Below are 142550 nucleotides of genomic sequence, written 5' to 3'. Positions count from 1 at the left end.
AAGATGGAGAAGCCCGTGGTTACACAGGCCCAAGAAAGTCACGGCCACACGATGGGGAGTTTGAGACTGAGTGTGGTCCACTGGCATGTCCCTCTTCAAGGTGAAATGGCCAGGCCTTGACACCCCATCTCACTCTCCGGCAGCAGGTATGGGCTTGGGTGAGGAGGCTCTCTGTAGCTGCCAGCTGGATCCTGACCACACTTCTGCAGCTGGGGATGCATCTCTGTGTCTAGTGGGGCACAGACAGTGTGTGCAGTGTAGAGGGCCAGAAGCTAGTGTGCAAAAAGTTCTTCCAACCAGTAAGAGTGTAAAATGGTAAGTGGACGATTGGGTTCTCAGTGATGCTCCATAAAAATGGAAAATCTCTCCTGTGTCAATAGATTCAATAACCCAGTGTATACAGTTATGGACACATGATTCATTTTTGCGTTCATGGAAATCCAGTGAAATAGAATGATCACAGTGCCTCTGTACCTCTGTGAGAAGCACAAACCCTAGTGGAACTCAAACATCGCGTGGTCTTTGGATGAAGTTGCCTTATGTATCACTCCAGCACTGGTTTTCTGTGACTGCGTAACAAATTACCCCAAAACTTAGCATCTTAAAACAGCAAATACTCATTTTGGAATGAATATGTGTTTTGGAAGGCCAGGAATTTGGCAGTGGCTTAGCTGGGTGCCTCAGGCTCAGGAAATATCATGAGATTAAGTAAATAAAAATCTAAAAAGTTTACAATTTTCCTGGTGCCAAAAGGGAAAAACACCCTCTCCCCAACACACCTTTTCTTTCAGCATTTCCTTTAGAAAACTTGTCATCTTAACTCCTTTCTCTGTCTCTTTCAGGCACATAAATCTTTTTAAAAGCGAAATAAGCCTCTTGCCAATTTTGCATCCTAGGACTGTCCTTCTTGGGGGGTATTGGAGCTGTCTCTTTGAAATGCAAACACCAAGGCTTCCTGTCTGTGTGGGAGTTTAGCCGCTGTGCCCGGCTCACAGTTATAACTTCTTGCTTGTTGAAAAGATAAGTTTTCTCTTTTCTTTTGGACAAAGACAATTCATATATATGTAACGAGTTGTGTCTGTCTGGCTATATATTAATAAAAACGTAAGATTTCTTTCTGTCCGAAATCTCTTTAGTGGATTGTCTGTGATGCACATCACAGTTTGGTTTGATCCTTATTCAACAGCAAAACTATTGTATTCTTTGCTATATTTTGAGCAGAGGTTTTACTGGGTTGGCAGGAGATTTTATTTTTAATTACATTTCCCCAATAGTTACATTTAAGACATCAGTCGAGGTTGCATTCATCCAAAGGCTTGACTGGGGCTGGGATACTGCTTCCCGGGTGGTTCACTCATACGGCTGTTGGCAACGGGACCCAGTTCCTTGCTGGCTGTTTACAAGAAGACTCAGTTTCTTACCATGTGATCCTCTCTGCACGGTTGCTTGTGTGTCCTCCTGGCCTATAGCTGGCTTCTCTCAGAGTGACTGATGAGAGAGAAAGGAGGAAGCAAGAAGAACTTTTATGACCTAGTTTCGGAAGTGATATGACATCATCTCTGTCGTATTCTATTTGTTAGAAGTGAGTCTCTAAATCCAGCTCCCATTCAAGGTTGGGGGAGGAGATTAAGCTTCCCTCTTAAGGGAAGTGTCAATGAATTTCTGTATGAAAACCATGAAATACAACAAGAAGTGCCCACAAGCTAGTTAATTAGTGTCATCAATCCAAAAAGTATTACATTAGTCCTTGCACAAGAAAACTAGAAAACGCCCTGTAAGCTTGGAGCTTTTTTCTTTTTTAATACATTTATTTATTTATTTTTGGCTGCATTGGGTCTTCCTTGCTGCACGTGGGGTTTCTGTAGTTGTGGCAAGCAGGGGCTACTCTTCGTTGTGGTGCGCGGGCTTCTCAATGCGGTGGCTTCTCTTGTTGCGGAGCACAGGCTCTTGGCTTGTGGGCTTCAGTAGTTGTGGCTCACGGGCCCTAGAGCTCAGGCTCAGTAGTTGGGGTGCGTGAGCTTAGTTGCTCCTGTGCATGTGGGATCTTCTGGGACCAGGGCTCGAACCCGTGTTCCCGGCATTGGCAGGTGGATTCTTAACCACTGAGCCACCAGGGAAGTCCCAAACTTGCAGCTTTTATATGAAATAACTTGATTGAGGTTTTCTGAATGTGACAACTGTCCTACTAATGTCCATGATATTACCAATAACAAGTTGAGAAGATGAAAGAAATGTTTCCAAACTATCAAAAGCATTTTTCAATTAACCATGATGGAGAAAACATAATTTTTCTATTCTCTCTATAGAAAATACTTCAAAATCATTGTTGGGGTGAGACTAGGCAAAATGGATAAAGGTGGTCAAAAGGTCAAATTTCCAGTTATAAAATAAGTCCTGAAGATGTAATGTACAGCATGGTGACTATCGTTTATAATAATAGAGTCTTGTATATTTGAAAGTTGCTGAGAGAGTCGATCTTAAAAGTTCTCATCACAAGAAAAAAAATGTGTAACTATGCATGGTGATGGGTGTTAACTAGATTTATTGTGGTGATCGATCACAATATATACAAATATTGAATCATTACATCGTACGCCTGAAACTAATGTTATATGTCAATTATATCTCAATAAAAAATAGAAAAAATGGCAATGTTCTGCATTATTAAGGTTGTTAATCCCAACACACAGACACACAAAAAAATCGTCGTCCTATGAAGAGGTGGCTGAAGAGTGTACAATGAAAAAAATGTAGGAAAAATGAGCATTACAGAAGTGCGCCAGTGAGTTAATTAATAAAAACATGTTTCATTTTCAGGATTTAGTGTTGTTTGTGGTATCTGTTGGCAGGGCTGACTTCATGCATTTTCACTGGGACAGAAGGTCCCATAATCAAGGCATAATGCTCTACCATCATCTTCTTCAAACTCTTAATAACTTTACCTTTGGATTTATGTTTTGCAAGTGAGGTCCCATGAGACAATGGCGCATGCAACGGAGACTTGGAGTCTTGACTCCTGCTCGTTGGTGCCTCAGGGTGCCTGCTCCCCTGTGCCCTGGGAGCCTGGCCTCCTCCTCTCTCTCCTGCCCAGTGACTGCTGCATCTTCTGCTTACATGGGGGCCAGGGTGCAGGTGCAATGTGGGTCAGAGTGGGTGGGGTTGAGCTCGTGTGCCCTGCGGCTTCTCTGAGCAGGACATGGTGATGGCTGTCCCACCTTTTAGCGGCCAACCTGGCAGGGGCAAGCCTCGTGCCCACCCCTGATCCAGGTACCTCATGTGTCCTGGCACCGAGGTTGCAATACGCTTGATGTTGCCCTCTGCCATGGGTTGAGGTGGTAGAGGATGGTAAGGGGAGGTGCCTGGTTTCACTTTGCTGCCCCAGCAAGCTCAGCTGGAGGGAGAGGGAACCAGCAGCCATCAGGCCCATGCTGGTCCTCCAGCCAAGTCCAGGGCAGACCCTGGCTCACTGGACTAGTGGCACTGGCCCATCCATTATCCCACGCCCAAAGATGTGCTCCTTTGGCCTCCACTGTGCCTGGGGACCCCTTTTTCCTCCTTCCAACCTTCCTGGGTCTGGCCTGTGTTCATCTCTTCTGGCCAACTCCAGGCACCCTCCATGCACAAGCCATAAAATACAAATTATACTTTCAGCGATTCCGCACCCGTGTTAAATGCTCTCATATTTGCATTCAAAACTGACATGGCTCTACATAAAGACAAACGGTAAAATTCATGATCATAGTTTAACATTTTCTTTTTTCTTTATTTAGAATGACATGAAACAGAACAGGAAGCAAGTCGAGAGAGACTGTAAAATAAAGGGGAGGGCTTCCCTCGTGGCGCAGTGGTTGAGAGTCCGCCTGCCGATGCAGAGAACACGGGTTCGTGCCCCGGTCCGGGAAGATCCCACATGCCGCGGAGCGGCTGGGCCCGTGAGCCATGGCCGCTGAGCCTGTGCGTCCGGAGCCTGTGTTCCGCAAGGGGAGAGGCCACAACAGTGAGAGGCCCGCCCGCGTACCGCAAAAATAAATAAATAAAATAAAGGGGAAAGGTTTATATTTTAGAAACTTTAGCAGCAGGTTTTTTTTTTCCTGCTTTTGAACAATCAGTGAACCCACGTTTTTATTTTGCACTGGGCCCCGCAAATTATGCAGCGTATCCTGTTTGTCAGCTTCGTTCCGTTAGTAATTTCTTGTGATTTATTTTCACATCCTACAGAAATGTTCGTTTTCTACCTAATTTGCACACTCTTTGTCAAAGAGAGTCCCCAGAATGGTAAAATCTTCAGATCCCCGCATAAGCCGCACCCTCCCCGACACCCCAATATCCACCTTATCTTGAGTGATGCAGTCACATTAATTTTTTCCCCCCTCATACTTTTTCATACAGTAAGCCTATAGAGCTCTTAAGATCAGTGGGAGGAGAAAAAAAATCCCCCACAAGAAAGTGTCATTTCAAAAATTAAAGGAAATCGCTGGCACCCGAGGGGAACCCGGAAACCCGGCAGGGGGAAGTTCGCAAGCAGTCGGGGTCCTGGGTAGGGGGGCCCCGGAGCCTGCTCTCCCTCCCGGCCTGCTCTCGGAGCGTCCCCTTTAAGGGGCGGGGCAGGGCGAGGCGTGGCGGCCGCCCGCTCTCCCAAACTGCCCCGCGCGCGCGCCGGCAGTTCGGCCACGTCCCTGGCCACGTCGCGCTCGCTCTCGCCATCTTCGCAGCTTCCTGTCTGTGGCCGCCGCCGCCGCCGCTGCCTGAGCTGCGGAGCCTGGGGCCGCCGCGCAGACCGCCGCCGCCATGAACATCTTCCGGCTGACCGGGGACCTGTCCCACCTGGCGGCCATCGTCATCCTGCTGCTGAAGATCTGGAAGACGCGCTCCTGCGCCGGTAAGCGGCGGGCGGGGCCCGGGAGAGGCTCGGGCGTGGGGCCGGGTCTCTGGGAGGACCAGGCGACCTCGGCTGCCCCACGGCCCGCGGGCCTGCGCCGGCCCGACACACCCCCTCGGCCGGCCTGGCGGGTGGCGGGGCCCGGGGGGAGCCTGCGGCCCCTCGGGGTGGAAGCTCAGGCCCGGGCGAGGTGTCGCGGCGCTGGGCCCAGCTCTGCACTTGGTCGGCTTGCGAACTTGAGCCGTCGGAGCGGGGGAGGCGCCAACTGGACAGCGCGGGGCCTTGTTCTCTCTGAAAAGTTTGGATGGGGGGTCCGGGGGTCCGGCAGGCGCGGCCTCCGTCCGCGGCTTTAGTGGGCGCTTCTCCGAGCGCCTGTGCTGGGGGTCCCGAGGTGCGGGGAGCCCGCGAATCAATGGGACGCGCGGGAGGAGGATGGGCAGGACGGCGGCGGCTCGGCCTGACGTGGCAGACTACCCAGCCCGGTAGGTGGGGCTAGTGTGGGGAGAGGTCACGCTGCTCCCCACCCTGCCCCTTCGAGGACTGGCCTTTACGTTAGGGTGTCCGGGTAGGCCTGTCCCTAGAGTCCTGTGGGTTACACCCCAGCTCTCGGGTCCAGGATCACGTGAGCCTGCCACGGGAGGGGGTATGGGGAGGTCTCTAAGCGAATTTCTTGGGGCAGTTAATGCTGCTTTGAGGGACGATCTAGTTTGTCAGACAAACTCCGAGTGCCTTCATCTAATAACGGGTTCTCTTCAACCTGCGGCGGGCGCCGGCAACCGCCGAGGTCTCATGTGGTCTCCTGTAATTCCTCACTCCACGTCACCAGTGAGTTGGCGGCTCGCTCCTCTGGAGTACACATTTCATGCTCACACTGCTGGGAGGCAGTGAGACAAATCTTTCCCGGCTAGTAGTTGCGGGGTTTTGCATTTCATTAACCCTAAAAGCTTAAGAATGGCGAATTTTAAATGATTTCTTAAAATTACAGCGTCTTCCTTAAACATATTTTTGATGCCATGGCCTCAGTATAATAACGTTTGATGAATTAAAGAACTTAATTTTTGCAGAGACAGTGAAAGATGGGGTCCCAAAGGACCTGGGTGGCAGAGATTCCATTTACCTGACTGATTTCTAAATATTTTCACCTGTCGAGGAACACCACATCTTTTGCTGCTGTCTTCAGGCCTCACCTGTCTCCCTGGAGCATAGCTGAAATCCAGGAAGTAAGCAAAACCAGAAAAGACCTTTGAGCAATCAAAATGGATGTGACAAAGTCCATGTACTGAAGCTGGTGTGTTTGGCTTGGAGGTGATCTCTCAATTTATGTATAGTTCTGAGAGGTTCAGTTGTATGATTTCCAATGACAGTGAAGTAATTTCAGCGATTGTGATAGCTGACATTTAAGCGCTTGCTATGTATTAGGTAGTGAGCTAAGTACCTTACATGGCTTATCCCATGTAGTCCTTGAAATAACCTTATGAGGCGAGTGCCGTTGCCCCCATTCCGTGGACCAGGGAACTGAGGCTCAGGGAGGTGAGAAAATTAGTGCCAGGGTTGGAACACAGGTGATCAGTAACTCACAATTAAGGATTTGAATAAGTATCTATTTGGCCTGAATAATTTTGTTTTAAATTATTCAAAATTATTCAGGTGAGTAGTTTAGGTCATTTTCTGTTGCACTCAGGAAATGTTATTTTTTATGCCTGCTTTATTGAGCTGTAATTGACATATAACATTATATTAGTTTTAGGTGTACAAGGTAAAAATTTGATATGTGTATTGTGAAATGATTACCACAGTAAGTTTAGTTAACACCCATCACCACACATAGCTACATTTTTTTCTTGCGATGAGAACTTTGAAGATCTACTCTCTTAGCAACTTTCAAACATACGATACAGTGTTGCTAACTACAGTTAACCACTGTATGTTACATCCCCAGGATTTACCTTTTGACTACCTTCACCCATTTTGCCCATCCCCCACCAGAAAATGTTCCTGGTAATCTTTATTTTTGCTCCAAAATCTTTGTGTGCATCTTTTTATCCTGCATATGTTCCTCAGAATCCCCTCCTCTGTCAAGTCATTAAATTTTGAAGCACGCGATCTCCTAAATGTGTATCTAAACTAAGATGTTGCGGAGAAGTTACTGCAATGCTGAATATAGAATTCTTAAGGGAACCTTGAGTAATAGGAGAAAGTAAGGAGGTTTGCTATTTTGTTTGTTTTTAAATATTCATTTAGAACATTTTTTTTTTTTTTGCGGTACACGGGCCTCTCACTGTTGTGGCCTCTCCCGTTGCGGAGCACAGGCTCCGGACGCGCAGCCTCAACGGCCATGGCCCACGGGCCCAGCCGCTCCGCGGCATGTGGGATCCTCCCAGACCGGGGCACGAACCCGCGTCCCCTGCATCGGCAGGCGGACTCCCAACCACTGCGCCACCAGGGAAGCCCCTAGAACATTTTTAAATGTTCTTATTTGGGAAATTTAGGAGCATTTAGGAAAATATAAAATACTTCAGCCAGAATAATAAGGAAGGTAAATAGGTGAGTTAAGTTTGTGTGCGTTTGCCCAGTATTCCAATAGTTATTAAACTATCCTCTTTATCAGACTTAGGATCATTTTAGTTCTTATATGTGAGATTTCCTGGCCTTGTAAAAAATCAAAATCACCAAGATCATTTATTCAGAATTAAATTCTGAATTTGACTAGCTGCCTTGTTTTTCCATCCTAATTTAAAGTTGTTTAGAGACTTTTGAAAGCGTAAGAGTTTGATATGAGGTTCTCAACTAAAATAGGAGACGTGTACATTCAGGTTGTGTTTCTCACTTTGAAAATACTGGTATTGGGGTTCATTTTAGGATTTTGGCATTTGTTTTGAACACAGCTGCAGCTGCTACTTCCCTGGTGGCGCAGTGGTTAAGAATCAGCCTGCCAGTGCAGGGGACACAGGTTCGAGCCCTGGTCTGGGAAGATCCCACATACCGTGGAGCAACTAAGCCTGTGCGCCACAACTGCTGAGCCTGTGCTCTAGAGACTGTGTGCCACAACTACTGAGCCCGCTTGCCATAACTACTGAAGCCCATGCACCTAGAGCCTGTGCTCTGCAACAAGAGAAGCCACTGCAGTGAGAAGCCTGCACACCGCAACGAGGAGTAGCCCCCGCTTGCCGTGACCAGAGAAAGCCTGTGTGCAGCAACGAAGACCCAACACAGCCATAAATAAACAAACAAACAAATAAATAAAAACAAGCATAGGTGCAGCTATAGAACCACGGGGCTTTTTCTCCTTAGGGTAAGGGATGAATGAGACAGGTGAGTGAGGAAGATTCTGTTTTCTTGAACAACTGCCTTGAAGGACCTATTTTATTTTATTTTATTTTATTTATTTATTTTTTTTGAAGAACCTATTTTAAAGTGAGGGCAGGGGAGTTGATCTTGGTTTAGTTTGAACTGGCATTCTCCGGTGTCTGCCGTTGTCATGACAGGGACACCCAAATGAAGTGTGAGTTCCTCATCTTCCTGGACTATGACTGCAGCTGGATCCACAGTATGCTCAAGTTGTCACTTTATTGTCTTCAACACTGGCCTGGGTAGTGTTGGGAGAACAAGCCTTGGTTTGTAGGTGAAGGATTTCCTATCTACATTTTCCTGTAGGCTGATAGTTATTATTGGTACTGTATCTATTGTGCTTAAAGTACTAGTGGAGTTCTTCTGAGCTCCAAGGCTCCCAGCCATCCTCCCCATGTCCTCCCCTTCCCTCCTCCACCTACTGCTTAGATTGTCCTCCACCTACTGCTTAGATTGTTGTTAGCTGTTGTCATGTAAGTTGCAGACTTTTCATTCTCCTGAAGATGACAGTAATGTACACTGTCCCTGCATTGCTTGTAATTGGACAGTTTATATATATATGTGTGTGTGTGTATGTGTCTGTGTGTGTATATATATGTATATATATTTACCTTTATATTTTGAATTTATTAGGAGATAGTTTTTTTTGCAGTGAATGTATCTAATTTACAAAAAGCAGCCATTTTCTTGGCTCTTAAATGTGTTGAAGTTTTAGGTTTTAATATATTTCGTCTTAAATTGTCTTAAGTAGTACGCGGTGTCTGGTATTTTGATTGATTGATTGATTGATTTTTGTAGTTGCTTTTCCAGGTGTGGGGAGTTTTTTCCCTCTTTTTTTGTTTTTTGTTTTGTTTATTGAAGTGTGGTTAGTTTACGGTGTTTTAGTTTCAGGTGTACAGCAAAGTGATTCATGTGTGTGTGTGTGTGTGTGTGTGTGTGTACATATATATTCTTTTTAAGGATCTTTTCCCTTATAGATTATTATAAGATATTGAGTATAGTTCCCTGTGCTCTACAGTATGTCCTTGTTATGACAGTTTATATTTTTGAAGTACGTGGAAAAGACCTCCTCTTTTTATTGTCACTGAGTACTTCAGGAAGCTTTTGCCTCACGTTCCCAGCTCCCTCTTGGTAGCAGCTGTCACCTTTGTTCTTTTGAGTGCCAGTCTCGTGAGTAATCATTCTCACTTACTGACCACCCACCATGTGCAAGCCACTGGGGACACAGTCCAGAGCAGCAGCTTGTTGCTGTCAAAGTTTCTGCTCTCAAGAAAGCTGCAATTTAGTTGAAATAATAAGACATATATAAAAAGATAAAAACACAGGGTATCAAACCATATAGGCAGTAAATCCTATGGGTGTGAAGTGGCAAGAAAGACCCTAGGGAAGGCTCCCTTAATTTCCCAACAAGGAGGGTATAAGACCTCTATGAGGAAAAGTATGAAACTTTGCTAATGGACATAGAAGGTGACCTTGAATGTATGTTCATACCAATGTCCTGGATAGGACCAGGCAGGCTGGTGAGGAAGCAAGATGATTTGTCTCCCCAAATTAACTTACTAATTCAGAATATCATCAAAGTTAAAAGATAATAAGCTGAGAGAAATAATCTGCAATATATCTAAGTGACAGAAGGTTAATATCCATAATAAAATGCTCCTACAAATTAAAAAAACCAACCTGATAGATAAATGGGCAATGTTGGCAGTTCACAGAAGAATAACAGAAGGCCAGTTAAACATGAAAGAATGCCTTGCCTCACTAGTAGTTAGGAACTTGGATATTAAAATAGCAGTGCATGCCATCATTTGCTGCTGGGTGGGAAAAAGTCAGAGGTTTACAAGATCTAATGTAGGCAAGGGTGTGAAGTAAGGCGTATTCTCATCTGGTGTTAAGGAATATGTAAATAGGCACAGCCTATGTAGAGGAAATTTGACAGTATTTCAAAACAAAGTGTTTATTTTATCCCAGCATTTCTAGGGAATTTGAACTACAGAAATTGTCATATATGAGAACAAACTGTATATAGGTATAAAGATGTTTGTTGTACATAAATAAATACAAAACACTGTTTATAGATACAAAGGTGTTCATGCAGTATTTATAAGAACAAAAATCGTACACAACTCAAATGTCCATTAGTGGAAGGGTCACACAAATGTCGGTACCTGCACACTATGGAGCACTATGCAGCCATTAAAAAGAATGAGCTAGAAGTATTAACAGGAGAAGGTATATCTGAAACACTGAGTTAACAGGGCAAATTGTAAAGCAAGAGATTGTATGGCCCCATTTTAAGGGGCAAACGTTTGGGTACACATATAAATACACATATAGAAAGCGGCTTTAACAAAAAGCCTGGAACATTACACTTAAAATGGAGGTGGGAGGGGTGTTAAAAAGGTCCTTTTGATTTTTATTCCATGTATGTTAGTCCAGTTGGTATTTTTAATAAAATAGCATAGATTTCTCTGAAAACAGGATGGCAAAGCGATACATAGTAATAGCTGTCATTTATTGAGCATTTGCAGCATGGCAGGTATAGTCAAAAACAGTTTTTCCAGTAGTCCCACAATTTGGCATAATTTGTCCCCATCTGACAGATGCAGAAAGTGAGGTTTAGGGGGGCCAAGAATGTAATGGGCCCTGACTTACCTGGTGCATTCAGGTGCCGAGCTTGAACCCAAACCTTCTGGCTCCAAAGCCTCTCTTTCCCCAAGTCCCAAGAGCTGTGTTATGAGTCAGGTGCTGACTGTTGGGCTGCTGGTTCCAGGGTAAGTTAATGGCCGTTAGGAGAGCATCTGGATCCCTTGAGACAATGGGTCAGAGCATGGTGCCTGGGACCCTTGTTGAATGCTGCCATGCAGATTATCCTGGTAGTCTGACCTACAGTGCTTGGTTGCATCCCAGCTGTTGCCAGGACAAAAATAATTCATTGAACGCTTTTCTGTTTGGTTGAGGGCTTTGTTCTGTAAACAATGGGAATATGAGAAGTGCAGCTTTTAACCAGCTTAATTTAAAGTAACATACAGTGGAGTATTTAGTTGTAGGCTTTTATTAAACTTAACTTGGCCCAGTGGGAAAAGACAGGAATGGTGTTAAGTTTAATGACTGGTTTCCATTTTACAAGCTATACTCCTCACTCTGGATATTTGGTGCATTTGGTATTGGGATGGCTGTTACAGAAACATTCAGAGTGAGTGTTCTTGAGAGCTTGTTACCGATAGCCTTCGCGTGCTTTGGTCTCAACACAGACACTGACCGTGGGAGCCCCTCTGGCGTATAGCAAGTGTTCCCCCTGGAAGGAGGTTCCTGCCCCTTCCTGACCTCTCTTCAGCTGGGATCCCTGCCTTCCTGGGAAGACAGAACAGTTTTTCTGTTTTAAAGGGAAAAGCTGCTACCTGCTAATCAGGATCCCAGGCCAGGAAGAATGGGGTAAAACTGTGTAAGCACACTCAGGTTTCCAGCATGGCGGTTCCTGCGTGGATCCTGCACCACGGGACGAGCTGCAGGCCACTCGCTGCCCGTCCCCTGCGCCTCTGCCCCACCCTCTGGCTGGCAGTAAATGAGGGCAGAGCCCAGAGCATGTCGCCTATTTACAGTCATAGAGACACAGTATGACTCAGAAACTCTTTGGAAGTGTTACCCCCAAATACCATAAAATGAGAGTTTACCCCCATGACATGAAAATAAAATGAATTACATTTTCTTTTTTCCATTTGCTCATTCATTCAGCAAGTATTTTCTGGGCCCTGCTGTGTGTCAGGCCCGGTGCTCAGCACAGAGGACACGAAGTGGAATAAGGCATGACCCCGGCCTTCGGAGATCTCTGTGTCTGGTGGGGGTTTGGGGGAGAGGGAGACGGGCAACCAGGTAATCACAGTGTATTTTATAAGCACTGTAACAGGAGCTAGGGCCGCAGCTGGCATGAAGTAGTTCCCAGTATACACTTGCTGAGCGAATAAACAGCAGTGAGGGAGGGTGCCTTCAAAGACGGCTTCCCAGAGGAAGTGACGTGACTTGGGTCGCAAAGGGGAGTGGTAAAAGCAGTGTGATAGCCCCTCATGTTTAGTATAGGAATGCTGAAAATGAGGACAAATTTCAAATTTGCCTGGCTTCCAAAGTTCCATTAGAATAAACCCTTTACAACAAAATTTGCCCATGTGTATTCCGTAATTTTTTAGTTAAAGTATTGGAAAGGACCATATAGAAAATGAACTGGGGCTTCCCTGGTGGTGCAGTGGTTGAGAGTCTATCTGCCGATGCAGGGGACACGGGTTCGTGCCCCGGTCCGGGAGGATCCCACATGCCGCAGAGCGGCTGGGCCCGTGAGCCATGGCCGCTGAGCCTGCGCGTCCGCAGCCTGTGCTCCGCAACGGGAGAGGCCACAACAGTGAGAGGCCCGCGTACCGCAAAAAAAAAAAAAAAAGAAAAAAAGAAAATGAACTGTAAATTTCTCACTCAAGGCTTCAACAATCACCAGACGTGAACTGCACGCTCCCTGTCCTTTTCCCCCCATCTTGTCTTCTCTCTCCCATCTTCTCTATGTCAATGGCAGCCTCCTTGTTTCTCCTTTGGAACACTGATCTTTGATAAGAAAAAAAAGTTCCCTATTACTGGAGAAAAGGCTAGAAGGGGCAGGCTGACTATCTGTATCTCCACCGTTGGCGCTTGAAATTGGTTACTACTGATGGATCCAGAAGGTTCGAGTCAACTTTTTCTTCGGTTTCTATTTAGGTATTTTTGTGAATAGGTTGGAACTGCAGTTATGCATACGTAGAAGGTAACACTTTTAGATCCAGGCTTTTCGCTTCAACAGGCTATAAAATTGTTTTGTAAAGTAGTGTTGTTTGTAAAATATCATTTAAAACGATGTGGTTTTCACATTCTGGAAGAATACGGCTCATGATTTGGCTGCAGTGACATTTCTGCCAAATACAAATTTGCTTAAATGTCTGATGGTGTGAAGTTTGCAATGTAAGTGAGGTTGGGCCGGTTCTGACACCTGATAAGACTCAGTTTCCTTAATGAATTCGCTCCTTCTCCAACCTCTGAAACGCACAGTTCACAGTCTGTTATCACACAAATATTTGGCCAAATCCAGATGTCAGGTACACGCCACCTGACCTACTAGACGTCCCCGGCTGTGTGTCCCTGTGCCACAACAGTGCTCTGGAGGGAGAAACAGTTTCAAGATGTGAAAACAGTAGAAGACTGCTCCTTGGGGGACTGGCAGGCTCCCACCCTCTTGTTGCCATAGCATCCAGGAGCATTTCTATGTGAGTCTGAGATTGGTTGTGTGATTCATCTAAGAGAACTTTTTTTCTTAAGTTTTTAACCTGTCGAAGTAAATGCTGCCCTCACAAGAGAAGTCACCTTGGGAGGCCAGTCCAGGGGGATTACTGCTCAGACTCTGCCCTGAAGCACTGTCCCCCACAGGGTTCCTTAATCCAGGTAGATCCAGCTCCATTCTCGAAAGATTTGTCACCACGAGATACTGTTTTAAAATGGAAAGATACGGGCTTCCCTGGTGGCGCAGTGGTTGAGTTTGAGAGTCCGCCTGCCGATGCAGGGGACATGGGTTCGTGCCCCGGTCCGGGGGGATCCCACATGCCGCGGAGCGGCTGGGTCCGTGAGCCATGGCTGCTGAGCCTGCGCGTCTGGAGCCTGTGCTCCGCAGGGGGAGAGGCCACAGCAGTGAGAGGCCCGTGTAACAAAAAAAAAAAAAAAAAAAAAAAAAAAAGGAAAGATACTAAGGGTAACAGACAAGTTACAACACTAAGTAACAGCAGGGTTTTTGAAATAAATTTCTTCCTGCTTAGAGATATTTGAGAAGTTTAATGTTCATTTGAACAATGCACATCCTGGTGTATTGGAGCTGGCATAATTAAGTCACTTTCCTATGGTCACCCGTCATTAGTAAGACAGAAACGTGGTTAGAACCTTCCCAAACGGTTATGTTCAAGAATGTTAAGGGAAAGAAAAACTGAAACTGCTGTCGTTTACTTAGAGTCCTCCCGACCATCAGCCTTGACCCCTGGTGTCCCACTTTCCTGCGTTTCCTGCACGGTGTTGTCTACAAGAATCATAACGCTCTTGGAGGCATTTCTAATGCTTTCCTTTTGTTTCTTTAGGTATTTCTGGGAAAAGCCAGCTTCTCTTTGCACTGGTCTTCACAACTCGTTACCTGGATCTTTTTACTTCATTTATTTCATTATATAATACGTCTATGAAGGTATGGTGTGGCATCCAATGGAATGTATTTTATCCATAATTCACAGACCTATGGAAACTGTTAAATTTATGTCACCTGTGCACTTAATTAAACATCTTCAAGAATAAGGTCTAAATATGCTGTTCTTGGTGTAAGCACTTTTAGACCACCTAGTACATATAACTAGGAATAGTTACCATTAAGCATAATTTTTTTCTATAACAAAGCAGTATCTATTTAATGAAAGTGCTTCACACTTAGAGATTTCCTAGTCTTAAGTTCCTCAACTATGATAAAGTTCTAAAGCTCTTGAAAACCTTATAAGAAAGAGCGGTGACTGTTACGTTTTCAAGCAGTGGGAAATTATAGACTCCCTGGGAAACCCAGCAAGTTGGTTCAGAACGAGAAGCGAAAGCCGGGGCTTCTCGCCACACAGCCTTGTCCTGCTGCCCTGTGAGGGCCTGGGTGTGCCATCTGGGTGTTACTTTTGCTGTGCTTAAGCAACATCTGCACCATAATTTGCTTAATATGGACTTTAAACCTTTTAACCTGTCCTAAGTGTTTATCCATGACGCTTTGGTGTCATATATCCCCGCATGAAAACAAATGTCTAGCTCTCAAAATACAAAATGTTTGTATACCACCTAGCCTCTTGTGTGCCACTGGCGGTGCGCGCTCCGCGCTTCGGGCAGCCTCAGTTCTTTCCCACGGGCACTGACCTCACACTTGGTGAGCACCACCAGGGCGCAGTGAGAGCGGGGCAGACAGCAAGGAGCGCTCGGCCTGGCAGCGGAGAGCTGACTAGCACATCAGTCCTAAACGGGTGACTGCGGTTTGTGACTGGTGCCGTGAAGGAGAGTATGGGGCTCTCAGCATGTGTGAAGGATGTCTGATTTCATTCATTCTTCAAATGCTTAACCGCACCTGCGTGCTGGGCACTGTGGTAGGCACTTGGTTATTGGTACCCAGGGAAGCAACGTTCAAAGCCATGGGTGTGGTATTTAAAGCAACTCCCCCCGACATTTTGTGTTCAAAGGCATTTTTATAAGCACAGGTCAAAGTAGACAAAGCAAAATTTGAGCCTGTAGTCATTCCATTCTTTATTACTAAGTGATGGGAGCCTCATGATCAGGAAATAATTAGCTTCCTTACAAATGGCTGGGTCCGGGAATTCCCGGCAGTCCAGTGGCTAGGACCCTGCGCTTTCACCACCAAACTGCCAGGGGCCCAGGTTCGATCCCTGCTGGGGGACTAAGGTCCCACCAGCTGCATGGCGCTGCCCAAAACAGAAAGCCTAGGTCTTTGCTTGCTGTGCAGGCAAGTTAAAACTGTAGATACTGGAGGTGTATGAGTGAGAGTCCCCTTCCCCCCAGGACGCCTAGCTTTCAGAGGAATCCTTACTTGCTTAATTGTTGCTTCCAAACATAACGTCCTGAAAATCAGGGCAGTGAGAGCCAAGTTTTATGTGCTCATAGCTTTTTACTTTAAATGCCGAGCACTGGTGAGAGGAGAAAAGCAGCTGCTTTTCCCAGTGGCTGCTAAGCCTTTATGGGCGCAGTCTGGGCTGGCTGCAGGAGTGGGGCTGGGGAGGGACCCCCGGCCACCGTGTGCCTTCACAGGATATTCTGTGTGTGGGGGGCTCTGTACATAGATGTGTGTGTATTTTGTTTATACATGTGGATTATGTGTTATTTTATTCATATACATATATGCATATATTTTCATGTGGAGAGAACTCCTCTAACAGTATGAGATATTGATCTTCCTTGATTTTGCACTGGGGAGGGGAGTGTGTGTATTACTTCTTGGTGTATGGGTGTGATCAACAATTTTAATATTGATACCGTGTTGACTATTTATTTGCAAATATAACTTCATGATAAGATGCCAGGGACAGTTTAGGTCTTTGTTTTGTTTTGTGTTTAAGCGTATGTGGACTGGATGGTTGCTCTCATTTTCCTCTGAAGTTATTTTGCCCAAATGTTTTCCTAATCAGGTTTCACAAGTTGCCTTTCCTAGAGAGAAGTAGCACCAGGCCACGCGGCTGACATCCTGCTTGTGTATGTTTATAGGCTGGAATTGCCGTTTGCTTCTTGAGCCTAAAATTCTGCAGTCTGAAAATTGGTGTAATTTCAGAATATCAGACTTTTCCTTGGGTTCAGATGAATATATAGTGTTTTACCTTTTTTTTTTTTTTTTTGCGGTACGTGGGCCTCTCACTGTTGTGGCCTCTCCCGTTGCGGAGCACAGGCTCCGGACGCGCAGGCTCAGCGGCCATGGCTCACGGGCCCAGCTGCTCCGCGACACGTGGGATCTTCCTGGAGCGGGGCACGAACCCGTGTCCCCTGCATCGGCAGGCAGACTCTCAACCACCGCGCCACCAGGGAAGCCCGTGTTTTACCTTTTGAATGTGAAAGACGAACATGTAGGCAGCAGTGTTTACAAATTACCACTTAGTTTGGTTTTGCTTTTGTTATGTTACCAGGCAAAATTTCATAGCAACAATATATAAGTTAAAACCATCATTGCAAAGTTTAACATGAGTTACATTGTTTATCTTATCTTTAGATAAAACACTAGCTCAGAAATATCTTCATGCTGTAAGGAACTGCCTTGGTTTTGAACTGCATTGAACTTCCTCTTCACTTTTTTTCTAAAGCTACTATCTAATAGTTTAAAATGAGATTAAAAATACATTCTTTGCAGTCTCTATGTAAAGTTAAACTTAACACTTAACATATGATCCAGCAATCCTACTCGTAGATATTTACCCAAGAGAAATGAAAACTTACGTTCACACAAAAGCCTGTACACAAATGTTCACAGCAGCTCTACCCACCATCCCCCAGGCTGGGAACAACCCACCTGTCCTTTAACTGCTGGGTGGATGAATAGCTGTGGCACCCAGACATGGGCTGTTGCTTAGAAATATGGGGGGACCAGTTCTTAATACACAGGACAACACAGTTGGATCTCAAATCGTTGTGCTAACTGAAAGAAGCTGATCTTAAAGTTGACATATGGTTATGATTCTATTTATGGAATGGAAGTCTAGAAAAGGCAAAAACTACAGGGACCAAGAACACATCAGTGATTGCCAGAGGTTAGGCTGGGGGAAAGGCTTGACTCTGCAGGGGCAGCACGAGGGAATTCGGGGTGGCGGAGGTGTTAGGACTGGTCTGTGTCTTGATTGTGGTGGTGGTTATATGACTTATAGAACGGTATATCCCAAAAAAGTATATATTTTAAATTAAAAAATATATATATATATACATATGTGTGTGTGTGTGTGTGTGTGCATGCATATGGATGATGTAGACAGCCAAGAGAGTTTGAGCAATTTTAAGATACTGATGACCCAGTATTTTTTTTTCTTTGTAGCTTATCTACATCGCCTGCTCCTATGCCACGGTGTACCTGATCTACATGAAATTTAAGGCAACCTACGACGGAAATCATGACACTTTCCGAGTGGAGTTTCTGGTGGTCCCTGTGGGAGGCCTCTCCTTTCTAGTCAATCATGACTTCTCTCCTCTTGAGGTTAGTTAAGAGGCTAGTTAGTAGTCCTGTCTGGTTCCCTAGGGAAATAGACCTGTTTGCAGGTAATGGGGCTCTGTTTCGGTTTGGTTTTGGGGGGGGGCGGGGCGGTGGGTTGGCAGGCATACATGGTTTGGTGTAAATAAATCGTGGGCAGGAATTAAGCACCCAGGGTAGACACCCCTTTGGGTGTCTCTGACTCTCCTTTAGAATATAAACTTGGCTTCTGTGATTCCAAGCACAGTGTGCTGCCTGTCCGAGTGTCTGGAGCACACTGTCTTCTCCCCACTCCCACTCTTCGTGTGCGGGCTTCGCTCATTGATGCCGTCTGCGAATCGCCTAAGCAGCGTTGCTTCAGTCCTCGTCTTTAGGAAGCGCAGTTTGCATGGTGCCCCAGTGCTCCTAAGGGCTCCGTCCACCCCTGAGCGTCCTGGGCTTGATTCAGTTACCGCACTGATGGTGGTCTTCTGATGGTGCAGGGAGCGCCTGGGTTTTGAAACACTCCGGGGACTACTCACAAGTCCTCCTTTCGTCAGCGTGAATAAAGTGCTGTGTTGGGCAGAGAGTTTGCACGATTACAACTCTGACTTCTTACCCCTTTGATTTAACCATGCTAACAAAGCCTGAAGGATAAGAAAAATAGTGAGACGATTTAAATAGCCTGGAAAGGAGACCCAGTTGGTGAGGAAAACCAGCAGTGAGGGAGTGGAAGGACCCAGTCATCAGTCTTGTCAACCCTGGCAGAAAGCAGAAATTAGGGACCCTAGATTCGGAGTGGGATAAGCTGACGCAGGAGAAACAGCATATACGTAGAGTCCCAGAAAATTGAAGAACGCAACGCTGGAGAGACAGGGTGATGGAAGCCCAAGAGGTAGAGGTGTCCAGGTTATCCAGCTTGTCACTGGGAGTGTCCATGCCTTTTATCTGTGGCTGAAGTTTCTGTGATTTATTAAATTGCAGAGCTACTCTGTCCTGGGCTCTGATGCCAGATTCCCCACTCTGTTTGTGCTACTTCACGGTAAAGCAAGAGTGTTTCCTGTGAACTCATGGTGGGCACTGGATGCTGACCAAAGCGTGCGGTTTCTCTTACAGATTTTGTGGACCTTCTCCATTTACCTCGAGTCAGTGGCTATCCTACCACAGCTCTTCATGATCAGCAAGACCGGGGAGGCTGAGACCATCACCACCCACTACCTGTTCTTCCTGGGCCTCTACCGTGCTTTGTATCTTGTCAACTGGATCTGGCGCTTCTACTTTGAGGGCTTCTTTGACCTCATCGCTGTGGTGGCCGGCGTTGTCCAGACCATCCTATACTGCGACTTCTTCTACTTGTACATTACAAAAGGTACATTGGGCTGTGTCCTGCCAGCTTTGTTCTACAGCCGTGTGTTCTTCTAGGGGCTCCCTTGCCTAGCATGCTCCTAATCTGACACTTGCTCAGAAAGCAGAACTGGCTTCAGAGAAACATTTAATGACTGTCAAGTTAAATTCTGGGTCAGGGTTTTCAGTCTTTTTTTTTTTTTTTCTTTTTCTGTAACTTTATTGTTTTCTACAGTGACACGTTTTCATTGTAAAATCAGTCAGAACTAATAATTCTGAAAACAATCACCCAGAATCCTACCACTCAGAGATAATCGTTGTTAATGCTTCAGTAAATGTAATGATTTAATGATACATGATTTCAACTAAACATGGTACTCTATAATCTGCTCTTTTTCCCAGACACCTACATAATTTTTAATAGCGATAGAGTGTTGTGTGGATTCCCATAATTTAGTTACTCAGCCCCCTGTTCATGGGTGTGTTCATCCAGTGCTTAAATCAGCCTCCTTGTATGTGTATATTTTTGCATTTGTATGAATAGAGGACGTGTGAACGTCACAGAAATCTGATGAAAGCCATGGTCCTTGCTGAGAAAAAAATGCACAGTTAAACATATTCACACAAATATATGCATAGAGTTTTAGGGAATTCAGGAGCTTCTGAAACCCAACCACAGATACCAGGCTAAGAATCCTGGCTATGCAATAAAATTCCTAATGGTGGAATTGCTAGGTATAAGGGCATATGTATCTTATCTCCTTTTTTAACATCCAATATATCATAACAGTTATATTTCAGTACATGTTAATTAGGGAAGAAAGTCATGATTAAAAAAAAGCTGCTATGAATTTAGTGACAATTTCAATTGAATTACTATTTTTAAATTCAATTGCTGTGGCATCCAGATACATGAAGAAAATTCCAGTCTGTGTGTGCATGACATTTTCATAGTTCAGAGGGCTTTCTTTATTGACACCAAAATCAGATGCCTGTTGGTTGCCAGAAGCTTATTTCCTTGTACCTTACTATGTAGTATCTTGTATGACAGACTTCTGGGAATGGGAAGGAAGAAATTGTGAGCTTGTCAGGATCAGTAACCTTTTGTTTTTTCTCCCTCTCTTGAAAATTCTAGTACTCAAGGGAAAGAAGCTCAGTCTGCCAGCGTAAGTGCCAAAGACCATGACCAGCATCTGTCCTTCAGGGTGCTTGGACAGAATTCTTACCACAGCAAAGGCACAAGATGCTTCATATGGAAAATCAGAAACTTAACTCTTTTGTTGCAGATAGTCATCTATGGCTCTGTAAGAACCCAGAGGGAAAGAACCAGAAGGTTTCTGTTCAGTGCATCTTGCCTTACCTTTTTTTATTACTATGTACAAAGATTTTTTTACACAAAGAAACTTAATGCTGTATTAATAAAGTCAGTGTGTAGCTTCAATTGGGGTAGTTGCAAAAGTGAAAATTTTGTGAGGAATAAGTGCAAACTTTTAAAAAAATTCTTTGAAATTGTTGATTCTTTGTGTCTGCAATGAAATCATACTCCTTGACAGTTGGTAGATTATATATTCCTCCATCTATCAAACTTGCATTCCACTGTATTTATTTTTTGCCAAAAGATGAGTTATCTTTGTTTGAAATCTGAGACACTGTGTCCAGTTTGGTACATCTGTTCAAATCACTTCCCACCTGATGTGGAAATCCTTCCTTGGACGTCACAACACTACATTTAAGGCTGGTAAGGGTGACTTGCAAGTCTTAAGGTTTTCATTACCAAAATTTTAAGATTCTGAATGTCGATGGAGTCTCATTTAAGAGTCACCAAAGGTGCCTGCCCTCCTCCCCTGCTAAGAAGTGTCAGTTTGAGACTGTCCCAAGGCTGTTAAGGAACTCGGTGGGCAGGGGCTGTGGGCTGCCTGCTGTCCGAGCGTGAGGTGCAAGAAGCATTTGTGATTATTTTGGATCTAGGACTCCTCTGAGAAATGGAACACAAGTAGTTACCTATCACTTTAATTTATAGTTACAAAAGATGACTACAACCGTGTCTATGCTCAGATTCAATCGATTTTTCCTATCACTTTTGCATAGCAAAATGATTTACTTTTTTTTTTAACTGGCAGCACCAATTGCCATTCCTTTTACTCTTTTTTTGTTTTTTGTTTTGTTTTCACTGAGCTCTTGCATGATTTATCTTGTGTTACCATCCTAAATAAACATTTTACTAAACAGAGAATAAATTGTCCCTTTTCTGAATTAGGCTTTTGGAACATCCTATGTCAGGATGGGTTTTTATGTTTTTTGATTGGCAACAAAAGCTCTACATAGGGCTGCAAACATTTGTTCTCCACTTAATCTAAAACCCTCTGTATTTTTTAGAAAATTTGGAATTTTCCTCCTGATTTTGCCATTGTATTGGTTTGCTGTGTTTTTTTGATTTATGCAAAAGCATTTGACTTTGTTTTTATGTGATGCACCATAAATGTTAAAGTGTTGAATACTAACAGTGCTTACTACAAGAAGGATGTAGTCTTCTTGCTTGCTGCATTAAAATATCTTGTGGAGGAAGGGAGCTGGATGGGTTTTACTTTTATCTAGTGTGTCTCGTAACATGTTTCCAAATAAGCAGTGTAACTGCCTAGTTTAACCTCCTGTCTTTCTCTCATTCCCACCCCCCGACCCGCCGCATGTCTTTGCTTTTGTGTATCAGAGTACCTTTCTTTCTGGCATCCTAGTTTTGTTTCTGTTTTCATCCTCCTTGGAAGATTCTGATAGTGTGGAGGAAGGGTAGGAAATCGTGTCCTCAGTGGAGCAGACTCCTTGCTGCCCAAGCTGGGGATGGGTGGGGGTCTCACACTTGTTTCTGGGCATGTAAGTCAAACACAGGCTGGGATCATTCGTTGGAGAGCACAGTGCATAGAGCGAGGATCTGGGACTTCAGCGCCACCTGATTCATGAAGTGTCAGTGCCTCCTGCAGTCATTCTGCCCAAGTAACTGTAAAGCTGGCCCACCAGGATGACATCTTAACAGGTGCCTTAGGGGAGCACAGGACGGGGCAGCATCCTCGCACACGCTGGAAACAAAGGCATTGTCTGATGCATCTCACGAAGCACTGTTTCAGAATTACTCTCACTTCCTGAATAAAGGTTATCAGGTAATTCATACTTTTTATCAAGCTGTTTTATTTGTGTGAATTTTTTTTTAATGTAAACATACAGAGAAATAAAGTGAACAAATTTGCCCACTAAGTAACTCTGAAAAGCCGCTGGCTGTTGGCTGCTTACAGACACCAATCCATTCCCTGTCCAGTTCAATCACAGGGTTTGAAGAACGTTTCCCAGGGAGTTCCCTGGTGGTCCACTGGTTAGGACTCGGTGCTTCACTTGTGGTGGCCTGGGTTCATTGCCTGGTTGGGGAACCAAGATCCTGAAAGCTGCCCAGCATGGCCAAAGAAAAGAAGAAGAAGAGGAAGGTTTCCCGCTTCTTTATAGTCTGGTCAAAGAGAGAAATGGCTGGAGAAAACAAAAGTGGCAGGTGGACGGCCTTGCCAGGGAAGATCCAGCCCAGCCTTTCCAAAGATACCAGTTGGTTGGACAGTTTCCTGGAAAGATCAAGCAAAGATTCCATTTCAATAGAAATCGTAAGCGATCTGTGGGAACGCTAGGAAAAGCACAAGCTTTGGGGTCAGACTTGTGTTGAGTCGTGGCTCCCCCACACTCTAGCTCTGACCTTGGATTTAACGTGAGCCTTGGTCCCGCTCAGTTACCAGCAGAGACTCCTGCCACAGGACTTCTGTGAGGTGTAGATGAGCCCATGTCCTGAAGCTCAAAACACAGCACTTGGGGTACATCAAGGGCTCAGGACCTCAGGGGCCGTCTTGCCCCTCCCGTTCTTTGTGCTTAACTTGGGACAGCTGCCTTGAAAGCTGGCTGGAACCAGTTCAGCCAGAGTTCCTTTGACCCATTTGATGACTTTAGTAGTTTTGCCCTTAAGAGAGCTTGCATCTTCAGAAACTGACTCCCAGGTACCTTGTAAAACCTGCTGCCAGTGAGGTCTGATGAGGGCTGATTGGATTGGGGCTCCATGTGGGTTTTTCTCCTGCGTGCTTCACCATGTGGTGGCTGAATGTAGAAACTCCGAGGAACCTGCACTCTGCCCAGCAACCACCGCCCCCTCCCCTGCCAGCTGATCTGGGTTAGCCTTTGCAGTGTGGAGTCTTGTGCAGGTGCTGGGCAGGGCATTCTCTTCCAGTTCTGAAACAATTCCCACTTTTGTCCCTGCAATTTAAAAGCAAGTTGCAGCATAATATAGCATAGCACTAGTCCTTTTAAACAATGACAAGGATACTTTTTTATACTACCAGAACATAATATTCCAGATTTCTGACCTAGTGTGACCTTGGGTACTTAAAAAGTGAGTCTTCAGGCAAACACTATATACTGACTCCATTACCAAAACGGAATGGAAATACAGAACCTATTTACTCATAAGTTTTCTAAGACAATAAATAGTTCTGTAATAGGAAAACTGGTGTGCCCTAAAACTAAGTGATGTGTTTACTTCAAGTTCTGAGAACTGAAGATCTCAGGACTTTAAAGATGCTCAGAGAAACAACTATCCAACTGATGGGAAGCTCACCTGGCTAAACCCCCCATCCCAACCCCTATCTGACACAGACAACAGAGCAAACATTAAATCCAAGGATATTAATCTTATCCAGAACACAGGGGTTTACTCAAAGAAAAGCCAGTCCTAAAGGGAGAAATAGAGGAAGATGTGAATCAGTTTGAAACACAGAGTAAAGATCAGTTTCTTCGAGTTAATATGAAGAGAAAATGAAATGCCAAGAAATCGCTGAAGAATACCTGCTGTTATTTGCAAATACATAGTGAAATTAACCTGAAAGAACAAGCAGGGAAGGATATCAAAGATCTCCCCCGCCACCACCAAATTCAAGATGAAGCAAATATGGCAGGATGTTATCCCTTGTTAAATCGGATGGTGGGGTCCTTAGGTATCAGACATCTCTGTATTTGAAAATTTTCATTTAGAAGTCATGATGGGTCATTCACCTTTTCAAGAGCTATGCTTTGACTTGAATATCTCATTTTGGAAGTAACAAAAAACAGTTATTTTTTAACGTTGATTTTTAAAAACTTTTAAAATAGCTATTTTTAATAGAAAACTTAAAAAAACTAAAATAAGGGGCTGTCTATGCTTTGTATGACATACCCACATGATGGCACAATATATTGTTTTAAAATAGCTCCAATTCAGGACTTCCCTGCTGGCACAGTGGATAAGACTCTGCGCTCCTGATGCAGGGGGCCTGGGTTCGATCCCTGGTCAGGGAACTAGATCCCTTGTGCATGCCGCAACTAAGAGTTTACATGCCACGACTAAGGAGCCCACGTGCTGCAACTAAGGAGCCTGCCTTCCGCAACTAAGACCTGGTGCAACCAAATAAAACAAATATTAAGTAAATAAATACAATAGCTCTAATTCAATCAATGGAATACTGTTAACGTGGAAATGGCAGAATATACCTGCAGTGATCAGAACTACACAAAATACAGGGAATTCCCTGGCGGCGCAGTGGTTAAGAATCCTCCTGCCAATGCAGGGGACACGGGTTTGAGCCTTGGTCCAGGAAGATCCCACGTGCCGTGGAGCAACTAAGCCCCAGTGCCACAACTACTGAGCCCGTGTTCTAGAGCCCACGAGCCACAACTAATGAGCCTGCCTGCCACAACTACTGAAGGCGGTGCGCGTAGAGCCTGTGCTCTGCCACAAGAGAAGCCACTATAATGAGAAGCCCACGCACCAAAACGAAGAGCAGCCCCTGCTCGCCGCAACTAGAGAAAGCCCGCACACAGCAACGGAGACCCAACACAGCCGAAAATAAACTAATTTTAAAAAATACATTTACCTTAAAAAAATGTGTTTACTCTTTTTTAAAATTAATTAATTTATTTTTGGCTGGATTGAAGACCCCAATGGCTGAAGACGAGAGGAAGACAGCCCTGGAAATGGTCCAGGCAGCTGGGACAGATAGACACTGTGTGACATTTGTATTGCACGAGGAGGACCATACCCTGGGAAATTCTCTTCGTTACATGATCATGAAGAACCCGGAAGTGGAATTTTGTGGTTACACTACAATCCATCCTTCAGAGAGCAAAATTAATTTGCACATACAGACTCGAGGTGCCCTTCCAGCTGTCGAGCCCTTTCAGAGAGGCCTGACTGAGCTCATGAACAGACGTCTGCCAACATGTGCTTGACACGTTTGAAGCCAGCATAAAGGAATATAAGGATCAAAAAGCCAGCAGAAATGAAGCCACATTCTAGTCCCTTATGCACTATACAGGGAGGACTGACCTCTAAGATATTCTATTCATGTTCTTGCAAAACCCAGAAGTAAACGTTTGTGGTTACAACATTACCTGTCCTCCAGAAAGACTTCCTTCTAGCTCTTAACCCACTTCTGCTGTTGGAGTCCCCGTAAGAAACTGTATTCTTCTAATAAATTCCCTCTTTTATTTAAACTGGAAAAAAAGAGAATGTTTGTGATCACAGGCACAACATTCTAACTTCTGAATCACGCTTTTTCACCTTAATTGCTACTCTTCCTCCAGATCTCATTTTAATATCTTCTTCAGGGAAGTCTTCCCTGACCTCTCTAATTAAGTCACTTCTGGCCATACCAAGTGCCCAATAAATATTTATTTTATGAATGATTGAATGATTCTCTTTCTATAAAAATCTCATAACTTCCTTGTTTACAATTCCCTGTACCATTTTCACAACCGTCAATACAGTTTCATTATCATTTTTAACTCTGAAATTCTGCCCTTTAGAAGACCACTGAAGGTTCTTCAGACTTGGAAAAATTTGACATTTAATGTTTGTCTGTTCATTAATCAAGTATTTAGTAAGTGCATTTAATGTGCTCTATTATGTGCATTGCAGTGAACAAGATGGACAAGGTTTCCAAGCTCAGGCAACTTAACACACTCAAGGTGGGAGGAGAGTGGTAACACACGTGATACAATGTCAGGGAGTGATTAAGAGCTGTGAAGGAAACAAGCTGGGCAAAGGAACGGGAACCGATGGGTGGGCTGTTTTAGATAAAGTGGCCAGGGAAGGCTCTTGAGGCAGTGACACTTGAGCTGAGGGCTGAATGAAGTGAGAGAGTGACAGGGGAATAACCTGCAGGAGGAGCGTCCCTGGCAGAGGACACGGAGACTTTGAAAACCTCGGGGCGAGAATAAGCTTGATGTATTTCAGGGGAAAAAAGGTGGCAGGCAGTGGAGTGAAGGAGGGAGAAAGTAGTAACCCTAACCCGGGTAGGCAGATAATCACGCATTTACAGACTTATGCTGTATGACTACCAAGGAAAAGCTTCTCTAAGGGTTTGGAGTGCAGCCTTGCAAGATACTAAGCTGATGGGCCTGGTTTGACGGTTCAACAAGGTCACCCCAGCTGCTGTAGGGAGAACGCATCGTAGGTGGGGTGGCAGAGGTGGGGAGAGCAGTGTGGGGAGACCGGGTTAGGTACACGATGAAGGGCTCGGGCCAGGGTGGAGGGGAGTGGAGGGGCTGAGAAGTGGTCAGAACCTATGACCTGCTCGGGAGGAAGGAGGGCAGATCAGGTTATTCCCCACTCCCCAGCACAGAGCTGCCCTGTGGCTTCAGGCCCTGAACCAGGGAATGGTCCTAAAGAGGCACTCCTGACCCCAGGATCGGTCGGGGCTGGGAGCAACTTCGTCATAGGCTTGCAGCCCCACAGACCTGGGTATGAACTCCAGATCCTGGAGTTCACTGACTGCTGGGGGTCTCTGGGCTAGCTAACCCTTCGGGTCAGGAAGACTCCTTATCTACAAAAAGAAAATAGAACAGACTTAACACCTGCGAAGACCCTACGAGGCCCACCTGCGTCTTCCGGGTCAGCTCATCTGCGCAGGCGCAGAAGCCCAGCGGCCGCTGCGTGGGGCTCAGTGCGCGTGCGCCGGTCTCGGTCTCTCACTCTCTCCCCCCGCCCCCACACGCACAGACAACCGCCCCCGCGTGCGCCTGCGCGGAGTCGCGGTTCAGCTGTGGAGACCGGAGGGCGCGGGGTTCTGAGTGGCAGCGCGCTCGCGGCGAGCCGGCCCGAGCCCGGGCGGCGGGTTCTTCGCCATGCCGGGGATGGTGCTGTTCGGCCGGCGCTGGGCCATCGCCAGCGACGACTTGGTGTTCCCGGGGGTCTTCGAGCTGTTCGTGCGAGTGCTGTGGTGAGGGCGGGCTCTGCGGGCAGCGGGCGGCCGGGGCGGAGGCGGGAGCGGGGCCGAGGCGGTCGAGGGCAGGGACGGTGTCGCCTGCCCTGCGTTCTTGTACCTGGTCCTCTCCACCGCCCGAGGAGGTGGGTGCCGCTGCTGTCCCCATTTACTGACGGCACACGGCGGTCCAGAGCGGGAGCGCCATGCCCGGCGTCATGGGGTGGGCCCGCCGGCGGGACGTCGGCGCTGCAGGGCACGGGCACCCCTCCGGGGCGTCGGGACCCGGGCCTGGGAGCCGCCGGGACTGTGCTGCCGCCCAAAGCCATGGCCTCGGGACCTCCTGCCTCGAGCCGGGAACAGTCCAGCGTTCTGCATGGAAACGCACTGCATCTTGTCTGCCAAACGCAGGAATGGCAACAGTACCGTTCGTGCCGTTCCTGAGCCGGTTGTGGCTGAATCCCTCGACGAGCACACAGGACTGGCATTTTCTCTCTAGTCTTTCAAAATGTGGAATCCGTGGGAAGTGGAATTGGGTGCCTGAAAGTCAGTCCCAGAGGGTCTGAGCGAAGAGTACTATCATCGTCATTAAAAAGTAGATTCTTAAGGGGAGAGGAATTTAAAAGCATGAAATTATGAGCTGCTTCTTAGTTGTTTCATAGTTTTTAGAGCCAGTCTTTCTGAGATCATTTCCCGTTATTATTTCTAGACAAGGATGTAATATCACAAAACTGACAAAAGCATAAAAAGTTATCCAGTCCAGTTCCTCTTCTGGCCTTGAATCTCTAATACCGCGTTCTTGTGAAATGGTTCCCTGCCGGATTCTGAAATAACTCTAGTGAAGAATCACTATCATGTTGCATTGTTTGGTGCTGCCTTTCATTGCTCTGTCCTGAATTACAAAATATACTAATGAGTCTGCAGTCCTTGTCCTTTCAAGTTGATCAGTGTTCACCACAGAACATCTTTCCATAGCTTGCTTCCCATCCCCTTGTTTTTGTACTACACCCAGCAGATTACGATGTGCGTTTGTCAGTTTCTTGTTAATCCACAGAAGTAAAAGTTCTCTTGCTGATGACTGAACAAGCATATACTTTGTTTACCGGGTGCATATCTTGGAGTCATGATGGGGCTGCTTTCCAGCAGTTCACATTATATTTGCTTGCTTATGGCTTTAAATGTATTACAACAGGCACAGAATAAAAACAATGATGTAGGGCTTCCCTGGTGGCGCAGTGGTTGAGAGTCTGCCTGCCGATACAGGAGACACGGGTTCGTGCCCCAGTCCGGGAAGATCCCACATGCCGCGGAGCGGCTGGGCCCGTGAGCCATGGCCGCTGAGCCTGCGCGTCCGGAGCCTGTGCTCCGCAACGGGAGAGGCCACAACAGTGAGAGGCCCGCGTACTGCAAAAAAAAAAAAAAAAATGATGTAAGCTTAGAAAGTACAAAACTCATTAAAATTTTTTTAAAAAGCCATACTCTTTAGTTGACTTAGTAAATACTTTATTGAGGAAGATTCAGTTCCAAAGTGAACCTCGCCTTGCTTTGGAAAGTATTAACTCCATTTACTTCCTTCCATCGTGTTTTTCAAAGCGGCTCCTTGGATTCCATTTCTGACGCTACCTGTGTCTCGGCAGGTGGATCGGCATCCTGACACTGTATCTCGTGCACAGAGGGAAGCTGGACTGTCCTGGTGGCGTCCTGCTCAGCAGTTACCTGATCGTGCTCATGGTTCTGCTGGCAGTTGTCATATGCACCGTGTCAGCCATCGTGTGGGTCAGCATGAAAGGTAAACACTGGTCTCTTCTGTTTGACACCTCTTCTTCCTCTTCTTCTTTTTTTGGCTGCGCAGCCTGCGGGATCTTAGTTCCCAGACCAGGGATGGAACCCGGGCCCCCTGCAGTGGGGGAGTCCTAACCACTGGACCACCAGGGAATTCCCAACACCTCTTCTTTTTTCATCGCTTTTTTGAGATATAATTCACATACCATACAATTCATCCATTTAAGTGTACAATTCAGTGAATTTTCGTATATTCAGAGAGTTGTGCAACCCTCCCTGCAATCAATTTCAGAACATTTCATCACCCCAAAAAGGATTTCCTTTACCCACTAGCAATTACTCCTCATTTCTCTCCAACTCCCTCAGCCCTAGGCGTCCACTACTCTACTTCCTGTCTGTAGATTTGCCTGTTCTGGACATCATATAGGTGGACTCATCCACGATGTGGCCTTTCGGTCTGGCTTCTTAAACTTGGGATGACGTTTTCAGGGTTCATCCGTGTTAGAGCATATGTATCAGCACTTCTTTCCTTTTTATAATTGGATAGTATTGCACTGAACGTATAAACCACAGTTTACTTATCCATTTGTCAGTTGGTGGACATTTGGGTTGTTTCCACTTTTTTTTTTTTTTTTTTTTTTTTTTTGCGGTACGCGTGCCTCTCACTGTTGTGGCCTCTCCCGTTGCGGAGCACAGGCTCCAGACGCGCAGGCTCAGCGGCCATGGCTCACGGGCCCAGCCGCTCCGTGGCATGTGGGATCCTCCCGGACCGGGGCACGAACCCGTATCCCCTGCATCGGCAGGCGGACTCTCAACCACTGACCACCAGGGTAGCCCGGGTTGTTTCCACCTTTTGGTTGTTACAGATAGTGCTGCTTTCAACATTCGCATACATGTTTTATATACCCTTATGTTTTTATTTCTCTTGGATATGTACCTAGGGGTGGTAGTGCTAGATCACATGGTAAACCTGTTTAACTTCCTGAGGAACTGCCAGACTGTTTTCCAAGCAGTTGCACCATTTTTCTTTCCCACCAGCACTTTATAAAGGTTCCAGTTTTTTCACATCCTCACCAACACTTATTGTCTGACTTTTTGATCGTAGCCATCCTGGTAGATATGAAATGCTGCCCCATTGTGGTTTTGATATGCATTTTCTGGATGACTAATGATATTGAGCATCTTTTCATATGCTCAGTGGCCATTTTTATATTATTTTTAAAGAAATGTCTATTCAGATTCTTTGCCCAATTTTAAATTGGGTTCTTTGTCCTTTATTAATGAGTTGTAAGATTTATATCTCTTCTTGATAGTTTTTTTCTATATGTTACCATTTTCTGCCGACAGTCGTTTAGCTGAGAATGTCTGAAAACGTTGGAAACCTTCCCTGTCGATTACTGTGGTTTGTAGGATGAGCTGAGCATTCTTGAGGCTGATAAAGAAATGCATCAGTAAATGAAAACTCATCCGTCAAAGGCAGGGCTGCATGGCATGCTGCCATCCAAAGTGTTTTATCACTGCTTGAATCGGGATGTAGGAGGGAGGCTTACAGATTGTAGATGATGATGATAAAAGTGGGAGGGAGGGAGTAGCTGATACCCTGGGTGACGGAATCAGGATCCTGACAGGGTGGAACGTTAGACTGAAACTTAATAGATGGTAGTTCGTGGGGAGAAATACAGAGAGAAATGTTAGTGGCAAAGTGTTTCATGAGAAAAAGACCTTAGGGTTTGGATGACCAAGAAGCCTGGCGCATGCCCACATACTGCAGTAACAGAAAATAGAGCTCTGGATATTTTAGTTTACCTCTGAAAACATGAATGCATGGGGTCTGGATCAAAGACGGTCCCAGTTCTTTGGTCTTTGTCGGACCCCATTGGATTGTCTGGATTGTCATGGGTCCTGATGCTGAAGGAAAGGAAGGAGCTGAAATGTGTGCGATGAGGACTTAGCACTGTGAGGTCCTTACTGAGCTCAGATTTTCCGAAAGATGGTGTCATTTCAGGTACAGGGTGTCTAATTTAGTTTCCCTGTCTGTTCACATCCCATTCTGTTTAGCACAGCGGGTTTACAACTGTAATAGTGGGTTAAGTATAAGCCTTTTTTTCCTTAAATGTTTTTCTTCTGATATCTTTGGCGGTGTCAGGGCACAGTCACACCCCTGCGGTGGATGGATGGCTGCACGCCTCAGGCTTCTCCTCGCAGGCACCGTCACACGTCAGAGTTCGGCAAACATCTGTCGGTTGTGTGGGGTGTTCTGGGTGGGTTGCTTATGCAGCAGCCTTCTCCAGGCAGGACTTCCCCCACCCCTCAGAAACCGGCCCTCTGCCCGGTGCCAGATGGGTGGTTGGTTCAGGACTGGACATGTGCCCTGATTTGGGCCAGTGAAATCAGGGAGTTTCCTGGGAAGTTCCAGGGAAGTCCTTCCCTGCTCCTCTGGGAAAGATCCAGAAGCAGCATATGGTTTTCCTCCTGGATGGCCCTGTGCATGAGTGAGCTGCTGAATTCCTGCTCAGTCTCCTCCACTCACAGCCGAGGAGGAGCTGAATACAGAGGAGGGCAGGGCTGAGAAGCAGAGGACACCCTGGTGCCAGTCCTGGCCCTGCATTTCCAGTCCCTTGAGTCAAGACAGGTCCTGCTTGTTTTTATTTTTTTAAATTTATTTATTTTATTTACTTATTTTTGGCTGCGTTGGGTCTTCATTGCTGCATGCGGGCTTTCTCTAGTTGTGGCGAGCGGGAGCTACTCTTAGCTTCTCATTGCGGTGGCTTCTCTTGTTGCAGAGCACAGGCTCTAGACACATGGGCTTCAGTAGTTGTGGCACATGGGCTCAGTAGTTGTGGCTTCCGGGCTCTGGAGCACAGGATCAGTAGTTGTGGCGCACGGGCTTAGTTGCTCCGCAGCATGTGGGATCTTCCTGGACCAGAGCTCGAACCCGTGTCCCCTGCATTGGCAGGTGGATTCTTAACCACTGCACCACCAGGGAAGCACCCTGTTTGTTTTTAAACCAGTTTGAGTTTGATTTTCTGATACTTGTAGCTGAAGATACCACAACTGAACTGAAGACAGTATTTTATAAAAACATGTTAGTTTAATTGCCAATTTGTTACAAATCAATAACATCATATGCTTTATTTTAAAGATTATGTAAATTTCAGTGAAGAATACCATAAAGTGAAAAAAAAAGACAGATGATGGTTAGGGTCAAATAAGAAGAGGAATAACCATCAAGCCAACAGTAGATGATGACTGAAGATTATCAGTTAAGTAATACATTTGGATGAAGTCAGAATTTCTCTTAACAACCTAGGGGTATAATTTCAGAGCAGTAGTGGGGATACAGCTCATTATCTTAGTAGAAGCCATAAGGTTGTTTTCATTTTCTTCTGATGAAAATTAACCTCTACTACTAGAATAAATAATAGAATCTATAATAAATGTCAGAATTGGCTTATTGTTGGATTTAATCCACATTTTAGCAGTAATTGATCATTGCTTAACAGTGTCACATTTGTGCATCAGTTCAGGTTTGAAATGAAACTGCTGTTACAACCAGCCTTTGCTGTAGCATGCATACCACGGAACCTGTTTGAAATAAAGTTTTTCTCTTATTTTTTCAAAGAAAAAAAAAGACAAATGGGAAAAAATATTGTAATAGATGAGACTTAGAGCCAATCTCCTTAATATAGAAGGGCTGTACGATAAGTAAGGAAAAGACCAATAGTCAGTGCAAAAATGGGCAAATATGGTGAACAATAAAATAAGTAAAAGAGATTTTTACATATATAAAAAAACACTCAGCCTCAATCACAGTAAGGAAAATTCATCAAGATGCTACATTGGGTTGGTGAATCTGTGCAGTTGTGAGACTGTTGCTTCTGGGTCTTTCCTGGAGCAGGGAACGCCTTCCCCAGAACCTCCCTTCTGCTCAGGCAGCTTATTTTGTTGGTGGGCATGTAGATTTGTTGAATCTCTTGGAAGCCTAATTTGGCTGTGTGTGTTGTGTACATGTGGGTATCGGTCGGTTTCTTCCCTATATATTTGCATGTGTGCAAAATACTTGGAGTTTGCCACAGTGTTGCTTGTAGGCATGAAAGATTGGAAGAAACTCGGTGCCTGTCAGTAGTGCCTGTCGGTGCCGGCTTAAGTGTCACTCGTTCATATGATGGGCTCCTGTGCACCTGTTAAAAAGAACGTGAAATGCTTTGTGAATGGACAAGGAGTGATTTCCAATATGCTAAGATACAGGACACTGTATGTAGTTTGTTACTTTTTTGTAAAGGGATAAACTTACCTGTTTGGTTTCTGTGTGGACTCTCTGGGGGGGTACATGAGTGACTAGTTTACTTTGAGGGAAGGTGACCGAGGGCTGGGATTCAGTGGTGGGAGGGAGGCTTAACATTTACTTTATACCCACTTGAGCGCTTTGAACTTTTCACCCTTTACCTGTATTGCCTACACAGAATCAGAGTTTTTTACAAGTTATAAACTTTAGGTACATCTTTTAATAACCGTGAACCCCTTGGTAAACTTGATTACTGATACGTGGATAACTCCCATCACCCCTTCTGTTTCATAAGTCATCTCAATAATTAATCTGTCATTTGAACGGAAAGGCCCTGTTTCTGGAGCTTTTGGCTGATACACCTCTAAACGAAACAGCACACATTGTAAGGGTGCATTTGGAACAAAGAGAATTCAGTCATCTTTATCCAGAAAACTGACGCTTGTGCATTTACCTCTTTCTTGGTCTTCACTGTAGAATCCTGATATCGTGGTAGTTTCTAGTTTTGATTTGAGAACCTCCCTGATGAAATCCTACTGTTTTGACCACATGGGAGGTTTATTTAGGGAAGATCCACCCTCGTGACTATCGTGTTTCAAGAGAACACCCTCAACTTCCAAGGTCAGCCCTTCTCTGTGTTTGGTTTGGATTCCGGGACATCTTGCATCGCCTCGGCGTTTGTGTCTCAAGAGCTCCTCTCGTGCCGGAGAAAATCACCGCAGTGGCTAGAGGTGTCAACTCCCAAGATTCTGTGACACAGGCCTTCCTTGTGTGGCTCTCATGTCATTGGCTCAGCCATGTGAAGGGCAACAGCGTTACTTCCTGAGACAGCGTCAGGGGTATTACGATCGGGGACGTAGCCACGCTCATGCATTCCGGGGCGTCAGCTTTGTGACGCTAGCTGCAGCACCAGATCCACACCGGCAGCTCTTTACCTCGAGGAGAAAATAAAGGTCTGAGTAAAATAAAAACGCTTTTCTAGGCAAGCATAAACATAAAAAGGAGACTTTTTCAGTATCTCATGTCTTTTCTGGACCCTTCACCAGAACTCCGTCTAATGCTTCCTTACCTCTGAATTTGCTTCATCCGGGCAGTGTCCCGGGCTGGAGCCTCCCTGCTCCAGCAGCCTCTTTGGAATCCTAGTCCTCCAGGAGGTAGGGTGTGAGCAGGTGCTGTTTCCTGTTTCTCTCTGCTGGTTGACTATTGTTATATAATAATACACTCCCGGGCTTCCCTGGTGGCGCAGTGGTTGAGAGTCCGCCTGCCGATGCAGGGGACATGGGTTCGTGCCCCAGTCCAGGAAGATCCCACATGCCGCAGAGTGGCTGGGCCCATGAGCCATGGCTGCTGAGCCTGCGCGTCCGGAGCCTGTGCTCCGCAACGGGAGAGGCCACAAAAAGTGAGAGGCCCATGTACCGCAAAAAAACCCAAAAAAAACCCCCCCAAAAAACAAAAAAAAAACCCCAAAACACTCCAGATACAGGACTGATTTTTACATACCTGCACTCATTGTCCCTCAGGGAGAGAGAGAGGGTGCTGTTTCAGTTATCTTAGAACATTTTGTCTTTGTGCCAAAAATAAGGCTGGATAGTGTCTAATATTTTAAAATATGACTCTAAGTAATTCATTATAATGGAAGGTAGCTTTTGGAATTTAAAAGCTATTTCCTTATCAAATTATTATATATATATTTTTTGCGGTACGTGGGCCTCTCACTGTTGTGACCTCTCCCGTTGTGGAGCACAGGCTCCGGACACGCAGGCTCAGCGACCATGGCTCACGGGCCCAGCCGCTCCGCGGCATGTGGGATCTTCCTGGACCGGGACACGAACCCGTGTCCCCTGCATCGGCAGGCGGACGCTCAACCACTGCGCCACCAGGGAAGCCCATCAAATTATTTTTTAGATCTTAGATATTTTTTCAGTCACTGTTTTTGTTTTAATCATGTGGCATTTTTATGTTGCTTAAATTGGTGTTTATCACAACTTTTTCCCAAAGGGAGAGAGTTGATTTACACCAAGAATTAAAGTACACAGGCCTCTAATGATACTTGGATTTGTTTTACAAAGTTTTATTTATTTATTTATTTTTACAAATTTATTTGTTTTTATTTTTGACTGCGTTGTGTCTTCATTGCTGCGCGCGGACTTTCTCTAGTTGCGGCAAGTGGGGGTTACTCTTCGTTGCAGTGCTCAGGCTTCTCATTGTCGTGGCTTCTCTTGTTGCAGAGCACGGGCTCTAGGTGCTCGGGTTTCAGTAGTTGTGGCACGTGGGCTCAGTAGTTGTGGCACACGGGCTTAGTTGCTCCGCGGCATGTGGGATCTTCCCGGGCCAGGGCTCAAACCCGTGTCCCCTGTACTGGCAGGCGGATTCTTAACCACTGTGCCACTAGGGAAGCCCCAAACTCAGTTTTAAATGTTGTGTCTAAATGGTGGGCTTCTGCAAGTGGTCTCACACATCAGAATTGTTCGCTTCCCAAAAGTGCGGACCACGGAGCATTGGTGAGGCAGAGAGCCCTCAGCATGTGAATCTGGATTATGTTTTAGAAAGTGGTTACTAAGCTCTCTGAGCCTCAGCTTCCTCATTTGTAAAATGTGATGGTGACTATGTCACAGTCATTGGGAGGATTAAAGAATAATGGGCCCGTGCTGTTTCAGGTGGTGCCTGGATTTTCCTGGCTGTGAGAGCCTGGGTGACTGTATATCTCTGTTTGCTTGTGACAGTTCTGTTTTTTGTTTGTTTGTTTGTTTTGTTTTGTGGTACGCGGGCCTCTCACTGTTGTGGCCTCTCCCGTTGCGGAGCGCAGGCTCAGCGGCCATGGCTCACGGGCCCAGCCGCTCCGCGGCACGTGGGATCTTCCCGGACCGGGACACGAACCCATGTCCCCTGCATCGGCAGGCGGACTCTCAACCACTGCGCCACCAGGGAAGCCCAACAGTTTTGTTTTATGTTGGTTGTCCCAGCATTATTAATAGAGCCTCCTTTTGCTCTCAGAAGTATCCCAATTTGGACAGTGATTTTATTGTCACTCTAGTTAGAGCCCAGAAGTGTTTTTAAATGCTGGCAAGTCTAAGAAATGAATCTGAGGCTTTTTGTCATGTTTCCCATCCCTCCCTTTGTCTCTTGCTCTCAAACTTAGGCATTGATGCCCAAGTACCGGCAGAAAAGTCAGATGGCGGGTGTGCCTATGGGACACATACGTGTGCTGTGTGTGACAGCTGTTTTTTGTGGCAACTACTCATCTCTGAAGGGGCAAGTGACCGGTTTGAACATCTTCTGTGTTTCAGGGACCATTTGTAATCCTGGACCACGGAAATCCATGTCTAAGCTGCTCTACCTGCGCCTGGCACTTTTTCTGCCAGAGATGGTCTGGGCGTCCCTGGGGGCCGCCTGGATAGAGGACGGTGTTCAGTGTGACAGGACGGTGGGGAATGGCATCATTGCGACTGTCGCGATCAGGTGAGGTCTCCAGTCTTCTGCAGTTTCTTGTCCAAAATGCACTTGAGATGGAGGTAAACAGATACCTTCTGAATAACTGAGGTGGCCCAGTGTCATGCAGGCTTCCTAATATAGTTAGAAAGGGATCTTTTTGAGTAAATCATAAAAATGCAGAGGCACTTGTTCATACATGAGGAATAGTTCATCTCCCACTATGCATTTATTGATGTAGTTTCCTTTCTTACCGGTTCTCATTTTTCTGCATTCCCTCCCTTCCCTTACAAGAAGGAAGAGACCTGAAGACCAAAATAGGGCAAAAACTAAAAGTAGGACGTGAAGAATATATATAGTCTCTGGAATTGCTGCAGGAAATAATCCGCTGGAATAAGGTTTATGCCCTTTCCAGACGAAAAATCTTACAGATGATCTAGTCACATCCCCTCATGCTGTAAATAAGGGGATGAAGACTCCCGCTGCCCTGCTGAGCCTCTCGGTAGAGGCCGTGGCGGCCCTTGCTGGGCCACCTTCCGGGAGCACACGTGCTCATGGACCCAGGGCGCCTTGCGCATGGTGGACAACCTAGAAATATTGAAACGTATGAATGAAAGACCTGTGAGGGTATCCCGTGGCACAGGAAGCCTCCTTTGGTTTTACTGAGGGGAACCCTGAGACCCTGGGGAGTAGGCCTGGGTCAAGGTCAGGGACTTCCATGCCCAGGCCAGGCTCTGCCCACCAGACACTTCCCTTTTCCTTTTGTGGCTTTTGGGGCTCTGATCTTCATCGGGCCTGGGTTGGCCATGGGCTCATAAGGAACTTTCTAGAAGAAACAAGTTGCCCGCCTCCACCAGGTTCTGGGAGATCCCCATCTTCCTTAGTAACAAGAGCCACAAGTTGTACAGATGCAGAGAGTGACCCCATGGGTCACTTCAGGACTGCAGCCCCCAAGCCTTTTCCTCTCTCTGTGTCGCAGCTGGATCATCATCGCCTCCACCGTGGTCACCATTGTCATCGCCTTTGACCCGCTGGGGGGGAAGATGGCTCCGTATCCCCCTGCGGGCCCCCATCACCTGGATAGTCATGAATCCAACCAGTTACTTAATGGCCTCAAGACAGCAGCTACAAGCGTGTGGGAAACGAGAATCAAGTTCCTGTGCTGCTGCGTCGGCAAAGACGACCGTACTCGAGTTGCTTTTTCGAGTACGGCAGAGCTTTTCTCAACCTACTTTTCAGTAAGCCGACGGGGTGTGCTCTGGTCTCTTTCTTCTGTTTAAGTAAACACTTCTTTTGAGAAGATGAGTTCTCTGCATTTTGAACCCTTCTCCGTGTTGACATAAAACACTTCCTGAGAGTGAGTCCCCTGTGGGGGCGGCGGGTGGAGGTGTGCCCTGGGGTGAGCGCCCAAGCGCTCCAGGGAGCAGGGACCCAGGGCCCTGCGCTCACAGACCCCACGCCCTGGTCGGCGCACCCTTGTGTTGACGCCCGTCTGTTACACAGTTAAGATTTTGAATTAGTTCTTAAGGAACTAAGTAGTGGAACCTGTACATTTTGAGAATCATTTGCCCGTCTTTTCCTACATTCTTTGTCCAGCTGGTTCTCAGCAGATGCCAGGTCCCGGCAGTGTCACGCCTCCGGGGTAGTATCAGACCCTGGTTTCTTACAACTTTATGGCATGATGGAAATGATAGATGATTCTCTTTTTAAAGACAGTTGCAATGCAAAAGGGTGTCGTGGTTCTAGAGCAGTTTCTTCTAGAGCAGATTTGGAAACATTTGTTTTTCTTTCACATCCAATTTCTCTTATAATGATCTCTGATAAACTCCTATTATGTTCAGTACTGCAACCAAGTGAGAGAGAGGAGTTCTCTTGAGGTCGTGCCCACCTGCCAGTCTTTTTCTCACCTCTCTGTGGTGTCCAGACCTCCCCTGTTCAAGGCTGGCTCCGTAACCAGCAGCCTCCACGTAGGGATGAGAGAAGTGTGTCCCCTAAATAATTTCAGAGGAGCACTTCACACTGGTCTTAAGATTGTTGAATAAAGGAGGAAGAGAATCTGGCTATTCTTAGAGGACATCTTAACCTGCATCGTGGGCAGAACCGATGGCTTACGTGGCCGAGTGGCCAGTACCTGGTTTCCTGTGGAGTCCCATCTGCTCCGTGTCCCTCGTGAAGGAGAGGGTCAGGTCAGGCTCTGGACACTCACTCTGTTGCTTTCCTAGTTTGAGGGTCTTTTTGAGGCTCGTTCTGCCCAGTGAGTATAAGTCCAGCCTCATACATCTCTGCCGTGGGCTCTTTCAACAAAACCTTCTCAGCATCTTGAGCAGGAAGAGTGTAAACCTGGGCCAAAATCAGACGTTACTCCAAAGAGGGCGAACTTACCCATTTACTCACCCACTTTACAGGCGATGTGAAGTAGATTACAAATAGCTGACTCACTTGACGTGAAATCTGAGAACAGAGATCAGTAAAATATTTACATTCTCGAGCAGGTTTGTGTGAGGGCAGGATAGTGGGAGACACGAAGCTCACATGCAGGAGTGCTGAAAGGGAAATATTTTTAAAAACACCTTTTCACGTGTAACTGTATGTGTGTGTGCATGTGTGTGCGTGTGAACTGCGTAAAACTGGACCCTCGGGAGCTCGTTGGCTCGTTCCCGCTGGGTTTATGATAAGCCGCTGTGGTTTCCCACCCAGGACACGGACCTGGTGCCCAGCGACATTGCAGCAGGGCTTGTTCTTCTCCATCAGCAGCAGGACAACATCAGGAGCAGCCAGGAGCCTGACCAGGTGGTCAGCCATTCCCCGGGGCCCTCCCAGGTAAGCCCGTGTCTCTGTTGAGTTGTACAGTTTTGACATTTACACCTACTGGTAAATTAAAAAAAAAAAAAAAGCAACAGTTTCAGGAGCAGTTGATTGGAATCTGATTTGTGGCTTTTGCTAGTTGTGGTTTGTCACCTGTCCGGTGAGGCATGTCCTCATCACCTGGAGTTCAGGTAGAGGGAGCCCATTCCTGGCCCCTTCACCACCCATTGTGGGGTTTTTTTTTTTTTTTTGAGATTCTCTTTTAGGAAATTGGCTGTTGTCTGCATATCGAAAATTCCCCCTGGGGCGGGACCTGGTTCTCCCAGAGTGTGTCTGCTCTCTTCTCTGGGTCTGGGGAACAGATACAGTTCAACTTTGCTTGATGATTGCTTTCCCGCCACAGACTTCTGTGCTTTGCTTTTTTTTTTTTTTTTTTTGCGATACACGGGCCTCTCACTGTTGTGGCCTCTCCCGTTACGGAGCACAGGCTCCAGACGCGCAGGCTCAGCGGCCATTGCTCACGGGCCCAGCCGCTCCGCGGCATGTGGGATCTTCCCAGCCCGGGGCACTAGCCCGTGTCCCCTGCATCGGCAGGCGGACTCTCAACCACTGCACCACCAGGGAAGCCCGACTTCTGTGCTTTTGAAAGAGAAAATTGCATATAGATTGTGTGTCTATCTCTGCACCTAGTTCCCAGCAGCCCATTTGTTGCAGTGGCGTCTGCACCTGCATCCAGTAGGAAGTCACAGGCTTATTTCACCAGGAGTCAGAAAAGTCATTAGGGATTTTTGCTGCTAACTTCTGCATTCTCCTAAAATGAGGGGTTCATCTGTCTGTATTTAAGGACCAGTTTTCCCAGTGGAAGTCCTCCGAGAGGTCTATTCCCTGAAGAAAGAAAGGGAAGAATCAGGAATTTGAGTTCAGGTTTAAGATCATAGTGTGTTCTACTATTTATCAAATAGATAATCCACAAGGACCTACTTTGTAGCACAGGGAACTCAATGTCTTGTAATAACCTATATGGGAAGAGAATCTGAAAGAAATAGTATAGGTATATGTACAACTGAATCACTTTGCTGTACACCTGAAAGTAACACAACATTGTAAACCAGCTATACTCCAATATAAAATGAAAATCAAATAAAAAAAAAAGATCATAGTGTGTTGATCCTCTCCTTAATGGGTTCCCCTAAACAAAAAGCTTTTTTTCTTCTCTTACAGGAAGCTGATTTGGATGCAGAATTAGAAAACTGCCATCACTATATGCATTTTGCAGCAGCTGCCTATGGGTGGCCTCTCTATGTTTACAGAAACCCTTTTACAGGGCTGTGCAGGATTGGTGGTGACTGGTAGGTCGGCACGGTCTGAGGCCTCCATCCTCATTCCACTCCGGATGTTGCTTGCTATGGTGTCCGTACTTTATTTTCTAAAAATAATCACATTTCCCTGTTTAAAAAAACTTCCTATTTTGAAATATTTCAAAAACCGCAAGAGCAGTGCTAAGAACGCCCATGTCCTTTATCTAGAATGACCAGTTGTGACTCAGTTTGGTCCCATGTGCTGTATCACTCTCTCCATAAATACGTGTTTTTCCCCCCAGAACCATTGGAGATTCAGTTGCGGGCATCATGCCCCTTTACCTCTAATTACTTCAGCTTGTATTTCTTAAGAACAAGGTCTTTCTTTGCCATAAATTACAGCACAGTTATAAAATTCAGGAAGTTTATCATTAACCATTAGCTATTCCAGTTTTTCCAGTTGTTCCAGTAACACCCCTCGTGGCACATTTTCTTCCAGTCCAGGAGCGTGGATTGCATTTAACTGTCATGTCTCCTTAGTCTCCTCCAGTTTGAAACAGTTCCTCAGTCTTTTTTTTTTTTTTAATCTTTCACAATATTGACATTTTGAAAAGGACAGTCTGGGTATTTTGTAGGCTGGCCCTCACTTTGCATTTGTCTGGTGACTTCTTCACGATTAGGTTCAAGTTACACATCTTTGGCAGGAATGCTCCGTGCGGAGCGTGCATCCTTCTTAGTACATCGTACCAGGAGACACCTGATGCCGGCTTGTCCCATTCCTGGTGATTTTAGGGTCTCTCCTATCCTTGTTGGTTTATTTTTTGAATATGTAAAGCATTGATAAAGAAGTCAGGCTGTAGTAAGACGTGTACACAGAAGTGTCATTTAAAGGCCACTATACGTTCGCCAGACTGAGCTGTGCAGACTTTCAGCGGGCGCCCTCAGGTTTGTTAGGGAACGGGACGGCAGGGTGGGGTCTTCCTCGGTACGTGGCTCTGGTTGGCGCGGTAACGCCTCTGCCCCCGTTTTAGTTGCAGAAGCCGGACAACCGATTATGACTTGGTTGGAGGGGATCAGCTCAGCTGTCACTTTGGCTCCATCCTGCAGACGACAGGGCTGCAGTACCGGGATTTCATTCACGTCAGCTTCCACGACAAGGTAGAGTGAGCAGTGCTTCCTGACTTCCTCTGGGCCTTGGAGTCCTTCGAGATTCTGGTGGAGGTTATAAACTGTTCCCCCGGAAAAATGTGCGGAGACGCATACACAGACACATACTCACCTCAAGGTGAGCGCACTGTCTTCGAGGTTCACAAACGCTCTTGAGGCCCCCCCAGGTTTAACATAAGATGGGGCAGAAAGTCTTCATCAGGGGGACTATGCTGTGGAGAGACTATGCTGGGTTTCACCTGAGCCCATTTTTAGTGAAGAACAATGAGTTGCACTTGGCATTAATCCCACACAGGTGTCCGGGGTTGATCAACCCTCGTCTCTGGGTCTGAGCTCCGTCCTATTAGTGCAGTGCAGTGGGTCTCACCCTTGGGAGGGTCCCAGAATCGCAGGGCTGGTTAGTGAACCTGCGGAAGCCAGTCCGTCTGGCGTCAGGGACCCGTCTGTCCTGCATTGCTTCGTGGCTCCCCACATGGTCCTCACAGGCACCGGGAGCCCAGAACCTGCAGCCAGGCCCAGCGGCTCTCACATCTGCTGTCTACTGGGATCTCCTGGGGAGCTTTTATACCTCAGAAGCCCAGGCCAGACCCCAGATGAATGAAGTCAGAATCTGTGGCGATGGGACCCCTGCTCAGGAGCCCCCCACGGCTCCAGCGCACAGACAATTCAGGGAACCCCTGATGTCCTGTTCTTGACCCCCCTGGCTCCCAAACTGCTGCATTTTAGACTCACCTGGGAGGTGTAAACGTCACACCCCGTCCCACCGAGATCAGAACGTCCAGGATCTTGTTTGCACGTCCGCAGTGAATCTGGTGCCCAGCAGAGCGCAGCAGCCCGTGCGCCCTATGCTGCCCTGTCGCTGAGCCGTGACGAGAGAAAGAGCGGGTGGGGTTTAAAGGTGGTGCTTTTCCACGGAAGGCTCGTGGCTGCTCTGGGGGCTCTTTCAAGGAGCCCCCCACAAGGGCATCAGTAGAAGCCCCACTCCTGCGGAAACCAGGGCGGTGAAGTCGGCAGCCTGTCCTCTCCTGCTGGCTCCAAACGCACGACCGTTCACCACGCACAGGTGGCCGTCCCCGTGGTGTCACACCAGCCGGAGGACAGCACACCATGCTGTCCTCCTTAAAGATGAGGAAATGGGGTCGAAGAGAACTTGAGACATTTGCTTGGGGTCCCACGGCAGGTTCTGATGCAAGTGGGTGCTTACAGGGCCCAGAGCCTGTCACCCGCGGCTCGCGCTGACCCAGAGTGGAGGCTCTGGGCTTGCCCACTGAGATAGCTCCATCCCCTGCCCCTGAGGGTAAAAGGGTCTTGGGTTTAGAGAGCCTTTCATCACTGAGAATCAGAAGTCCCACTGTCTACTGAGAATGAGCAGAGATGGGGATCAGTGCACCCCTCCGCGCTGTGCTCAGAAGCGCTGTTTGTTAGACGCTCTGGGCTGGCCCAGCTGTGTCCGCAGACACCTGTGCTTATGCTCATTCCTCTCTCCCAGGTGTACGAGCTCCCCTTCTTAGTGGCCCTGGACCACAAGAAGGAGTCGGTGGTGGTGGCTGTGAGGGGAACCATGTCTCTCCAGGTACGGAGCCTGGCGCGCTGGCCCAGGGACCTGGGGGCGGGCAGTCAGCAGCTCAGACGCCAGGAGACCCAGCTTTCCTGGAACTGAGGGGAAACCTTCGTAAGTGACAGCCTCAGACACAGGGAAACACCGGGCGTGGAAAACAGGGAGGCGGGTCCAGGGCTGTCAAATACTCCCTTTGAAAAAGCAGATAAAGCCATTTCCTTTTAACCGAGAAATATTGGAAACTTAGACGCTGGCAGGGCTGGCCTCTCCTCCTCCCGGGCGGGTGCCCGCTGGATTCCCTGGGCCCCCAACCCGGGTGACCGTCCCCTTGAATTTTCTGCACCCAAAGCCAGAAAGAACAGTAGGTTAAGTCATGCAGTCCAAAGTCAGCCCACTCTTAGGTACCCCCCACCCCACTTCCCCAGTTCCCGTTGGGGGTCTCAGCCAGCCCGACGCGCCTGCCTCCGGCTCCCCTGGCCGCTGCTCCCCCGGTGCCATGGGAGCCGGCACTGTCCAGCCCCACCTAGCGGTCGCCTCCCATCCTGCTCGGTCTCTGCCCCACGAAGACACCTGGCGACTTTCTTCTATCCTGTGTTGTGCTTTTTGGTCTCTTCTTGGCTGTTCCTCAGTCTCATTTCCTAGTTCTCTCTTTTCTCCTGACCCAGGAAATGAGACTCCACCCTCTTCTGCTTCCCCCGCCCCGCGCCCCCCATCCCCCACCTTGCGCGGGCCGCCTTGCCCCTGCCTCGCCAGGAGCCATCTGGGTCTGCCCGGGCCCCCGCTCCTGGGTCTGCTCTCCCGTCAGGGCACCGCCCGCCCCAGTAACCATGCGGTGCCCCCTTGCCCACCAAGAAGCTGCAGAGCTGAAGTCGTCTCTGGCTCTCTCCTCACTTCCTGCCCAGTCTGTCGCGTGTGGTCCTGCCCGGCCCCTCTCTGGCCCGTCTCCTCCAGTCCCAGCACTGCAGCCCTGGTTCTGGTCCCAGGCCTCTCTTTCCTGGGCCAGCGACAGGTCCTCTACCTCGGTCCCTGCCTTTCGTCTCGCGTCCTCCCAGTCTGTCCTTTGTACTGTCCAGAGGACTCTTTCTAGAACATGGTCAGACCTGCCACTGCTCGCAAACCTCCAACAGTTCCCGCTGCGTTTTATACACGGTTCCTGGTTCTCGTTGAGGCTCTGTCGGCACTGTGGGGCACAGGTCCCAGCCCTGGCAGCGCCAGAGCCACCTTTGGGGCCCCTCCCCCCACAGGTGGGCCTCCCCGGGTCCCGGGGACACACCAGCCTCCCAGGCTCTGCCCGCAGCCCCTCGATGCCTCTAGAGTTGAGTGCCCGTGAGCCCAGCCCACCGCCCGCTTCCCGTGCTCAGATGCCTCTGCCCTGGGTCCTGCTGCTCCCCTGGGTGAGGATGCCGGCCTCTGTTCTCTGCTTCCTGAAAACCAGCTTTTCCATCAGGCTCTGGCTCAGGCCACCTCCTCCAGGAAGCCCCCCGTGCCCTGCAGCGCTCACCCCTCCTCTGCTTTGTGTGACGTGTCTCTTACCCTCCCTTAGGTTTCAACCATCCATTGACTGGGCCCCTGGAGGACGGGAACCGTGCTTTGCTCAACACTCTGGCCCAGGGCTCTGTGCTTCGTGGGTGCTTAGATGCTGTGTGCAGGGAGTGGGGGCAGAGGGTGCGTCTTAGACGTGTCCCCTCCCCAGTCTTCATGTCTGATTGCGCCGTGGGTCCCTCAGGAGCTTCCTGGCCACCTGGCATCTCTCCCGAGTTCAGGCACCTGGGGTCCAATTCTCAACAGCCTGACCCGGGGGACTGTCCCACGCAGCCACCCTCAGCTAGCCCAGCCCAGCTGACGGCCTCTTCCCACGCACTGTTTCCAGGACATCCTGACGGACCTGTCAGCAGAGAGCGAGCAGCTCGACCTCGAGTGTGAGGTGCAGGACTGCTGGGCACACAAGGTAGGAGCCGAGGCCTTGTGGTCTGGAATGTTCTGTCAAGGGGAACCTCGAAGGCGCTGGAGTATTTTCAGCTCGGGGTCTCCCGCGTTAACGCTGCTGTGCGCCAGGTGCTGTCCAGCAGGACTTCTCACCACAGCCCTGAGGTTACTTTTGGTTTTTTTTGTTTGTTTGTTTTTGTTTTTTTGCGGTATGCGGGCCTCTCACTGCTGTGGCCTCTCCCGTCGCGGAGCACAGGCTCCGGACGCACAGGCTCAGCGGCCATGGCTCACGGGCCCAGCCACTCCGCGGCATGTGGGATCTTCCCGGACTGGGGCACGAACCCGCGTCCCCTGCATCGGCAGGTGGACTCTCAACCACTGCACCACCAGGGAAGCCCTACTTTTGTTTTTAAGAGAAAGAAGCAGGTTCATAGAGATTGCATCACTTGCCAGTAGCTACACAGTTACCGGAACAAGTGTCAGAGTCGGCATTTGAATGCTTTTCTTCCTGTGCAATTAAAGTAGTACTTTCTCATGGTGAAAAAAAGCTTTAGTGCAACACAGTATGGGCAGACCCTCCCTGAGACGCAGACGCTCAGCACTTTCCTGCATGTCACTGCATTCTCTGCATATGTCACAACACCGAGTTCCTGTTTCACTGTTACTGTGCTGGGAGGGGGCACGGGCTGCATAAGCTCCTCCCAAAGGGATGATGGGAGGAGCACGGCCTGCTCAGAGCAGAGTTATTTCCCTCCACCAGCCTCTGGGAACCACCATTTTACTGTCTGTGAATTTGCTTATTTTACGTTCCTCATATAAGTGGAATTATACAGTATTTGTCCTTTCATTACTGGCTTATTACACTGAGCACATGTCCTCAAGCATCATCCATGTTGTAGCATGTGTCAGAATTTCCTTTGACTTTTGTAAAATTGCCATGAGCATGGGTGTGCAGATAACTGTTGGAGTCCCTGCTTTCAGTTCTGGGGGGAATATACCCAGACATGGGATTGCTGGGTCTTCTGTTATTTCTCTGTTTAACTTTTTGAGGGACCAGCAAACTGTTTTCCAACACAGCTGGACCATTTTACATTCCCACCAGCAAAGAACGCGGGTTTCCATTTCTCCGCATCCTCATCACTTTTCTTTCTTTTTTTTTTTTTGAACATAGCCATTCTAGTGGCTGTGAAGCGCGTATCTCACTGTGGTTTTGATTTGCGTTATCCTGATGACTAACTAGGTCGTAGAGCTGAGCGTTTTAACATTTGAGGGAAAGTCTGGGATGATTCCTTCCCTAAAGGTTACAGCGGCTGCTTCTGGGGAGAAGGATGTCGTGGGTGGAGGGCAGTGGCCTTCCACTATTTTTATACACTTCGTGTGGTTTTTAACCAAAACATGTATTACTTCTGTAGTAATAGTTCTTTAAATAGAATGCTTAATTTTTATAAAAGCACGTGTTATTGCCAGAGTGCAGTGCTGGTAATTGAACCCCAGTGTCTTGTCTGGACAACTTTTTTTCCTTCCAGGTTTTTTTGTTATTGTTGATTCTTGGGTTTTTGGTTTTTTCTGTGCCTGGACACTTCAGGGAAGAGCCAGAGTGGAGGCTTTTGGCTTTTGTTCTGCCGCCAGTTAGGAGCTTGACAGTCCTGGGAATGTGAACTTTTTTCCTTTATCTCTTAGCTGTCTTTTCATACCTCAATTCACTGACAAGTCCAGTTTAACTGGGTGTGCATGAAGAAAAACAAATAAGAAATTTAAAACTTATTATAGAGACGCATCAACTAGCCAAGCACAGAATACCCTCAGAGCCCTGTGGGCTCGGCTGTGGCTCTGGTCTTAGAAGAATTTGGGCCGCAGTCCAAGGCTTTGTGCCTCCACAAGCTGTGACCCTGCAGGCCTGGCCGGCTCTCAGCGGAGGCCTCCTCCAGCACCGTTTCGTTCAGTGACAGCTCTTGCCCTCCCACCGGGAAGACAGCTGCTCAGGGCCTAAGGGCATGGACTGTTCTCTGCTCTTGGCCTCGGTACCGAGTTTTGGCTCTGATACTGTCCACGGTGGTTGGAGTTCAAAGCTGTGCAGCTGAAAACGGTCTTGGCGTTTCACCTGTAACACTTGTGCCAGGGAGACTCACAACCGGCCGAGTTGTGGTCCAAATGCCGAGTGGCTCTGGCTGCCCAGAACCAGACACGCGGTAGGTGCCTAATAAATGTTGGCGGAAGTCGGCAGCATCGTGTGGTAGGAGGGGGAGGAAAGGGAGATCTGGCGGTTTGTCCAGAAGTGCCGTCAGACTGTGCACAGCATGTTAACCCTTCAGACCTCCTGGTTTCTCACATACGAGGCCAGGTTCCGCATTCTGCTCACAGGGCTATAGAGCTATTGAATCAGGAACTTGCAGCAGCTTTAAAGAGGAGCAAAACAGTCTCCCGTCTTATGTGGGATTTCTCCCACTTCATCCTGTTGGAGGTTGGGCTGCAGGGGCCGGTGGCCAGGCCCGTCCTGTGTTGTCATGCAGGAAGCACTCCGAAAATGTTTTTGGTTGACAGGGTTGTCTCTCCTCCATGGGAACTACTCAGTTTTCAAGAAGTCTGTTTCGTGAGATAGCTGTATTTGTTAGGAAGTTTTACATTCTATTTTTGAAATTAAACCAAAGCCTGACCTCTCTAGAACTCACTTCCAATGGTTTTAGTTCTGCTTTTGCAGGAACAGTGGCTACTTAGTCACTGTCACTGATTCAGAACTTTACATTTTAACATATTTGTAAAAGATCAGCCATTTATAATCTAAATGTGATGGACCATGGGGACTTGGCTAAAGTAAATTGTGGGACGTCCATGCAGCAAAATACCCTGTAGCTACAGAAGAAGCCTTAGAAATATCCATTGACGCGGAAAGATGTTCCTGACGTCACCTATTCGCTCATGGAAATATTTTTTGAGCCCCTGCCTCATGCCAAGCTCTGTGCCAGGTGTCGGGAATACAGCAGTGAGCGGTAGATGTGCCCACTGATCCCAGGTTGCCTTTCCTGTCTGGGGGGACAGAGTCACCGATAGGAGACACCGTGTAGGCCTGCCCTGTCTGACAGTCACCAGCCACCTCTGTGTCTCCACTTTCAGGGGATTTCTCAAGCTGCCAGATACGTTTACCAACGACTCATCAACGACGGGATTTTGAGCCAGGCGTTCAGCATTGCACCTGTGAGATTTTAATTCTTCTCTTTCATTTTCTCTGCCATTAGCTATTTGTTTTCTTAACCTTTACTCATTCCGCATTTGCCCCCTAGGAATACCGACTGGTCATCGTGGGGCACAGCCTGGGGGCAGGCGCCGCGGCCCTGTTGACCATCATGCTCAGAAACCCATACCCACGAGTCAGGTGTTACGCCTTTTCCCCGCCCAGGGGGCTGCTGAGGTACTTGTTTGTTTTCTTTCCTGTAAGGTGCTACTCACAAGTCATTTGGTCAAAACTGGTCTCTTATCTGCAGGTTAGTTAACAATCTCTCATCCTCAAGAGAAGTTTGTTTCAAAGCCCTGTTTGGTTGAAAAAAGACTGGATAGCTTTTCACAGGTCTCTCTAACCATAGCTTTGATTTGCTTTGATTTTTTTAAACTGAGGTATAATTATATTAGTTTCAGATGTACAACATAACGATTCGATACTTGTATATGCTGTGAAATGATCATAATAAGTCTAGTTAACAGATAGTTACAGAACCATTTTTCCTTGTGAGGAGAACTTTTAAGATTTACTTTCTTAGCAGCTTTCACGTACGCAGCACAGCATTATTAACTGCAGTCGCCATGCTGTACGTTACATCCCAGTAACTTATTTATTTTATAACTGGAAGCTTGTACCTTTGGACTGACTCCTTTCACCCATTTCTCTGCCTCCCCTCCCACCCCAGCCTCTGGCAGCCCCCAGTCTGTTCTCTGTATTTGTGAGCTTGGTTTGTTTTTTCAGTTTTCACATATAAGTGAGATCCTATGGTATTTGCCGTTCTCTCTCTCATTTCACTTAGCATAATGCTCGTAAGGTCCATCCAGGTTGTTGTCCACCCACAAATGGCAAGATTTCGTTAACCTTTTATTTTATTTTATTTTTTATTTTTTGCGTTATGCGGGCCTCTCACTGTTGTGGCCTCTCCCCTTGCGGAGCGCAGGCTCCGGACGCACAGGCTCAGCGGCCATGGCTCACGGGCCCAGCCGCTCTGCGGCATGTGGGATCTTCCCGGACCGGGGCACGAACCCGTGTCCCCTGCATCGGCAGGCGGACTCTCAACCACTGCGCCAACAGGAAAGCCCCTCGTTAACCTTTTATGGCTGAATAATATTCCATCACACACACACACACACACACACACACGTGTCTTTGTCCATTCATCCGTTAGTGGACACTTAGGTTTCTTCCATGTCCTGGCTATTGTAAATAATGCTGCAGTGAACATGGGGGTGCAGGTATCTTTCAAGTCAGCGTCTTCATTTTCTTTGGATAAATACCTAGAAGTGGAATTGCTGGATCATCACATGGTAGTTCTATTTTTAATTTTTTGAGGAACCTCCATACTGTTGTTTTGTAGTGGCTGCACCAGTTTACATCCCCACCAACAATGCACAAGCATTCCCTTTCCTCCACATCTGGCCAGCGCTGGTTATTTCATGTTTATCTTTTTTGGATAATAGCCATTCTGACAGGTGCGAGGTGCCGTCTCGAGCTTTGCATTTTCATTTGATTTGCATTTCCCTGATGATTAGTGATGTTGAGCATCTTTTCACGTACCTGTTGGCCATCTGTATGTCTTCTTTGGAAAAATGCCTGTTTAGATCGTCTGCCCTTTTCTTTTGGACACGCGGCATGTGGGGTCCTAGTTCCTGGACCAGGGGTTGAACCCTGCAGGGGTCACGCCCCCTGCGGTGGAAGCTCGGCGTTTCAACCACTGGACTGCCAGGGGAGTCCCCGTCAGATTGTCTTATTGCTATCGAGTTGTATGAATTCTTTATGTATTTTGGTTTTAACCTCTTATCAGGTATATGATTTGCAAATACTTTCTTCCATTCAGTAAGTCGCCTTTTCATTTTGTCAATGGTTTCCTTTGCTATGCAAAAGCTTTTTAGTTGGATGTAGTCCCATTTGATTAGGCTTTTGTTGCCTTTGTTTTGGGTGTCAAATCCAAAAAATCATCACCAAGACCAATGTCAAGGAGCTTACTGCCTATGTCTTCTTCTAGGGGTATTCTGATTTCAGGTCTTATATTCAAGTCTTTAACCCATTTTGAATTAACTTTTGTGTATGGTGAAATAGTGGTCCATTTTTCCCAACATCATTTATCGAAGAGACTGTCTTCTCCCCACTGTGTATTCTCAGCTCCCTTCTTAATTAATTCACCGTAAGTGCATGGGCTTATTTCTGGGCTCCCTGTTCTGTTCCATTGATCTATGTGTCTGTATTTATACTAATCATCATACTGTTCTGATTACTCTAGCTTTGTATTATATTATGAAATCAAGGATCACTATATCTCCAGCTTTGTTTTTCTTTCTCAAGATTGCTTAGGGCTATTTGGGGTCTCTTGTGCTTCCATATGAATTTTAGTGTTGTTTGTTCTATTTCTGTGAAAAATGCCATTGGAATCTTGATTAGGATTACATTGAATCTGTAGATTTCTTTGGGTAATATGGACATCTTAGTAATAATTCTTTTAATTCATAAGCACAGAATACCTTTCCATTTATTTGTGTCTTCAGTTTCTTTCATCAGTGGCTTCTAGTTTTCACTGTGCAGGTCTTTCACCTCCTTGGTTAAATTTATTCCCAGGTACTTTATTCTTTTTTTTTTCTTCAACATTTGTTTGTTTGCATTGGGTCTGAGTTGTGGCACACTGCATCTTCGTTGTGCTGCATGGGCTTCTCTCTAGTTGTGGTGCATGGGCTCTAGAGCGCACGGGCTCAGTAGTTGCGGAGCGGGCTTAGTTGCTGCGCGGCATGTGGGATCTTAGTTCCCTGACCAGGGATCAACTTGCGTCCCCTGCATTGGAAAGCGGATTCTTAACCACTGGACCACCAGGGAAGTCCTATTCTTTTTGATGTAATTATAAATGGGATTGTTTTCTTAATTTCTCTTTCTGATAGTTTATTATTAGCATATAGAAACCCAAGTTTCTGTATGTTAATTTTGTATCCTGCAACTTTACTGAATTTGGTTACTAGTTCATTTTTTGAGTTTGAAAATTATTTTTCTTTTCTGATTCAACATACTTAATCCTGTATAATCTTTGGCCTGATGATAGAAGAAATCTGTATGACCATTAAAAAAAAAGAAATAAAAAATGAAAGGGGTAAAAATTAAATTTGTATCCATCGTAGAATTTTTGAAAAATATAAATAAGTGGAGAGGTCAGGATCTACCCAGAAATCATCATTGTAACTATTTAGGTTTGCTTTCTTCCAGCTCTTTGTGTGTGGATATGTGTTTTTCTAATACTCTATATACATTATATCCTTAACTATTCTTTGAGAACATGTTTTTAAGTTAACTTAGTTTTCTGTCATCTGGTTACACCACTTTTATTTATTCCCATACTGATATTTACATTCTTTTCATTTTTTCATTATTATAAATCTATCAATATCTTTATACATAAATATTTGTGTACCTTTAAAATTTTTAAAAGCTCTTTTAATATTAAAACACATATTTATACATATAAGACACGAAAGTGACTTTTAAAAATAACTGATTGTTTTTATTCAGTGAAACAAAGATAAAACATGTTTTTGAGGGTAATAAGCAAACATCCATACAACTTGGATGCATTTTGCTGTGTGAAAGAAACCTGACACAAGAGACCTTACTGTGTGATTTCACTTATATGACATTAAAAAAAAATTTTTTTTTAATAAATTTATTTTATTTATTTATTTTTGGCTGTGTTGGGTCTTCGTTGCTGTTTGCGGGCTTTCTCTAGTTGCGGTGTGCGGGCTTCTCATTGTGATGGCTTCTCTTGTTGTGGAGCATGGCCTCTAGGTGCACGGGCTTCAGTTGTTGTGGCACGCGGGCTCAGTAGTTGTGGCTCATGGGCTTAGTTGCTCTGTGGCATGTGGGATCTTCCCGGACCAGGGCTCGAACCCATGTCTCTGCACTGGCAGGCGGATTCTTAACCACCGCACCACCAGGGAAGTCCCTATGTGACATTTTAGAAAAGACAAAACTATAACAACAGAAAGCAGATCAGTGGTTGCCTGGGGTTGGGGATGGGATATTGCAGAAAGACACAGGGAGCCCTGGGGGGGGTGATGGAAATGCTCTACGTCTTGATTGAGGTGGTTGCTAAACAATTATATACATTTGTCAAGAGTCATCAAATTGTACACTTACAATGGGTGTGATTTTACTGTTGTAAATTACACCTCTATAAAGCTGATTTAAAAATAGTCACATACCTCTGCACCCACCCAAGTGGAGAAATGAACGTTGCCGGTGCCTTAGAGAGTCCCTGTGTGTCCTCTCCTTTCCTGTTCACAGGGAATCACTGTCCTGATCTTTGTGAAAATTCTTCCCTTGCGTTTTTTTAAATTAAAAAAAAACCCGTTTTTAAATTTTTGGCCGCACTATGCAGCCTTGCAGGATCTTAGTTCCCCAACCAGGGATCAAGCCCATGCCCCCTGCAGTGGAAGCACAGAGTCCTAACCACTGGACCGCCAGGGAAGTCCCTTCCCTTGCTTTAAAAACTAGTTTTACCACCTGTATACATGTCTCTACATAGTTTGGATTTGCATGATTTTGAAATTTAGAGAAAGGGAATTATACTTTGTTATTTTTTTTCCCACATTGTTTGATGTCTGAAATGTTATTGTGTAAATTCTCGTTATGTTTCATCATGTATCACAAATTATCTGTTCTGCTGGTGACGGACATCGGGCTGTCACAGACGTGCTGGGTCACGGAGTGTGCACATGCTCGCGCTTCGCGTGTTGTGGCTGCACCCATTCACACCTTACCGGCAGTGTGCACACCTCTCCACATTCTAACACTTAATAGTGTCCAATTTGAACATTTTTGCCAATCTGATGGGCGTGCAGTGATGTTTCATTGTTTAATTTGCATTTCCATGATGAAGTTGAGTCTCTTCATATTTTTATTGAATTTCCACTCATGAAGTTCCTTTTGCCCATTTTTCTATTGTATTGTCTTTTTTTCTCACTGGTTTGTATATATATTCAGTACATCAGTTCTTTGTTGGTTCTAAGTATGTGTTGTAAATATACTCACTCCTTGATGTGTCTTTTTACTTTCTTTGAGTCGTCTTTATCAGTTCTTAATTTTAACATTGATTAATTTGTCATTATTTTTGGCTGTGTTGGGTCTTCGTTGCCACGTGCAGGCTATCTCTAGTTGCAGCGAGCGGGGGCTACTCTTCATTGCCGTGCGTGGGCTTCTCACTGCAGTGGCTTCTCTTGTTGTTGTGGAGCACGGGCTTCAGTAGTTGTGGCATGTGGGCTCGCGAGCCCTAGAGCACAGGCTCAGTAGTTGTGGCACATGGGCTCAGTAGTTGTAGCTCACAGGCTCTAGAGCGCAGGCTCAGTAGTTGTGGCACACAGGCTTAGTTGTTCTGCGGCACGTGGGATCTTCCCAGACCAGGATCGAACCCGTGTCCCCTGCATCGGCAGGTGGATTCTTTTTTTTTTTTTTTGCGGTACGCGGGCCTCTCACTGTTGTGGCCTCTCCCTCTCCGGTTGCGGAGCACGGGCTCCGGACGCGCAGGCTCAGCGGCCATGGCTCACGGGCCCAGCCGCTCCGCAGCATGTGGGATCTTCCCAGACCGGGGCACGAACCCGTGTCCCCTGCATCGGCAGGCGGACTCTCTACCACTGCGCCACCAGGGAAGCCCGGCAGGTGGATTCTTAACCACTGCACTACCAGGGAAGTCCCAGGTCTTCGTTTTAAGAAGTCTTTCTCTGTCCCAAGGACATGGAGCTAGTCTCCTATCGTATCTTTTAAAAGCCTTTTAGTCTGACCTTTCACCTTTACCTAGGTCTTTAATCTATGTTTAATTCGGGGTTTTTTTGTGTACAGCATGAGGTAGAGATTCAGTTTCATCTTCCCGCTCACACCTTGAGTGCTTTATATCTCAGCACTGTTTATTAAGAGCCCATCCTTCCCCTACTGCTGACCTGCAGTACCACTCCTGCCCTGTGGGAGGCGTCCATGCTCACTCTTCCCCTGGCTTCGTCTGACTCTGCTGATGCCATACTGGGTTAAGTACCTTAGTTGCCTACCCAGTGCTGACATCTAGTAACGCAAATCCCCATGCCTTTTACTTTTTCAAGAGAATCTGGCCAGTGAGTTGCTCTACCTGGAATCTCTTACTTCTCTTCCCCTTTAGAGGGTGGAGAATAGAGTGGAGTTCTGTGAACACTGACCTCTTCCTAACTTGGTACAGTTACTTGCTTTCTCTTGGAAGCCTTCTGTGGGCAATATAATCACCTTTTTTTATTATTATTATTTCAGCAAATCCCTTTATGAATATTCTAAGACCTTCATCGTGTCACTTGTTCTGGGCAAGGATGTGATTCCCAGGTGAGTCTGCTGGATGCCCTGCCTGGGCTTGGGCTGGCGGGAAAGGCAGAGTTCTGCCTCAGTCTGGTCTTTTGCTCAACAGGTTAAGTGTGACCAACTTGGAAGATCTGAAGAGGAGAATCTTGCGAGTGATTGCTCACTGCAACAAGCCCAAGGTAACTCGGTGAGGCGGGGGGGGGGGGCCCGGAAGAGGACTTGCAGGGGTTAGGGCCTCCCCACCAGACGTTTCTAAATTCAGAGCCTCATAGCGCAGGGCACTGATGCTGCTAGAAGCTCTTCTACCCCCGGCACAGACTGTTGGCTGCTGCTCTGCAGAGGATGCCTGAGAAGCAAATGGCTAAACCATGCGCAGGGAAGGTGCAACTAGAACATACTATACTAGAACCATCCCTGTTTGGTTAAGTGATTTGTTTTTTGTCATACTTAGTCCTGTCGTGACTAACAGCGTGCTGATGCTTTTGGTCCCAAAGCTTATAAAACAAGGCCGCCAGATACAGAGTTTAGGAGGCGCTGGTATTCCTGGGCTGTGGAATATTACAGTCGTTATGAATATAAATGCATTTGTATTTACCAGTAGAGAAAAATACCCATGATGTTTTGAAGAGTTTTTTTTTAAAAACGGCAGGATTAAAAATGCTTCTTAGAGGGCTTCCCTGGTGGCGCAGTGGTTGAGAGTCTGCCTGCCGATGCAGGGGATGTGGGTTCGTGCCCCGGTCTGGGAAGATCCCACATGCCACGGAGCGGCTGGGCCCGTGAGCCATGGCCGCTGAGCCTGTGCGTCCGGAGCCTGTGCTCCACAACGGGAGAGGTCGCAACAGTGAGAGGCCCGCGTACTGAAAAAAAAAAAAAAAAAAAAAAAAAAATGCTTCTTAGAATATAATCCAAGGCAGGGGTAGGTGACGAGGTATATATATAGCTTTCACCAAAAAAAATACACCAAAATGTGGTTTTATTTAGATAACGGGACTAGAGATGATTTTTCACTTAACATCTTTGTTTTGTGACATTTTTTTGTGTTTTTGTTGCTAATTAGAAAAAAAAATTTAATTTAAAAATAAACTTCCTCCTTATCAGCTATACTCCCCCCAGATTAAAAAAAAAAATTCGTATCTAATGTCTTTAAGGGTAAAGGGTAAAACTGGTTTACAGAATTGCCTAAAAAGAATTAAGGGTAATTTTTCCTCAAAATCTGCCTGAATTTGGTTTTTAAATATTGCTTCAAGTGTGATGGCGTCACTGCCCCAGAGAAACCTGAGTTTGGGCTCCTGACCTCCACACTCCTAAGGTCCATGTTGAAAAACAAAGCAGCCAGGCTTCTGTGCTGTGGGGTTGCCGCCACCAGCTCACGGGTCGCAGGAGGTCTCTGGGGACCGTGAAAGCCTCACGGAGTCACACGCATGCCGTCTTCTCGGTCTCGCCCTCAGTACAAGATCCTGCTGCGTGGGTGCTGGTACGAGCTGTTTGGAGGGCACCCCGAGGACCTGCCGACGGAGCTGGATGGGGGCGACCTGACGCAGCCTCTCCTTGGGGAGCGGAGCCTGCTGGCGCACGGGTCCCCGGCCTACAGCTTCTCCAGTGACTCCCCGCTTGAGTCCCCCACCAAGTACCCCCCTCTCTACCCTCCCGGCAGGATCATCCACCTGGAGGAAGCGGGCACTTCGGGGAGGTGAGTGCGGCGGGCCTGAGGTGGTCAGTCACCCGCCAGTGGTGAAGGGAGGCTCACGGGGGTGAGACCTGAGGAGATGCTCGGCTTTTCCTCTTTCAGGTTTTCCTGCTGTCCTGCTGCTCGGTATAGCGTGAAATGGTCACACGAATCAGAATTCAGCAAAATACTCATCGGCCCAAAGATGCTAACAGACCACATGCCCGACATCCTGATGAGAGCCCTGGACAGCGTGGTGTCCGACAGGGCCGCCTGTGTTTCCTGTCCGACTGAGGGAGGCTCCAGTGTGGACGTGGTGTAACCAGGGCACCTGGGAGCTGCTCGGGCCGTGGACACCGCTCTTGTTCCGACAGTGACTTAACACCTGAGTGATTCCCACGATGCCAATACCTGGCTGTCCATCGATCGGATTTCAGTGGTCTCCTAAATGACTGAGTAATTTGAGAAATACTTCTGACCACAATATTCACACAATCAGGAGCCAGGAGGGCACTGAGGTGACGGCCCCCCCCGCCCCGAGACTAAGCGGGCGTCACGCCCTTTCCCGTAGGCCTGCTGATTCCCGGGAGTCCCACAGCCAGGTTTAAGGCCCTAATGGATCTGTAGGCGTCCCCCCCTCAGGCCACCTTTTCAGTGACAGGGTTCTGCCTTACGAGTTGGCACACAGGTGTGCAGTGTATTCTGCAAACTGGACTTTCCTGCCTGCACAAACTCAGTATCAGTTGCGAGGGTGCAGACTGGGGTCTGTCATGGGTGACATTAAGGGAGGGTCAGCCCTGAGTTCTGACTGGGAATCAGACGAAAGCAGGTCGGGGAAGCAAGCAGAGACTGATGCTCCTGCCCTCCGGGTGCCCCGTGCCCTGTTCACGCCGCTTGCTTCACCAGCCTCAGGGTGCTGGCCCAGTTCTCGTGGGATACTCGCGGAGGTCGGCCAGTGGATTCAGAGTGAGTTAAAAAAAAAAAAAAAAAAAAGCACTTACATATCATGAGTGCCTGCACAGCCATGAACTCTTCCAGTGGGTGTTTCTGGGAAGGTCTGTTTTACTGGGTAGTTTTACAACAGTCCTGTTTTAAACATCTTTTTTCTGTCCACTGTAAACAACAAAATGGAGTCTTAAGTTTTCCTGGAGCTCTGGCTAAAGACGGAAGATTGCCCAGGCGTCTGACTGCACTCCACCCCCGATCCAAACCCTGTAAAATGACGGTAATGGGATTCCTTTAGAAAGCATAAACCCACAAGGACGGGGGGGAGAAGAGACAGGACAAATGAGATGGCCAGAGGTAAGGGGACTCCTGGATGAAGTGGGGAAGGAAAGACAAGGATAAATCCGGTCTACAAGCCAGATGCCCCAGGCACCTCGGACCCGGGCGTGAAGCAGACAGCGGGGGACCGGCCAGAGTGACAGCTGGAAGAAATCTGTCTCCTCGCTTGCTTCAGGGTAGAGGGGGCGCTGGACACCAGCGCAGTAGAACAACTCCTCCCACTTGGCTCCCAGAACCTTCAAGAAGATGCTCCAAGGAAATCAGACCTCTAGGGGTACCTGCCCCCTCAGGGCCTGGTAGCTGTCACAGCCATACCACCTTAGCTTTTGAAAACCTGTAAAGGTCTCTGACTGAAATGCCGTGGTTAACATCCAACTGCTACAAGTTTCGTTTCTAAACATAATTCCTGTACGTTCCTAGTGGCAGAAAGGAAAGTGATCCCAGCACCTTGAACCACACTGCCCTGGCGTGACCCACCTATGTGCTCAGTGTCCGGTCTGCTTTTTAGTTTTCAGTGTTCAAGCACGAGCCAGGGATTGCCAGACACTCGAGGAACAAAGAACCAAAAGAAACAGACACGGGAGAAGCTACATACAGCTTGGGAACAGACTGCTGCAACCACAAAAACTGATCCACAAGGCTGAACAATAGTATTTAGAGGAAAAAGAACTCCTGGACATGAAAAGTATAAAAAATGAAATCAAAAGCAGCTGGGAAAGGGATACCTGAATAATGGGAGACAAGCTTCCAGACAGAACAAGCCCACCAAGCACAGGGTACGGGAGACAAAAGATCCACCCAGGACATGAAGACGCAGGGCAGACCCCATAAGACGTGGAGATAAACGTACCGCCCCCCTGCAGTGCAAACAGCCAAGACGACGGGGAGATCTGCCTTCAAGAAGCCGAAGAGGAGTTACTTCCAGCCTGGAATTTCAGACCCAGCCAAAAAGTATCAGGTTAGAATGAAGTTATTTTCAAAGATACAAGTGCTCAAAAACATAGATGACCCACATACTTCTCAGGAAGCTCTTGGAGAATGTGTCCATCAAGGTGAGAAAGTAAATTAGAAAACAAGGAGTTAAGACGTAGAAAGTAGGGAAATGAAAACTGATGAAACACGTGATACATCCGAATGTCCTGAGATTTAGACAACAGGTGGAAAAGTCACAGTTAAGTTAATCAAACACACAGAAAACAAACTAGTACTCCAAAAGAAACCAAAGTTGTGCAGGAAAGGCAGATTCTGTTACTACATGGCTCAGCCCTGAGCATTTACGTGGCAGTGGTAATGCAGACACTGAGTATCAGCGCCAACCCAAACGACTGTACTGAAGGGGTGGGAAAGATGTGTTGAGGCTGGGGTTACAGCTGGTTAAGAGCTACTGCATCCCCACCGGGGAGGGGACGTCATCGGCGGTGGCTGGAACTGAAAATCCAGCGGAGCACACAGCTTAGCCTGAGCCCCGGGGAGGGGAGGGGCTGACAGCTCAGTCACCAATGGCCAGTGACTGAATTGAAGCCTCCAGAAAATTCGAAGGGACCTGGTTTGGAGAGCTTCCGGGTTGGGGAACACATGGAGATGTGGGGAGAGCCGTGTACCCAGGGAAGCGCCCAGCCCTTCCTCCATACCTTGCCCTCTACATCTCTTCCGTCTGGCTGTTCCTGAGTTACATCCTTTTATGATAAACCAGTGATCTGGTAAGTAAAAGAGAAAAAAGCAAGCATATGCTTTAGACATGTGAAGACAAGTATGAAGAATTACCTAAGAGAACTCAAAATGGGTGCCTCTGGGGAGGGTGCGAAGGGGGAAGACTGTTTTTGTAGCAAACCTTTAGATTTGGTCTTTAAACTGCATCATTTATCTTTGGTTAAAAAAAAAAAAAAAAACTCTTCCAAGCAATAAAAAAGAAACTTTTAAAAACTGCTTCTAACATGAACTGTTCATAGTGTAAGTTTAGGCTCCAGAAAGGATCTTAAAGTCATATCGTCAGTCTCCACCTTACCAGGCTGCCAGCTCGGGTTCCAACATCTGCATCTTCAGCCCAGAGCTCTGGCCCGAGATGCTGACACACGTCCCCGCGTGGACATCACATGAGTCTCGCCAACATTCGCCAGGTCTCAAACCGAACGTCACTCAACGCCCCCTCTTTGTTTGCTGGTTCCTCCATCTTCTCCCCGTAGAGGGGCCGCTCCCTGTCCCCACCACCATGAAAACATGCGTTGGAAATGAACATCCAACGACCCAGGGTTTTACAGGGAGGCAAACACATACCCCAGCAGGTGGTTCCCCAAGCTCTCAAGAACTCCAGTATTACCAATCATGATTCAAGGATTTATTAAGTCATACATGCAAAACACTGCTAATCGCATTAGCAAAAGATCAATGTAAAAACACTCCACAATTCTGCAACTGTCAATTTAAAAAATTTTGTTCTAGTGGTTGAAAGGTCCAAGCTCGTATTCTTGCCAGTGGGTAAGTTGTACAGAACTTCGTTAGCACGAGCACGGGGTTGACAGAACCTCACAGACCCCAAGGGACATCGTTAGGGCAAGGACAGGAAGCGTGTGCACGCTGCGAGGCAAGAGGCGGTCAGTGTGATTAGTCCAGGTGCAGTGTCGGTGATCTGGCAGGGTTTACAGTTTAAGTATTTTAAAAACTGTAAAGCTGCAACATAGGATTTTTACACCTAGTTACTAGAAAACCAAGGAAAGCGCTTACTAGCTTTGGATAAGGTAACATGAAAACAGGAATGCACTTTTACTAATCTACAAAAAAAAAATTTTCTAATGCATATTCAGAACGATTTTATAATACAAGGAGGCATATTGCTCATTAAGAAGGGGTTCTATAAGAAAAGCACTTACTAATAAGTTAGCAACTATGAGAATGATGAGGTCAAAGATGGATTAAATGCCCAATTTCAGGAGGGATGGGCACGTTTAAGGAAAAGGAAAAGCTTAAGAAAACACTGATAATACCGGCCTTTCTTCATCATCTACTGCATTTGACAGAAATTAACCTTTTAAAACGTTTACCCGTGACACTTTTAATAGTTTAATTATTACGTATACAATGTAGTGTAAATTAATCTCCATATTTTGTTAAAATACTGTCTTCACCCTCTGATCACAAGTGTTCCACACACTCCACCCAGTGCACCCACGGCCAGAGCAGAATGCTTCATCGGAGGGAACACGGGAGTAAAAGCTCTGTTCAAAATCTCACAAAAGCTAATACACTAATTTGTTTTAAAAATCTCACTACGAAATCAAAAAGATTGATCCAAAGAGCTGCTGAGCTGTTACACTCGTTCATTATGACGTACAGTACAGTGTTAGGTAGTGAACGTGGGCTGGTAAGTCAGGATGCATTAAATGGCAACGTTTCAGGAAGGAGGCTGTACTGCTCTTCGCGTCTGAAACTCGTTAGCGAGCGTCTGCATCTCCTGCCTCAGAAGCTAGTCTCTTCCAGACAAAGGTCTTTGAACAGTTTAGTGCTTAGTGTTCTTAGCCCAACAATGCAACTTAGTTCACAAGGTATTTTGGCAACTCTTAATCTGAGCAAGAATAGGGGCTTTGAAAAATAAGGCTTTAAGGAAGCTCGTCATTTTAGGGCTAAACTTTAATAGAATGTGAAAGTTTGAACTCTTACACTTTAAACAAACAAAACCTAGAAATTACTGATTGGTTCAAAACGGTTTTATGGAAAAACTAATCTGTAACAAAAACTTGGCATTGAGTGCGAAGGCTCCACCGTTTGAGCAAAGCGTACAAAGGGTCCTGGGGGACGGGACAGGCGGGAGGGGCCTGGACGTTCACAACAGCAGGCATTTTCTCTTCCTCTTCTTGACGGGGGGCGGGCAGAGAACCGCCCGGATAGCTTCATCAAACACCGTCTTGAGACCTCGCTGCGTGAGCGCCGAGCACTCCAGGTATTTGACGGCACCTGTGGGAAACACAGCCTCACCCTCAGATCAGAACGGGGGCGCCCCCCACCCTGACAGGGCACCGAGGGCCCTGCTCTGCGGGGTCCCGAAAGGCAAGCCAGACCCCGAGCCCACTTCCCCAGGCGGGATTGCAGCCTCCATCACGAAAATAAAAACGTGGGCAAAGCAGACATGACAATGGGGGGTTCCATACCTATCTCCTTGGCCATGGCCAAGCCCTGCGGGTAGGTGATGGGTGTCAGCTTCTTCTCCTTCAGTTTCTCAATCGTGTCTTTATCATCCCTCAGATCAAGTTTCGTCCCCACCAGGATGATAGGAGTGTTGGGACAGTGGTGTCGCACTTCAGGGTACCACTAGGCACCAGCAGAGGAGGCAGTCAGCCTCTCCTTGGGAACCGCCCTCGCCTGAACTGTATCCACACAGGTGCCCAACTGCATCAACCACCCCCCTGGTCACCGCGTCCCCCTGCCTAGCTCACACCCTCCAGAACCACCGACTGGCTGCGGTGTGTGCCTAGCCAGCCTGGAGCCCAGGACTCACGCCCCTACTGACAGCTCTACTTGTCCGTGAGAGAGGAGAGAGGAGGGACGACCCCCACCCCCCCGCCCCCCACCAGCTACTTTGTCTTTGGTAAAACAGGCCAGGTTCTTAGGTCATCTCAAAATCCCGTACATATTCAAGGATGAGACTAAAACCATCTGGACCCAGGTCTCAGCTCTGCTGCCATTACCCCCACCAGACACGTCCCCGATCCCAACTGAAGGGCCTCTCGCCTGTCATTTTCACTACGTTCATGAAAGATGCCAGAGTAGGAAGTATGGTCATTATTTTTATTAGACCGACTCCGAAGTGCTGCATTATTTTAACCAGGAACACGGCACTTCTGTATCAGACCTTGAGACTTTAGAACTCTGCATACTCAAGTCATGTACCCAAAAAACTGATTACTTATGTAAAAAATTACCTAAGTAGTAGAATTACTAAAATCAACTTAAATAACTGAAAGTTTCTATCAGTAAATGGTATTTTATTTTTTAATGTTTCTTCCTGAGAGTGACATTATGTCACAAAATATTTTCCTAAAATATCCCACTTACCTTTGCACGAACATTTTCAAATGACGCAGGACTCACAAGAGAAAAGCAAATCAAGAATACATCCTATAAAAAGAAAACAGGGAGGTGTTTAGAAAACAGTCTTACAGTGAGGAATGCACTTTGCTTCCTGAGTGCTGCTGGGAGGGAAGCATGGGACCAGGGCATACGCCTTCTCCCCGACACCCCTGCAGTGTAGTCAGACACTCCCAGACCAGAACCAGCATGTGAAGCACCAGTTACCAGTGAGAAGGGGAGTGGAGGACGAGATACGCTCTAAGTTACTCGAGGCTACAGAGAGGCATCAAATCTAGACCCCTGGGAGGCCTCTTTTCCATCCTTCCCAACTCCCACTGGGAACTAACTTAATGCTCTGTTACTACACGGGGACAAGAACGAGTGTCAGGTACTATGGCGATATTTCTATAAAACTTGGTTTCAGTCCGTCAAAAGCAGATTCAAATTAAAAACTGTTATCCTCAAATGGTATGCTTTTCATTACGCTCCCATCAGAATCTTAAGTACAAACATTTTTAGATGGTCACTGGGTTCCAATTCAACTGCTTCTTAAAGAACTGCCGTCAGAGTCCCAGGCACAAAGCCGGGTCTCAAGAATTCGCTAAACAGGCACGTCCCTCTGGGAGGGAGGACCATCTGGTATGTAAGTGGCGTCTTGCCAGCTGTCAGCTTCTCAGACCCAAGGAGGGCCTCCGGAAAACTCGCGCCGTATTGTGTAAAAAGTGAAATTTGGGACTTCCCTGGCAGTCCAGTGGTTAGGACTCCACGCTTCCACTGCAGGGGGGGAAAGGTCTGATCCCTGGTCCAGGGAACGAAGATTCCGCATGCCACGAGGCATGGCCAAAAAAGAAAAAGTGAAATTTAAATATTTACCCATGTTAAAAAATGCCTACGAGTTTCTAAAATGCTAGATTTATGAAACACTTTCCTGGAAAAAGGCAATTAGGCTACTCTGTGAAATGCACACAATTCCCAAGTTAACACTTGCGATCATCCAGCTGATATCTTGCACCTGAATCATCCCACACAATAGTTTTTCGTAAATGACACTGGAAATGCAAGCACATGCACAAGCGTGTCCAAGAGTCACCACAGCATCTCGGCACCTGGGCTGATCACAACATCTCAAAGCAGGGGTGGGTTAGCTCACCAGCGCCGCGCAGCCTCGCCCGCCAGGCCCTGCACACCGGACACCAAAGCGGGAGGAAGGAGGGCCCGCAGCGTAGTTAGTCCCGCTCCCGCCAAGCACTCGGGCCACGTGAGCTGCAAGGTAGAGCCTCCGCACTCCTTCCCCAACCAGCCTGGACAGGGGCCCTTTCACGACAGCCCCTCCTGTCCCCTGGGAGGGGGAGGAAAGCAGTTCACACACTGCTCTGATTCAAGCCAGTAGGTAAACTGTCAGGCAAAACCCCAACCTTGAGTGCGTTAAATATAAAACACTCAAGGAACGTGAGGCTCAATAGGAAATCCTAGGAAAACTAAGTGAAACGAGAGAACAGATAAAGCTTGAAACTGAAGTCGATTGAAAGTTTTACATACGGCAATCGGCTTGTCTTTGCCCCTGGAGGGTATATCCTTACCATACGTTTCTCCAACCTAGTAATGCATGAGAACTTTGTTTGAGTTTAGTAAAAAGCGAGAAGAAAAATCAATATAACCAGTTACCTATTCTTCATCTGAATTTTGCCTCAACCCTCCCAAGGGATCTAAAAGCAGATGATGATCTACCGGGTCTATAACGCCAGGTGCTGCTGAATCGCTCCGTCACCCTGTGAAGGTCACAGATGGTGGAGACCGAGGCACGCCTTCAACCCGTGGCGGCACAGGTTCCTTCCCCAGCATGAAGCCCACGGCTTCCGCTCAGCAAGGACGTGTCAGAGCGGTGTCCCACCCTCAGCGAGGGCGTCCATCAGCAACGACACACCTCTCAGAGCTCTCCGGCCAAGTTCTCAGACAGGAGCCCAGCCGGAGCCAACAGGAGACGCGGCCGTCTGCACGGCAGGCCTCTCGGCCGAGACGCCGTCCAGGAAGGCGGCCGGGTGTGAGGGCTGTGACCTCCCAGGAGTGCGGCTCAAATCCAGGGACCCGCTCTACCGAGAGGACGGCGCTGCTCCCGCCCCCCGCGTGCGTGGAGGGCCGCCCGGAAGTGCCCGCACGTCCAGCGTGGATCGCTGTGCTTCCGGTTCACTCCGCTGCTCCAGGAAGAACTGAAGACTTGCTCTTCAGCCACAGAGAACCTGGAATTCTAGAACCAGGAGAACGACAGGCGAGACGACTATTTTAATTTCTTCTCACTCAAGCTTCTCCGACTTACAGCTTAAAGCGAAATGGTGAAGTCTCTCGAACTATCCTGATTTAATCTATGGGCTATTTTTGAAGCCTGGTCCTCCCGAGACCTTGAAGCGATGCCAAAGCTTCACTGTGATACAGGGACTCGTGGGGATCGGCCACGAAGACTCAGCTTCAACATATCCTTTAACCACACCTGTTCTACCCTTTGCATCTTTCAGAACGTCTTTCTGACGGAGAAGAAACAGGCTTCCCGTCCCATGTTAACGTGACACCGTCTGCCTGTTCCTTCCTCTTCCTTCTGCCCCTGGCCCAAACACGGCTCGAAGCAAACGCCTCTCGCGCCTCTGACGACTCACCGCCAAGCGTCCGGCCCCTCCCGCCTCTGCTCTCCGACCTGACCTGACGCCCCAACACGGCGTGCGCGCTGTGCTCCTGTCCTCAGCCCTCCTCACAAGGTCACTCCCGTGTCCTGGGGCGGCGTCATTCCTCCTGAGCTGCTGTCTTGGGTCTCAGGCCCATCTCCCCTTAGGTCTGAAGGCTACCCTCCCTCCGTGGCGGCCTGTCCTCCCCACACCAGACGCCCCTGGGCCTCCACCGACCTCGACTCCTGTGCCGCAGCCCGATCTCCCTCACAGGCCCCAAACTGACAGCAGCCCTTGGCGCCCCTGCCCGCCTGCGCCGTCCGCAGACGGCCCAGCCTCTCCCAGGAGAACGAGGGGGCTGGGCCTCACCGCTCCGAATGATGACCCCGTGCCCACCACCTTTTGGAGAACCAAGTGGAAGCTAATGGTTTAAACAGTTTTAACTCGGCTACACAGAGGATGCCAGGATTAAATGACCACAGGAAACACACGTCTCTTTGTAGGTCACGAAGACCTAGAGAGTGGGGAGATCTTGGTATGAAATCATCCAGCTGGCCCTTCAGGAGCGGGTCAGGGCAGCGTCATGGATGAGCCACAGAAACAGGCCTGCAAACCAGACACCGGGTTTCATTTAATACAAAGTTCAGAGGTTTCTCTTTGCCAAGAAGAAATCCAGGTGCCAGCCTGTCCCTTCCAGGGTCTGCTCCTCCTGGCAGCACAGCATGGCCCGAGGAAGGAGACCCTCCAGGCCCCGCATCTCAGCGCTCGGGGCGGCCCTCGGTAGCCAAGATGACCCTCTCGTCTCCAAAGGAGTCCAGGCAGGCACAGCTTTAACTGCTGGCTGGGTGCCCGCCCCTCTTTGCTCCTAAGCTGGCGAGGGGTGGGTTACACACTGCAGTGCAAGTCCACTGCCTTCCCCAGATGGGATGTGGAAAGTTCAAGTCCTGGCCCCGAAAGGACAACACCCACTTGGATTTCAGGCCTCACACACTACAGCCTGATTCAATGTGTCACTTATCTAGGTGTTCTTCAGCATGCAAAGCGGGGGTCTCGCCAAGTCACCTTGGACTTACTGCGAGCGACCGCCTCAGAGGAAGAAGCCGCACCCTGCCCTGGACCCCACCCTCCCGGACCCCCCGCGTCACAGCAGACGGCTCTCACCTCTCAGGAGTGACACGCCGCCCTCCAGATGTATCCAGTTGGCTGGGGACTCCTACTCTACCACTCAACGCAGATGCCTTTGAAACCTGGACTCAGCAAGCACCCACTGGGGATGGAACGGTTTCCTAAACTATTCTACTGAAAAATACTGAAGAATTCAAACCATTTGGTGACTATGGGCTGATTTTTAATACGTAATCACAGTTAACTTTTACCTGGAGATTAACTGAGAAGCCAGCCAATTCAAGTCTCCCATTTTATGGTTTTGGTCTTTGTTTAGCACTCTTCCCAGAATTTGGCTAAAGGACAATCAACAAAATCTACAGCTCAAAGAAACTGTGCCTGGACTTCCCTGGCAGTCCAGCGGTTAAGACTCCACACTTGCAATGCAGGGGGTGCAAGTTCAACCCCTGGTCGGGAACTAAGATCCCACATGCCGTGGACCAAAAAAAGAAAGAAAGAAACTTGGCAATTCCTCTAGCAGAAAGCAAATGGAAAAGACAATAAGTTTTGCTTGGAAAAAGCCGTATTTCAAAAGCAAAAAAACAAGATTTGGGTAGACTAGAACTAATTACTTCTTTTCACTCACACTCCCGCCCAAAACAAAGTGATAATTAAATCAGTGCAAGGGCGGAGGCCTGTCTTCTCCGGCACGTTTCCCTGACCCCAACCCCTCTGGCTGCCCGGCCCGCGGAGAGCCAGTCCTGCATCTTCCTCTCCTCTGGATGCAGCTCGGAACCGAGGGCTTCCCCACAGCTACCAGCACAGCTACACAAACGCAAGGAGGAGTCCCAACAGCAGCAACAAGCCTGGGGCTGTTCTACGTGCTCTATGCTCTACATCTATACTCATCCAGCCCTGCGAGGAATGGGGCAGGACTAGAGGTGAAGAAACCTGCCCGGTCACAGGGCGAGGAAGGGGAGGCGGAATTTGAACCCGGGGAATTCGCTCAACTGCCTCCGTGCAAACTGCCCTGGCCAGTTAGTCACTAACGCTCCAAAGCTGTTTTAAAAAGCACCTTTAAAACAAAGAACAGACATGTAACAAGAAGCAAATGATACAAGTAAGACAACTGCTTATTGAGAGAAAAGTGGCTTCTGACCATGTGTCCACCAGCTACGGCTCCATATAATTAGCTCTGGTAAAGAGACGAGCTACTAGCTGATAGGCAAGCAAACCCAATCTAACAGTTTTCTGACTGGACACAGTGGACACATTTTTATAAAGCTAAAACCTCAACCTACATTGAGAAGATTTAGGTACTAAAGCTGCAAAAAACGAACATGTATTTTATAGAAAAACAGTATTAAACCTGTAAGATTAGTCACTAACTTGATCTAAAGAAACCTTAATCTTCACTGCTTAATTTGATTCTGTGGTACAAAACTGTCACAAAGCAAACTAATCTAGAAACTAACTGCTCTTAAAACTATTTAGCCAAAACAAAACAATACCTATTTCAGACGGCTGTCCTAAAACTACACGGAGGAATGTAAAACCCACAGTGCCATAGTTAATAACGGTAATGCTCAAAAAATAAAAACAAGCAAAACCCTGGTTTGCATCTAGGCGGATATTCACTATTGAACTAATTTAATGTTATTTGTTATTACTCGATATACCCAAAAGATGGCAATATAAGCAAATCCAGAGGTGATATGAATTAATTAACTAATCAGGAGCTGTAAAGGACAAGCTGAAAATCAGTCGTGCTCCTCACCGTCTGCGGATAGGACAGGGGACGTAATCGGTCGTAATCTTCTTGTCCAGCTGTATCCCACAAGCCCAGATTCACCGGTTTTCCATCCACCATAACATTGGCAGAATAGTTGTCAAAGCTGCGGAACAGAATGAAAATGGTTAGTCTCTAGCCGTGGAGCACAAGGCACAGACCTGGGAGCTGAGTGGTGCCCAGGCTGGGGTCGCAGAGGCAGAAAGCTGAGGAGGCCGAGGCAGGCCCAGCGGTGGCCAGGCCAGCAGGTGCCCAGCCCAGCCTGCAGGTGCGAGGCGAGGCTCCCAAGGGCTGAGAAGCAGAGGGAAAACGGGAACTGGAGCGTAAGGGAAACAAAGGCAGCACTTGAGAAAAACACCCGAGAAACAGGAACAAGCTACTAAATTTAACCAAAACAAGTCGCTGTCAGCAATAAAAACCTGCTTGCCTTTAATGAAGAGAACATTAAGGGTCTTCTCCCCAGGAAGAAATAAAGTATAAAATTAATCCCTCTTTCAAACCCCACGTGTTGACTTTTCCATGTACACGTGTGAGTCATTCTCAGTTAGGAGGCACGCCAGGACGGCTGCACTGGCAGTGTTTCCAGAACACACCCCCCCAAGCTGAGCCTTGGTCATCCACCTTGCGGCCAAAGTGCAGGGTAACGCAAAGCAAACTGGATCTGAGAAGCTACTGTGTAACGCTTTCAAAGTGAGTTCACACAGGTATTTAAATTAATTTGAGGCTGCTACACACAAACTAGTTTAACTACAAGAAGAGGAAGCCTAGAAGGCCTACAGGCTGACAGGGGGAAAATAAGGTTGACATTAAAAAATTACGGCGAGTACCATGGAGTAGCTCATTAAAATCTGGCATCACAAGGTAAACCAGGGCAAGTGCCAAGCAGAATACAACACATCAGCCTTTAAAATAGAATTCCAGAATTAATTTTTGCATACTTAAGACTAAAACTTAGGATCTTACTACACTGTGACAGCAAAGTCATGGTCTGAGTAAGTTCCACTGTGATTTATAAAAGTTAATGACCAAACCAGCTTTCATAAAGAAAAGGTCTCATATGTTGTATTTCTGCTTCAGTGGGAAGATGACAGATTATTCAATAAACGGTACTGGGATTTTTTTTCTTTTCAACCTGTGAAGAAGAATCAGGTTCCTGCCTCATACCATACCAAAAAATAAACTCTAAATGAATGAAAAAGAAAAACTTCAGCTACAAAAATCCTACAGAACATTTTTAATAAGACATTAAACTCAGGGAAAAGGCAGAATGGCATGTTTACATAAAGCAGCAGAGGATGCCATAACAAAGTTCAAAGACAAACGAGAGACAGAGGGGTACATCTTTCTCATACACACAAGTTCCACCAGTAAGAATTTTCAGTGGAAAAACAAGCAAGGGATTTCAAAAGGCAATTCACAGAAGACTAGTATACACGGACAGTAAACATTCAAAAGATTTTAACCTCACCGGTGACCAGAAATGCAAATGAGGAGGTCACTTTTTTCAACTCATGTTAACCACAGTATGTATGAAGAGGGTGTTTCAGTCACAGCTGCTCAAAGTGACAGCTTGTGGGACAGCAACTGTGTAGCATCTATCAAAGTGTAAAGTGTCCGTTCCTTTGCTTTGCCACAATTCCTCTAATTATCTATCACATGTGCACAAAGACACGTGCAATGATGTTTAGCCAGCCCTGTCTGTGCAATGCCAAGTGACCAGTGGTTAAGTCCACTACAGCACTTCAGTCAGTAACAGCTGTTAATGATTTAGCTCTAGCTACATGTGGAGATTAAGAAAGTCCCCACCATAAATTCAGGACAGTGTGACCCCACTTATATTAAAACACACACAGGACACCGAGATGTGCCTGTTGTGTCTGAGGGGGTGAGCACAGTGGGAAGTGAGGCGTTTCCTCTCCAGCAGCACCGCAGCCATGAGGACGGAGCTCCCGGCAGCAGGGCGGTGCGTTACGAGACTCCCTGGTCGCCCCATCATCAGAAGAGCACTTTTCCACCCTGCCCAGTTCTGCTGCCAACAGGGAATAAGCAGCTCAGTAGCTGATTCCGCCCTCCCATCCATCCCCCCACTCTACACCCCACCACGCACACACACCCTGGTTTCAATTCCAAAGCCCAATAACTCAACAGTGACATGTAACCGTTGTGGATTACTCGCCAGAAAAGGCCAGTTAAAACATAATGGAGTATTTTGTTCCAGTTCCTTGACCCTGCACACACACAGCCTAGAAAGCCAAACTTATCTGAAACTCTTATATTATCCAGTCTCTGTACTTCACAGTTGGTTTAACTTTCACTTCCTGAATATCTAAAAAGCAATTAGGAAAGCTGTGTGCTTCATCACTGTGCAGAAACTTTACGTTAGATTATTATTATTTTTTTTTTAAAGACACCAATTGTACTTGAACATTTGTTACTTTTTTTTTTTTTTTTTTGTGGCTGTGTTGGGTCTTCGTTTCTGTGCGAGGGCTTTCTCTAGTTGCGGCAAGCGGGGGCCACTCTTCATCACGGTGCGCGGGCCTCTCACTATCGCAGCCTCTCTTGCTGCAGAGCACAGGCTCCAGATGCGCAGGCTCAGTAGTTGTGGCTCACGGGCCTAGTTGCTCCGCAGCATGTGGGATCCTCCCAGACCAGAGCTCGAATCCATGTTCCCTGCATTAGCAGGCAGATTCTCAACCACTGCGCCACCAGGGAAGCCCCCAGATTAAGTATTTTTTAAAAGTCCAAATACCTTATAATGAGACCTCAGTGATTGAAAGGAAAATTAATCACATCTGTTTGCATAAGGATTAAGAAAGACAGAGCAGAACAAAGGTCAACAGAATCCAAAGCAACACATCACAGACAAGTTAATTTCCAGTTTAACTCAGGATACTTACACAGTGGGGATATACTCTCCAGGAAAGGCATTGGTCGTGTAACTGATCAGGAGGCAAGTTTTACCTACAGCTCTAAGGAGAGAAAAAAATGGTGTAAGTTACTTAGTCAACATGAATGCAGTCTTAGATTTCATTATTGGGTGAAAATAACTTATAGAAAAATCAAGAAGTATACATCAAGTACTTAGCCCTAAACAGTTTCTATAACCTTTTATTTAACACTACACATAGTTTCATCCTGAAATTTAAAGTAAACAAACTAGAACTACTCAGAAAGGCAGAGTCCAGAGGCTTCACACTCTGTTTTGGCTTTAGGTATTAGCACTAGTAGTCAAGAAATACTTGTTAATAAGCACAAGGTTGAACAGGAACAGTATTTTAAATTAATTGATTGATTGATTGATTGACTGATGGCTGTGTTGGGTCTGTTGCTGCGCACGGGCTTTCTCTAGCGGCGAGCGGGGGCTACCCTTCGTTGCAGTGCACCGGCATTTTGGTGATTTCTCTTGTTGCGGAGCACAGGCTCCAGGCGCGTGGGCTTCAGTAGTTGTGGCACACGGGCTCAGTAGCTGTGGCTCACGGGCTCTAGAGCGCAGGCTCAGTAGCTGTGGGGCACGGGCCTAGTTGCTCCGCAGCATGGGGGATCTTCCTGGACCAGGGCTCGAACCCGTGTCCCCTGCATTGGCAGGCGGATTCTTAACCACTGCACCACGAGGGAAGTCCCCGGGAAAAGTATTTTTAAACTGAAAGTCTCTTCTGTGAAGATCTCTAGAAGGCTTTCATCCAAGAATCTGCCAATCTATCCTCAAATTATTTTGATGAATACTAATACGCAAACATAGCTTTCCTCTCCAGCTTCCATTTTGTTGCTAAGTAATATATTTTGCTGCCTCTGAGGGGCAGCTCAAAATCCCACCACCTTCCTAAAGCCTCCCCTCTGGCCATCAGTGACAACTGTTCTCTAAAGAGAGTGCTTAGTCACCAACCACCACACACAACTGCTCCCACTCTAATTCATCTGCATTCACGTGCCACTTGCCACATCCTCACATCCACCAAAAACTTTAAGAGCAGCTAACACATTACGTTCCAGACATATTAATTAATGGCTCAGGGACGCTGGAGTAAACTTCCCAAACAGCTGCAAAGAGGAGAAGTAACAGAGAAGAATGTAGAAATACTCCCGAGACAGGAGGGCCTCCCGCACAACTGGAAGCAGATACAGTGTGCCAGGGCGGTGATGAAAGTCTCCCAACCACTTGAAAATTTTTTCAGGGGGGTGTCACCTAAAAATTAAGACGATCACTGCACCAGTAGCCAACACACGTTCTCCAAATTTTCCAACATTCACAGGGTGGCTTCAGGGGCTTCTCAGAGTCCCTGGCCTCCCAAGGGCTCACCAAATAAATGCTCTTTACACGGGTCCATCTCCCTGTTGTCCTCTGTTGGCTCATCAAGGTCAAGAGATACACTGGAGTTCTGAGTTGTAAGATTTTGTTGTTCAATCTCAACTACTACTATAAATTAGGACTCACAATAAAGAAGTTAAGTGCTTTTCTATTTTCCTTGCACCCTTAGCAAAAACCTCTCAACAAGAGCAGATTACACGCCCAGGCGGTCTTGCCAATACTTGTTGCACTCATAACAGTATTAAGGCTTAACAAAAGCTGGAACTCCCTCACCCCAAAGGCCTCATAGTCAAACATGACATCATCAGGAGCTAGTGTCCAACTCCTAAAGGCTTTCTAAACAGAAATGACTCATCGGCCATACATTTTGTTAAAAGCTTAGAATGTTAAAGAAAAAAAAAAAAAACCAACCTGAATGAGTAGGAGTCTGAGATATCTGAAGTCATTGTCACCGATGTGCGACCCACAGCCAACTCTACCACTTCCTGGCTGGAATTGTTAAGTTTCAACTTCCTTATGCCTCAGTTTTCTCAATTGTAAGATGGATGCAAAACTACCAACTCCATCGCCAAACTATTGTGAGCATTAATGCAATTTCAATCTATACCAACAAATTGGGTGCTATGCCAGAAGTACACTAGGTGCTAAAGATACTGCAATGAACAAGATCTCATGGAACTTACGAAGTTATTAAACTAAAAAATGAAAAGTGCAGTCATTACATAAAATTATAGGTGTGGTTAAGTGTTACTAAAGATGCTCTGGAAATGTACAGCAAAGGGATCTAACCTAGTCTTGGAGGCAGCAATATCACTGAGACTGATGAGGCGAGGGTACACAGCAAGGAGGGACATTCTAGGCAAACACAACAGCACGTGGGGAGACCCAGACTACAAGAAGCCCAGTAAAACCGAAGGATGAAGAAAGAAGGGGTAAGTGGCAAAGGGGAATCTAAAGACGTTGTCCTCTCTTCTCCTTAAGGGCCTGGAACTTGATGCTACTTGGGAAATAACAGAAGATTCTTGTTGCCAAGAAACCATTAGATTTGCATTTTTAGAAGAAGCCTCTGGTGACAGCGTGGAAAGAGGACCAAAGAAGCTGAAACTGGAGGCTGAAAACAAGGAAGCAGCTGCCACTGTGTTCCAGGAACCAGCCCTGGTGGCCTGGACCGTGGAGGGGGTTTCAGGGTGCAGAGAAGTGGGCCACTCCAAGAGCTACCGAGACATGGGGCTGAAGAAGCGTGGCTTGGCCAGGGGCTGGACGTGGTAGCTGAGGAAGAGAGTGGACTCTAAGGCCATGATAAGTGAATCTCTTTCCAAAATTACAAATGTTGCTGTGTAAAAATGTGAATAGTTATTGCCTCTTAATGTCAAAGATGAGAAGCTCTAAAAGTTTTAACTGTTATGTTAAAATATCACAGTTTCACTTCAAGACCCTGTCCTAAGTCTCTCCTATATGTATGAGGAACAAAGCCATCACTATAAATACCACCAACTGTGTTTTAAATGCTCCAAAATTTCTTTTCCTGAAACTCCACCTTCAGCTGAGGCTTCATCTTTTGAAAGGTTTAACTGTAAAGGAGTTCAAGGTACTGGCATCACCTGATACTAAATGAAATTTTATTACCAATCATTTGCTAAAAAGCTGTATTCTATAAGAAAATTAGTAAAGTATAAAATTCTGACTTTTTAAATAAATACATGTCCAACCTTTGATTTAAAAGTTTACTTAATTTTAAAAAACAGATCAAAAGAAAAGGTTATTTACCTCCCATTAGTGTATTTATTCACCGCTTTTAAACACACTCCACAAATAAATGCTAGAGGCCAAAGTCAACATCGGCTCTAGACAAAGTCACAGCTTTTCTCCACAGAAAGAATGGAAGCAGTTATTTGGTCAGTCTTGACTGATGCTGCTGCATAATTTCTGGAAGTTACTACTTGCTTTGGAATTTCCAATTTTATATATTTAACTATTCGGTTCGGTCTCTTTTTAATCTTTGAAAGATGCTGTAACTCTAGAAAGTGAACATGAGTCTACTAGAAGAACATTCACATCAACACATTTTTTTTTAAGAAGTATCTTATTTGTGATAAATAATCGCAACTGTTACTAGTTCTTTTATGGGTTACAAAGTTGACAATGTACATAGAAAATATTTATTTAAGTTTTAAGTGACAGTGAGTCATCACACAACATTTTAATCTAACGGCAATTGAGCACATTTTTTAAACCTATCTATGCTCCTGCTCTATCTTGTAGAAATAATCAAGACCAAAGCCAGTAAATTATGTTCCTACTATGTCCTTTATTTTTCCATCAGGAGAACCTCAAGGGAAACTTTTCCTTAAAAAATTTTCAATAAACTTCAGTGTTACTTCCTGAAACCTATAAACCAAAACTTAAAAGCACATAAAAATCGATAAATCTGGAAACACTGGCAATTTCCTCGTTAAAAAAGTAAGGGATGGGGCTTCCCCGGTGGTACAGTGGCTAAGAATGTGCCTGCCAACGCAGGGGACACGGGTTCGAGCCCCGGTGCAGGAAGATCCCACATGCCACAGAGCAATAAAGCCTGTGAGCCACAACTACTGAGCCCACGTGCCACAACTACTGAAGCCCATGAGCCCAGAGCCCTTGCTCTGCAACGAGAAGCCACTGCAATGAGAAGTCCTCGCACGGCAACGAAGAGTAGCCACCGCTTGCCGCAACCAGAGAAAAGACCGCGCCCACAGCAACGAAGACCCAATGCAGCCAAAAATAAAATAAATAAATTTATTTTTTTAAAAAAGTAAGGGATGGGGCTTCCCTGGTGGCACAGTGGTTGAGTGTCCGCCTGCCGATGCAGGGGACACGGGGTCGTGCCCCGGTCCGGGAAGATCCCACATGCCGCGGAGTGGCTGGGCCCGTGAGCCATGGCCGCTGAGCCTGCGTGTCCGGAGCCTGTGCTCCGCAAGGGGAGAGGCCACAACAGTGAGAGGCCCGCGTACCGCAAAACAAAAAACCCAAAAAACAAAAAACAAAACAAAACAAACAAACAAAAAAAGTAAGGGATGGACTTCCCTGGCAGTCCAGTGGTTAAGATTCTGTGCTTCCACTGCAGGGAGCATGGGTTCGAGCCCTGATGGGGGAACTAATGAGATGCCACACACCACCCAGAGCAGACAAAAAAAAAAAAGAAAGAAAGAAAGAAAAAAGTAAGGGATCCAGGAAACTCAAAAAGAAGAAGATTCTGCATTGCCTTAAAAAAAATAAAAAAGATAAACTGATCTTAGGACAGAAAATCCAGATTTCTCCAATGACTATTGTAAACTAAAATAAGGAGCCTGTATTGCTGTCTAAAATTACCTAGATCTCTTTTCCCCAGTTTTACTGCAGTATATTTTACATACAGCACTATATAAGTTTAAGGCGTTTAACGATGATTCAACTTACATACACCATGAAATGATTACCACAGTAGGTTTAGTGAACATCTATCATCTCTTAAAGGTACAACATTAAAGAAGTAGGAAAAATTTATTTCCTTGTGATGAGAACTCTTAGGATTTATTCTCTTAACTGCTTTCATCTATAACATGCAGCAGTGTTAATTACCTTTATCATGTTGCACATTACATCCCTAGTACTTATTTATAACTGGAATTTTGTTCCTTCTGACTCCCTTCTAATTCCCCCTCCCCTAACCCCTAGAAGTACCTAGGATCTTAAGAACAAATTAATAGAATGTAGTGGAATGTTAATTATAAGTATCAAATATATATTTATACTTATTGCATTAATGGAAGACCCTGAATGAAAGTCCTCAATTTATGCCAAGAAATAGGTTTTGGGGACTTCAGTTATACATTTACTGAAGACACCAGCCCTTCAGTAAATGTATAACTACGCAGAAAGTTCAGAAAATGTATGGATTAATAGAGCAATTTAGTGCTACAAAAACACAAAACCCTAACTGAAATTCTGATGTTCTGCCACCAACAGGGGACATTCCAACCAACTTAGAGAAAGCCAGTCATTATCACCATTGGAGGCTTCAAAAAGTTCAGATTCTCAACACTTAAGTTACTAAAACACTCAAGGCTGAAGATGCCACCTACGATAGAGTTCAAATCTGAAGCAGCCGTTACTCCAGACTCGTTCTACAACCACCAAGCCTAACCCTGGGGTAGCTGATTATATGGGTCAGCTAAAGATGCAGAGTTCAAAGCCAAGAATTTCTATCTAACTGTGTGTCACCCCCATTCTCCTTCCAAAATCAACTTCTGTATCAAATCCTCTTAAACTACTTCCCCCAAATGGGAACATGTTCCCATGTGATAAAGCAAATAGAGCAAACTCTTGATTACAGAATCTAAGTGGTGGGTATATGAGTGTTCACTGCACAATTCTTCCAACTTTCCCATTTTTGACATTTTTCACATTAAGATGCTGGAAGAAAAAATTCCGTCTGGTGACATGTGGTAACTGCCCTGGTAGCAGGATCCCTGGTAAAACATCTCCTTTCTAGGAAGACTACAATTCTAAGTTAGAGCTACCTGATGATGCAGAGGTGAAAAAGTAGGAAGTACAAAGACATTAACTGACTAAAGCAAAAGACAGTTATAAAAGGGTGGCTTTAAGGTTTCTAAAAATGGACTCCTGATACTCCTTCACTGAACCCAACCCCAAACTTTTAGCTGGAATTATCACCTGAAATTAAAACAACAACAAAAAACACATTACAAAGAATTTTACCAACCAAGATCAGATTCAAATACTAAACATAAATTTAGAAGGCAATGCAGAAACTTAAACTCATGGATCACGCCATTACTGCTTGTTCCATGGAAGCAGGCAGGAACTGGTGTACATTCCTATCAAGATGACATCATGGAAGGCATTTATCATGCTCAACTAAAAAAATTCCTGGACAGCAATGTCTAAATCAGACACTGGGCCGGAGAGACCACTAACGCCACCTGGAGTGAAATGGGGGGCGGGGGCTCAAGTCACTCACCCCCAGCCTCCCAGTCAAGCAAAGCCAAAACAACGCACGATTAAAAGTGGCTGTTCAGGACCTCCCTGGAGGTCCAGTGGTTAGGACTCTGCGCTTCCACTGCAGAGGGCATGGGTTCGATCCCTGGTTGGGGAAGTTCCACATGCCGCACAGTGCAGCCAAAAATTTAAAATGTGGCTGATCATAAATGTGAGATGCTGTCTTACCTAAGTAAAGCTGAGAGAAAATCGTGGGGCAGAGGTTCCCCAAATTAAAGTGACAAACCCCATGTTCAGGAAGGACTAACAGAATCAGGATCAACAGAAGGATTAACACAAAAAGCATCAAAACTTACCTCACATTTTATACTCAGTGCCAACTGAATTGGTGTATAGAAAATAATCCATTAGAAGAATAGGCTTGGGGACTTCCCTGGTGGCGCAGTGGTTAAGAATCCGCCTGCCAATGCAGGGGACACGGGTTCCAACCCTGGTCCGGGAAGATCCTGCATACCTCGGAGCAGCTAAGCCCGTGCGCCACAACTACTGAGCCCGCACTCCAGAGCCCATGAGCCACAACTACTGAGCCCACGTGCTGCAACTACTGAAGTCCGCGCGCCTAGAGCCCGTGCTCTGCAACGAGAAGCCACCGCAACGAGAAACCCACGCACCGCAACGAAGAGTAGCCCCCGCGCGCTAAACTAGAGAAAGCCCGCGCATGGCAACGAAGACCCAATGCAGCCAAAAATTAATTAATTAATTAACAAAAAACAATGTCAGAGGCAGAAGCTAAGTTCTAAAAGAAAAAGAAGAATATAGGCTAATTGGTGCTAATTATGATACAGTTACGACAGAGCCTTTAACCAGAATTCCCAAGAATATTTTTAAAATAAGGAAGCCTCCAATTTGTGGAACCTCAACCAGTTTGCCTTCCCTGCTTAAACTGCCCCTAACTGCCTGAAATTCCACAACATTAAGCAACATTCAGGCCACAAAATTTAGACCCGCACTTACAGCTGTAACAATTTTTTAACAAAACATTCCCATCAGGAATATAGTTTATTCAGATAAAACCAGGAAAATATTTTTGATGGAAAAAGTATATATCTAGATTTTTCACTTAAGCCATATCTGCTACATGTTAGCCCTGATTTAAAGTAATACGGATCAATTTTTTTCGTAAAGGTACATTTCACTTCTAATGTCAACATCAATGTCAAATACAGTATTAAAAAACGGACAGAAAACTCTAGGTCACCGTGTTTTATGCCTAACACTCCTTCCACAGAGCCTAGCAGTGCCTCAGAGTAATAGAAACAGCAATAATAATAAAAATACTGGCAGCTGGCACTCACTAAGCACTCAGTAGGGGCCAGGCACCTGTGAGGCACTTAATATCCAGCATCTTGTTTAATCCTCACAATTTCCCCTTGAGGCACCTCTCTTGGGGGATGAGTGATAGGCTCAGGGTTTCCCCATAAGTGGTGAGGTGGGGATATGAAGGAAGGATCCAGATCCCACAGTAGGCATTCAACAAGTATTTGACTAGATAAACAAGCCAAGGCAAACAGTAGAGGTCCATAGTCTGTAAGTATAATTAAGTAAACTGAATATGTCTTCTGTGCTTATGTTTTTAAATTTTTCAAATAAGAATATTACATTCTAGGATTAGGTAATGGATTATCAGCAATATGACTTAAAAAAAAACTAGTATGTATTACTGATTCCGCATTCCTATTTTTTAAAGGAAGTTCAGATAATTTAAAATGTTCCTATGACAGTGACATATGCTCAGTTAATTCAGTAGCAAAAGGATCAAAACTTCATTTAAATGAATTTAGTGATTTCACTGTTAAATCAATTAACTGAACATTTTCCCCCAAATTAAAGCTTTCTTTTAAAGAGTTAAAAAAACACAAAACTACTATACATATTCCTAAATAGAAACTTACAATTTTTAATTATATACAGAACTATGAAGTGTTAATAATGTTTCACATTTATGAGCCTGACAAATCATACAGAGGGCATCTTTTTAAAAAAATCAGTTGTCTGATTGTCCTTCAGGGATCTGAATTAGTTATAGAAACAAGTCAAATGTCTAATTTACAATGATCTAAAGAAACCGAGAACTCATAAATTCACCGAGAGGCATAAAAGCAAACCAGCCCTTATAACAAGTTTAGGGTACAGGGATGCCAGAACTCTTCGTTCGACTTTACAAGACTCCAAATAGGTACCAGTTGCATTCTGACTTTGCTGCAACTGGTAGTAATTCTTGGAGCTTCCTTGTTAACGCTCATGTACTCGAACCATGCTGAGACGCACGATTTTCCTCGGATTACACTGAGATTCTTGTTTCCAGGGAAGGAAAAAACTGCCTAAGACAAGTCTTCCTTTAGGGCCGGGAACCACCACAGACAGTAGTGAAAAGAACTGTTTTGAGTCACAGGGCGGCCCGACTCAGGAAGGCTGTTCTGCTACATCCCAAACCTAACGCATGAGGCGAAGGTCAGCTTTTGCTTCTTCTTTTCTTTTCTTTCTTTCCTTTTTTTTTTTTTAATGTATGACCACACCACGTTCCGAGAAAGGAACCGTCTTAATTAAGCACACCCAGCTCCTCGCAGCTAGAAATCCTAAAAGTTTCCCCACCTTAATAGCAAACAGAGAGTCCCTTAAAAAATCAGAAAAGTGGCTTAAGTACAAGCGGAAGGCACCCCCTGGCGAATCAGTTTAGGATCCACCCCCAACAAGCCCGTGCACATATTCCTCCCTTACGACCGAGCTGGGAGCGCCGGGACCCACGAAAGGTCTCAATGAAACTCGAGAGGTTAATGGGAAAATCAAGAGGGGGTCCTTTTTTAAGAAAGGCAACTCCCTAAACCCACCCAAACTACAGGCAAACGAGGGAGGGTGGCGGCCCGGGGCGAGTTCTGCCGAGCGGTCAGCGGGCCGGGGAGAAAGCGGGAGGGTGGAGTTCACTTTCCCTCCGGCCGCCGATCCTCCCCCCCACCACACACACACCCCAAAAAAAAAAGCCGGAACCAGGCCCGCGTCGCCCGGTCCCGGAGAGGGTGGCGGCCCACGCCCCCCGCCCCGCGCCCCCCGCCCGGGAGAGGCCCGGCCAGGCCCCACGCCAGCCCGCGGCGCCCGCCCGCCCGCCAGGCCCCTAGCCCCGGCCCCCGACCCCCGACCCCCGCGCCGGCCCGCGCACTCACCCGTCTCCCACCACCACACACTTGATGGCCTGCATCTGGGCCGCTCTCTGGGCCGCGGCGGCGGCGGCCGGGCGCTGAGGCGAGGAGCGGAGAGCTCGGGGCGCGGCGGGCGGGCGGGCGCGCGGCTGTGGGCGGCGGGGCGCGGGGTGCCGGGGCCGCTGTCCACGCCGCCTTGCCCTCCGCCGATGGGAAGCCGGAGCCCAGAAGCAGCCACCACCCAAAGCTGGGGAAAACTGCAGAGAAACAGGAAATGGCCGCTCCACTCACATCCGGCCTCCCCTCCCCCGCCCCGGCGCCTCCGCTCCCAGGCTCCGGGGCGGGGCCGCTCCCGCCCGCGCGGCTCCCGGTGTTTCTCTAGGCTTCGGGGACGCTCGGGAACGCTCGGGAGCGCTCGGGAGCGCTCGGGAGCGCTCGGCTCCGGACTCCGGGAGCCGGGCGCGGGGCGGGCCGCCAGCCATCTTTGTGCGATTCGGCCGCGGTACTGGCCCCGCCCCGCCCGTCCAGGTAGGCCCCGAGGGGCGCCCCGGCTTCCAGGAGCCGGCTCCCCGAGCCCGCGACCAACTCCTGTTGGAGGCCGCCCAAGGGGTGGACATCTGTTTTTTGTGATCCCCATAACTTAGGTGATGACAAGGCCCTTCTAGAAAATTCGCAACCTAGAACTATAAAGAAAAGACCATACACGGTACCATTAATCAGAGATAACTAATGTTCATTCAGCCAAAAATAGGTTGAACTTTCCTTTTCATATGAATTTTCTAGTTATTCTTAATTTTTTTAAAATTAATTTATTTTTGGCTGCGTTGGGTCTTCGTTGCTGCATGCAGGTTTTCTCTAGTTGGGGCGAGCGGGGGCTACTCTTCGTTGCCGTGCGCTGGCTTCTCATTGCGGTGGCTTCTCTTGTTGTGGAGCACGGGCTCTAAGCACGCGGGCTTCGGTAGTTGTGGCTTGCCAGCTCTAGAGTACAGGCTCAGTAGTTGTGGCTTGTGGGCTCTAGAGCGCAGGCTCAGTAGTTGTGGCGCACGGGCTTAGTTGCTCTGTGGCATGTGGGATGTTCCCGGACCAGGGCTCAAACCCGTGTCCCCTGCATTGGCAGTCAGATTCTCAACCACTGCGCCACCAGGAAAGTCCCCTTACTTGTTTTTAATGCGTTGAGTGTTTACTACGTCCTAGTGATTTGCACCAAGTTCTGGAGATAATGTCCTCTTAGCAGACCATTAATGTGAGAATATTTTGGTATATCTCCTAGTTACATCTGTATATATATAATGAACATGTTTTTAAACAAAATTGGGAAATCATGCTGAATCATTGTTAGAACATTTTTCATGACTGCTTACTTTTCATTCCATTATGTGCATGTGCCTTAATTTAACCAATTTCTCTATTATCAGACAGCCGATATTTCCCTATTTGAGAAAGAATGCTGGGATGAACATGTATGTACAAGAATCTTTGTAGCTTTATTTCTTTAGACTGCATTCCCCCAAAATGGAGTTACTGGGTTAAAAGAGGTGAATGTTAAAAAAAAAAAAAAAGGTGAATGTTTTTTAAAGCTTTGATACATGTTGCTGCAACGCCCTTCTGCAAGGTGATAACCAGTTCACACTCCCCTTACCCTGTTTAAGAGCGGATCTTCCGGAGGAGTTATTTCCAATAATATTTTCATCTTGTAGGTCTTCTCTTCCTGTAACTCATTCAGTTATTCAGTATTATAACAATTTTTCTGAAATCAGACCTTTTCTATACAATTTTTAAAGCATTTTGTCTTGCAATTATTTCAAAATAAACAGTTCCAGAGCAAAGAGCATCTCTTCTTTATTCATTAAGACCCCCTTGAAGGCCTCTCTCACCTTCGGAGATGGCCCACACACTGTGTGTGGAGCGTGTATCTCCCTGAATAAATCTTCCTTCACTTTTCTGTGGCTCGCTCTTGAATTCTTTCCTGCACAAAGCCAAGAACCCACCCTTGGCGGCCACCCCAGGGACTCGCCTGAGACCTGGGACGTGACCATCCTCTCGCGCCGCACTCTCTTTCCTGCAGCATCTTTTCTGGTGCCCAGCGTGGGAACTCAAAGGGCAGAATCTCGATCCGCCTATTGGGCTGCGGCTTCCCCTCTGAAGGGTGGGACTTCTCCTGAGCCGTGTAGATTCAAGGAGGCCCTTAGGTTGTGACTGACACTGCCTGCAAGATCTGGCAGAGACAAGTTCTCTGGCCGTGAAGGAGCCCGCCGAGGCCAAGGCTTTTCTCCTCTCGATCTTTCTCATTATCCTATCGCTCTATCTCTTTGGACTCGAGAAGATCCACCCAGATGAGCACCGGACATCCAAATTAAGACTGCGGCATGGCAAGTCATTGACAACTTGGGTGGGAACTAAGGCCCCCAGCCAGGTGGAAGATGGCAACTTCACGCTGAGCACAAGGTTCCTGGAACAATGCCCTGTTACAGCCAACCAATCAGAGGAAGGCCACGCACCCTGCAGCCCTCACCCCAAATTTTGCCTATAAAAACTTTTCCCCCAAAACCATCAGGGAGTTCGGGGTTTGTGAGCACGAGCCACCCCCTGTTCTCTTTGCTTGACCCTGCAATAAACCTTTCTCTGCTCAAAAAAAAAAAAAAAAAATCCCCCTAGAAGGTTTTGGACGTGTGGAGAGGCTGGTTAGGAGGAGATAATACTAGTCCAAGGAAGAGGGGTGTTACGGACTGAACTGTGTCTGTCCCAAATTCGTATGTTGAATTTCTAACCCTCAATGCCTCAGCATGTGAGTATTTCAAGATAGGATTTTAAAAGATATAAATAAGGTAAAATGAGGTCCTATGGGTGGGCCCTAATCTAACATGACTGGTGTCCTTTTAAGAAGAGGAGATTAGGACACAGACAACACGTAGACTGAGGGGAGACCACGTGAGATCACAGTGAGGTGGTAGCCATCTGCAACCCCAGGAGAGAAGCCTCAGAAGCCAAACTTGTTGACACCTTGATCCTAGACTTCTAGTCATAGTTTCTCTAGACTTTTGAGAAAATAAATTTCTGTTGTTCAAAAAAAAAAAAAAAAGATCCCCATTAAAGAGGAGTTGAGATTTCAAGGACTGTAGAGCAACTGTGGTCCCTTTGCTGATAGAAATGTCCAGCGAATCTATGAAAAACCTCAACTACTAAGTGTAATTACCTTTCTATCTTTAGACCAGGAGCAAGTAAAAGGGTGGGGCCTCAAGTCAACAATTTAACTGAACAAATATATCAGTGCTGTTGTTGCATAATGGACTGATAGGAAATGAACCAGACAAGGACACAGTTGCCAGGATTTCAGGCCTTCTGTGCTCAGTGCTGGAAGTGTTGCCGAAACTCAGCCTAATAGAAACATGGAGACACTGTCTTAGGTGAAGTGGAAAAGAGTAGCTCTTATTGCTCTGCCAGGCACAAGGGCCCACAGCAAGATAATGCCCTCAAGACTGTGTCCTTCCCTGGAGGGAGTTCAAGGAGGAGGGCGTGGTCAGCTCATGGATATTCTTCTGATTGGTTGGTGGTGAGGTAATGGGGACTCAACATCATCAGCCTTCTGGTTCCAGCTGATCTGGGGTCTGCGTGCTTGTGGGCAGCATGCAGTTAACTTCTTCCACCTGGTGGGAGTTTCAGTCTGTGCAAAACAGCTCAAAGGACGTGGCTCAGAACAGTATCTACAGCCCTTGAGGAGAAATTAAAGGTCCTTGACTTTGTTTAATAGCTAAAGTATTATTATTTTGTATTGTTTGACTGTTTTCCTTTTTTTCTGCATTTTCTCGCTTCTCTAATTAAATTTATTCTTTGACTAAAGTTTCTCTACAGACAAAAGGCGGCAGAGGACATGCGTGGGGGACCTATTCTGGGAAAGCCTCATAGGGTCCTGCTCGGTTACAGAAGTGGGGTGCAATATTGTGCTTATCAGGAGGCAAAAAACTGTAGTTATGCTAATAAAAAGGCTTTCCTCAAAGAGATGAGAGTTGAAAGATGGTCTGGGTAGAATGGGTCTTGATAGAATAAGAAGAAAACAGTTTGACTTCCCTGGTGGCTCAGTGGTTAAGAATCCGCCTGCTAATGCAGGGGACACGGATTCGAGCCCTGGTCCAGGAAGATCCCACATGCCACGGAGCAACTAAGCCCGTGAGCCGCAACTACCGAGACTGCACTCTAGAGCCCACGAGCCACAATAGCTGAGCCCACGTGCCCCAACTACTGAAGCCCGCGCGCCTAGAGCTCATGCTCTGCAACAAGAGAAGCCACCGCAGCGAGAAGCCCGCGCACCGCAACAAAGAGGACCCCCTGCTCGCCGCAGCTAGAGAAAGCCCGCGTGCAACAACAAAGACCCAAAGCAGCCATAAATAAATAAATAAATAAATTTTAAGAATTAAAAACAAAAAAGAAGAAGAAAATAGTTTTCCACGGAAAGAACAAAGTCCAGGAATTCAGAGACCCAGGGCCGTCTTCAGTCCTGACACAGAGGCCCTTGTGCTGCTCCAGGACTAGAATCCTGGAGGTAACTGCAGGCTGAGTTACAGACTGGGTGTGGACTTTATTCTGATAAGACAGGAGTTTTTGAGCAAACATGTGACTTGACCACATTGAGATCACTATTTCTCTAGATTGATAAAGTGAAATTCCATCGTATGAGAAGTTTGACCAGGAATATAAAATAATAATATATATAAAATAATAAAGTTAATGTACACGCCACATATGAAAATCAGCTTTAAATGAAAACTGAGTTAGTTTAAAACTTAATTTAAAACTTCTCCAAGTTTGGCCTTGAGTGGCCATTTACAATGTTCCACATGGCAACGAATGGTCCAAAAAAGTTAAAAATTAAAACTAAATAAAAAGAATCTGAAAAAGAATGTGTGTGTGTGTATCTGAATCACTTTGCTGTACACCTGAAACTAACACAACATTGTAAATCAACTATACTTCAATTTAAAAAAATTAAATAAGCAAATATTAGTTTGTGTGTTTCTGAATGTGCTACATAGTTGTTTCTCAAGTGCCTGTTAGGTATGCAATCATATATCCTACTTAGGTCCTTCATTCAAGGTCAGTCATTTATTCCGCTCCAGTCACTGTCCAGATGTTGAAAGTGTGAAATGAACAAAACGAATCCCTGCCATCAGGGAACCTACAGTCTGTTGGGGAAGATGTTTAACAGCAAATGAACAGCCAGTATTCATTTCCACATTGACATGATTAGTTGCAAGTACTGTATCTAATGTCCCTTCTGTCCAAAATTCCACTAGAATTTCAGAAAAGGAAATTCAATAAAAAAGACATGTAGGGCTTCCCTGGTGGCGCAGTGGTTGGGAGTCTGCCTGCTGATGCAGGGGACACGGGTTCGAGCCCTGGTCTGGGAGGATCCCACATGCCACGGAGCAACTAGGCCCGTGAGCCACAGCTGCTGAGCCTGCGCGTCTGGAGCCTGTGCTCCGCAACAAGAGAGGCCGCGATAGTGAAAGGCCCGCGCACCGCGATGAGGAGTGGCCCCCGCTTGCCACAACTAGAGAAAGCCTCGCACAGAAACGAAGACCCAACACAGCAAAAATAAATAAATAAATTACTAAAAAATAAAGAGTCCTTTAAAAAAAAAAAAAAAAAAAAGACATGTAATTCTAGAACAGAAAGTATGGAGAAGACAAGAGACAGTGGAAGGTGGAACGAGGGGACAGACTGGTTTAACCACCTAGACCAGCAGCGGGAAAAGCTGACCAACAGCAGATCGAGAGCAGAGACTCATCAAAGGCTTGGGAACTGGCAGCCCCAGGCACCTCTGGGACTGGGGGTGTTGGGTGCGTACAGTAAGGAAGATGGGATGAGAGCTGAGACGCAAGAGCGGGCAGCCTGTGTGGCTTCCTATCATGCATCAGGCAGGGTGACCGCCTTCCCCTGCAAAGGACTGGAGGTCCCTCTCTAGAGAGGGTAAACCAGAGGGTATGGGGGGCAGGGGTGGGTAATTCCAGGCATAGGGCCTGGAAAACAAAACAAAGACCAGAGGATTGAGTAGCCTAGGCTGAATCTTGGACCTCCCTAACCCCCTCCTTTTCGGCTCCTGCTGGAAGGCTACTTCAGAGTAGGAGGGTGGAGGGTGGGAGCTCTTCTCTGGGGAAACTGTCCAGTCTAAGAGGAAAGACCAAACAGGGGAGGGTCTCCAGGAAGCCTCCCACTCCTTTAGACCTTCCCATTACCCCATAGTTTCCCACCTCTGATCAGCAACGGAACCATGGGTTAAAAGACATGAGGAAAACCTCCAGAATGGCAGGTAGAAATCAAAATAATCAAAATAAGTAAATTTGGAGAAAACAAAAACAGGGCAGCGAGAAGGAAACTTAAAAAAAACTATCAATAACTCAAGATAATATAATTCATCCATGAATAAGAAGGGAGTGCTTTTATTTATTTTTAGAAAAAGGAACGTTCAGATGATTAAAACAAACAACAACAAAAAACCCTCAGAAATTAAAAACAAGCCAGCTGGAAAAACTCAGCAGAAAGGCTGCAACAGCAAGTTGAGGAAATCTCTCAGAGGACCCAAAAACATGGAGTGAGAGAAAATAGGACATGGTGAGAACATCAGGGAATCAGCCCAGGAGGTCCAACCATCCTAATAATATCCTGTAATAGAAAAGAAAGAACAAAGAAAAAGCAAAGAAGGAAAACATCCATGAAAAAATTGAAGGCAATTTCCCAGATCTGAAGGACAGGCCTTTACAGAGGGAAAGCACCAGCCCAGCAAACAAAAATACCCCACCCCAGAGCACATCGTTGAGAAACTTCAGAACAATGGGAACAGATAAGATCCCACAAGCTTCCAAAGAGAAAACACAAGTCATAAGGAAACAGGAAATAAAACAGCTTCAGGTTTCCCAACAGTTACACTGGTGGAGCCACACCTTCAAGATTCTGAAGGAAAATGATCTTCCACAAAGGATTCTACTCACTGCTAAACTATGGATCCAGTGGGCGGGTAAAATAGGAACATTCCCACACATCATGTCTCAGGAAGCTATTGGCACATGTGTTCCTCCAATAGAAGGAAATAAACCACAAGAGGCAGAAATGGGAGATCCAACACAGCAGAGTGGAGGGCAATCCCCCCAACCCCCCAACCCCGGGCATAGTGACTGTTGTATGATCAGCCCACTTCGGAGCAGGGAAACTTCGTGGCCAGAAACCGCACACGGTCCTATTCTTGGCCACTTCCCTCAGGGTGAACAGCTGGAGATAGTGAAAGACAAACAGTACTGCAGTTGTGTTGACCAGCTCAGCTCTGATGACAGGGCAAGAATGTGATACCAGTGAGTCGGTAAGAATGAAACAAAAGCAAAGTACTTACTTCTGGATACGAAGTATACTCCCACCCATACTTCTTTTTTTTTCTTTTTCCCCCACCCATATTTTATTGTAAAAATTTTCAAACGCACAGAAAAGTTGAAAGGTATATACAGTGAACACCCATATATCCGTCGAAATTCTATAGTTAACATTTTTCTATACTTGCTTTCTTGCTATCTGACCATTTATCCATTCAACAATTCATCGAATGTTATGCATTTCAAAGCAAGTTACAGAAATCAGGACATTCCACCCTTAAACAATTCAGCATGCATATCATTAATTACAATTGCTTATAGTTTGCTTTTTTAAAGTAAAAATTACATACAATGAAATACACAAATCTTAAGTTTGCCATTTACCAAGTTTGGACAGGTATATACACCTGTGTAATGCAAAAACCCTCTGTATGTAAAACATTTCCATCACCCCAGGCAATTTCTTCATGCCTTGCCCAGTTGATCTCTGCCGCAACTCCCAAAGGCAACTTCTGTTGAGATCTTTTACACAAGTGAAATGAAATCGTTTGGCCTGTTCTAGAAAGTCATCTAAAAGGAATAATACAGTATATACTCTTTTGCATCTGAATTCTTCCCCTCAGTATCATGCTTTTGAGATTCATTTGTGTTGTATATCATGGTTTATGGATTTCCTGTTTATGGACACCTAGGGTGTTTCCAGTGTGGGCCATTATGAATAAAGCTGCTAAGAATATTCTTGTACAAATCTCTTTAGACATGTATTTTCACATATCATGGATAAGTACCTAGGAGTGGAATTGCTGGGTCATAGGATAGGTGTGTTTTGTTTTATAAGAAACTGTGAGAGGTTGGTAAACACGTGCAGGTGCTGCGAGGGTGAAGCACCCAGAAAGGGCATGGAAGCTCCGTGCCCCTTCCCACGTACCTTGCCCTACACATCTTTTCCATCTGGATGTTCACCTCTATCCTTTATCATACCCTTTTCTTAAAAATAATAGATTTTATTTTTAGGGCAGTTTTTCTTTTTTAATATTTATTTATTTGGCTGCGCTGGGTCTTAGCTGTGGCACACGGGATCTTCATTGCAGCACGCAGGATCTTTAGTTTTGGCATGTATGTGGGATCTAGTTCCCTGACCAGGGATCGAACCCGGACCCCCTGCATAGGGAGCACAGAGCCTTAGCCACTGGACCACCAGGGAAGTCCCTATCATATCCTTTCACAATAAACTGGTAAACAAAAAGAACACGTCTTCCCTCCCATTTCATCCCGAAAGAACCCTAATCAGTGCGTTCAAAGCTTCTCCAACAACAGCAGGGGATTTCAGATACTGTGCACAGTCTGACCCTATTGCAGGATTGGGAGAGAGAAAACTCCGTCCTCTTGTTTCAGCAGAAAAGGAGAAGTGGGTTGGTTGAGGATGGCCTGGTTCAGAAGCTCCAGAACTAAAGCAAAATCAAACTGGAAAGGATCTTTGAGATGCAGCTGAGACCGAATCTGGCCCAAGTGGAGAAGGCGATGGATGTCAGAAGAACTGGGTCTCACGGTCCATCCCCCTGATGGAGGCGCCAGAAGCTTCACTTGGCATCTGCGAGTCAGTTCTGATGGAAATACTTGGTCTGGGACTTCCCTGGTGGTCCAAGTGGCTAAGAATCCACCTTCCAATGCAGGGGACTCAGGTTCAATCCCTGGTCAGGGAACTAAAATCCCACATGCCGTGGGGCAACTAAGCCCATGTGCCGTAACTACTGAGCACGTGTGCCACAACTACAGAACCCATGCGATGCCCTCGAGCCACAACGAAAGATTCTGTGTGCCACAATTAAGACCCAAAACAGCCAGAAATAAATAAGCAAATAAGCAAATAAATAAATAAATAAATAATAAAAAATATATATATATATATACTTGGTCCCTACAAATTATCACAGCAGACTGGACTTCACCCTAACGAGGTTGACTAGACATGAACATTAGATGAGTCATAAGAATAATAGTAATGAAAATAATAAACCCCAAGTGGGAAAGTCCAAAAAAGGATGCTCAGTTCTGTGTTAATGTGTGGCCCAAACCCTAGAAAGAGGGCTTCATGTGCTTTCCCTAGGCCACCTCCAGGACGGTGGCCTCTAGCCGCTCACATCAGGGCCAGCTTCTGGACTTGAAACAAGCTTTACAGAAACATGCTTTACACTCTGTTCAGCTTGGGAAGGTGAGAGAGAGAAGAGGACAATTTGCATCATCTCAAGCTGGAAGTAAGGCACTGCCCCCACTGTTCCTCACCGCCGTGGGCAACTGCTGAACCAAACCCAGCTTGCACTAACAGGGGTGGCTGAAGGGAAATGAAGTAGTTTTGTGCTCAAAATAAAAAGAAACTGTGACATTTTTTTCCAAAGCAATTGTTCCATTTCACATTCCCATCATCAATGTATCCCCACCAACACCTGGTGTTATTGACTTTTTTTTTTTTTTTTTTGCAGTACGCGGGCCTCTCACTATTGTGGCCTCTCCCGTCACAGAGCACAGGCTCCGGGCGCACAGGCTCAGTGGCCATGGCTCACGGGCCCAGCCACTCGGCGGCATGTGGGATCTTCCCGGACCGGGGCACGCAGGCAGACTCTCAACCACTGCGCCACCAGGGAAGCCCCGACTTTTTTTTTTTTTTAATCAGTCTTTTTCATTTTAGTCATTCTGATGGGTTTCTAGCAGCATCTCATTAATTTGCCTTTTCCTAGTGGAAATGCAAATGATGTTGAACACTTTGGTGTGTTTGATTATCACCATGCCTCTCTTTTAACTAATAACTCAGCAAGAGTCTTCTTATTTTTGTGGACAGTAATGCGGAAAAAAAATTCACAAATCTGCCTCAATAAGAAAAATTCTATCATATAGACATGGTTATTTATGTGTAGACTCTCTCTGGAAGGAGACGCAGGAAGCTGGTGACAGTGCTGGCTTTGCGGAGGGGTCTCGGTACCTGGGGAAAGGGTTGTGAAGGAGATTTTTCACTGTTTACCCTTTTGTTCCTTTCATATTTTATCCTATGTGCACGGAATACCAGCTCAAACTCAGAATAAAAATTAAACTTGCTGTAAGAGATTGCAAGAAGGAAATCAAAAAGATCTCAAGGGTGTGAATGTACTTTGCTATCTTGATGCAAAGAAGCAAAAGCCCAGGATATGATCCAGATTCCTTCAGTAAGAGGCACCCATGGCCCAAAGAAATGGCTGCCTTGTCTTCATCATGTCAGACTGGCTGACATTTGATGCTGAAAGCCTGGCACAGTGGAAGGAACGCTGGAGCAGGAAACTGAGAATGCCCAGCTTCGCCACCAATGGGCTCTGTGGCTTTGCTGAGTCACCAAACCTATTTTTACTGGTCCGCACAATGACAATGAACCTTGTGCTCTCAGTTCTATGGGTCCACAATTCCAGCAAGGGCTGTAACCATGAGGAGGAGGAACAAGCTGTACCGATCACTCATTACGTTACTGGAATTTTTTGGTAAGTAAAGACACATGCACATCGTTAAAACAGCAACTACGGGCTTCCCTGGGGGTGCAGTGGTTGAGAGTCCGCCTGCCGATGCAGGGGACATGGGTTCGTGCCCCGGTCCGGGAAGATCCCACATGCCGCGGAGCGGCTGGGCCCGTGGGCCATGGCCGCTGAGCCTGCGCATCCGGAGCCTGTGCTCTGCAACGGGAGAGGCCACGGAGGTGAGGGGCCCGTGTACCGCAAAAAAAAAAAAAAAAAAAAGAGCTTGTGGATGAGACCGTACTATTATACCCATTTCACAGATGAGGATATTGAGGCATATTGACATTTAGTAACTTGTACAAGATTAGGTCTCTTGCAAATGGCACTTTGAACCAAAGTAGTTGGATGCCAGTGCCTTCTGTCTTAGTCACTACACTAAGCTTCTTCATTTATTCATTCTTTCATTATAAATTCTTAAAGGTCTGGTCCCTGCCCTCAAGAAGCTTCCAGGATAGCAAGGCCATGAATACGCTCACAAAAAGAAACCATTTGTGGTTTGGAAGATAGACATGATGCCAGGGAGATGCATCAGACGTGTCCACAGGAAGACATGGCCTGGATCTAAAAGGACAGGTGTCCATAAGGTCTCCATACTTGTGACAGGTTATATTTTCCAAGTTGGCCACGGAACATCTCCTATCCTACAGGCCCCGCCTACAAAGTGATATTGACACATCTCCCACTGAGAGATGAGATCTACAGTCCCCACCCCTGAGGCTGGGCAGGATTATGTCTCTGCCAGAAGTGGCTCCGCTGGTCTGCCTGGGGTCTCTTGCTCTTGGAACCCAGTCGCCACAGTGTCAGGAAGCCTAGGCCACCTGAAAAGGCCACAGACAGGTGCTCAGAATGACAGCTTCAACGGGTCCAGCCAATAGCTGGCATCAGCTGCTGGATTCGTGAGCAGGAAGTGTGGTATAACAAAAAATATACCTGGTTTTGTGCCCAGTTCCTGGCCCGGAGCTCCTAACACCTTTGGAATTTCCTGAGCCATAGGAGTGTCTTTTGTTACTCATAAGGAGAACTTTTCCACATACCGGAGTTTATGTTAATGAGGTGACTCAGACCTGGGTCCCTAGGTGTGTTCAGGGTGGGGATAAGCACCAGAAAAACCTCCCACATGAGTAGAGGGTTGGAACCTTCAGCACCATCCCCAACCTCCAGAGGCAGGACAGGGACGAGAGACTGGGTTCAAGAGTGTGATTTAATCAGTTGTGCCTGTGTGATAAAAACCTGAGACCATGAGGCTGGAGGAGCTTTGGGGTGGTGAGCACACCTTCATGCCGGGAGGGCGGAGTGTCTAGATGCTATGAGGAGAGGGCATGGAAGCTCTGTGCCTCCCTCCACCTTGGAGCTCGTCCTATTCAACTCTTTTTTTTTTTGGCAGTACGCGAGCCTCTCACTGTTGTGGCCTCTCCTGTTGCGGAGCACAGGCTCCAGACACGCAGGCTCAGCGGCCATGGCTTACGGGCCCAGCCGCTCCGTGGCATGTGGGATCTTCCCGGACCGGGGCACGAACCTGTGTCCCCTGCATCAGCAGGCAGACTCTCAACCACTGCGCCACCAGAGAAGCCCTATTCAACTGTTTTAAAATTTTATTTATTATTATTATTATTGGCCGCACAGCGCAGCATGCAGGATCTTAATTCCCTGACCAGGGATGGAACCCATGCCCCCTGCGGTGGAAACAGGGAGTCTTACCACTGGACCACGAGGGAAGTCCCTCTTTCTTTTTCTTAACCATTTCGTTGAAGTATGATTGATGTACAAAAAGCTAGACATATTTAGTATATGTAACTTGATGAGCTTGGAGATAAATATACACCTGTGAAATTATTACCACCATCTATGCCCTAACCATATGCATCAGCCCCAAAGTTTCTCCTGCCTCCTTTACTTACTATTATTATTTGTTATAAGAACACTTAAGGCCTGCACTCTTAGCAAGTTTTTACACGTATAATACAGTGTTGTTAATTCCAGGCACTATGTTATGTACTTAGCTCTCTAGGACTTGTTCATCCTGTATAACTGAAACTTTGCACCCTTTGACTAACACCTCCCCATTTCCCTCTTCCTCCATCCCCTGGCAACTACCATTCTATTCTCTGCTTTTATGAGTTTGACTGTTTTATTATTTTTAAATTTTATTTATTTATGGCTGCATTGGGTCTTCCTTGGTGCGCACAGGCTTCTCTAGTTGCAGTGAGCGGGGGCTACTCTTCGTTGCGGCATGTGTGCTTCTCATTGCGGTGGCTTCTCTTGTTGCAGAGCATGGGCTCTAGGAGCATGGGAGCATGGGCTTCAGTAGTTGTGGCACATGGGCTCAGTAGTTGTGGCTCACAGGCTCTAGAGTGCAGGCTCAGCAGTTGTGTGTGTGTGTGTGTGTGTGTGTGTGTGACATCTTCTTTATCTACTCATCTGGAGTTTGACTATTTTAGGTTCCTCCATATAAGTGGTATCATGTAGTAATTGTCCTTCTGCATTTGACTTATCTCACTCAGCATAATGTCCTCCAGGTTCATCCATGTTGTCACAAATGGTAGAATTTCCTTCCTTTTTAAGGCTGAATAATATTCCATTGTATCCTATTGGACTCGTCATCTGGCTATTCATTTGTATCCTTTATAATAAACCAATAATCATAAGTAATAGCGGTATCTTGAGTTCTATGAATCATTTCAGTGAGTTATCAAACCTGAACAGGGGTGGTGGAAACCCCCAAATTTACAGCCGACCTGTCAGAATTACGAGCAGCCCCCAGGACTTGTGGCTGGAGTCCAAAGTGAAGGCTGTCTTGTGGGACTGAGCCTTTACACCTGTGGAGTCTAGTGTCAGACTGGAGTTGAATTATTGGACACCCAGTTGGCCTCAAGGAATTGCTTGGTTGGAAAATACAGGAAGCTTTCAAGACAACTGCAGTTCTTGCTACCATCTGACTGCAAAAACATAAGAGACCCCAAGTGAGAACGACTCAGCAGAGCCCACTCAACCCTAGAACTGTGAGAGATGGTAACAGAATGGTTGTGGTTGTTTTAAGCCGCTTAGGGGGCTATTTGTTATGGAACAACAGTGACTGTGGAATATCAGGGATTCCAGGGAGAGACCTTGGCACCATCAGAGGTGGAAGAAAGAGAACAAAGGGCATGTGGGAGAATATCAGCAGCTGTGGCTCTTGGGTTGCAAGTAACCGAAAGCTACTCTGTTTTTTGGGGTTTTTAAAACATTTATTTATTTGGTTGCACTGGGTCTTAGTTGTGGCTTGCTGGCTCCTTAGTTACGGCATGGGAACTCTTAGTTGCGGCATGCGTGTGGGATCTAGTTCCCTGACCAAGAATCGAACCTGGGTCCCCTGCATTGGGAGCGCAGAGTCTTAACCACTGTGCCACCAGGGAAGTCCCCCAAAACCTACTCTGAATTAAGAAAAAGAGAAAAGATTAATAGGAAAAATACTCTTGGAGCTCAGAGAATCAAAGGAAATGATAAGTAACCAGGATTCAAAAAGGACATGATTCAGGACCACTCTGGGGCCCTCAAGGATCTTCTTTTGGGGGCAGACATCCCAATAACTTAGACCCACCTGCCTGAGGACCCTATGCTACTCCACCCAGGTTGCCCTTCTTGGTGAAGGGGAGGGGGGATTCTGGTGGCTTGTCTGGTTACCTGCCTGCCTATTGGGGAAAAGGGAGGGACCCAGTGCTCACAGCCCACCAGAACCACAAGGAATGAGGTAGAGGAAGTCCCCCTCCACCAAAACAACGGGAAGTTGTGGCTGTGCAGGCAAAGCCAAAAAACATTCATAGGAGTAGGTTCCGTGCCAGTGACAGAGACCTAAAGTGACAACGGCTTAAACAAGATCAAAGTTGACTCCTCCTGTGTGTGTCAAAACCCAGAGGTAAGTAGTTCAGGCTGGTATGTCCCTCTTATCTGTGAAGCCTCGGGCCGGCTCCTTCCTCACATACCAAGACAGGGCTCTAGCCAGCATGTCTAAGTTCCAAACACAGGATGGAGAAACAGGGCAGAAAGGGAGCAGAGTGGGTCTCCACACGGACCTGGGAAAACGTCACGGTTCTCCTTGCATCCCATTGGCCAGAAGTCTGTCACACGACCACACTAAGCTGCAGTGCAGGCTGGGAAATATCGTCCCTGCTAAGAATTCTTTTGCCACTAAGGAAGAAAAGCCTGGATCCAGGACTGTGACCAGGTCCTACCGTAGCCACCATCTGGCTGCCCAGTACTCACATGCATACATCGTTCCCCACGTTTAATATTTTTAAATGTTCCCACCTATCACAATGGAACCACCACCATCTCACCCTCAACCAAGAACACACTCCCGGGCTTCCCTGGTGGCACAGTGGTTGAGAGTCTGCCTGCTGATGCAGGGGACACGGGTTCGTGCCCCGGTCCGGGAAGATCCCACATGCCGCGGAGTGGCTGGGTCCGTGAGCCGCTGAGCCTGCGCGTCCGGAGCCTGTGCTCCGCAACGGGAGAGGCCACAACAGTGAGAGGCCCGCTTACGGCAAAAAAAAAAAGAAGCTGCAAAAGGCAAGGAATGATTCTTCCCTAGAGCCTTCGAGGGAATGTGGCTCTGACAACACCTTGATTTTAGACTCACAGCCTCCAGAACTGAGAATAAACTTCTGTTGTTTTAAGCTGGCTTGTTAATGTATTACAGCAGCCTTAGGAGACTTACACAAATACCATAATGAACTCAGGGATTTGCCCATACTCAGTGTGTTTCAGTTCATCATAGTTATTATCCTAATTGGTGCTCAAACTGTCCCATTTCGGCCAGTGAGATCCTCATTAAGTTGACTCCTGAGTCTTTTTGACACAACCCTAGCATCTACGAGAACTTCCCTGCTGTCTGGTGTGACAGGAAGTTCTAGGTTCATCTCGTACATTGTCTGCCCCAGATCAGGTATTTGCCTTTGAGTAGGAAGTAGTATTTAGAGACTCTAACCTGGGCACTAGGGGCACTCATTGCTACCAGATTGGTCACCACTCCTAGGCTTTTCCGGTGAATACAGCTAGGAAACATACGTACATTACTGAACCAAACTTGGGTCAGTTTGCCCTTGCGCGGTCAACTCAATCTCCTGACACGAGGCTGTGGTGAAGGAAAGTGCAGCATGTATTGCAAGGCCAAGCCAGGATACAGGCAGCTAATGCTCACAGGACCTGAACTCCCCAGTGGATTTCAGGGAAGGGTTTTTAGAGACAGGGCAAGGGAGAGGGTAAAGGGGTGTGTGATCAGCTCGTGGACATTCTTGTGATTGGTTGGTGGTGAGGTCATCAGGAGTTGGCATCATCAGGTGGGTTTCAGTGTCTGCAAAACAGCTCAAAGATAAGGCTCAAGATATTATCTACAGCCCTTGAAGATGAATCAAAGGTCCTTGACTTTGTTCTATGGCTAAACTATTATTTTGTCTTGCTTGACTGTTTTCCTTTGCTTCTGCATTTTCTTACTTCTTGGATTAAATGTGCTCTCTGGAACTCAGGGAAAGCCTAGGAGGCTAAAGTTTTTCTACAAACAAGAGGCAGGCAGAGGACATGGCTGGAGGTCTGTCCTGGGAAGGCCCCATAGGGTCCTACTCAGATAAACATACACTCATCTTTTTAAGATAAATACATATGAATTCACAGCATACCTCCAATTCAAATTCAGAATTACAGTATTTTATTTAAACTCATCAAGTTTATATGGGCAACTCCCTTCTCCCATGCCAAAATTCCTTCTTCTCAGAAACACCCACATAATTACTCATTACAATACATACATACGAGTTTCAGAGCAACAATACCGAAGCCTCTACCCACAATACAGTTAGTGAAAACAGTTTAGGAGTTTATCTTGCTTTTTATTTTTTTTATATAGTAAAATTACAGTTGTGTTGTTTCTGGGAACAGCTGCTCGCTCTGTATTATGCCACCAATTGGATACACAGGTTCATTTGTTTCATTTTGCTTTCTGTTTTAAGGGTTTTAAATTAAAAAAAAAATTTTTTATAATTGTGTAAGATAGTTACATGGTTCCAAACTCAAATTCTAGAAAAGAAGGTATATTCAGAGAAGAATAGCTTTTATCTCTGTAGCCTTGACTCTATTCCCTCCCTCTCACTATAGGTAAACATTTTATTTATTTATTTAAAATTAATTTTAAAAATTGAAGTCTGGTTGATTTACAATGTTTCAGGTATACAGCCAAATGATTCAGTTTTATATATATATATATATATATATATATATATATATATATATATTCTTTTCAGTTATATACAAGATATTGAATATAGTTCCCTGTGCTACACAGTAGGTCCTTGTTGTTTATCTAGTTTATATATAGCAATGTGTGTCTGTTAAACCCAAGTTATTAATTTATCGCTCTTCTGCCCTTTCCCCTTTGGTAACCATAAGTTTTTTTTCTATGTCTGTGAGACTATTTCTGATACTTAACCACTTTAAAAGAAATTTATGGTTTATCATTTTACTTAAAGAATAAACAAACAAAAGACCCCTCTCAAACCCTATAAATATGTATTTTTAAATATGTGTATATTTAGATGTATATATGTGTGTGTATATGTGTATGCATTCCTCTCCTTTTCTTAACTAAACAGTGGCATTCTATGAATACTTTTTCATGTAAGAATGCTTCATACTAGTACTGACTCAGCAACTCATGTTGACTTTGACCTGTTGAAGTAATAAGTCAGGTGCCTGAAAAAGAACCCCTTAGCAGGAGACTGGAAACTTGCATTTTCTCAAAATGACAGTTAAGGTAGTGTGTTGAAATCTACCCCACCTTTCCAAGTCTCCATGGGACTGAGCACAAGAATTTTAATTACTTCTCACCCACATTTTGGATCGTTTGTGTCCATCTTCTCTTCGGGGTGCTTGTGATCCATAGTTAAACATTATTAATTATAATGGTTATAAGTCACTAAACTTGCTTTCTAAGGACTCAAGGGCTCTGAGTATGAAAATAGCTACTACTTTTTGGGTGCCCTCTATCTGCCTAGGATGTGCCAGGTGCTGTGCATCCCTGATCTAACTTATTTCTCACAAATATGCTGTACGATGGGTGTCCTTATCCTCATTTTACAGAACCAGCTCACAGGGCATCGAGCAGTTGCTGAACCTGGAACCTGGCTTCTCTGTGCTTTTCTCACCAGGTCATGCTGAAAAGAAAAAAAGGCTTTACTATTTTCCTCACCTGAGATGCTGCTTTCATGGCAAGAGGGAAGATTACAGGCAAATCACCTGGATCTTGTTGATCAACAATCAGGATTGTTAATAAAATTATTTTCCTCTTTGCCTCTGCCTCTTTTCTCCTCTTTCCTCTCATAATCCATTGTACGTCTATGAAAATACTTTTCACACTGACATAATTAGTTCTGTTTGTTTCTCAAATTATAATTAGCAGACTGTCCCAGAGATGTCAGCAGATTGGGGCTGAGTTAAACGTTAAGTCATGAGGCTAAACTGATTTACCCGCCTGCTTTGTAGCAAGGAACTAGTTAACCTTGATATATAGTAAACTTCAAATCTTGTTAGTGTTCCCATGTCTTCTCTTTGACTTCTCATTACATCTAACTGCAACAGGCTTCTTACCTTGCTCAGTTAAGCTTTATGGTAATTTTGTTTGCCATTGTTTATGGCAACCGAAGAGCTTATTAAAAATGCCTCGTTGCCTCAATGGCATTTGGAGACAAAGAATGAGTAACCAGGGAGGAGATATATATATATCTCTCACATCTCCGAAGCCCATCTGGTTCTTCAACATAGTTCTAATGAACAGGACTGCCAATTCTCCACCCATGAAAATCTTTATAGGCCCAAGAATAAATTTAGCTGATCTCCAAACTTGTTTGCACATTGTCAGACTGGTTTTGTGTCTTTTGGCAAAATTTCCATGGAAGACCCTAGCCTTTAACATTTAGTCTCCTAAAACCTGTATAAAGAATAGTTCATTTTGCTTTTGGGAGGGGATGGTTTGAAAAACAATGATAATTCAGCAGCATGTGCTCTGTCATCCTCAAAGATAGCATCCACTATGCCCCGAAAGGAAAACATGGCTCACAAAAAAAGTGAAGTGAACTTTTTAAAGTCAGCGATAAATGTGGCAAAATGCAAAGCTGCAAAAATAAGGGAAATTAAAAGTTTGTGCAAATTATTTGAAAAAATATTATTTTCATAATAACAAAACTAGCCAAAAGCAGGCTTCCCTGGTGGCACGGTGGTTAGGAATTCACTTGCCAATACAGGGGACACAGGTTCAAGCCCTGGTCTGGGAAGATCCCACATGCCATGGAGCAACTAAGCCTGTGACTACTGAGCCTGCGCTCTAGAGCTCGTGAGCCACACTACTGAGCCTGTGCGCTACAACTACTGAAGCCCATGAGCCACAACTACTGAGCCCATGTGCCACAACTACTGAAGCCCGTCCACCTAGAGCCTGTGCTCCACAACAAGAAAAGCCACCGCAATGAGAAGCACACGCACTGCAACGAAGAGTAGCTCCCGCTCGCCACAACTAGAGAAAGCCCACACACAGTAACGAAGACCCAACACAGCCAAAAATAAATAAATAAAATAAATAAATTTATATATTAAAAAAACTAGCCAAAAGCGAAAACCCCTCAAATATCTATTTCTTGGCCCAAAACACTGAACATCAAAAAGTACAATTCTTGGGCTTCCCTGGTGGCACAGTGGTTGAGAGTCCACCTGCCAATGCAGGGGACACGGTTCGAGCCCTGGTCCGGGAGGATCCCACATGCCGCGGAGCAACTGAGCTCGTGCGCCACAACTACTGAGCCTGTGCTCTAGAGCCCGCAAGCCACAACTACTGAGCCCACATGCTGCAACTACTGAAGCCCATGCTCCTGGAGCCCGTGCTCTGCAACAAGAGAGGCCACCGCAACAAGAGGCCCGCACACTGCAGCGAAGTGGCCCCCGCTCACCACAACCGTATAAGGCCCCCGCGCAGCAACAGAGACCCAACGCAGCCAAAATAAATAAATAAATAAATTTATTTTTAAAAAGTACAATTATTTTTAAACAGTAGACATATAAAGAAAAATGATAATCTAAATAATAGTTATAATGACAATACTAGAAATGCCCTATGTAGTTTGTAATCTTCCCCTTTGCATTACAGAGGGAAAAAAAGGCATGTTTAAAAAAGATTCTGAGGGGCTTCCCTGGTGGCGCAGTGGTTGAGAGTCCGCCTGTCGATGCAGGGCACACGGGTTCATGCCCCGGTCCGGGAGGATCCCACATGCCGCGGAGCGGCTGGGCCCGTGAGCCATGGCTGCTGAGCCTGCGCGTCTGGAGCCTGTGCTCCGCAACGGGAGAGGCCACAACAGTGAGAGGCCCGCGTACCGCAAAAAAAAAAAAAAAAAAAAAAAAAAGATTCTGAATATGAATTCATTTTGTGGTAGAGAAATTTTAAATGATTTTTTTTTTTTTTTGGCAGCACGGGGAGGCTTGTGGGATCTTAGTTCCCTTACCAGGGATCGAACCCGCTCCCCTTGCAGTGGAAGCATGGAGTCCTAACCACTGGACCGCAAGGGAATTCTCTTAAATGATTTTTAAATTTTTTATTTTACTTTTTATTTATTTATTTTTTGGCTGCGTTTGGTCTTCGTTCCTGCACGCAGGCTTTCTCTAGTTGCAGTGAGCGGGGGCTACTCTTCGTTGCCGTGGGCGTGCTTCTTATTGTGGTGGCTTCTCTTGTTGTGGAGCACTGGCTCTAGGCGCGCAGGCTCAGTAGTTGTGGCACACGGGCTTAGTTGCTCTGCGGCATGTGGGATCTTCTCGGACCAGGGCTCGAACCCGTGTGCCCCGCACTGGCAGGCGGATTCTTAACCACTGCGCCACCAGGGAAGCCCCTTAAATGATTTTTTAAAACAATTATTATCACAAATCCATTTGGGGACAAAGGGTTTTTAAATTTAAATACATTTAAATCCATCTTACACTGTTGCTTTCCATTGTCTCTTTCTTAAAGGACTTGACTTGTTTTTCATTTAACCAGTGAAACTTTTTTCCCACCTGAACTAAATTCCCAGACTTTCTCTTGGGTGGGCTTGAGTAATGACATGAAATACTGTGTCTGAAACGAGAAACACAAACACGGCCCACAAATCTTTAATAGAAACCTATATGCTTAAGCACGAATGTAAAAACTCACTGTAAAAAAAATCCCCTTAAAACCACAGAACACTAGAAGTTTTTTTTTTGTGGTACGCGGGCCTCTCACTGCTGTGGCCTCTCCCGTTGCGGAGCACAGGCTCCGGACGCGCAGGCTCAGCGGCCATGGCTCACGGGCCCAGCCGCTCCCTGGCATGTGGGATCTTCCCAGACCGGGGCACGAACGCGTGTCCCCTGCATCGGCAGGCAGACTCTCAACCACTGAACCACCAGGGAAGCCCTAGAAGTTTTTAAAATTTCAATATTTTTAATTTTTACATCAGAGGTTTTATAATTAATATCATAATTATTAAAAGATTAAACTATATGTAAGTTGACACTATAATCTACACGAGGAGTAAGTTCTGCCTGCTGGCTCCAAGTTTTCCTTTTTTACGTTTTTCACATAACACAAAATTTACTATTCTAATAATTTTAAAGTTCAGCAACATCAAGTACATTCACGTCGTTGTGCCACCCTAAACCCACTGTTCAGCTCCTCAGCTCCTCCACTAGGGGGCGGACGAACACAGCACATCAGCCGGCCTCTTCGCGCCACCTAGTCCACGCATGCGCTTCTCACCTGGGGAAGGTAAGCGGGGGCGGGGCCTGGGCGGAGCCTCGGGGGCGGGGCCGGGGCACGCAGGCGCGGCGCGGGCATTGTGACGTCAGGTTGCGCGGCCGGGCTGGGACCTGGCCCTGGCTCGCAGAGGCGCTTTCCCGAGCATGACGTGCTGATTCCCCTCCCCGTGGACTCCCTTCCCCGCGGCCCGCCCGCCCGCCTCACCGCCGCCTCCTTCGCTCCCTCAGAGCGGGCCAGCGGCCGGGGCAGAGGCCCGGAGGCGTCGCGGCGCCCAGAGGGCGGGCGGGCGGGCGGGCGGGCTTCGGAGCGCCGGGAGGGCCGGGTCCGCGGCCGGTCGGTGCGCGGCGGGCGGGCGGCGGGCGCCGGTCTATATGGCGGCGGCTCTGTCGGGCCTGGCTGTCCGGCTGTCGCGCTCGGCCGCCGCCCGCTCCTATGGGGTCTTCTGCAAGGGGCTGACCCGCACGCTGCTCATCTTTTTCGACCTGGCCTGGCGGTTGCGCATCAACTTCCCCTACCTCTACATCGTGGCTTCCATGATGCTCAACGTCCGCCTGCAGGTGGGTGAGCCGCGCCCGCCCGGTCCCTGTCCCCCGACCCTCCCCTAGCGCCGGTCCGCCCAGCGCGGCCCGGCCCACCTCGCCCAGGACGATGAAGATGCCGCCGGGAGCTGCCAAGCTGGATGCTGAATGCATGCCAAACGCCGTGCATTTCTCTCGCAACCCCACGGGGGAAAAACCCGCTGAAGTTATTGTTATCCCTGTTCCGCAAACGAGGCGGGGTGGGGACGTGGAGCGGCCTGCCTCGGGTAAGGGCCTGCGGCTGGGGCGTGGGGTCCGCGGCCAGGCAGGTGGATGCTGCCACGGGCACCAAAGGCCCTGGCCCTGAAGAGGAAATTTTGCCCAGAAAATTACAAATTCTGGGGCGCGGGGGTGGGGGGTGCGTTTATGGTTGACTTTTCTAGTTCCCAAACTTTACGAAGCTTTGAAAAGAATTAAAACTTAAAGAGAGATTAATTAATGTTAACCAGTGTTCTGCTGGAGGTATCTCATTTATCCTGGCGGGGGTGGGTGGTGGTGAAAGGAGTGGGGGTGATGAGAGAAAACCAGGTGGAAGGAGGTAGAGAGGCAAAGGTTCAGAGGTTCGAAGCAGTTCAGGTGTGAAATAGTATACACACACACACACCCAGCACCTTGGAGATCATCTTTGCTATAAATGATTGACATTTCTACATCCCTCAAATTCCAGATGCCTTTTTCTAGTGGAATGGAAAGTCATCAAATTGAGAATTATTCCTTTCCGAGTGTGTCATAGATGGCCAAGTGCTGAGCGTGTCTTGGATTTCGTTTTCACATGGTGGAGTGTCTGCTGTGTGCCAGGCACGGGCTCTGTGATGGAGGGATGGGTCCCTGTCCATCGAGAGCTTACAGTCTGGCAGTATTTGTGTTGCTCCCTGGTGTGCAAAATGAGGAAGCCTGAGCAGTAGGACTCCGCAGTATTGACATGGGTGGGGCAGGTGCTTTCCTTTTTCCCTTTGGTTTAGTTGTATCAGAATATAATTGTCTCTAAGCTTGAACTGTCAGGTTTTGGGTGCCTCTCACTGGTGCTGGCAGGCCACATAAAACTTAAAACCCACTGTTCATCAAAATTGTGTTCAGGTGAGTTGGGATGAACCTGCCTCTCTATTTCAGGGTCCAAACTGAGATACTTTTATGTGAGCAGGGACTTGTGGCATTCTTAAGTGGTGCCTGACAGAAGGAGTAGAAAACTCGATACCTTTCCAGCATGTGGTATCATCGTGTAAAGAAGGGCGCTGGGAGTGGGGACTGGGATAAATCAGAAAGCCTGTGCTCTATCCACTTGTCACTAGCCAACTGTTGTTTGTCAGATATAGCAATTTACAAGAGAACTTGGAAATCCTGATCTTTAAATATCAACTTAACAAAAAATAAACTGTGGGCAAAACAAAATATTTGACCCCAAGCTCCACTTTGGAAACTCTTGTTCTAGTGTTACATTTATAATTTGCAGTCGTCTGTAAAAATCACAAGAATGACTGTAAGAGAAAACCTACGTAATGTTGAGAATACGCAGTTTTGTACCATTAAAAAAAAAATTAGCTTTCTCATATGCTTACTTAGCTATGTATGACCACTTCCCTAGTCCAAGCTACTATAATCACTCACCTGGACTATTGCACGTGCCTCCATCTATTCTCCACAGGGCCCTTAGAGAAGTCTTTTAAAAATATAAATCAGATTGTGTCATTCCTCACAAAAAAACAGAAAACAAAAACTGCTTCCCATTGCATGTGGACTGCAGTTCACATGTTTCTGTCCTGCAGATCTGATTTCTGTCCACCTTTCTAACCTCTTCCCTGGCCTGTTCCTTGCTTGCTATTGTGTCTCTTATTTTCCTATCTACTCTTAGCATGCACCGAGCCCCTTCCAGCCCCTGGGCACTTGCACTCGCTGTTCTTTCCACCTCGAGTGTTCTTCCCTGGCTCTTTGAATGCTGATACATTCTCACACCCGGCTTCTCCTTTCAGAGGGGTCTTTTGGGGTCACCAAATCGGTATGATCTTGCAGCTACTCTCTTCACGGCAGGAGTGCTGAAGGCTTGTTTGTTTCAAATCAACAAGGAGCATTGGAGTCCGTTCCTGTTATAATGATGAGGGTTTCCAGATCGCTCAGTTGCTTGTAAGGCAGTAGGATAATCTCTGGAAAGGTTGTTCAAATACAGATTTCATAACAAGGAGTTTGCACTGTCATGATGGAGGGTAAATGCATTTTGGAGGCGGGGAGTTGGCTCTGTGAGGAGTGGCGTGGGCAGTAGGGAGAGCTGGGTACACCAGGCTAATGGGTGACTTGGTGGACTTGATGTCAGGTCATCGTCCAGGTACAGCACAGCTTTAGAGTACTGGGGAATTCGGACGCTCTGGCTGTAGAGTGTGGGCTTTGTTGGTCAGTTCAGGGGTGAGTGGGAGGTGGGGAGGCCCAGACAAGGTGGTCGCCGGGTACCTTGGGGGAGGGCTGTCTGAGAACTACGTGAGGATTTTAGGTGTGATCTTGGGCTTGGATCAAGTGCAGCAGCAGCCTGTCGCATGCTGAGGGGGGCAGGGTGGGAGTTGGGGTGTCTCTTTACTGTAACATTTCCATCTGCTGCTTTAAACTCCCCTGCAGGTTTAGAGTTTCTGTTCATTGGTGGAAGATCATTAACTTACCTGACTTGAGGGTTTAATGATTCTGGCCTCTGGTAAAGAGAAGTGCAACAGGAAATAGGGGACAGGAGTCAGGGGACAGGCCAGCTCACCGCCACATGCCTACTCAGGACACTCTGTCCATCCTCTTCCTTGCAGGGGTGCTGGAGGCTGTTTTGTGAGTAATAATGAATAAAGGAGTCTGTGTCCCACGTGTTTACTCAGGACCCCCAAACCAGCTGTCAGTGGGGTAGCCAGGCATTTTCAGGAGATTGGTACCTCTTCTTCAATTTGAGAGTGATTAAATGAGAAAATAGATGCAAAGGGGCTTTGTGAACTGAGAAGGGCTATGATTTAAAAATACTGTTTGCAAGCAAGGCTTAATCTCCTAGAGTCATTAGCGTCCTACTTATTTATATATAATCTGAAATACAAGGCAGTGAAAAAACGAGAATCCATACCAAATACTAAATGTAGTAAAAGGAAGATGAAAAAAAGTGCTCTGAGAACCTGCTATAATTGAACAAGTTATGCCTACAATGTTTCAGTTACGTTGCCTGTGGAAATAATCAAGTATCTTAGCCCCAGTTCACCTAGATTCGCATAATCATTAAAAGAGGAGGCCTGGAAGAGAACAGCTAGAGAAGATGACATTGTGAAGATGAGGGATAGTTGTCAGACCAAGCTGTGGCCTTGGCTCTCTGAGCAGTCAGCCCCACGGCCCTGTGCTGAGCTGGCCAGGCCGAGAACCTCTCTTGGCCCGTCCTCTACGGCCTGTCTCCCTGTTTTGTTTCTTTTTTTTTTTTTTTTTTAAGGCTATTTCTTCTTTTTTTTTTTTTTAAGACCATACTTCATTCAGATTTCTTTTGCTTTTTAAAAAAATTTTATTTATTTATTTATGGCTGTGTTGGGTCTTCGTTTCTGTGCGAGGGCTTTCTCTAGTTGTGGCAAGTGGGGGCCATTCTTCATCGCGGTGCGCGGGCCTCTCACTATCGCGGCCTCTCTTGTTGCGGAGCACAGGCTCCAGACGCACAGGCTCAGTAATTGTGGCTCACGGGGCTAGCTGCTCCGCGGCATGTGGGATCCTCCCATACCAGGGCTCGAACACTTGTCCCCTGCATTGGCAGGCAGACTCTCAACCACTGCACCACCAGGGAAGCCCCCTGTTTTGTTTCTAACTGCTCTTCTACAGCCTCCTCTCTCCGGAGGACTTTCTAGATCCATAGCTCCATAGGTTTCAGTGTTCACCTATCACTTGAAAATCTATATTCATTCCTTCCAACCAGGTAAAAAGAGTTGAGGAATGCACGCAGGGCTGGGGAAACTGGGTGCGGTTCCAAATAGAGCATTCAGAGTGGGCCTCAGCGATGAGCAAAACGTGAAGGGGATGAGGGCTTTAGCCACGGAGATGCCCGGCTTAGCAGAGAAGCCTTGCAGCCCGTGCGAGAGCTCTGCGTGTCCCAGGGCAGCGGGAGGTGGCCGGAGGCTGGGACTGAGAGGCTCGTGTGCCTTGGACTGCCAGGACGTTGGCCTTGACTAATTGAAATCATCTTACGGCCAGACAATTTCAAAAAGTAGTAAAGATTCCAAGGCCCTGTTTAAGGGTCGACTGCAGCTTGAAATGAGTTTTATTTTGTTGCTTGACCTACATCAAGCTCCTGGAAGAAAGTTGGAGGAAATTATAGACTATTAAGGAACATCATAAAACCTTAAGAGGCAAAGTCAAAAGCATGAGCTCAGTTAAACGTAGGAGTTTGTTCTGGCTTCTGGGGTATTGAACAGCTATATACTTTGAGATGGAAAATTCCAAACATGTAGAACACATAAAAATACCATGGAATCTTTCCTATCTTTCAAGGGAATTCATAATCATGGTTTTTCATAAACTTTTGAAAAAAGTTCCACCTATAAAGATAGGTTGAAGTAGATTTAAAAAATTTTTTAACCTGCATAAGATTTGAAAGAATAGTACAGTGAACACCTGTATCCTTGACTCAAGTTTTTAAAATGTCTTAGAAATAAATTCTCACATAATGGTTCAAGCAGATGTTAAAGTATATGAATTAGGTCTATATGTACTAATGTTAAAAGGTATCCACCAAGTATACAGTGAAGAAAAGCAAGTTTAAAAACCATCTAAGTAGTACCACATTTAAAAATTTTTTCATAAATACACTTGTCAATACCTAGAGCAGGGAGAAACATTCCAGGACCAGGAGGCAGCCCTAACTCAGGAGAGAGCCTGGGCATTCCTCCTCACATGATCTGTGCAGAAGGGCCAGTGTTTCTTCACCTCCACAGACTGGATGGCTTGTAAACAACAAACATTAATTTCTCGCAGTTCTGGAGGCCGAGAAGTCCAAGATCAAGGCACCAGTATGGTCAAGGTCTCTTGAGCGCCCTCCTGGTTCATAGCCAGTGCCTTCTTGCTGTGTCCTCACATGGTAGAAGGGGCTAGGGATCTCTGTGGCATCTTTTGATAAGAACATTAATTGCGGCTTCCCTGGTGGCACAGTGGTTAAGAATCTGCCTGCCAGTGCAGGGGACACGGGTTTGAGCCCTGGTCCGGGAAGATCTCATATGGCCGTGGAGCAACTAAGCCCGTGCGCCACGACTACTGAGCCCGTGTGCCACAACTACTGAAGCCTGCGTGCCTATAGCCCGTGCTCTGCAACAAGAGAAGCCACTGCAATGAGAAGCCCGCACACTGCAACGAAGAGTAGCCCCCGCTCGCCGCAACTAGAGAAAGCTCGCGCACAGTGACAAAGACCCAACGCAGCCAAAAATAATTTTAAAAAAAATTAATCTCACTCACCTCCTAATACCATCATCTTTGGAGGTTAGGGGTTCAGCATATGAATTTTGGGGGGTTACAAACATTCAGACCATAGCACCTCCTGATAGGTTTGTAAGATCCAATAGAAATGATTTGTTTTTAAACATAAGAACTAAAACTATAAAACTCTTAGAATGTAGGGGAAAATCTTCGTGATACTGAATTTGGCAATGATTTCTTGCCAAAAGCACAGGCAACAAAAGAAAAAGATAAATTGGACTTTGTGAATATTAGACATTGGTTCATCAAAGGATACTATCAAGAGAGTGAAAGAGGCAACTCACAGAATGGGAGAAAGTATAGTTGACCCTTGAAGAACACAGGTTTGAACCGTGCAGGTCCACTAATACGCAGAATTTTTTCAGTAGTGTATACTAATACTGCGTCATCTGAGGTTGGTTGAATCTTCAGATGTGGAACTGCAAAGACAGAGGAACCACATATAGGAAGGGTTGCTGTAAAGTTGTACTCAGATTTTCGACTGTGCGGAGGGTCAGTGTCCCTAGCCCCCAAGTTGTTCAAGGGTCACCTGTGTTTGCAAACCATATATATGTTAAGGATTAATGTCCAAAATATGTAAAGAACTCTTACAACTCAACAACAACAAAAAACCCAATCCAAAAATTGGCAAAGGACTTGAATAGACATTTCTCCAAAGAAGATATATCAATGGCAAGTAAACCCAGGAAAAGATGGGCAATTGGAACATGTTTGTGGGCAGCCAGTCCACCAACTATGGTGAGGCCCTGGCACATCATTATGATGACCTCTGAGCCCCAGCTTGCCCACTTCAGCCTTGTGGCCCCATGGGATGCCCAGAGGAGGGGCCCTGGTGGCCAGGCTCCTCTCCCCATACCAGCCCTGCAGGATGTGGACGCAGTGTCCCCCTGCCTCTGGGCTCTCACAGACCCACCGGGTCAACTTCTCTCCCTGAGACTCGGCTCCTCCCATCTCTCCCCATCCCGCTCCAGGGACACTCATGGACCTGAAGGGTGAGTGACCACTCGTTTCTCACTGACAGAATATCCCCACCCAGACCCGGGGACCCCCACGCCAGGCTCAGTCTCCAAGAGCCCTCACTAACTGCTCCAGTTCCAAATCTGAGCCCAGCCACACAGGCTGAGAAACACTCCCCCTGCCCAGCCCTCGCCTGGCCTGGCACAGCCCCTAGGATGCCTCTCTGCCAGGGCGGTAATAAAATCCAGTGCTAGGAGAGAAGAATTAGGGAACTGCAAATCAAAGCCACAACGAGATGCTACTTCACACCCATTAGTGTGGCTATTATGGGGGGAGGGGGAGGGAAAGAACGGGGAGGATGTGGAGATATTAAAACCCTTGTGCACTGTTGGTGGGAATGTAAAATGGTGCAGTTGCTATGGAAAACAGTTTGGCAAGTCCTCAGAAAGTTAAACATAGAATCACTGTATGATTCAGCAAGTTCACTGGTAGGTGTATACCCCAAAGATTTGAAAACGGGGGCTCAGGCACTTGGCCTCCAATGTTCATAGCAGCACTACGGACAGCAGCCAAAAAGTAGATACAGTCCAAGTGTCCATCAACAGATGAGTGGATAAACAGAATGCTTTATACTTTCAATGCAAAATTATACATCTTTGAAAAGGAATAAAGTTCTTTTTTGGCTGCACCGTGCGGCTTGCAGGATCTTAGTTCCCTGACCAGTGGTCGAACCCGTGCCCCCTGCAGTGGAAGCAAGGAGTCTTAACCACTGGACCACCAGGGAAGTCCCAGGAATAAAGTTCTGATACCTGCTACAGCTTGATGAACCTTAGGGACACTATTCATAGAGACAGAATGTAGAAGGTGGTTGCCAGGGGCTGGAGGAGGGGGAATGGAATTGTTTAATGGAAACAGTTCTCCTTTGGAATGATGAAAGAGTTCTGGAGATGTGTGGTGGTGATGGATGGTAAATTTTATGTATATTTTACTGCAGTTTTTTAAAAAGTACTAGAAAAGTGATTATGCTGTTGGTTGTTGTGGCAGTGTTAAGTTGCCATAGAAGTTTCTAAGAGCCTATTCTTAATTTTGTTCTTATATGATCACAGTAACAAACTTGGGGGTGTGGCCAGGGTCCAGTGGCTTGTACATTTTTAAGGATTTTGGCTTACTCTGAGTGAAATGGGAAACATTTCACTGAGATGTGACCTAATCTGATTTGCTTTTATAAAGGATCATTTTTTTCTTCTTTAAAAAAAAAAAGGTTTATTTTTTCTTTTAAGGATCTCTTTTTCTTCCCCCCTGCGCAGCATGGCTTGCGGAATCTTAGTTTGCCAACCAGGGATTGAACCCAAGCCCCAGCAGTGAAAGCACCGAGTCCTAACCACTGGACCGCCAGGGAATTCTCTAAAGATCATATTTTTAAAAAACCTTTATTATGGGAATATTCAATATACACAGAAGTGGAGTACAGTTGTCCCTTGGTACCTGCAAAGGGTTGGTTTCAGGACCCCTGGGGATACCAAAGTCCACGGATGCTCAAGTCCCTTGTATAAAACCGTGTAGTATTTGCATGTAACCTGTGTACATCCTCCCTTATACTTTAAATCATCTCTAGATTACTTTTAATACCTAATACAATGTAAATGCTATCTAAATAGTTGTAAACACAACATAAGTGCTATGTAAATAGTTGCTAGCACACAGCAAATTCAAGTTTTGCTTTTTGGAACTTTCTGGAAATTTTCCCTCCCCCCCAAAATTTTATTTTTTTCTATTTCCTCTTGGTTGAATCCTCAGATGCGGAACTTGCAGATATGGAGGGCCACCTGTAGTATAATGAACCCCATGTATCCATCACTTCTTTTCAGTAAGGATCAGCTCTTTGCTAATCCTGTTTTATCTCTTCTCCCCAGTCCTGCACTGTGTCCATCTAATCACCCCACACTGGAGTATTCTAAATAAATCCCAGACAGAACAGATCACTTTTTTGGTTTGTTGCTTAGTTTTTTACTTTGAAGTAATTTGACTTACAGAAGTTGCAAATCAGTGCAGGGAGTTCCCATAGACCCTTCCCCAAGCTTCCTCTAATGTTGACATCTTACCTGGCCAGAGTACAGGCATCAGAACTAAGAAGTTAACGTTGGTGCAATACTATTTGGATTTCACCAGTTATTTCCACCAGTGAATTTTTTTCTGTCCCTGGATCCCACAGTGCATTTAGTTGCCATGCCTTAGTCTCATCCAATCTGTAATTTCCTTAGTCTTGTCTTTTATGTCCGTCAGTTGTTTCTTCAACTTTTGGATGTTTTTCACTTTTTGGCTGTTATGAGTAATGCCATGCACATTCTACAGGCACACCTTAGGTATTGTGGGTTTGGTTCCAGACCACTGCAATAAAGCGGTTATCGTGCTAAAGCGAGTCATGTGAACTTTTTGGTTTCCCAGTGCATGTAAAAATTATGTTTATGCTATATGGTAGTCTATTAAATGTGCAATAGCATTATGTCTAAAAAATGGACATACCTTAATTAAAAAATACTTGATTGCCAGAAAATGCTGACCATCATCTGAGCCTCCATTGAGTCGTCATCATTTTGCCGTAGTAACATCAAAGGTCACTGATCACAGACCTCCATTACAAATATAATAGTAATGAAAAAGTTTGAAGTATTGCAGGAATTACCAAAATGTGCAGATACGAAGTGAGCAAATGCTGTTGGAAAAATGGCGCCAATAGACTTGCTCAATGAAGGGTTGCCATAAACCTTCAGTTTGTAAAAAACACTGTGAAACGTAATAAAGCGAGGTGTGCTTGTATAGGTGTTGTGTGGGCATGTGTTTTCATTTCTCTTGGTTATGTACCTAGGGGTGGAATTGCTGGGTCGTATAGTAACTCTGCATTCAGCCATCTCAAAGAGATCACTCTTACTTCACGGTAGAGTGGAGGGTGGAAGCAGGGAGACGCTTAGATTTACAGGAGAGGATGCTGGTGGTTTCTCAGGGCGCAGCAGGGGAGGTGGTGGGAGGAGGTTGCACTGTGGGTGTATCTTGGTGTTCGAGCCAACAGGCTTGCCTGCCTTAAAGGAAGAGGTGGTGTGAGAGAAAAGCTCATTAGCATCTCTTTGTGTGTGAACTATACATGTTCTTTACCCATTTTTCTGGTGGGTTGTTGGTGGGTTTCTTGGAGCCACCAAGAAACCCACCAACTTACCAGACACCTTATCAGTTGTCTGTGATAAGAGTTGAAATTTTTTTCCAGTTAGTATATTTTTGACTTTGCTTATAGTGTGTTTTTGCCATACTGAAGTTTATGTAGTCAAATTTAACAATCTTTTCTGACTTTCGGGTTTTGTCATAGTTAGAAAGGCCTTCCAAATGCTAAAGATATAAGGAATTCACCTGTTATTTATTCTGGTACTATTATATCATGTTTTACTTTTAAATGTAGAGTGTTGGAGTTTATCCTGGTATATGGTGTATGACGTTGATCTGAACTGACCGTTCTTTGAACAGCACTGCCGGGAGAAACCTCGTGTGTGTGACGTTCTTGTCCTTGTACGTACATTCACTAGAAAGCAAGTTTCGAGAAGACAGAGCCCTTTTTGTCTGCTTGGTGCACTGTCCTGATACCAGCGCCTAGAACAACGCCTGGCTTAGGGGCTCGGTGCACGCTCGCTGATTGAATCTGTAGCAAAAAATCATAGGTGTAGAATCCCAAAGGAAAGGTTATATTCATTTGTAAATGATTTTTAAAGTCATTGCCAACTTGCCCTCCACGGAGGTGCTGCACCATGTGGTCCCTCTGGCCGTGCTGGGAGCCCTCTGGTTGCTCCCCGTCCGCTGTGGCCACTCCAGCCTGGACCTTGGCCTCTGTCCCCCACTGCAGTGTGCTGGTCCGTGCTTAGGCCACCTCCGTGTTGCCATCCAGTGGTCACTCCTCTGTTCTCTGCTTTACAGACCCCTCAGCAGCGTTTTGTCACTGGTTCCCTCTAATGCTCTTGCTGATAATGGCGCTAATAGCAGCTGTTTCTTGGATGCCACAGGCTGCTGGTCAGAGAACATGCTGGGTGCCTTCACCTGAAGAGTCCTCACACATCCTGAGGAGAGAGGACACAGCCTAGCTCAGCCATCCTCCTCGCCTCTCGGCCCTCGGACGTGCGAGCGCACCTTTGAGCCTGTGGGTGACCGAAGCAGGGGACAGAGTAGTGGCCCGCAGGAGCTGCACAGCCAGCTTAGAGCACAGGTGTGATTTGGATGCGCTGAGTGGTTTGCAGCAGGAAGTCGGTCCCTATGGTCTGCTTCCTGTGCTTATGATTCAGTGTAACGCAGAGATGACCCAGCCCTTCCTGTTTCTCATCCTCTTAACTGTGTAGCAACTTGAGCAATTTGTTACTCAGCTTGTGTGTGTCAGCTGCCTCCTCAGGCTGATGTTTCAGTGGTGAGCTCAGTGATGGTCAGGTCTGCTAATGCTCACCTCTGAGAGCTGTGAGTGTGTCCTATCACCCATATGTGGGACCCAAACACAACACAACTGAATGTACACGCAAAGCAGAGACAGACTCACAGGTACAGAAAACGAACTGGTGGTTACCGGTGGGGGGCAAATTAGGGGTATGGGATTAACAAATACAAACAATGATGTATAAAATAGATAAGCAATAAGGATATGTTGTATAGCCATCATCTTGTAATAACTTTTAATGGAGTATCATCTGTAAAAATACTGAATCACTATGCTGTACACCTGAAATTAATATAAAATTGTAAATCAACTATACTTCAACTAAAAAAAAAGGCCGTGAAGCCAGGTGGCCTTGGAGCGCATTTGTGAGCTGTCACCAGGCAGGACCCCCGTCAAGCCCATTGTTGTCTAACCTGGCCGGGCAGCCCCTGCTCCATTAGCTGTGTCTGCGCCCCCAGCCCCACGCCAGCCCGCTTTGGGAATAGCCTTGCCAGCTGGCTTTTGGGAGCACAGAGGCTGGGATATTTTTAGTTTCCAGAGCAGTGGTATCCAGCCCATCACGTCCCTGAGGCCATTAATAGCTCAGGTTAGGGAAGGTAAGGTGTAGGCCGTCCAAGAGGGCACAGCTGCCTAACTGGGTCAGGCCTGTTGTCACGCAGCAGGTCAGCTGCCTCCACAGGTGGGGACTCTGGTGGGAGAGACTGCTCCTGTCCGCCCCGAGGATCGTGGACACACCAGAGAACCTCGTCTCCCTGCACCTCACCCCCTGTGGCCTCGGTGGTGCCATTTTCAACCGTTGTCATTCTCTGAGGGGCAGGGGGAGGCACCTGTCGGGGAGGAACAGAGTTTAAGTTCAGGAATTGACTCCCAGTCCTGCACTTTGCTTTTCCTGAATCATACTGTCTTGAATTTCAGAATAGACTTCCCTCATTCCGGGGCAGGGAGGGGGTGTGTCAGTTTTTGTGGATAAGATGGTTTGCCATAATTTATGCTGCTTATTATTTTGTAGACTTAACATGGGGGTTGAGGGGTGGGAAATGATGGGAGAGCTGGGGCCGAGGATGTTTAGTTATATAACTGTGCATGTTTTATTTGGTATGATACAGTGTGCCAAGATGTATGTATTCAAAAGTATAGTGAGAATAAACCACAAAAAATATTTCACAGATGACTGCGTGTTTGGAAATTACTTGAAAATTATTTCTGGCTCTCAAAATATAAGTAATGTATGTAACTGTCTAATATCAAAAGAGGTGGCTGGTTGAGGGCTCAGAGCCAAAATGTTTTCCTGACCTACTGAAGTATTTTTGTTAAGATAATTGAATACGTAGTTTATTACTGCATTTACTAAAGAACTAGGAGATCTTCAGTAAGCATTTTATTCTATCATTATTGAATGTATGATTACATTAATAGTATCTTATTCAAAATATTTTAACACAATTCTGGCAACACTTCATCTTTCTGAGTGGTACTAAGTCCTCATACAAGGACATAATAAAAGTAGTTAGAAACTAATTTTCCTGAGAGTTGGCCCACATTAAGTGACCTGTTTTTCTTAAGAACTTTTTTTAAACCTGTTCTAATATGTATTAAAAATATATTTAGGAATGCTTCCATTTCAGGAAAATGTTCATTCTTAGTACATTTCAGATCAGTAAAATAAATGTAAGGTTTAAAATAACATGATTTGGAGAGTTAATTTGAGAGAACTGTCAAGGGAAGTTAATTAGATTGGACTCGGTGAACTTTGAAAGTGTTTGTTTTGATTCGTAGCTGGAATTGCACCTCTTAAAAGTACAAGTGTAACTATGTGAGGTGATGGATGTTAACTTGTGGTGATCATTTTGCAATATATACAGATATCGACTTACTATTTTTTTTTTTTTTTTTTAAGAAACTGCTTTTTATTTATTTATTTATTTATTTTTGGCTGTATTGGATCTTCGTTTCTGTGCGAGGGCTTTCTCTAGTTGTGGCAAGCGGGGGCCATTCTTCATCGCGGTGCGCGGGCCTTTCACTGTCGTGGCCTCTCTTGTTGCGGGGCACAGGCTCCAGACGCACAGGCTCAGTAGCTGTGGCTCACAGGCCTAGTTGCTCCGCGGCATGTGGGATCTTCCCAGACCAGGGCTCGAACCCGCGTCCCCTGCAATGGCAGGCAGACTCTCAACCACTGCGCCACCAGGGAAGCCCCTTGACTTACTATGTTGTACACCTGAAATGAATACATTTTAGGTCAGTTATATCTCAATTTAAAAAAAAGAATTGCACCTTGTGTTTGAATATGGCTTCATACTGCTCAAATATATTTGTATCAGTTGTTATATGTAATAATGGTCACACTTGTACAGATAAAAAGTTTTGAGCATGCCCTGTGGAGATATATATATCTCTGTGGTATAAATAAGCATATATATACTATTTTTATAAACTATGTATTTTGCTCTACCAAAATATGGTATATATTATAAAACATAGAAAAAGTTACAAGGGGAACAAGATAAAAATGAACTAGGCAAAGGTGTTCTGATATTTTCTCCCATGCTCCTTGAGTTGGGGGCACCCCGCTTGAACAGCCGCTGGCCTAGTGGAGTGAGTGAAGAGTTCTTCAGAGTTTACCTGACGCTAACTTAGTTGTTTGTGCAGGAAATGTATGTAACCGCCCTCTTTTTGAAGCACTTAACGCAATTGGTGTCCGCGACCCTGGGTTTTCCTTAGGTGCTTTGAGTCTCCCTCCTTAGAGGCTTTGGTGGGCCCCTCGCCCATCTGGTCTTTAGATCCTGGAGACCCCTGCCTTCTGTACCTCTGTCTTCTCTCTTGACCTGTTATACCGGGCCGTCATTTTATCTGCCTCCCCAGAGCTGGCGACTTCTGAGTCTAGGTCCCCAGCTCTGACACCTCTTTTGAGGTAAAGGATTTACTGATCCACCTGCTCGCCAGAGCCCAGCAGCCCAACTCTGCTGCCCAGTCTGAGCACCTTCCCTGCCTTCCAGACCTGCTGCTCCCCCCCGCCCCCCTTTGCGGTTAATAGCACCTTCATTACCCAGGACTGAAAGTCAAGAAACCTGCGGGTCATCTCACCTTCTTCTACACCTAGTCAGTCACCAATGTAAAAAAGATTCTTCAGTTTCTCTCCCCTCTTTACTCTCACAGGCTTACTTCCTTTTTGCCCCTGGAGTATTAGAATAGCTTCCTAATTGGTCTGTTTAAGGTGATACCTTCCAGTCTAGCCACCACGTTGCAGCCGGAGCAGTTAATCTAAAAAGCAAATCTAGCCATCGTTTCCTGGCTGAAAACTCCCGTGGCCCCCATCACCTGCTGGATGCAGCCCAGCTCCGTCGCACGGTGGCGGGGGGTGAGGGTGGGGGGTGCCTCTCACTGTTGGCCCTGCTCCTCAGTGGCTCCGCAGCCCCGTTGCTCAGCCTTCTTTGCTTTCTCCCTCAGCCTCCAATAATACTTACCTGCTGTGTTTTCTTCCCAGTGTACTCTTTAAATTAAAAAAAACCTTACACAGTCATAAAGCTTAATGAGTCTCCTGGTGCCATAAGATTAGTTAAGAGAAACAGCAGTTTCCTGTCTCCCATTTCTCCATCCAGCCGACTGCTTGCAGCTACAGCTGGTTCTCTTAGTGTTTACTTCTCTGTCTCTAAATTGCACGCTCGTAGTGTTGCTTCTTGACTTTTCATTTTTTGAGTTAGTCTTTGTCCTACTGTGGGAGAAGAGTCGGATGCAGCTCTCTTCTACCTGAACCCACATTTCCATCCTTCCTCCTTCCAAAAAGAGTTACTGCATTTTAGTTAGGTTGCTGTTCCGTAGGCTAGCCTCTTAGAAAAATTACTGAATACAAAGTACGTATTTTCTAAGTTGAAACATTTCTAAGTTGAAACATTTATATGTCCTTTTTAAAGGAACATGTGTCAGACACTTTTTAAAAGTCATCAGTTAAGGAGGGAACTAGTAAGATGTTATAATCAGTGTAAAGCAGAATTTAGACAAAACACATACGTACAATCAGGAATGCTAAAGTGAATTTACAAATAGATGTAAAACTGGTCAATATGCCTAGGGCAGTAATCCGTTGCATTCCTCTGGACAATATTAATTTCCATTTCTTTGGACAGGAAATCACTTGCCTTTTAAGTTTTCTACAACTTAGAGCTGTGAAGCATCAAAGAGAAAGTTGTGGAGCCCTGTTAAATTAGATAACGCAGAGGCCGCACTAGACAGCACACCCAGTAATGTTGGTTTTTGGGTCCATTTCAGAGCCTTTCACAGTTTTTCCTACATCTTCCCCATTTGGAGCATAATGTCACAGAAAGATTATTCTTGGTCACAGAAAAAAGGCTGGTCTCAGTAGGTTTGCAGGTGCCTCAGGGTCAGTGACCACATGGGCCACCTCGAGTTTGCTCTTGAACAGCTGGTGAAGTCACAGATCAACTTCTGTCCAGAAGTTTTCATGTGGAATCTGAGAGTGGGGAGCTAAGCCCAAGAAGCTTTCTCCGCCATATTTTTACCTGTAGTACATAAAAATCTGGGTGAATTCTTCTCTTATGGAGGCTCCAAAATTTGCTGAGATTCCTGACCAGCCGGCGAGTGATGAGGCTGGAATCTTGGATCCCAGGACCCCTCCAGGCTGGTTTTCCTGGGAGGGCTTTGTAGACATCAGATCCATAAGTAAAGTTGCCCTTGATTCCTTAAAAGTGGCTTGTTGTGCCTGAGTCACTGAGACTCATTCTCAAATAGGACACTTTGGTAAGACCTTGGTTGCCTAATTGTGTCATCCAATTTATCCTGGTTAAAGGGAGGACAGATTTTTTTTAAAATTTTATTTATTTTTGGCTGCGTTGGGTCTTCATTGCTGCGTGCGGGTTTTCTCTGGTTGTGGCGAGCGGGGCTCCTCTTCGTTGCGGTGCATGGGCTCTAGGCATGTGGGCTTCAGTAGTTGTGACATATGGGCTCAGTAGTTGCGACCCGTGGGCTCAGTAGTTGTGGCTCTTGGGCTTAGTTGCTCCACAGTATGTGGGATCATCCCGGACCAGGGATCGAACCCGTGTCTCCTATTGGCAGGTGGATTCTTAACCACTGTGCCACCAGGGAAGCCCCCAGGAGGACAGATTTTTATCGAACCTACAGGAATAACTATTGCCACGAAAAGTGCAGAGCCTCAGAATGTATACTTTTATTATTTTTAAGCATTTTTAGGAAACACTGCATTAATAAACTACTGTTCTTTTTGTTGTGGTTTCTAATTGGTAGGTTGGTAGGTTGATATCCTGTTTTCTTTCACAGTGTAGGTATCCTTGGGGTACCGGAGACTGTCAAAGAGATCTTCGCATTTGTTGGGAAATAGCTGTGTGTGGACTCTCTTAAGACCTTGTCTTCATGATTACACTTTAATTTGTTGGTCTTTTCCAGGTTCATATTGAGATCCATTGAAGGCCTTCCGTGGACTGACAGGCGTGTCCTGGGGCTCAGGGTGTCAGAGAACACACAGCATGAGGGACGGAAGGGGGATGCTCAGCACCTGCCTCGCGGAAGAGAAGGGAGCGGGCGATGACTCGGACAAACTGCTGTACAGAGAACTGTTGTGTGAGAGAATGTGGGAGGAGAGCGCTTGCCCATCAGATGTAACTTCCAGGATGAATAAGCCTGCGGTCGATGTCAATGGAAATTCACAAAACGAGGAGTTATCACTGGAAGTGAAAAATGATCTGAGTGAGGTCAGCCTCTTGCTTCACGATGGCAACAAAGTGCTTCCATATCTGCAAGAACCAGTACGAAGAAATTCAGCTTTGGCAGCTGCTCAGAGCAAGACTGTGGATCTGTTCTTTGCTCCCACAGAAGAGCGTTTTGCTGGGGCATCTTGTGGCATCGGGGGAGCTTATGGTAGGGACTGGCTGGGAGAAGGGCCCAGGGCCACTGACAGCCACGGGGGACGGAGCCGCAGAGGGAAGCCTTGGGGGTCAGGACTCCCGAGCCATCAAAAATGGTTAGAAGTGGGGATTTCTGAGGATGAACCAGCAAGCGCTTTCCTGGAGAAGCTGGGCTCTGAGTTGGAACCCTCTTGCCTGCGTTCCATCCTGTCTGCACTGCTGCACGTACATCCCCAAATATTCTTGAATATGATGAGACAAAATGCGTTCTCCCTGGCCATTCAAAGCCCATGTTTTCAGAGCAAAGAGTAGAATACAAGAAAATGCTGTCACGTGTAAAAAGTCCCTCAGATGATCTGCAGGAAACACTGGCGTTACTGGCTCTACAAGCTTCTGAATTAGCAAATCTCTTATGCCATAGTTAAGGTAAGGCAGAACAATAAAAATAGGTTAACTTAAAAAGTTGTCCTAGAATGATTTCTTTTGCATTAAGTCGGGATGCACAGGTTGCAGCCCTGAAGCTCCTGCTTTGGTCTGTATGACCAGACATACTTAAAGTCAGTGGAGTTGAAACTCATGAAAAGCTGGTTGATAACGGAAGGACATTTTTGAGTTTTAAATTGTGCTTGAAAGACACTCAGAATTGGGAAGCCATGTCAAGGAGAATATTGATATATCCTATATAAACATCAGATTAGAATCAAAAGATTTAACAAAGTTTTTAATTCACCTTCAGCGCCTATCCTAAAGGGCTACTGTCCCAGACGCTGTCTCTCTAGACTGTCTCTGACCATCTAATGGAAGTAGATATTTGTAAAGTCGACTCTGAGCCAGGCTGAGTTGATGGTAAGCTGTTACCATGTTGCAGAATAATTTGAGCAAAATCTGATTTCTTTTCTCACATCCCTTTCCTTCCACTTGACATGCAGTTTAAACGGAGGCCCTACGGTGAAAGTTGCAATATTAACCTTACCTTTAGATAACGCTTTCTCAAGCTAGGAACCCTAGCAGTGTTACTCACAATAAAAAATGAGCTCGAGCCTGTCTGCCGGGGCTCAGTTATAGAGAAAAATCAAGCATTTCCCTTAGAGAAGGTTTCCAGTTTCTAGGAGTCGAGGTATCTCTTACACTAAGATTTTTTTCTGAGAGAACACCTTTTGTTGTGTGTTGATCACTTTGATAAAAGGCACTTAAGAGCGTAAGTTTTTAAAGAGTCCGAAAGTAAGGCTTAACCATTTTCGGAATTATTGACCTCATCTATCAGTTTATATTGTGTGCTAAATTACTATACCGTGTGCTATTTCAGTGTTCTGGGGAAATGAAAAATAAAACCTGTTCCTTAGCAAATAAATGTCTGATTTTACGTGTGTAGTCTTGGTTTCCCTTGTCTTCATTATTAACGCTGCCCTCCTCATACCCAAGTCTTTTAGCACAAAGTCATTTGCTGATTTAGAAGATTGGAAGCAGAGAATGAAAAGCATAACGTCAAGTTACCTTGGAACTCAACTCTCACTTTCCTCCCCGGATGTAACGGAATGCTGTATTGTGCTCCTTGGTTACGGGGGGTGCGCTCAGAGAGCCCCAAAGTAAGAACCCTTGTGGAAAAAACGATCTCTAGCCGGTCTAAAAGGACACCGACTTGACTGAACGATTAAAGCCCTGGTTAACGGACACTCCGCCTAGGGGTCACCCATGGGTGGTGAAACGAGATGACACATTTCAGTGTTTCGGAGTGGGAACTGTTTTCTTGTCAACACCTTCTCCCTGCCCCCCGCCTTTTTGTTTTAATCTCAGTCTGCTACTTTGAGATGGAACTTTCTATGACTCATCAACTTTTTTAAAATTTTGCTTTGTAAATTCCAAGTCTGTAAATTTTCAACCAATTGCAAACAACAAATACAGAATTTCCTGCTTAGCATTAACTAAATTAACTTGAAGTGTTTTCATATGGTTATAGCAGAATAAGGTGTGTCTTTTCTAAAAGCTTTGTGGAAAAGCTCACAATAATTTTGTTTTTACATTAATTTTTTAATACACTTAATACTAAGCTGAAATTTTTCCCTTTGGTGCTATATTGGTTCCAGTTCTGTCTGAAGGTGGCCTCTCCTGTGGAAAGTTCTGGGGTAGAGAGGTGATGATAACTATAGTGTATGAAGTTTCATGACTGTGAAAGAAGGCCTTCTATAAACATTTTAATTTTTGAGGCAATTAGCAGAGAAATAAGATATTCTTTTGAATCAATTATTTCCATGATTGAATTATAAAAGGGATCACTCATTTGAAATATTTTAAGTTGTATCATTTTGGCAATGAAAACTAAGGGAAGCCTGTTTTAAAAGTTCTGACATTTATATGCATTTTCTTCTCTTTTGCCTTTATGGATTCTGTTCTTAAAGATTGAACAGCACGATCACTTTACATTTAGAAAGAGTGTGTAGCACAAAATCTTGGACTCGGTTATTCTGATTTGGAAATCATGAAATCTTGTTTTTTTAAAACATTAGAATGAATGTTGAGATCTTGAAGTGATTATGAAGTTGCAAGCCTATAGAGAATAAAAAATTAAGAAACTCTTGTGTTTAAATCGATCATTCTTTACGTGACTTGATTTTATAGCTAGGCAGCAAGACGTATTTTGGAGCTCGGCATGCGTATTCTAAAATGCATATAGACCATTTACTGTAATTTCACAGAGGGTAAGAAATGTGGGGACTTCCCTGGCAGTCCAGTGAATAAAACTGTGCTTTCACTGCTGAAGGCCCAGGTTTGCTCTCTGGCCGGGGAAGTAGGATCCCACAAGCCTCTTGTCACGCCAAAAAAAAAAAAAGGGAAAAGAAATGTGCTACAAGATTCTTTTTGCACTTTGCCATAGATAATTTTTAAATTCTTCTTAAACTTTCCAAGGAGAAGAAATAGAACTAAGGGATCTCCTAAACCATATGAACTCAGAGCTGGAAATGGCCTTTAAACACCAGCCAGTGCTGGAAGCTTTGAAACACACCTCATCCAAGTGATAATCTGTACATTCAATGTAGCCATTTGAAGTTAGAGGCCTAAATAAGATTCCACAGGATGGTTGCTTCTACTTGGCTCTCCTTTGCTTCCAAAATGTTACCTCTTTTTTCCAATTTTATGGAAACTTGGATGAATTGGATCAATTTTAAAAAAAGCATCTCTGGACTTCCCTGGTGGCGCAGTAGTTAAGAATCCGCCTGCCAATGCAGGGGACACGGGTTTGAGCCCTGGTCCGGGAAGATCCCACATGCTGCGGAGCAACTAAGCCCATGCGCCACAACTACTGAGCCTGTGCTCTAGAGCCCGCGAGCCACAACTACTGAGCCCACGTGCTGCAACTACTGAAGCCCGCACGCTTAGAGCCCGTGCTCCACAACAAAGGGAAGCCACCACAATGAGAAGCCCGCACACTGCAGCAAAGAGTAGCCTCCATTCGCCGCAACTAGAGAAAAAGCCCGCATGCAGCAACAAAGACCCAATGCAGCCAAAAATAAATTTATTTTTTAAAAAAGCATCTGTTCACTCTTATTTGCACTTCAAACTCTGCAAACTATCCCTTGAGCTGTATATATGCTCAGCTGAAATTTAATTAGAGAATATTGTTTGCAAAGGGCCTGACTGCTTAGGAAAGGTCAACTTCGTAGGATAAAGTTTCCTTTATCCTGAAACAAATGATCTTCCTTTATAGAGGCGTACCAAGATGTTTTAACTGAAGTGTTGTGGGTTGAGTTGGGAGGGTGTGAGGTGGCCCCGCCGGATCAGACACACACCTCATCTTTGTAGTGTGTGCCACTGGGTGTGAGGCATCTTTGAGGGCTGGTTACTTATGGTAAACAGCGGTTTGTTTAAGGAGTAGGAGCAGGCATGGCTGTAGTTCTGCTCTGCCTGTATTTTGAGTAGATTCTTTACAGTTCATTTTTTAAATTGTTCAGGTACATGACACAAGGAATTTTTATAGGGGAGCTGTGCCTCACCACAGTATTAGAGTGGAATTCTCCAGTTAACTTTAATGCTTTTCGTTTTTTGGTTTTTTAATTAGTTTATTTATTTTTGGCTGTGTTGGGTCTCTGTTGCTACGCGTGGGCTTTCTCTAGTTGCGGTGAGCGGGGGCTACTCTTCATTGTGGTGCGTGGGCTTCTCACTGTGGTGGCTTCTCTTGCGGAGTACGGGCTTTAGGCGCGCAGGCTTCAGTAGTTGTGGCACGTGGGCTCAGTAGTTGTGGCTCGTGGGTTCTAGGTGCAGGCTTAGCAGTTGTGGCACGCAGGCTCCGTAGTTGTGGCTTGCGGGCTCAGTAGTTGTGCTTCGCGGGCTCTAGAGTGCAGGCTCAGTTGTTGTGGCACATGGGCTTAGTTGCTCCGCAGCATGTGGGATCTTCCCGGACCAGGGCTCAAACCCGTGTCCCCTGCATTGGCAGGCGGATTCTTAACCACTGCACCACCAGGGAAATCCCAATGCGTTTAGTTTTTTTATGGAAGTGGGCTTAACCTGTTTTCCCTTCCCCATCCACCTACTAAGTGTTCTGTTTCTATCAGAAACAAGTAGTTTGCTTCAAGATTGGAAACAGGCTCAGTTTTCTAGCTCTTAAAGCTTGTCTTCTATTATTTTTAAGATTACAAGCACTCTGCCACAGCTGCTTATCTAAGATGACTTGGAGAAAGCAGCAAGTCTCTGTGCTCCTTTGACTTAAGTTGCTGTATTAGTCATTCTCCAGAGAAACAGACAGTAGGATAGGAACTTCCCTGGTAGAGCAGTGGCTAAGACTCTGAGCTCCTGATGCAGGGGGCCCAGGTTTGATCCCTGGTTAGGGAACTAGATCCCACATGCATGCCGCAACTAAGGAGCCTGAGAGCTGCAACTAAAGAGCCTGCCTGCTGCAACTAAGACCCAGTGCAACCAAATAAATAAATCAATATTTAAAAAACAAACAACAGGATATACAGATATAGATATGAGGAGATATATGATAGGAATTGGCTTACGTGATAATGGAGGCTGAGAAGTCTCACCATCTGCCATCTGCAAACAAGAGATTCAGGAAAGCTGGTGGTGTCATTCAGTCCAAGTCCTAAGGCCTGAGAACCAGGGACACCCATGTCCAAGGGCAGAAGAAGGTGGATTTTTTCAGCTCAAGCAAAGAGCAAAATTGCCCTTTCTCCTTTTTGTTCTATTCAGGCCCTCAGCGTTTTAGATGCCCACCTGCAATGATGAGGGTGATCTTTACACAATCCACCGATTCAAGTGCTAATAATCTCTTCCAGAAATACTCTCACATACCCAGAATTAATGTTTTACCAGCTATCAGGGCATCACTTAGCACGTCAAGGTGAGGTAAAATGAACCATCACAGTTGCATTGCTGCCTCTTTTCAACCAAATTCTCAGATGCATCGAAAAGTCTAGTTCTGGGACTTCCCTGATGGTCCAGTGGTTAAGACTCCACGATCCCAATGCCGAGGGTCTGGGTTTGATCCCTTGTCAGGGAACCAGATCCCGCATGCCGCAAATTAAAAAAAAAAGTCCTGCATACCACCACGAAGATCCTGCAAGCCGCAACTAAGACCCAGAACAGCCAAATAAATAAATAAATATTAAAAAAAAAAGTCTAGTTCTTTGTAGGACATGTAAGGGGATATCATAGCTAGGACATAGCGCTGTGCCTTGTCACTTCCCCCCACCTCCCTCCCATGACTTGATAAGTACTCATTCCTGTTTAGAAACACCTATGACTATGTGACAGTGATCTGAGAAAAGAGGGGAGTTGGCTTCTTTTCCATGCAGGTACTTTGTTCTCTATGGGGCAAACATACACTTGTCTGAATTCACTTAGAAACTGAGATTGCAGCGGTAAGGGAAACAAACTCATTTTCCAGCCTTGTGGTGCCTTTGGGAGAGGAGATTGAACCACATTCTGGTCCCTGCATCCAGATGAGTGGTAGGCAGGGTAAGTTTGGCAGATACGTGAATTTTAAAACATTTAAACATTTAGAGTTTCTGTTAAAATCAGCTTCTCCTTTTTTCCCTCAATAAGGGATTCCCAACAAGAATATCTTACCAGACACCTCCCTTTGGTTCTGCGTATATATTGATTTGGGTTGGATGTGTTATATTCTCTGATCCGCCTCTTTATTGCCTGTATTTTCACACTGTCTCTACAAAAGGTCTTGGAAGGTTGGAATCAGCTGTTTTGTTTTTTAACATTTGTATCATTTAATATGGTGAGTATGACACCAAAAATGACTTAACTCTTCTGGCTCTGGATTTAGTTTGTTGGGAGGAGGAAGTGGGATCCAGAACAAGGGATGAAAATGCCTGGTTCGTTCTGGATGAGAATCGTTCGGGCCAAGGGACCTGCCAGGTGAGGGGGAGACTGGGGGTTAACTCACACAGAGCCCCCTTCTCTCAGTGGGAAAACCCGACTTTTTCATAGTTGAAACGCTTTGATAACGGCTCTTGGTGTGACTGAAGAAACCTGATTTTTCTTTTAAAAAATCTGTCCATCAGTATAGGATGTGTTTTTTTGTTTTTTTGTTTTTGTTTTTGTTTTGCGGTACGCGGGCCTCTCACTGTTGTGGCCTCTCCCGTTGTGGAGCACAGGCTCCAGACGCGCAGGCTCAGTGGCCATGGCTCACAGGCCCAGCCGCTCTGCGGCACGTGGGATCCTCCCGGACCGGTGCACGAACCCGCGTCCCCTGCATCGGCAGGCCGACTCCCAACCACTGCGCCACCAGGGAAGCCCCTAGGATGTGTTTTGAAGGTAATGCTTATTTTTGACGCTAAGGGTACGTATGCATGTTGCGTTTTAAGTTGGCAGATGAGGTCAAATGTAGGATGGGAAGGTCAAGTAGCTACTTTACTAAGTGGCCTTTATCACTCTGGGCATATTTCAACAGAACATTCTCACCTCCCTCTGAACAACTGAAGCCAGCCCCAGTGGATGGGACGCTACTGCCCAGACTGTGTGTTTTTAGTAATCTTACTAATTCGGGGTAATTTGAATGTAGCTGGCTAATTTGAGGGGAATGAATGGGTGGGGTGTGAAGCAAGCCCAGCAGTGGGCATGTGAGGTCTGCTTTTGCCACAAGAGGGAGCCACGTGTTCACTTAGGGTGTGTCTTGTTTCAGGGAAGGTCTTGGGATTTTTTTTCCAGTTATTTTGTTTATCCAAATTCTTAAGCAAAAATGAATGTAAAAATGCTGGCACTGGTTCAGTTCATTGTGGTTTGTTAAGCTCAGCAAGAGCGATAAGATTGTGACTCTTTAAATCAATACCCTTAGCTGGTGCTTTGAAACAAGAAGGTCCATGTGCTAGAAAAATGAATTTGGTGGTTTTGTGTTTATTCGGGAGAGCGACTTTCAGTATGGAACTGCATTTTCACACCGTATCAACAAGAGCAGTGGTGGGACTTCCCTGGTGGCGCAGTGGTTAAGAATCCGCCTGCTGATGCAGGGGACACGGGTTCCAGCCCTGGTCCGGAAGATCCCACGTGCCGCGGGAGCAGCTAAGCCCGTGCACCATAACTACTGAGCCTGCGCTCTAGAGCCCTCGAGCCACAACTACTGAGCCCACGTGCCACAACTACTGAAGCCCGCGCGCCTAGAGCCCGTGCTCCACAACAAGAGAAGCCACCGCAACGAGAAGCCCACCACAACAAAGAGTAGCCCCCGCTCACAACAACTAGAGAAAGCCCGCATGCAGCAACGAAGACCCAACACAGCCAAAAATAAATAATAAATAAATTAACTATAAAAAACAAAACAAAAGGGGCTTCCCTGGTGGTGCAGTGGTTGAGAGTCCGCCTGCCGATGCAGGGGACGCGGGTTCGTGTCCCGGTCCGGGAAGATCCCACATGCCGCGGAGTGGCTGGGCCCGTGAGCCATGGCCGCTGAGCCTGCGTGTCTGGAGCCTGTGCTCCGCAACGGGAGAGGCCGCGACGGTGAGAGGCCCGCGTACCGCAAAAAAAAAAAAAAACAAAACAAAACAAAAAACAAGAGCAGTGGTTTCGTCAGAGTATTCACTTCTGCCCAGAGTGGCTAAACCCTGACAGGCCACTTCAGAAGGGCCTGGGTCTGTGCTGATCCAGCTTGGGCCACAGTAAGCTTGTCCTGAGCCTGATCCATGTGTAAGAGCCTCTTGGAGACCCTTAAAGGGAAATCTGCTACACCAATGAGTCGTTTTTTTCACTACAGAAATCACAACTTTAGATTTCTTTGGTGGCTCATAGTGAAATATTCTTAAAACGTCAGAATCTGTTAAAATATTGGGAACGGCTATTATTCTGTAATGTCAATGAATGATTGCTCTTTCTGGTGCATTTTGGTAAAAGATCTACTGGAATTTTTTAAAATGATAAATTGTGAAAATAGAGTATATATAAATAGCTTACAAGCGATTTAATTTCTTGGAAATGTTCTCAGGACCACTTAGGACTTACTAAAATAAAAGCAGTTTGAATAAACTCCAGGCTTCCTCTTTGTGGGATATTTCCGTTTGGGTCTCTTGAGGAAAAATTGCTCGGATATTGCTCCCTCTCTCCTGCTCGATTCAGACACGCAATATGCAAAGCTCCTCAGAGAGATTTTGCAAGATCCCCAAATCTGGCCTGAGTTTCTCATGAAACTCTTTTGTCTTTATGTTATAAAACTCCTATCTTTATGAACATGGTTTTTCCCCATATTTACTGTTCTCTTAAGTTGTGTTAGAATGAGGATGTTTATTAAAAGAGAAACTAACGATAATGTTCTAACTCCTAAGAATATTTCAACCACCATCAGGCAGCAGACCACTTGGATAGCTAATAACATCCATTCGTTGACCTCCCACCCCTGCAGCGTGAAGGGGTAGCAACTCTCCCAGTCAGAACGATCTCTTCCATTTGAGTAGCCACGGAGGCCAGACGGCATAGCTGGTAACCGGCAGAGATGTGATTTAAACAGTTGAAGAACACAGTTCGTTGTTCATGCTGTTTTGTTTTGTTTTTTTCCTTGTCACTTCCTTCCAAGATAGTCATTCAACGTTCAGCAAATGCTGATTGGACACCTACTGTATACCAGGCATCCTAGTAGGTGCTGGACACACCGAGTGAATGAAACCAAGCCCTTCGGATTGGAGAGCCCAGATCTTGGTTCCTCGTTACGTAATGAAGTGAGAGGCTGGAGGTATGAGGGGCGTGAATGGGGAAATGGGAACTCTCAGCTCTTACAAAAGTACTGCTATTTGATATTTGACTTCCTGCTTGGGAAAATGACAGGTGTTACATCAGAGAATCTCAGTTTTGTCTGGAGAAGACGACGCTGTTCACTTTTTGGTGTTGATGGGGGTCTTCAAGGATGAACATCAAACCTTCCACATCATACTTAAATCTTCACTGACCTCAGGCTGCACCGGCCACACCAGCCTCAGACTTTTCCACCCGTGGTCAAAGACTAAAAAAAAAAAGATCTTGAATGGATCTAAAGTTATGGACATTATACCTGTCCTATCCAAATAGAGTAGATGCTACTACATGTGACTACTTAAATTTTAATTAAAATCAATAAAATCTAAAATTCAGTTCATACAATAGCTACCTTTCAAGGGCTCGACAGCTGTACGGGGCTAGTGGCCACTGCTTTGGGCAGTGCAGAAAAAGAACATTTCCACCATCACAGAGAGTTCTGTTGGATAGCCCGTCACAGACAGACATGTGACAATTTTCCTTCTTCAAGATCTTTAATATAATATGGTGTGTGATTTTTTTTACTTTTAACACCCAGCAATATAAGGCAAACACCCCATTCTCTTGAAGTGAGGGGGGAAAAAGATCACGAGTTTGCACATGGTTTTCTGTAAGTGTTTACAAAAAGGGATTGTCTTAATCTCTGCCTTTTAATCTTATTCACAAGTGTCTCAGTCAGGGTTCTCTAGAGAAACAAAACTAGTAGGGTATACATGGATACAGAAGAGGAGATTTATTATGGGAATCAGCTCATGTAATTATGGAGGCTGAGATCTGCTATGATACGCCGTCTGTGAGCCAGAGAACTGGGAAAGTGGGTGGCTTAACACTCCTGGACCAGAAACCAGAGCTCGGATGCCTGAGGACAGGACATGATGGATGTCCCAGCTCAGGAAGGGGTTGAAAATATCCTTCCTCTGCTGTTTTTGTCCTATCCAGACCCTCAGTGGATTGGATGATGCCAGCCCAGTTTGAGCCCATCTTTATTCAGTCTACTGATTCAGATGCTAATACCTTCCAGAAACGCCCTCACAGATACAACCAGAAACAATGTCTCACCAGCTATCTGGGCATCCCTGGGCCCAGTAAAGCTGACACATAAAATTCACCTTCACAACGAGGCCAGTCGTCATTCCCTCTGAATGAAAGACGTGAAAGTTGAACAAGGGCCACATGCATGGAAGGCCTTCTGTGACAGAGACTGGCATCCTGTCTTTGTCTTTATTTCACATGATTTTGAAAATTTAAAACTCTATTTTAATTTAATTTTTATTTTTTAATTAAAAAATTTTAAATTGAAGTATAGTTGATTTACAATGTTGTGTTAGTTTCAGGTGTACAGCTAAGTAATTCAGTTACATATACATACATATATATTCTTTTTCATGTTACTTTCCATTATGGTTTATTAGTTTATTACAGGATATTGACTATAGTTGCCTGTGATGTACAGTAAACCCCTCTTTTTTTTGCCATACGCAGGCCTCTCACTGTTGTGGCCTCTCCCATTGCGGAGCACAGGCTCCGGACGCGCAGGCTCAGTGTCCATGGCTCACGGGCCCAGCCACTCTGCGGCATGTGGGATCCTCCTGGACTGGGGCACGAACCCGTGTCCCCTGCATCGGCAGGCGGACTCTCAACCACTGCTCCACCAGGGAAGCCCCACAGTAAATCCTTTCTGTTTTTCAATTTTATATATAGTAGTTTGTATCTGTTAATCCCAAGCTCCTAATGTATCCCTCCCCACCTTTCCCCTTTGGTAACCATAAGTTTGTATTCTATGTCTGTAGATCTATTTCTCTTTTGTGAATAAGTTCATTTGTATCATTTTTTAATATTCCACATATTAGTGATAGCATATGATATTTGTCTTTCTCTGTCTGACTTACTTCACTTAGTATGATAATCTCTAGGTCCATCCATGTTGCTACAAGTGACATTATTTCATTCTTTTTTATGGCTGAGTAATATTCCGTTGTATATATATTCCACATCTTCTTTATCCATTCCTCTGTTGATGGACATTTACGTTGCTTCCATGTCTTGGCTATTGTGAATAGTGCTGCCATGAATGTTGGGGTGCGTGTATTTTTTGAATCAGAGTAAAACTATATTTTATTTTATTTTATTTATTTATTTATTTTTGTGTGTGTGTTACGCGGGCCTCTCACTGTTGTGGCCTCTCCCGTTGCGGATCACAGGCTCCTGACGCGCAGGCTCAGCGACAATGGCTCACGGGCCTAGCCACTCCACGGCATGTGGGATCTTCCCGGACCGGGGCACGAACCCGTGTCCCCTGCATCGGCAGGCGGACTCTCAACCACTGTGCCACCAGGGGAAGCCCTCAGAGTAAAACTATATTTTAAAACGAAGGTCCCTTGGCCTTTCTTTGCTGAATTCTAAGCATTTTATTGTCCAATAGCAACGAGTTTTAAAGTCTCTTTCAATCTGGCACCTTTGGAAACATGTCATCTTGTATTAGGCTGTCACCCAGCCTGGGATTCTAGGAGAGGAGTGTGTGCTACAGTTCACACTGTGAAGGAAATACAGACTCAGGTCTAAAGCTCGACCTTGGCACTGGTGCTGGGACTGTTCAATGGACTTGAGATGATTCATGAGAACATCCTGTACCGCGCCCAGCAGAGCCACGTGGGGACTCGAAACGTGAGAGAGGGCGGCATGAGGGATGAGGGCGGGTCTTGGAGGCCGTTGCCCCCTGGACCTTCGGGCTCACGGAGGAACCCTTGGGTTCCTTCCAGCTCGAGGCTGGACTTGGCTTCCCCCTCATCACCTCTAAAAATAGGATTTGGAAGTTATCCCCGCTGTGACATAATGCATCTCCCAGTCGTGGGCAGGAAGTGAATGCTTTCCTGCCAGGCCTGCAATGTCCCCGGGAGATGGGCTGGGAAGGACAGTCCTCCTATTTCACAATAGAACATCAGAGCACTTATTCTAAGCCTACTTTCTTCAGTCTGAAAGCACGGCATCTCTTCGAAACTGTGCAGCAAAATAGTCAGACTGGCTAGATCTGGGTGATCCTGGATGTTTATATGTCACGAACAAAGTATGGTCAAGTATGAGTAATACTACCCTCCATCTGCTTGAACTCTGTCCTGGGCTCCGTGAGGCTCATGAAAGGGGTGAGGGCATCTCATTAGGGAAACACACTCATAGCCTTCAAACGATTAGAACAGACAACAGAATTTGGTTCACTGGCCCAACGGGTGATTAAGAATTTCGTACAGCAGACCGAAGCCGGCAGGCCAGGGCTCCAAGCGTTTGGCGACAGTAATTTTGGTTTTCCAGGATTTGTAGTAAGACGCGAATGTCTTCATTTCATTGCAACTGTGTCAGGGTCTAAGGATGAACATGCCAGGAGTCGACCTGGCACATCCATGTGTTGGGGAGAAAAGTGACACTCAAGCCAGACTGCCTGTGAGGGCTGAGAAATCTCCCGGGGGTGGGGGAGGGGGACGGAGGCATCCCGGAAAGTGCTGGAAGCGGCTCTCAGACTCTTGCTTACTATACCGCCAGCTCCTTGGATGGATGCTTTTATCACAGGAGCCCCCTCTCAGGCCCAGCTAACTGGTTCACGAGTTGCCGAGCCCCTGTGGTGAGCCGGCCAGGCCTGCACTAGGAGCTGTAGTTTGTAACATGCCCGTTTGAGATGCGGTCCCTGGGCTGGAGGAGCAGGATTTCACCTCCCTGCCCTGGGCAGGGACCAGAGCACCCTAAACCCCTCGTCCTTCCAACTCGTAAGACCCAAAGCCCTCCAGTCTCAGATGAATCCAGCCATTAAAAGCCTCTGCTCTGGGCTTCCCTTGTGGCGCAGTGGTTGAGTGTCCGCCTGCCGATGCAGGGGATGCGGGTTCGTACCCCAGTCCGGGAGGATCCCACATGCCGCGGAACGGCTGGGCCCGTGAGCCATGGCCGCTGAGCCTGCGCGTCCGGAGCCTGTGCTCCGCAACGGGAGAGGCCACAACAGTGAGAGGCCCGCGTACCGTGCCCGCCCCCCCAAAAAGCCTCTGCTCTATAAAAGCAGGCAGGCTGAAAGTCTGGTCCCGCCTGTGCCCTGGCCTGTACCCATCTCCTCGCCCAGTGGCTCCCGTGCCCTCACCACATCATCCAAGTCCAAGTCCTCCCCTTTGTGGCTGACGGCCAGCTCCCACCGCAGCCCTGAGCACCCGAGGCGGCCTTGCCATCCTCGGTTCTTTGCCCAAGAAAGACCCTTATCACCACCACCCAGTTGTTTAAAACAAACTGAGAATAAGAAATGAGAGTCAGATTTTTGCTTTGCTGCTTGAAGTAATTCATTATGAGTTCTAATGGAAGCAGGACCCCATTTAAGATGACAAATGGGGGAAAGCCACGTTAATTGGATTTGCTATTAAGTGGGTGTATTGCTACTAAGCTGGACGGAAAATTACTGGGAGCACTTTGAGTGAGAATGGAAGTGTCTCAGGTGGTGGGGATGAGGCCCAGTCAGCTCTCGCTCCCTCCCGCTCCCTGGGTGGCTGCAGCCCGACGTTTTCCCCATGGTTCCGGGTCCCTGAACCCCATCTGGCCCCTAGGGGCTCCCAGACTTCCGGCTGGTTGCTGGCTGACCCCCTTTTCCCCACTTCCTTCCAGGCTTCTTGGGGTCCAGCCTGCTGTCCTTCCCTTCTGAGCTGCCAGCGCCGACTCCGATTCCTTGAGATTCCCACCTTCAGATCAGACACAGCTTCCCCACCTCCTGGTCATCCCCCCAAACATGAGTGCTTGTCATCTTGAAGATGTCACGGTAATTACTGTGAAGAGAAAGGAGGACGCAAGGTAGCAAGAAAGAGAAAATGGGGGTGGGGGTGGGGGAATGGGGAGTTATTATTTAATGGGGGCGGGGTTTCAGTTTGGGAAGATGAACAAGTCCTGGAGATGATGGTGGTGATGGATGCACAACAGTGTGAATGTACTTGATGCCCCTGAACTATGTGCTTTAACGCGGTAAATTTCGTGTTATGTATTTTTACCACAGTAAAAACTTAAAAAAATGTTTTTGAAAGGAGAAATAACAAAATTTCTGGGATCTTGAGAGAGAGAGCTCAATGAAGTGGCTGGTGGCCCCAGGTTTCCTTTCTTACTTGGTTATGGGAAGACCTTTGAGCCCTTTCTGTCTCTGTCTGTCTCTGCTTTGCCTCTGCCTCTATCTATGCCTCTTTCTCTTATTCTCTTATTTGTTTTTTTTTTAATTTATTTATTTTATGTATTTTTGGCTGTGTTGGGTCTCCGTTGCTGGTCGCAGGCTTTCTCTAGTTGTGGTGAGCGGGGGCTACTCTCCATTGCGGTGCGCGGCCTTCTCATTGCAGTGGCTTCTCTCGCTGTGGAGCACGGGCTCTAGGCGCGCGGGCTTCAGTAGTTGTGGCTCGTGGGCCGTAGAGAACAGGCTCAGTAGTTGTGGTGCACGGGCTTTGTTGCTCCACGGCATGTGGGATCTTCCCGGACCAGGGCTTGAACCTGTGTCGCCTGCATTGGCAGGCGGATTCTTAACCACTGCGCCACCAAGGAAGCCCTTATTCTCTTATTTGGATTGCCTCCAAACTCTGACCACCCTCTGATTCCCCAGCCACAGACCTTAACCCTCTATCATGGACTGAACTGTGTGCCCCTGAAATTCAATATGTTGAAGCCGTGACCCCCATGTGATATTTGGAGGTGGGTCCTTTGGGAGACAGTTAGGTTCAGATGAGGTCCTGAGGGTACAGCCCCCATGAGAGGATTAATGTCTTTATAAAAAGAGGAAGAAACTGGAATTTCTCTCTCTCTCTCTCTCTCAATCTCTCTTTCTCTTTCTCTGACATGGGAGGACACAGCAAGAGGGTGGCCGTCTGTAAGCCAGGAAGAGGGCCCTCACCAAGAACCGAATCTCCTGGCACCTTGATCTTAGACTTCCAGCCTCCAGAACCATGAGAAATAAATGTCTGTTGTCTAAACCTCGCAGTCTGTGGTCTTGTGTTGTAGCAGCCTGAGATGAGGTGGACACCCTTGGACCCAATGGACATATCACCTGTAGAGATGTCTGCAGACCTGGGGCCCCCATTTCTGAGCCCTCTGCTTGTCGAGGGAAGGGTGCCTTGAAGGACTATTCTGTGCTTCCTAGAGGGTGTGCCACAAAAGGGCCAAGACTGTCACCTACCACCTTGTTGCTCCAGAGGCCCACGGGGAGGATCCCTATTTTCCCCACCCCCAAGCCCCTGGCAACCACTTCTACTTTCTATTTCTATGAGTTTGACTTTTTTTGTTTTTAGATTTCACACATAAGTGATATCATGCCATATTTGTCTTTCTCTGGCTTATTTCACTTAACATAGTGCCCTCAAGGTCCATCTATGTTTTCACAAATGACAGGATTTCCTTCTTTCTCATGGCTGAATAATATTCCATTGTATATATACCACATCTTCTTTATCCATTCATCTGTTGATGGACACTTAGGTTGTTTCCATATCTTGGCTATTGTGAATAGTGCTGCGATGAACATGGGAGTGAAGATATCTTTTTAAAAATATCCTGCTTAAACGTCTTTGGATACATACCCAGAAATGGGATTGCTGGGTTGTATGGTAGTTCTATTTTTAATTCTTTTGAGGAATCTCCAAACTATTTTTCATAGTGGCTGCACCAATTTACATTTCTACCCACAGTGTCCAAAAGTTCCCTTTTCTCCACATCCTCGCCAATGCTTGTTATCTCTTGCCTTTTTGATAATCGCTCTCCTCACAGATGTGAAGTGATATCTCATTGTGGTTTTGATTTGCATTTCCCTGATGATGGGTGATGCTGAGCCCCTTTTATGTACTTGTGGGTCATTTGTATGTCTTCCTTGGGAAAATGTATATGCAGTTTTTGTGCCCAGTTTTCTTTTTCCTTTGTTTTTGAATTTTTAAAATATTTATTTATTTATTTTTGGCTGTGTAGGGTCTTAGTTGTGTACGATCTTTGTTGCAGCACACAGCCTCTCTAGTTGTGGCTCGAGTGCTCAGAAGTTGTGGCGTGCGGGCTTAGTTGCTCCGAGGCACATGGGATCTTAATTCTCTGTCTAGGGATCAAACCCACGTTCCCTGCATTAGAAGGTGGATTCTTAACCACTGGACCACCAGGGAAGCCCCTTGTGCCCAGTTTTAAGTTTTTATTTTTTTAACATCTTTATTGGAGTATAATTGCTTTACAATGGTGTGTTAGTTTCTGCTTTATAACAAAGTGAATCAGTTATACATATACATATGTTCCCATATCTCTTCCCTCTTGCATCTCCCTCCCTCCCACCCTCCCTATCCCACCCCTCTAGGTGGTCACAAAGCACCGAGCTGATCTCCCTGTGCTATGTGGCTGCTTCCCACTAGCTATCTGTTTTACATTTGGTAGTGCCCAGTTTTAAATCAGATTTTTTTTTTTTTTACTCTATTGAGTTGTGTGAGTTCTTTACATCTTTTGGATATTAACCTCTTATCAGATGGCCGATTGCAAATACTTTCTCCCATTTTGGAGGTTGCCTTTTCATTTTGTGGATGCTTTCCCTTGCTGTGCAGAAGCGTTTGAGTTAGATGTGGCCCATTGGTTTATTTTTGCTTTTGTCGCTGTTGTCGTTAGGGACCTGCACCAGCCTTTGATCTTTGCACCCGATCAAACTAAGCCAAGAGCTGGTCGATCCTCCAGCCTCACTTCTGAAGAATCTGTTGGCTCTGGTTCTTCCACGGGTCCTTGTCCAGGTTTTGTTATTTGTTTAGAGGTTATTTTTAGCCAGTTGGACCAGTTTTTAAGGTAAATCGTTTGGGTACTTACGCAGTATTATTTTTTTTAACCGATCATGACTTTTCAACCTGGTATAAGTTCTAAGGCAAAAATTTTTCCTTTTTAAGGCGCCGTTTCTCAGGCAATTAGAAAGAGTAATCCAAAAGATTAGCAAAAATAGCTGCTTGTTAAATAGCTTGAATCTGGGAAAGACAGGTGCTGCTTCTGTTCAATGAAGCTCTCGGGGTGAAAAGGAAAGAAGAAAAACTGAGAATTTCTATGAACAATGAATTCTTTCCTAGAACCAAGATTTCTTTTTTTTGTAAACTAGAAAGTTTACCTTCATCAGTGATTAACAGCATATACCCGACCCAGAAAGGCATTCCCCAAAATGTAAGTTAAAGAGTCCACTAACCTCTTTTGGGTCAACCCTGTACATCTGCTGGCTTAGCTCACTGGGTCTGATCCATTTCTGTGTCTTTGGGAATCACTTGGTCTTGGGGCTCTCCTCATTGTTTTAGGGGTGCAGGTGTCAGCCTCCTTCAACTCTGATGGCAACCCCCAGAGTCAGGCTTTGTCTTCAAAGGTTGCAGGTAAACAGAGTATTTTCCTTTAGGAAGTGCCTGCGGTTGCTTTTTTTTTTTTTTTGCTGTATGCGGGCCTCTCACTGTTGTGGCCTCTCCTGTTGTGGAGCGCAGGCTCTGGACGCGCAGGCTCAGCGGCCATGGCTCACCGGCCCAGCAGCTCCACGGCATGTGGGATTCTCCCGGATCAGGGCACGAACTCGTGTCCCCTACATTGGCAGGTGGATTCTTAACCACTGCGCCACCAGGGAAATACCTTGTAAATGATCTTGAAGAAAGTCTGCTGAATTTATTTGGACAGTAACTTTGAGGCCTGCTGGGAGACCCCAGAACTACTTTATCTTTTGGCCGCACCATGCGACATGCGGGATCTTGGTTCCCCACGCAGGGATCGAACCTGTGCCCCCTGCAGTGGAAGCATGGAGTCTTAACCACTGGACCGCCAGGAAAGTCCCACATAAAAACTGCTTTAGGGACTTCCCTGTGGGCCAGTGGTTAAGACTCTGCTTCCAATGCAGGGGACGCAGGTTTGATCCCTGGCTGGGGAACTAAAATACCACATGCCACATGGTGTGGCCAAAAACATTTTAAAAAACCCCCCCCAAAACTACTTTAAACGGCATTTGTGTTTTTGGCCAAGTTTTTAGTGTCCTTGCTTTCTGCTTGCTAGAGTTTGGGCTCCTCAGCTTTCTTTTTTCTTTTCTTATAAACTTATTTATTTATTTATTTATTTTCAGCTGCGTTGGGTCTTTGTTGCTGTGCGCAGGCTTTCTCTAGTTGCGGCGAGCGGGGGCTACTCTTCATTGCGGTGCGCGGGCTTCTCACTGTGGTGTCTTCTCTTGTTGCGGAGCATGGGCTCTAGGCGCACAGGCTCAGTAGTTGTGGCTTGCGGGCTCTAGAGCGCAGGCTCAGTAGTTGTGGTGCACAGGCTTAGTTGCTCCACGGCATGTGGGATCTTCCTGGACCAGGGATCGAACCCGTGTACCCTGCATTGGCAGGCAGATTCTTAATCACTGTGCCACCACGGAAGCCCTCCTCAGCCTTCTTGATTTGACCAGCCACCTTACCTAACAGCACTCAACTTTTAATAGACTATCAGTTTGGTCAGTCTGTCAATATTTCTGTTTTGCATTTCAAATAAAACTAGGAGAAGTTGGAAGAAATTAATTTAAACTGAGCTTTAATGTCTTATAGAATTTTTTAGGGCTAAAGGCAGGTGTTTAATTTTGTTTTGGGAGGATTGAGGCATAAGCTTATGCCTTCCTTAAACAAAATTTTTTTCCCTGTCTACAAAGCATCTTTTCAATTGATCGTGATACTCAGATTACTTTGCTTACCAAATTATTTTCCCTTACATTGTTGTTAAAAAAATTTTTTTAATCGAGGTAAAATTTATGTAACATACATTAACTTGTTTAAGGTAAACAATTCAGTGGCATTTAGAACATCCACAATGTTGTGAAAATGCCACCTCTATCTAGTTCCAAAACATTTTCATCATCCTAAAAGGAAATTTGTACCCATTAAACTGTTGCTCCCCATTCCCCCCACCCTACTGGCAGCCACCAATCTGCATTCTTTTTCTGTGGATTTACTTATGCTGGATAGTTCACATAAATGGAATCATATTATATGTGACTTTTGTGATTGGCTTCTTTCACTTAGCATAACGTTTTCAAGGTTTATCCATATTCTAACACTTATCAGTACTTCATTCTTTTTTTTTTTAGAGAAATGTTCCTTTTATTTATTTATAATATTTATTTATTTATTTGTCTGTGTCGGGTCTTAGTTGTGGCACGCAGTATCTTCATTGCGGCACGCAGGCTTCTCTCTAGTTGCAGTGTGTGGGCTCCAGAGCATGCTGGCTCAGTAGTTCTGGTGTGGGCTTAGTTCCCCCGTGGCATGTGGGATCTTAGTTCCCCCACCAGGGAACAACTTGTGTCCCCTGCATTGGGTGGCGGATTCTTAACCACTGGACCACCAGGGAAGTCCCAGTACTTCATTCTTTTTTATGGTTGAGTAATATTCTATTGCATGGACATAACAAACTTTGTTTTCCTATTCATTAGTTGATGCACATCTGGGCTGTTTTCAGCCAGCCTGATGGACCATACTGGCCCTTGGGACCATATGCTAGAATGGCGGATTATCAGCTCAACTGCCTCTGCCCCCCACCTTGCATCACTTTCTTCTTTACATGCCAGAACAGTGGACATATATGAAACTCAGTAAATGAAATTGAATTTCAGTGACTTTCCTAGATCTAGAGTTTGTAAATTATTACCCTTTGCAGACGTTTATTCTCCTAGGATCCATTTTTGTATTTGACATTTGGAAGACTTTGTTTTCTTTTTAATGTCAGAAAATTATATAAGGTCACTGTCACTTTAGTCAACTCTCTAGTGTTTTCTTCTAAACCATGCAAAATATTTGTTTTATTTGGAGCTCTAACTTCAGTTTCATAAACTGTACCAGTGGTTCTTGAGCTTGACTGATCCTAAGAATCACTGAAGACGCTTAATACAAGGGCAGACGGCCAGATCCTATCTCCAGATAGCCCAATTTGAAGGGTTGGATAGGCCCCAGAATCTGCATCTTTTCATGCATACCAGGTGGTTTATAGATTATAATTTGTGAAACTGTGGCAGATACAGATGTCCTGAGTTATCCAATAAAAATCTATCAGATTGGATGATGGAACTTTTTTTGACACAGAAGCTGAAAGATACATTTAAAATAATTCATTAAAGACCCAAAGAATCCATCCCCGTAAGATATATGTTAAGTGAAAATGGAAGAAATATTTTAAAATTTTTGATGAAAGTGGGTTTTTTTTTAATCCAGAGGAACTTTATATCTGTCCCCATATGAGTTTTTTAACTTTGGAAAAATAATAATTCTAAATTCATGGGAAGTTGCCAAAATGTCCAGGGAGGTGCCCTATACCCTTCATCCAGTTTTGCCCAGTGGTAACATCTTGCATGACTGTAGTAATATAATATGTTATTATACAGATAGTAACATATATGTAGATAATGTAACATATAATAACTAGGAAATTGACATTGATAAAATCTACAGAACTGATTCAGATTTCACCAGGTTTACTCATTTGTGTGTGTGTGTGTGTGTGCCTGTATGCAATTTTATCACACACGTAGATTTATGTAAACACCATCACAATTAAGAGGCAGGACGGTTCCATCACACAAGGGTCCCTTGTGATATCTCTTTCTAGCCACACTTGCTTTTCTTCCTGCCCCCCATGGTTAGGCAACCACTAGTTCTAATCTGCTTTCTGTCTCTATGATGGAATCATACAGTATGTAACTTTTTGATATTGGCTTTTTTAACTCAGCATAATTCCCTGGAGACTCATCCAAGTTGTTGCATTGTATTAATCATTTATTTCTTTATTGATACATAATACTCCATGGTATAGATAACTCACAGTTTGTGTAACCATTCACCTGTTCTAGGACAATTTTATTGTTTCCACTTTGAGTTACTACAAATAGAGCTGCTATGAACATTCATGCACAGGTTTTGTGTGAACATAGATTTCCATTTTGCTGGGATAAATGCCATATGGTCAGTACATATTTAGTTTTGTAAGAAACCACCAGACTGTTTCCCAGAGAGGTTATATCATTTTATATTCCTACCAGCAATGGACATGTGATCTGGTTTCTCCACATCATCACCAGCATTTGGTATTGTCACTATTTTTAATTTTAGCTGTTCTGACAAATGCATAGTGATATCTCATTGTGGTCTTAATTTGCATTTCCCTAATGGCTAATGAAGTTGAACATCTTTTCATGTGCTTGTTCGCTATCTCTATATTCGTTTCAGTGAAATATCTATGCATGTCTTTTGCCCATTTTAAAATCAGATTTCTTTTCCTTTTTGTTTTTTCGGCCGAGCCGTGCGGCTTGTGGGATCTTAGTTCCCCCACCAGGGACTGAACCCAGGCCAATGCAGTGAAAGGGCTGAGTCCTAACCACTGGACCGCTAGGGAATTACCCTAGATTTCTCATTTATCTTTATTGTATAGAGTTTTTTTACTGTTGGATTTTGAGAGACATTTATGTATTCTAGATATTCCATTGAAAACATTTTTATTATCTTTTCTGACTACAGAGGTAATGCATGCTCATTATTTTAAAATTCCAGCACTTCTGAAATATGTAACATAGAATGTGAAAGTTCTCTGTTATTCTAGCACATATGTAACCATATTAACTGATATCAGAGGATTTTTTTGCTTTCACATGTACTATAAACCTATTCACATAAATAGTTTTTTTTTAAACCAAAATGAGATGAATGCAAACTGCTATAAAACTGCTTTTTTCCCCCTCCATTTCATAATGTATCCTGGACATCTTTTCACATGGTTGTTAGAGACCTACCTCCTACCTTTTAACATCTGCATAGTAATTCAGTAGTACATGTGAGACTTCAGAACTACGATGAAAGCATTCACTTGAAAGCCAGGAAAGTTCCCATTGTATTTTGTTTCATTTATGTTGGGGAGTTATCATCCTGAAGCATACGGTTGTTTAGTACCTTAGAAGCCAAGACAACTCCC

General features: G+C 46.0%; 4 protein-coding genes across 5 annotated transcripts; 3 read left to right on the top strand and 1 right to left on the bottom strand.

Annotated features, from left to right (window-relative positions):
- The first annotated feature begins 4647 nt into the window (after window positions 1-4647).
- On the top strand, window positions 4648-20739 carry KDELR2 (KDEL endoplasmic reticulum protein retention receptor 2). Its single transcript, XM_081256676.1, has 5 exons — window positions 4648-4879; window positions 14362-14462; window positions 17823-17981; window positions 19071-19323; window positions 20434-20739. Exons 1-5 carry the CDS (start codon window positions 4789-4791, stop codon window positions 20466-20468), a joined length of 639 nt encoding a protein of 212 aa, XP_081112802.1. The 5' UTR covers window positions 4648-4788; the 3' UTR covers window positions 20469-20739.
- Window positions 20740-27390: 6651 nt separating this feature from the next.
- Window positions 27391-60533, top strand: DAGLB (diacylglycerol lipase beta). Of its 2 annotated transcripts, XM_081255966.1 has the most exons (15): window positions 27391-27571; window positions 29191-29342; window positions 36908-37079; window positions 38029-38287; window positions 39747-39869; window positions 41076-41203; window positions 42184-42310; window positions 43809-43892; window positions 45748-45825; window positions 48915-48995; window positions 49082-49209; window positions 55303-55371; window positions 55454-55526; window positions 56796-57037; window positions 57137-60533. In XM_081255966.1, the coding sequence occupies exons 1-15, from the start codon at window positions 27477-27479 to the stop codon at window positions 57333-57335; spliced, it is 2010 nt and encodes a 669-aa protein (XP_081112092.1). In that variant the 5' UTR covers window positions 27391-27476; the 3' UTR covers window positions 57336-60533. The 2 variants fall into 2 exon arrangements, with proteins under 2 accessions (XP_081112092.1, XP_081112093.1); XM_081255967.1 differs by lacking the exons at window positions 38029-38287; window positions 41076-41203.
- Window positions 60534-60617: 84 nt separating this feature from the next.
- On the bottom strand, window positions 60618-81651 carry RAC1 (Rac family small GTPase 1). Its single transcript, XM_081255968.1, has 6 exons — window positions 81407-81651; window positions 71803-71874; window positions 68894-69011; window positions 63344-63406; window positions 62440-62599; window positions 60618-62245 (listed from the first exon to the last, which is right to left on the bottom strand). Exons 1-6 carry the CDS (start codon window positions 81439-81441, stop codon window positions 62115-62117), a joined length of 579 nt encoding a protein of 192 aa, XP_081112094.1. The 5' UTR covers window positions 81442-81651; the 3' UTR covers window positions 60618-62114.
- Window positions 81652-103163: 21512 nt separating this feature from the next.
- On the top strand, window positions 103164-120146 carry SMIM10L3 (small integral membrane protein 10 like 3). The gene is made up of 2 exons (XM_081257140.1): window positions 103164-103610; window positions 119920-120146. The coding sequence occupies exons 1-2, from the start codon at window positions 103425-103427 to the stop codon at window positions 119938-119940; spliced, it is 207 nt and encodes a 68-aa protein (XP_081113266.1). The 5' UTR covers window positions 103164-103424; the 3' UTR covers window positions 119941-120146.
- Window positions 120147-142550: the final 22404 nt, after the last annotated feature.

Source organism: Mesoplodon bidens (assembly GCF_964165515.1).
Source record: "Mesoplodon bidens genome assembly, chromosome: 15".
Lineage (NCBI taxonomy): Eukaryota > Metazoa > Chordata > Mammalia > Artiodactyla > Ziphiidae > Mesoplodon > Mesoplodon bidens.
This window is presented reverse-complemented; position numbering and strand designations above follow the sequence as displayed.

Excerpts from the sequence above, each read along its gene's own strand:
- RAC1 (XM_081255968.1), bottom strand. The coding sequence starts at position 81,441 with ATGCAGGCCATCAAGTGTGTGGTGGTGGGAGACGG. Across the intron at positions 69,012-71,802 it reads GGAGAGTATATCCCCACTGT|CTTTGACAACTATTCTGCCA; the intron begins GTAAGTATCCTG and ends TCTGTTCCGCAG. Across the intron at positions 63,407-68,893 it reads CCCTGTCCTATCCGCAGACG|GATGTATTCTTGATTTGCTT; the intron begins GTGAGGAGCACG and ends TTCTTTTTATAG.
- KDELR2 (XM_081256676.1), top strand. The coding sequence starts at position 4,789 with ATGAACATCTTCCGGCTGACCGGGGACCTGTCCCACCTGGCGGCCATC. Across the intron at positions 17,982-19,070 it reads ATGACTTCTCTCCTCTTGAG|ATTTTGTGGACCTTCTCCAT; the intron begins GTTAGTTAAGAG and ends TTTCTCTTACAG. Across the intron at positions 19,324-20,433 it reads CTACTTGTACATTACAAAAG|TACTCAAGGGAAAGAAGCTC; the intron begins GTACATTGGGCT and ends TGAAAATTCTAG.
- DAGLB (XM_081255966.1), top strand. The coding sequence starts at position 27,477 with ATGCCGGGGATGGTGCTGTTCGGCCGGCGCTGGGCCATCGCCAGCGAC. Across the intron at positions 29,343-36,907 it reads CGTGTGGGTCAGCATGAAAG|GGACCATTTGTAATCCTGGA; the intron begins GTAAACACTGGT and ends TCTGTGTTTCAG. Across the intron at positions 45,826-48,914 it reads AGGACTGCTGGGCACACAAG|GGGATTTCTCAAGCTGCCAG; the intron begins GTAGGAGCCGAG and ends CTCCACTTTCAG.
- SMIM10L3 (XM_081257140.1), top strand. The coding sequence starts at position 103,425 with ATGGCGGCGGCTCTGTCGGGCCTGGCTGTCCGGCTGTCGCGCTCGGCC. Across the intron at positions 103,611-119,919 it reads TGCTCAACGTCCGCCTGCAG|GTTCATATTGAGATCCATTG; the intron begins GTGGGTGAGCCG and ends GGTCTTTTCCAG.